The sequence below is a fragment of the Saccopteryx leptura genome, chromosome 2, assembly GCF_036850995.1.
Source record: "Saccopteryx leptura isolate mSacLep1 chromosome 2, mSacLep1_pri_phased_curated, whole genome shotgun sequence".
Taxonomy (NCBI): Eukaryota; Metazoa; Chordata; class Mammalia; order Chiroptera; family Emballonuridae; genus Saccopteryx; species Saccopteryx leptura.
The window spans coordinates 133,279,989-133,424,167 of NC_089504.1; the positions used below are offsets into that span (position 1 = coordinate 133,279,989).

The 144,179-nt window shown below is 41.3% G+C and overlaps 4 protein-coding genes, 1 long non-coding RNA gene and 1 pseudogene across 6 annotated transcripts; 2 read left to right on the plus strand and 4 right to left on the minus strand.

Moving 5' to 3' along the window:
• Nucleotides 1-2,991: 2,991 nt before the first annotated feature.
• On the minus strand, nucleotides 2,992-3,110 carry LOC136396289 (U2 spliceosomal RNA; annotated as a pseudogene).
• Nucleotides 3,111-28,711: 25,601 nt separating this feature from the next.
• LOC136394948 (uncharacterized) lies at nucleotides 28,712-50,990 on the minus strand. Its single transcript, XR_010749252.1, has 3 exons — nucleotides 50,841-50,990; nucleotides 30,292-30,439; nucleotides 28,712-29,082 (listed from the first exon to the last, which is right to left on the minus strand). It is a non-coding gene; the product is annotated as an uncharacterized lncRNA (long non-coding RNA).
• On the plus strand, nucleotides 30,890-31,807 carry OR8S1 (olfactory receptor family 8 subfamily S member 1). The gene has a single exon (XM_066368832.1). It carries the CDS (start codon nucleotides 30,890-30,892, stop codon nucleotides 31,805-31,807), a length of 918 nt encoding a protein of 305 aa, XP_066224929.1.
• ZNF641 (zinc finger protein 641) lies at nucleotides 50,575-67,804 on the plus strand. 2 transcript variants are annotated; one of them, XM_066368830.1, is made up of 6 exons: nucleotides 50,575-50,827; nucleotides 54,045-54,253; nucleotides 61,931-62,022; nucleotides 62,971-63,100; nucleotides 64,300-64,413; nucleotides 65,632-67,804. In XM_066368830.1, the coding sequence occupies exons 1-6, from the start codon at nucleotides 50,820-50,822 to the stop codon at nucleotides 66,384-66,386; spliced, it is 1,308 nt and encodes a 435-aa protein (XP_066224927.1). In that variant the 5' UTR covers nucleotides 50,575-50,819; the 3' UTR covers nucleotides 66,387-67,804. The 2 variants fall into 2 exon arrangements, with proteins under 2 accessions (XP_066224927.1, XP_066224928.1); XM_066368831.1 differs by lacking the exon at nucleotides 50,575-50,827 and adding an exon at nucleotides 51,123-51,237.
• A 416-nt stretch (nucleotides 67,805-68,220) lies between these two features.
• Nucleotides 68,221-97,842, minus strand: LOC136391530 (zinc finger protein 273-like). Its single transcript, XM_066363238.1, is given in 3 exon segments — nucleotides 68,221-69,354; nucleotides 69,357-69,706; nucleotides 97,781-97,842. Coding segments are annotated over 3 exon segments (720 nt in total). The 3' UTR covers nucleotides 68,221-69,046.
• A 2,911-nt stretch (nucleotides 97,843-100,753) lies between these two features.
• H1-7 (H1.7 linker histone) lies at nucleotides 100,754-101,582 on the minus strand. Its single transcript, XM_066365782.1, has one exon. It carries the CDS (start codon nucleotides 101,580-101,582, stop codon nucleotides 100,803-100,805), a length of 780 nt encoding a protein of 259 aa, XP_066221879.1. The 3' UTR covers nucleotides 100,754-100,802.
• Nucleotides 101,583-144,179: the final 42,597 nt, after the last annotated feature.

Below are 144,179 nucleotides of genomic sequence, written 5' to 3' on the forward strand. Positions count from 1 at the left end.
CAACAACAAAATAATCCTTAAATTTGTATGGAACCATAAAAGACCCTAAATAGCCAAAGCAATCCTGAGAAAGAACAACAAAGTTGGAAGCATCACACATCCTAATTACAAGGATATTACAAAGCTATAGTGTTCAAAACATTATGGTACTGGTATAAAAACAAACATGTAGAGTAATGTAACAGAATAGAGAGAGACCAGAAGAGAGAGGGAGAGGGAGGAGAGAAGGTGGGACAGGGAAGAGAGAGGTAGAGGGGAGAGGAGAAAAAAGAAAGAAAAGATGCACTCAAGATAGAATTCTGATGATTTATTACTGGAAATTGGGCCAAGGAAGATTACGTTTTCATGACCCAGGCACTGAGGTGGGTGGGTCCTTTGATCCCCATATCTTATCCTCACACGGTCTGGGGAAGGAGGTGTGGGTGGACTGTTTTACTGAATAGCTCTGATATGCTAAGTAATAATAGTGAAAAAGCTGACATTCCAGCTCAGGTCAGGTCTGTTTGATTCACTCTTTGTTAGGACTTCTCTAAAGGAGCCTAAGTTAGTGCATCCTCTTTGTTTTATAGCTGACTTATCAGAAGCCTAACTCTATTGTGGTGGGAAGAATTTGAAATTTGGAGAGAGAAAATTTTGGATTCCAGCATCACCAAGTTCCAGTTCCAGGACTTTTGGCAAATCTCTGCCTATTATGAATTTGTTTCCTCATCTAAAATATGGGAGGAATGATCTTTATCTCACAGGGTTTGGGGAGGATTATATAAAGACCTCTGTAACTGTAAAGTCCATTTCTAATATTATTGTTTTTACTGTTTTTAAAGTGTCTTGCCCACTCTGCTGCCAAAACATCCGTCCATGAGCAGACAAGTAGGTCTTCTGGTGTAGTTTATGTGCTTATGTGCTTTCTTGTGTAGAATTCTCAGATTCCAGTGTCTACTCACGGTCCTGCAGCTGCCCGGAAGAGAATTCATACTCTTAGAACAGATTCCCATTTCCCTCCAAGTTTCAGGCTTCTCAGTTCCTCACTGGCTCTCAGATTTGAGGCCCACTTAACCACTGTGAGCAATTTAATTAGATAGCCTAGAAACCTAGAAGATACTTTTAACTTTTCTTCTTCTTGAATTCCTATAAACTCTTACCTGAAAATATTTTGTATACTTCAAAAGCTCAGGCCAGGTCCCAGTTCCTTTCCTAAAGTTCCCTGTCCTATAAGTTCATAGTAAGTCTTTTATTTCTGACTTTATGGATAACATTGCCTGGGTCTAGTATGCAGTCTCAAGCAACAGATTCTGGCCCTGGCTCCACCAAGGGAAGCATGTAGAGGACATAAGGACTTCTTAGACAAAGTCGACACTGGGATAAACAAGTGTCCCTAGCTTTACACCCAACTAACTCTTAGAGGAATTTCAGATTGATGTCCACCCTCTAAATTAAAATGGTAAATATTTTCTATTGTCCCTTCCATTGAGGAGGTGGAGAAGAGAGAGGGCCCATGAAAATCCCCACCTTCCTCAAGCAGGAAATAGTGCAGCTGGAAGAGGGATGGGAGACAAGTAACCCTAGTTTTTCTCCCATAGAGCATATTCAAATCTAAGGACTCTTGAAGGTCATATTAGCCCCATTTACCTAATCTGCTGCCTGGATGTCTTTCCTGCCTTTTGTTCTTGGTCTTGGAAGGTAGGCTGTGCCATTTGTCCTTGAACAGAACCCAGAGATTCTGGAGTTGAAGATAGAGGTCACTCCAGGCCCTGGAGAGGCATAAATGAACAGGGAGAGAAGGCAGGTAAATAGTGGAAAGAGAAGCACTTGCCCACTGGAGAACTGCCAGGACAGATGTCTCAGTAGTTCAGGAAACATCTGTGCTTAGAATGGCTGTGTGTGTACATATATGTAAAGAAAGATAAGGGTGAGCATCAATTCTTTGTTGCATCTCCTTAGTTATTCATTGATTGCTTTCTCATGTGCCTTGACCAGGGGCTACAGCAGGACACCTTGCTCAAGCCAGCAACCTTGGGCTTCAAAGCCAGTGACCATGTGGTCATATCTATGATCCCACACTCAAGCCTACAACCCTGCACTCAAGCTGGTGAGCCCGTGCTAAAGCAGGATGAGCCTGCGCTCAAGCTGGGGACCTTGGGGTTTCGAACCTGGGTCCTCTGCATCCCAGTTCAATGCTCTATCCACTGTGCCACCAACTGATCGGGTGAGAAGCAATCTTAAGTAAAAAATAATAGCTGGCTGAGACTGGCCAGAGGCTCCTGAGGTAAAGGTGGCCCATAAGGCAGGGCTAGGAAGTGGTGGCTAATCAGTTCAAGACTGGCAAGTGCCCTGTCCTGTCTCACCCCACAGAATCCTCGTGGGCAGCTAAGTGAGCACGACAGCCGGTAGGCTGTTCATTCCAGCTCTCAATGGCTTAGTGGGGTGGAGGGAAACCTCCCAGTTGGCTGTCAAAGACACAGGGGCTAAGAGACGAAGGCAGTGACCTTTGAGAAGTTGTCTCCCAGTCCCCCATCCCGTCCTTTCTCACCTTCACACCCCAGTCATGAGCTAGGCCAATTTTACCCAGAAACTTACCCAGCTGGGTGCCCCAAGTCTCACTGCACCTCACCCCTTCCCCTCTAGAATTTCTCCTCTTGGAGTCCCATCTCACAACAGCTGCTGCCTTAACAATCTTGCCCTTTTCAACTCTTCTGTGATCTCAGCTGTGACCTCATAGATCTGAAAAACTGGCTCTCCCCTCCCCCCTTCAGCCAAGGCTCCATTCGATCCAAATGATCATGATGAAACGATGCGATAATGTTATGAAATTTTAATTTCCGGAAATGTTTGCTGCTTCACTGATCTCCACCCATTGTGCTAGACATACAGTGCTGCTGAGACACAGCAGGAATGAGCCCAGAAAAGAAGCCATTTTTTACTCTGAATTTCAAAACAAGGTACCAAAAACTTGGCTTTATGTCTCAAAAAGTATTAGTTCTGAACTTTTATTTTATTGACTGTCAATATTTAAATTATTTTACCTTTATAGCTTTGTTTAGACATTTCTTCATTTTTTAAACCAGTAAGAACAGATGCTACACTTGATCTTAGCCAAAAGACTGAGAAGCGATTTTTTTTCTTCATTTTTTAGCATAGCAAGAGCTTCAAAACTGGAAATGACTTGGGTATCTATGATAATCAGAAGAGGCTGTAGGACCCTTGAAATCACCTCCCTGGGCAGGAAGCATTAACTTACAGGCTTGGGTTCCTCAAACCCTACACATTCCAAAGAAGAGCCTGTCTTCAGGACTGGTTCAGGGCTGCCTCCTGGGAGATAGTCTTTGAGCCCTTGGAATATTCTGCCTGAAAGTGTGTTTTCATAGCCTGAGGCTTTGAGCCATGCTGTACCAGTTTAACCAGATAAGTTTATATTTATGGTGACTGCCTGCTTTTTGATCTGGAGGGGACTTGAGTCTGAGTAGCTAAGGTCAGTCACATGGGCACTGGATGTGACTGACCCCCACTAAAAATCATGGACCTCATGCCTCAGATGAGCTCCCCTGGTAGACAACACTTTACACGTGTTTTCATACATCATTACTAGAAGAATCAAGTGTGCCCCCATGTGGCCCTGGCCGGGAAACTCAGTTGAAGCATCATCCCAATACACCAAGGTTTGGGGTTTGATCCCTAGTCAGGGCACATACAAGAGTCGACCATTGAATGCATGAATAAGTGGAACAACAAATTGATGTTTCTCTCTCTCTCTCTTTCTCCTTTCCTCATTTGAGAGAGAAATATTAAATAAAAATTAATAAAATATTTTTAAAAAGACAACATAAAACTTGTGGAAACCATAGAAGCAATAGCAATGAATGCCTTTTGATATTATGTTGTTATTAAGCTATCATGCAGGTGCACTCCATGTATCTTTAAGTAAAAGTTACGCTTGATGTTATGCTAATTTCTCAGTAAACAAGCTTTTTGAAGTCTTGTGAATAAAAATAGGACACAGCACGAACTCGGGGCCATTTGCCTGAGCGAGCAGTGGTCCTTTGCTAGTCCTTGATGATTTCGTTTGTTGATCTCTCTCTCTGCACCCCCGACTCACAACAACATTTGGTGCCTACTGTGGGGCCTTAAGAAGAGATTGGGAACAGACGGAACCCCGAAAGGGTAAATTGGACGCGCTGTGTACGCGAAACTTTCGGGTAACTAGCAAAGTCATGGGAAATTCCCATTCATTACAGGACAATTATGTACAAGTTTTGAAATCCTTTTTTTTTTTAATTTTTTTATTTGTTCATTTTAGAGAGGAGAGGGAGAGACAGAGAGAGAGAGAGAGAGAGAGAGAGAGAGAGGAGAGACAGAGAGAGAGAAGGGGGGAGGAGCTGGAAGCATGAACTCCCATATGTGCCTTGACCAGGCAAGCCCAGGGTTTCGAACTGGCAACCTCAGCATTTCCAGGTCGATGCTTTATCCACTGCGCCACCACAGGTCAGGCTTAAAATCCTTTTTAAAAGGGTCTGGGATTCAGATAAAAGACAAGGTTTTGTTACGTCTTTTAAATGCTATTCAGAAACATTGTTATTGGTATACTCCTGAACATTGTAATCAATTGAATTTGAATGTTTGGCAACAAGTAGGAAAGTCTTTATGCTGTGTTCATCAGCACGGAGATCCACTTGATGCTGAAATGTGGGCTGCTTATAATCTTATTGCTACAGCCCTTGGCCCTTTGCAATCAGATGGAGAGTCTGTTAAAGACTTGAGTGAGGTTATTTTTAATGAGCCTGAAGAATTTGATTCAGCACAGAATGAACAGAATAATGACTTGGACAATACTGTCTCTGCTTCTGAAGTTACTGATAATATTAATGAAATTCAGCCGTCAACAGGCTTTCATCCTTCTTTCTTAAAAAATGAGGGAGCCCCTATGGATGATGTTGCCTGTCTAAAACATTTATTAAGTAAACTACAATTTACACTGAAACAACAGGAGAATGGAAATCAGTATACTGCTTATCCTGTTCAAAAGCAAGATATATGTGAGCCTACAGCTCCTCCAATTCAAGGTCAAAAATTAACTGGTACTGGCAGGGGAAGGATTTTTCAATTCCCTGAAATCTCTGAAATGTAACAGGTGCTTATATGTCATGATGATTTAGAATCTAATTCTAGTAATTTTTCTGCATCTATTTTTCCAATTATTCGACAGCCTTTTCCTCTTAATGCTCCAGATCCTGGGGGAGGGCATAATATCCAATTTGACCATTTGAATTTACTTTCTTAAAGCTAGTCAAACAATCTGTTGCTACGTATGGACCTCAGTCCTCATATGTTCAAGGTCTGATCTCTTCCTATTGTAATAATTATTTAATCATTCCTTTGGATTGGGATTTACTTGCTAGTACGGTTTTGAAACCAGGACAATATTTACAATTCAAATCTTGGTGGAGAGAGGAGGCTCTTCAAATATCTTGCATGAATGCCAGAAATAATCCCCTGGGAGCTACTTTTGAAATGCTCATCGGAGTTGGTGCTTATGCAGCTGTGGGACAACAAACTGATTATACCGATGCTGTTATAGCTCAGATTAGATCGCTTGTCTTAAAGCCTGGATGCAAATCACTGGAAATGGAGACAAGGAAGAAAAGCTTGCAGCTTTACATCAGTTGGTACAAATTCAATTAGAACTAGGACATATAGAAGAATCATGAAGTCCTTAAAATTCTCTAGTCTTTGTAATAATAAAATAAATAAATACTGATTTTCTTTGGTGTTTTAGTTACAATCCTCTGAGCTATCATTTTGTTTCTTTCTTATTCTTTGCCTGGAAACTGAGGCAGGGAACATGTGTTAAATCTGACTATAGAAAATATCCCAGCAGCTGCCAAGAGAATTTTCTTAGGAAAATTTTGTTTAGTCTCATCCATCGTCAGTCCCTCTGTCAGAAAATGCCCTGATTAAAATCAGGCAGGCATCTTTCTAGTCTGACTGTGCTCTGAAATCCTGGGTTTCTCTTTGGTTTGTCTGGTCTGGTTTGTCTGATTCTAATTTCTGTTTAGTTTTTGATTGATGTTGTCTAAAATGTGATTTTTAAGGCCTGAATTGTGTTTACATACAAAGATAAAAAAATGCCGGCTTTTATATTGAAAAAAGTTTCATCCATATATTTTTTGCTTTAAAATTAGAAATTATAAGGAGCGCTCATTTAAATTTAAATTGAATAGAATATGGATCCTTAAGACTTGCTAATTTAGTTAATACATTGTAAGGTATATTCAAAGTTTAAAATCAAATAAGAATCAAGTATTAGTATTAATTAAAGTTATATGTTATACTTGTGTTTCTGTATTGAAAATTGTCTTGTTTATGTGTAAAATATACTCAAATTTATAAAACTAAGGAATTAAGTAAAATTAAGTCATTTTAAGAATTTATATCAAGCTGCTTCAGACAGTTGGCTGCTTGTAAGGCAACATCCTGAAAAAGGAAGCACCAGGGAAAGCGGGAACTTAGTTCCTCTGATGCCCTATAATAGACTTAACAATACAAAAGACTTTCAGATATAGACGCTGATGCATCTCTTATTACTAAGCAACATTAGTTTTCTTTTTAGCCCACTTAGGTAGTAGTTACTAAGCTGCATAGCTTAGGAAAAATCCCTAACAAAGCTCTAAGATTTTTTTTATAATAGGAAAATAACAAGGGTTATTTGGCCTCTGATAAAGAAAAACATTTATCTTATAAATAATTAAAAGAGCAACTTTTAAAATTACAGTCTAACCTTTCTGACAAGGAGTTTTTTATACTCACTATGACCAAATTTCTGTCAAAGCTCTTAGAGTTAAAAACGGCTTGCTCCCAGTATAAAACTAACTGTCTTTATACGCAGGAACTGCTATCCTCCTTCATAGACTCTGAATGTCTTATTTCAAAAAATTTAGAAATGTTAGCTTGGACTGTTCTTTCAAAAGTGAAAGAGTTACAATTTATAACTTAGAAAAATCAAGCTTGTATTCAAGCTAATCAAAATGCTAATGCTAACCCTCTTATTAATATTACACAAGATGAACTTTTTAAATAGTTTGCTAATTTACAACAGCAATGTAGACAAAATGTAGGGGTGAGGATTTACTCTTATCTCCACAGATACGGGACTAGTAGATACCTTCCAGAAAAGTGAAGCCTCGGCATAAGTTAGAAATAGAAAAAAGGAAAAGTTGACAATTAAATAAACTTATCCAGGAGGCAAAAAATGTTTTAATTAAGACTAAAACTTCAAAAAACATCATTGACTCTGTTTCTAGCAATGCTAGCTGTTGTGTCTATAACAATAAGCATAACTAACTATTCTTACTAAGTTTATATTACTTAAATAAGCAATGTTGAATAGTCAGACACTGTATCAACATTATATAAATCAACCTTTAGAAAAAATTTGTCAGAAATGTCCTCAATCTTTAATAATGCATTATATAAACAACGTATTAATAGCTTATAAAAATAATACTGAACTTTCTTTCAGTCATCCTTAAAAATGCTTCTGAAACCTTAAATCAGTGTAATTTAATTGTAGTTGAAAACAAAATTCAAACATCCTGTCCTATTAACACTGTTACTGATTCACATATTGTAGAACATACAATTAAACTTATAAAACTGTTTATATTTCAAATAATAGTTCTAGATTGCACAAATTGTTTCAAGAGTTACAACTTTTATTGTAGGAATGAAATTCACCTGTCTATATAACTCACATTCGTTCTCATACAGCTTTACCAGGACCTATGTCTACTACAAATAATAAAATTAATCAATAACTCATTAAATCAATAGAAATAGCTACTAAATTTCATACAGAGACTCATACAAATAGAAAATATTTTATGCAAAAATTTAAAATAACCTGGCAAGAAGCTCGGAATAGTGTTAAAAACTGTCCTCAATATAGTATTATAAATGTTCCTCCATTACCCAGAGGAATGAATCCTAGAGGACAACACAGTAATAACCTGTAACAAATAAATATTGCTCATATTTCTTCTTTTAAAAAACTATCTTATGTACGGTTTTATTAATATTTATTCTTTCTTTCGATAGGCCACACCTTTGCCTAGAAAAAAAGCTAATTGTGTCATTCAACATCTTATTGAAGCTTTTAATGTTATAGGCATTCCTAAGGCAATTAAAACTGACAATAGTCCTGCCTATACATCTACTAAATTTCAACAATTCTTAGCATTTTAGAATATTAAACATACTACTAGAATTCCATATAATCCACAAGAACAAGCAATTATTGAACGCAGTAATTGCACTCTGAAAAATATGTTACTTAAACAAAAGGGGGGAGAAGAAAGGAGACTATTCCCTAGAATTATGTTACGCAAAGCTTTATTTACTTTAAAGTTCTTAAATACAGGAGAAGATAATTTGACTGCTGCAGACATTAGATGAAAAGTAACAGTTCTAAAATTAATCAACCTATACATTATAAAAGTGAGTTGGATCAATAGGTACCTAGAGTAGTACAACATTGGGGAAGAGGGTTTGCTTGTGTCATTGCAGAATCCAGTGAAGTCCTTTGGAGTCCTGCTCACATTATTAAACTAACAACATGAATAAGAACAATAGATTCTTTCCATATCTGCCCATTGCTGAGATAGAAGAAATGAATTTCAAAAGAAGAATCTTAAAGGTGCTGCTGTATTGTAAAGGCTAAAATACCAAGTTGGGTTCAACTTAAAAAGCTAATCTTTAATGGTAAAAATATGCTACAAGCTACTAGAAAAAAAATGCTACTAACCTGATTTTAGCAATGATTGCTTTGGTAACAATTCCAGTAAGTAGAGCTGAAAATTTTAGTTATTAGGCATATGTTCCTAATCCTCCATTAAGTAGAGCTATTCATTAGGACAATGGTGCATTTCCTATTTTTGTTAATGACTCTAATTGGCTTCCAGGACCTTTTAATGATAGAGGTCCCTTAGCACCTTTGAAAGAAGGCATGAAATTAGAAAATGATACAACAGGAGTTGAGGGGTTACCTATATGTATAGGACATGAGCCACATTGTTTAAACATAGAAGCTCAAGCTTGGCTCTCTATTGTCAAAGATAACAGTAAAGGAGATGAAAAAAAAACCCCATTTGTTACAAGGATATAGATTTAAAAGTAATACATCTGTACATAAAACGTTATAGATTAAAGCCCTCATAGCTCTGCCCAAGTTAAAGGGCAGGGTGCTGATTTAAGGTGGCATAAGAACGATGGTTTAATTACAGCTGGTAACCAAAGTAATCATACTATCATATAGCATAGAGGAGGGATGTCACCTCAAGCTCCTCATATAAAATTTGGTCCTATATAATATCATTTGTGGAAAGTAGCCATGAAACTTAAACATATGTCAGCATAGAAAGGAAAAATCTGGAGAAATTATCCTTCTAATCATATTATGTTAATCTTTAAGAAGAATGAAACACATTTCATATCTGCTTGTGTTAGATTGCCTTATATATTTGTTATAGGTGAAACCAAATAGCTGAAAATTATTCAATAACTTGCAATAAGTGTGCTTTTTATACATGTATTAATAATTCTATTCTTTTTTTTTTTTTTGTATTTCTCTGAAGCCGGAAACGGGGAGAGACAGTCAGACAGACTCCCGCATGCATCCGACCGGGATCCACCCGGCACGCCCACCAGGGGCGACGCTCTGCCCACCAGGGGGCGATGCTCTGCCCCTCCGGGGCGTCGCTCTGCCGTGACCAGAGCCACTCTAGCGCTTGGGGCAGAGGCCAAGGAGTCATCCCCAGCGCCCGGGCCATCTTTGCTCCAATGGAGCCTTGGCTGCGGGAGGGGAAGAGAGAGACAGAGAGGAAGGAGGGGGGGTGGAGAAGCAAATGGGTGCTTCTCCTATGTGCCCTGGCCGGGAATCGAACCCGGGTCCCCCGCACACCAGGCCGATGCTCTACCGCTGAGCCAACCGGCCAGGGCCAATTCTATTCTTTTTAATAAAAATAGTCAAAGTCTTTACATTTTAAGAACCTGAACAGGAGTCTAAATCCCAGTACAAATGCATCGGATATGGCAGGGTTCCCCTTCCATGATGCTGTTACAACATCTTATTAAGTTCTTGAAGTGAACCAAGAGACTGGTTGGACTGATCATCGCCATCATTATGGAACTAATAGCTGTAACCACTGCAGCTGCTATATCTAGAGTTACATTACATCAAAATATAGACTGTAGACTTTGTGCAAAAATGACATGAAGATTCTGAACAACTGTGGACTTCTAAATAATACTAAAGTTAATAATTTAGAACAGACTATGATTATGTTAAGAGATCAAATTGTTAGCCTGCAAAGACAAATTAAGCTAAAATGTAATTAGAATGTAACTACTTTTTGTGTTATCCCTATTTCTTAAAATCATACTTATATCCCTTAGGAAAATATTAAAAAGCATTTGTTAAATCATGATAATATAACTAAAGAAATCATTAAATTACAAAGACATATTCATGAAGCTTTTCAAAGAAAATTAGAAATTCTAACATGTCAACCTATATTGAAGGAATTAATGGATAATTTATCACAATTAAATCCTATTGAATATGTTAAGGAATTTTGGGGATCCACTGTAGGACTTTTTATAATAGTATTAATTCTATATTTTCTTTTATATGTAGTCTGTCGACAAATCAAAGCAAAAAAAAAAAGGAATGAACAACAGAAGGCTGTATTTTCTGTGGTGCTTCATAACATTCAGCATAAACAAAAAGGGGGAAATGTAGTGGAATAACCCATTGCATGGCCTTGGATGGGAACACAGCCAACAAGAAAAGAATGTTTTGCCAAGAAAATTGTTTTGTGAGTTGAAGGCGGGTCACTGAAACAGGTCTATGTGACTGAAGGCAGTTGCTGGGCTTTTCTCAGTAAAACATTCTCATAAGATTTCTGTACCTTCCAAGGTTATCCTTGAGATAAAGAGAGGAATATTGTGGAAACCATAGAAGCAATAGCAATGAATGCCTTTTGATATTATGTTGTTATTAAGCTATCATGCAGGTGTACTCCATGTATCTTTAAGTAAAAGTTATGCTTGATGTTATGCCAATTTCTCAGTAAACAAGCTTTTTGAAGTCTTGTGAATAAAAATAGGACACAGCGTGAACTCGGGGCCATTTGCCTGAGCGAGCAGTGGTCCTTTGCTAGTCCTTGATGATTTCGTCTGCTGATCTCTCTCTCTGCACCCCCGACTCACAACAACATACAACCATGCCCCCATGCAGCTCAACTGCGAGGGGACGTGTGGAAACTTGTGCCCGGTTTCTCCTGGACTTTGCCACACATGCCTTTACCCTCAGGTGATCTTGATCTGTGTCCTAAGTGGTGGAAGTCATTGTGGTAAACTGTAACCATAAGGATGGCAGCTCCTGAGCTCTGTGAGTCTTTCTGGTGAATCATTGAGCCTGATGGTATTCTGGGAGACTCCCCAGCACAACCCCCAAAGCCTCAGTGACTTAAAATGAAAAAGGTTTATATTTTGTTCATATGACAGGTCCTGTCTGGGTTGGCTTAGGGGCAGGGCTCTTCTCTGTGTCCTCCTCACTCAGGTAAACAGGCTGAGGAAGTTCCTTCTTTGTGCTTCAGCAATTTCTGAAGTAGGAAAACACAAACATGATGAATCATGCTTGTTTTAAAGATGTCTTCCTTAAACTGACATATAATTTCCATTCCTACATCATTGGCCCAAACAAGACATAGGCAGTCTTACTGTTGAGGAGGCTGAGTCTGTCCAGCATGTGTTCAGAGACCCGGGACTGGCGAACAGCAGTGCTAGTTCCCACCACAGTGCAGGCTCTGGAGTCCTGGTGTGAGACCTCCACCATTTAGAAAGCAGGACCTATTAGCAGAAAAGAAGAATTACCAGAGGTCTGAGGAAACTAGGAAAGTACAATTTCAAGCAAGTAAACAAATCACAGGAGGAAGAGGTAGTTAAGATTTGCCAAGAACAGGATTTGGGTGCACCACCGGGATCTATGGTATCTGTGATAATCAGAAGAGGCCGTAGGACCCTGTGATCTCAGTCGTGACCTCATAGATCTGCAAAACTGGCTCTCCCGATGAGGAGGATATATGAGAACCAGCTTACAAGAGAAGTGGGATTTAAGAGAAAGAACTGATGGGCAAAAAATAATGTCAGTATACCTGGACCTGCTTTTAAAAAGCACAGTTAGTAGAAATAAAAGATTTGATAAGTTCTACCAAACTTTAAAATCTCTGTTCTAAAACCCAAGTAAAAGATTTACATGTTTCGGTGAAGACTAGAGGTATATGAGTAGATTCATTCTCCATCTTATTGCTAAAATAAAAAGAGAGGTATCACCAAGTCAGGGGTTTTGTAAGGAAAAAGAACAACCAAGGTATCCTCATGAAGAGGGTACCAGAACCTGACCAGGTGGTGGCGCAGTGGATAGAGCGTTCGACTGGGATGAGGAAGACCCAGGTTCAAGACCCTGAGGTCGCCAGCTTGAGCATGGGCTCATCTGGTTTGAGCAAAGCTCACTAGCTTGGACCCAAGGTCGCTGACTGGAGCAAGGGGTTACTCGGTCTGCTGAAGGCCCATGGTCAAGACACATATGAGAAAGCAATCAGTGAACAACTAAGGTGTTGCAACGAAAAACTGATGATTGATGCTTCTCATCTCTCCGTTCCTGTCTGTCTGTCCCTATCTATCCCTCTCTCTGTTTCTGTAAAAAAAAAAAAAACAACAACAACAACAAAAAACAATACTCACCAGAGATCAGGGAGTTGATGTTAACATTGGTTATTTCCTTTGTAAATATTTATTTCTTTTGTAATAAATATTTCCTTTGTAAATATTTATTAAGCCCCTGCTGTGTCTTGAGCACTAGGATGGAAACTGGGACAAAAGTAACTGGAGGAGAATGGTCCAAGTCCTTGAGCAGCTGTTTTGTGGTTAAGCAGTAATAGTTGGGTGAGCCATGCAGTAGATGGCAACGTTACTTGGGGATGGAGGCCAGCAGGGTGCTGGTTGTCAAAACCAGATGGCAGTAGAAAGGATATGTGAACATCGATGGAAAGAAGGAGTCTGTCCAAACACTCCAACAATAAAATGCCATGTGTGCTTAATTGAGTTAGGTGTTTTAATATGTCTTGAAGGTCTGATCCCTCAACAAAATTTTCTAAATCCAGAATATTTACCCAGCTGGCTACTGAACAACTGCAGTGAGTAAGGTGGAGGGCAATTTGTACCTATAATTGGCTACAGCAGGTCACGCTGGAACTCACTAGGAAACCTCAAGGGCATCTAGTCTCTCTTTTTGCATTTGTGATACTTTGTTGGAGAGAAAGCTGAAGACAAAGTAGGCATCCAGCCAATTTCTTCAGAAGTCTCTAGATGAGCGAGGCTAACGTCCTTGCTCTCAAGTGATTGTTCCTGGGCTCAGACACGGGGGAGCTGCTTCCAAGACTTTCCTCAGTTGAGCTTCCTGTGTTCTGTTGAAAGAGGCAGAAACTGCTGGAGCCAGAGGGGACAGCAGTGCAACATGCAGTAACAAGATCCCAGGGCACTTGGCAGAATCCCACTCCCCAGTCATCTCTTCCTCAGAGGACTGGTAATGCTCAAAGGGATCCCAGATCCTTCCTCCAGGACAAGATTCTGGTGTCATTGTGGATGTAAAGAATGCCAAACAGAAAGAAAAGCCAAAGCCAGAGAAGGCAGCGGACTAGAGAGGCTCGCAGCTTTCTGGGCATCGAGGACAACTTAGCCATCCCACTAGAGAGAGGGTCCGATGAGCCAATGGCTGTCAGAATAGTATTGCTGGTTGCGATTCTGGAGGTGCAATTCTCAAAGTGTAGTCTAGATCAGCTATATCAGGCTTCCTAGGTAATTGTTACAAAGTCAAGTTTTCAGGCTCCATCCCTACTGAATCAGAAACACTGGAGCCTAGCAACACTGCAGTGTTTTAACACTTGATTCAGCTGCACACTAGTTTGGTAACCACATCTGTAGTTGTTTCTTTTATAAAATTACCAAACACAATGGGAGGTGGTAAGCTATCTATCAGCTATCACGCTCGGGGAAAAAACTGCTTTTTTATTTTTTGCATTCATTTGGCACTGAACCTGTGCTCATTCTTTGAGCTCTAGGATTGAGACCCTGATGATTACCTTTCATCCTAACCCACCCTCAGGTGATCCAGATTCTATCTAGTTCCATAATCTATGGAATGTCTGATATGTTCTAAGGATTTTTTAGAGACCACATGAGACAGAAAACTAAACATTAACCCTAATGTGTGATTTAAGAACAACAAACAAGTATCTCGAAACCACCAAGAACAGAAGGATTTTAAAAGTAGGATCAAACCTAAATTTTAAGCATGTAGTGGTGGGATTCAAATAATTTAACAACTGGTTCTCTGCCCTAAGACCGTTTTTAAGTATAAAAAACGATATACTGAAAGGTAGTTTATTATTTCATGCATTTAATACTTAAGAACAATAAAAGAGGTAAACAAAACTAGATTGTTATAAGAAAGAGTATTAAAATATTAATGAAAAAATATTAATACCTGACTAAAAACAATAAAACTGTTATTTAAGATATTTCCATATTGCTTCTTGATTGGAGTCCTCACTTGCAACTTTTTTCACCTATGGATGGAATGAACATTACTATGGGTGCTTAGAATACACTGTTATACAGATGAATGTTAAAAGAGTAAGGAATGTAAATTTGTGATTTCCACACTGGGCAGCTGCCCAGGCACCCCCTTAGAGAGAACCTTGATTACAAGTGCCATTTTAACAACTGGTTCGCTGAACTCAACAGAAAATTAGGTATCGGTTCTGTCGAACTGGTGCAAACCAGCTGAATCCTACCACTTAAGAATCTATATTACAGATTCTTTGCAGACCAGCCCTCATAATGATGATAATATACGTTCCTTTGATTCTAAGATGCACATTTTCATATTTTACTGTTTCAGAAATTTAGATGCATCTTACAGTGACATGTGTGTTTAATGTCTTTTATTCTTCTTGACAAAAATAATAGCTAGTAATTACTAAATAGTTTACTCTTTTCAGCAAATGACACCTTGAAGGGAAATCTATTAACAATAAGCAAACACTAATGGGCCAATGTGCCAAATGTTATGTGCACATTTCATTTAATCCTCACAACCAAGCTATGATGGAGTACAATGACCAAATCCATTTTCTAGGCTAGGAAACAGGAGAAAGAGAAGTCGCCTGCCCAAAGTCATAAGACAGGTGAGGAGCAGAGTGGGGATTTAAGTTCAACTGTGTTTAATATCAAATTCCATGGTCTTAATCCCATATATCATACATTCACATCTCTTTCTCTTTATGAAACTGTTTCTTTTGCCTGGAAGATATTTTCTCTTTTCTTCCTAAAACTTGCTTGTCTATACAAGGCAGAATAAAATAGTCTCTTTCCTATAAAGATTCATTGACCACGTGGGATCTGTAACAACTCTTTCTCTACATCAAGCCATAACTTCTATGACATTGGCTGTCAAAATTTATTTGAAAAAGAAAAAATAAATATTCAATAATCAGAACTTGTCATTCTGAAATTATGCCACAAGGAGGCAATGGTGTCCTAGCCATTAGATCTGCGCTAGCTGGCATTTTACTCTCATACCTCTACCGATTTATAAATTTGAGCTTCATGTACTTCATTTAAAGAAAAAGTGTAAATCTCTAGTACAATGGTTACTCAAGCACAATTTTAAAAATATATACATTTAAAATTTCCTATTGAATTTACTGGGTGACATTGGTTAATGAAACTATGCAGGTTTCAGGTATACAATTTTATAATATACCATCTCTATATTGCATTGCATGTTAAAATATAATATTTGGAGCCAGTGTAAAAAAATAATAATTTTGGCCCTGGCCAGTTGGCTCAGTGGTAGATTAAATGGTAATTTACATTTAAATTATTTTACTTATTTATTTACTAATTTACTTATTTATTTAAGTGAGAAGAAGGGAGGTAGTAAGACAGACTCCTGCATATGCCCCGACTGGAACCCACCTAGCAAACCCTATCTGGGGCCAATGCTTGAATCAACTGAGCTATCTTCAGCACCTGGACTGATATTTGAGCCACTGGCCGTGGGAGGGGAAGAGAGAGAGAAGGGTGATAGGGAAGGGGAGAGAAGCAGACGGTTGCTTCTCATGTGTACCTTGACTGGGAATCAAACCTGGGACATCAATATGCGGGCTATCACGCTATCCACTGAGCACACCAGCAAGGGCCTATCCCAATTACCTTTAATTTTAGGTTTTATTAAAAGAAGAAGAAAAGAAGAAAAGAATTCGCAGTAAGGATATAAAAAGTAGTCCATAAACTTTATTCTCAGCCCTTGGACTTGTTTAATTAAGCTTCACATCTCCCAGGCCTTCCTAATCTACCTACAGTTTGTGATCATTTCTGTTTTGTTTCTGCCTCAGGCCAAAAATGGCTATGCCACCTGCCAGATATAATTAATCTTATTAAAGGAACTATCTTAATTTTGTTTCCTGTGATTTAGAGCTCCTGCTTTATTTCTTAATAATAAAAGAAGTTGTCTGATCTTATAATGCCATGATGTTCCAGGATTACAGGAGCCTCTAATTCCAATTTACCCAAATCAAAAGAAAGCACTACTCTTTTCAGTTCAGTTAAGGAATAAAATATTCCTTGTTTTCCCACGGCCAGAATAAATGAGCTGTAAATGATGTGTGTGGGTGTGGGTGTGTGTGCGTGGATAAATGGATGGATATACAGTAGATACTATATATGGTTTTTCACTTATGTTTAATGTATATAATGGGGGGAATGTGTGTGTAGATAGATAATATAGATATATGACATCTCATATGTTTTCTGTATATAATGGTATGTGTGTGTGTTTGTGTGTTTGGAGCAGGCAAGATGCAAAGTATTTTGGATTTAAATAAACTTGAGGCTAAATCCTGGTCCTTTACTACCTTTAAATTTCTAGCTTCAAGGTTTGGACAAATTACTTATTTATTTGAACCTTAGGATATAAAAAATATCTATATTATTATAAGGGATTGTTTCTTCTCACTTTTTTAGTTTTAAAGTGGCTGAATATATACCATTAATGCAAGAATTCTCTAATTCAAGCTTCAGATAATATTTTATTTAAATCCACTAATTAAAATATTAAGTGAAATAATATGTTATCTCAACAGACGCAAAAAAGGCATTGAATGCTTATTTATTATAAAGGTCTTAGCAAACTGGTAATAGTAGGAAACTTTCTGAACATGATGGAGTAAATACAAAGCCTCCAGTAAATTTTTGTTTAAGGAATACATTTTAGAAATTTGTCTTCAATTAAAATAAGAAAAGGTGGCCATTTTCCCATTTATTACTTAATATTGTATTAAAAGTCCCAATTGGTGCACTAAGACAAAGAAATAAAATAAATTAAAATTTAAGAACTGGAAAGAAAGAGAAGAAAACATTAGTTATTATTGGAAGATGATGTGCTTATCTACATAGAAAATCCTATAGAATCTACAGATTCAACCAAAACATTCAAATTCATCACAGGTGTTTAATCATCTGAAAAATACATCAAATGTCATATGTTCATAGAGTAGAATGCTATATAGTAATTAAATGAATAAATAATTTCTACACATCAACCTGAATAAATTTCTGAAATATGTTGAATGAAAAAAGAGCTAATTTCAGAATGTTTCATATAGTGAGAAATATTTGTTAAATTTAAAAACATAGACATATAGCCTGACCAGGCGGTAGCGCAGTGGATAGAATGTCAGACTGGGATGTGGAGGACCCAAGTTCCAGACCCCGAGGCCGCCAGCTTGAGTGCGGGCTCATCTGGTTTGAGCAAAGCTCACCAGCTTGAGCCCAAGGTCGCTGGTTCGAGCAAGGGGTCACTCGGTCTGCTTTAGCCCCCTTGTCAAGCACATGTGAGAAATCAATCAATGAACAACTAAGGAGCCACAATGAAGAATTGATGTTTCTTTTTTTTTTTTTTTTTTTCTTTTTCATTTTTCTGAAGCTGGAAACAGGGAGTGACAGTCAGACAGACTACCGCATGCGCCCGACCGGGATCCACCCGGCACGCCCACCAGGGGCGGTGCTCTGCCCCCCAGGGGGCGATGCTCTGCCCATCCTGGGCGTCGCCATATTGCGACCAGAGCCACTCTAGCGCCTGAGGCAGAGGCCACAGAGCCATGCCCAGCGCCCGGGCCATCTTTGCTCCAATGGAGCCTTGGCTGCGGGAGGGGAAGAGAGAGACAGAGAGGAAAGCGCGGCGGAGGGGTGGAGAAGCAAATGGGCGCTTCTCCTATGTGCCCTGGCCGGGAATCGAACCCGGGTCCTCCGTACGCTAGGCCGACGAATTGATATTTCTCATCTCTCCCTTCCTGTCTGTCTGTCCCTATCTGTCCCTCTCTCTGACTCTCTCTGTCTCTGCCACAAACCCCCCCCTCTGAAACAATCCCTTATAACAATATAGATATTTTTTATATCCTAAGGTTCAAATAAATAAGTAATTTGTCCAAACCTTGAAGCTAGAAATTTAATATATACAGACATATATGTAGTAAAAATATCAAGCAGTGTATTTGTTTTTATTGCAGCTTTAACAAATTACTATAAATTTAGCAAATTAAAACAATAAACAATACCTACTTATTATCTCAAGGCTCTGTAGGTAAAAGTCCCAGTGCTGTCCTCTGCTTAGACTCTCAGCAGGCAGAGATCCAGCTGTCCGCAGAGCTGCATTTCTTTCTGGAGGTTCTGCGGATGAATCCACTTCCAAGCTCAGATTGGTAGCAGAATTCAGTTTCTTGAAATTGTAGGAACGAGGTCTCTGTTTCTTTGTTGGTTATCAGCTGGGAGCTAGGCCTTGCTTTTAAAAGCAGGATGCATGACTTCTCATGAGGTGTGTGTGTGTGTGTGTGTGTGTGTGTGTGTGTGTGTGTGTGACAGAAACAGAGAGAGTGAGACTGAGATTGGGACAGACAGAAAGGAAGGGAGAGAAATAAGAAGCATCAATTCTTTGTTGCAGCTCCTTTAGTCTCCTTAGTTGTCCATTAATTGCTTTCTCATATGTGCCTTGATTGGGGGGCTACAGCAGAGCGAGGGACTCCTTGCTCAAGCTAGCAACCTTGGGCTTCAAACCAGTGACCATGGGGTCATATCTATGATTTCATGCTCAAGCCAGATACCCCACACTCAAACCAATGAGCCTGCGCTCAAGCTGGTGACCTTGGTTTTGAACCTGGGTCCTCTGTGTCCCAGTCTGACCCTCTATCCACTGTGCCACCACCTGGTCAGGTTGTCATGCCTTTTCTTTTCTTTTCTTTTCTTTTCTTTTCTTTTCTTTTCTTTTCTTTTCTTTTCTTTTCTTTTCTTTTTACAGAGACAGAGAGAGAGTCAGAGAGGGATGGATAGGGACATACCGACAGGAACGGAGAGAGAAGAGAAGCATCAATCATCGGTTTTTCGTTGTGGCACCTTAGTTGTTCATTGATTGATTTCTCATATGTGCCTTAACCATGGGGCTACAGCAGACAGAGTAATCCCTTGCTCAAGCCAGCAACCTTGGGTCCAAGCTGGTGAGCTTTGCTCAAACCAGATGAACCTGTGCTCAAGCTGGCGACCTCAGGGTCTCGAACCTGGGTCCTCCGCATCCCAGTCCGACGCTCTATCCACTGCACCACCGCCTGGTCAGGCTGTCATGCCTTTTATATGTCCTTCCTCAAGCAACTATGGGTCAAGTCTATTTATGTTTTGAATTGCTTTGACTTGCATTTCTACCAGATCTCTCTCACACCAATTGGAGTTCTCTGCTTTTAAGGGCTCCTGTGATTAAATTGGGCCCACCTGGGTAATCCAGGATACTCTTTTAAAATATGTAAACTCAGTGACATCTACGGAGTCCCTTTGCCATGGAAAGTAACATAGTCACAGGTTCTAAGATTAAGGAGTGGACATCTTTAAGGGGCTATGTTCTGGCTAAGTTAGTGGTTATCTGTGGGTAGAAGAAGGGATGGGAGAATGGTATCAAGAAGTCTTCAACTTATAATGTCTCATTTTTTGAAAAGTAATATGAAGCAAATATGGTAAAAGTATGCATGGTACAGTGGAACTTCCTTATATTTCCAAGTCTTTGTGTATGTTTAAAAATTATATAATAACACTTTTTAAAATAAACAACAAAATATTGGAAAATACAGAAAACACTGTTTTGTGCATCTCAGTGGTGCAGAATAAATTCTTACTGGTTTCAGATATCATTAGTAAACCATAGAGAAGATTCAGAAGAGTGGTTGATGCAGAAATGATTTCCAGGTAATGCAGTTATTACTTTAATATACTTGGGTGTGAGGAAATGTAAAAATTAAGTCAGAAGCTATAAGGGTATACAGGACTGGGAAAGTATTTTTAGAATATATGTTATGACACACCCACAAATAGAAAAAAGAGTTTGAATGTGATAAATGCAAAAGACAAATGGAGAAAAAAAATGGAATACCAACTGGAGAAATAACAAGTTTGAAGGAGCTAGGTCCCAGAAGAAGCAGAATAGAATAATATCTAAAGCATAGATAGAGGCATTTGTCTTGAGAAGAGACATTGCCTATACTGTATTAGCTCAGGGACACATCCTGTATTGTATTAGGTCAGGCTGCCATAACAAAGGATCATAGACTGAGTGGTGAAGATTGACAGAAAGCAACTTCTCTGGTCCCATAAAGGCACTAATCCCAGCATGACAGCCTCACCCTCATGACCTCATGTTAACCTAAGTATCTCCCAAAGGCCACACTTCCATATACCATCACATTAGGGGGAAGGATTGCAGCATGTAAATTTGTGGGGTATGAGAAGAAGGACACAATTTAGTCCATAGTATGTAACAAACTGAAGGAGGGAGTAGAAATTGTTGTTTGTATACAGAGGTATCTGGTCACTGGCAGAAGGATAGGTAAAAATGTTCTTATATATTGCCTAAAAAAATGCATAAACTGAAATATCCAAGCACTTAATCTATAGCAAAAAGAAAAGACAAATACCAAGGTAAGGGGAACAATGTGAACTCTGGTATACTATGGCCCAGACAGTCAAAATTAGGAAAGAAAGAAACATGCCATATGGATGGACACCATTGCTTACCTATTTTATTGTTATTGTACTCCTTTGCTTACTAACAACTCTAATATTATTTATATACCTATCACCAGGGTATATAATTCAGTATTGTCTAAACCAGTGGTCGGCAAACTCATTAGTCAACAGAGCCAAATATCAATGGTATAATGATTGAAATTTCTTTTGAGAGCTAAATTTTTTAAACAAACTATACTATATAGGCAGGTATATTCCTTATCGAGGTAGCGCTCGCATGTGGTATTTTGTGGAAGAGCCACACTCAAAAGAAATTTCAATCGTTGTACTGTTGATATTTGGCTCTGTTGACTAATGAGTTTTCTAACCACTGGTCTAAACCATTTATGAAATTCTACCCTCCTTTGCCAGATACTCAGGGTCCCAGTCTTCCTTGCAGCTCACGGTAGCTGTGAGATATGGTATTAACCAATGAGCCTAAAGGAGACCCTCCAGGGGAACAGTCTTTGCTGTCCTCTCTAATTTGGACATGATGTGTGAGAATATGATGCTAGGAGCTACAGAAGTTGTAATGACATTATGAGAGGGTAAAAAATTCTAGTCACACTGAACCAATAACTTGACTTACCATGGAATTGCTATACCAAACCCCAAGTTTCATAACACCCACACTTATTCTTAAGTAAAAATAAACAGTCTTATGGGTTTAACTATGGCCTTTTCTCTTATTTTCATCCAAATGCACCCTCACTACCCTGGCCGGATAGCTCAGTTGGTTAAAGTGTCTTCCTGAAGCACAGAGGTCTCCAGTTCGATCCTCAGTCAGGACACATACAGGAACTGATTGATGTTCCACTCTCTCTCTCTCTCTCTCTCTCTCTCTCCCCCTGACTCTTTCTCTAAATGATAAAATAAAAAATTTTAAAAATCATCCTCACTTATATTTAATGCAAACATAGAGGGAGAAAACAATCTAGGAGGAAAAAAACCTAAAAAGTTTCAAATTATTTGCTTGTGCTTTTTAAAATGAAAATATGTAATATGAACATTTCTTTAAAAAGATTTGAGAGGGTGCTGGCTGGGTACCTCAGTTGGTTAGAGCTTTGTTCTGGTAAGCCAAGATTGAGGGTTTGATCCTCAGGGCACATACAAGAATCAACCAATGAATGCAAAAATAAGTGGAACAACAAATTGATGTCTCATTCTCTCTCTCTTTTTCTCTCTCTTCCTCTCTCTCTAAAATCAATAAATAAATAAATAAAATAAAAATAGTTGAGAAGATAGAGAAAATGATAAAAATTTGGATTAGAGAAAAATGCAAACGAAAAACTAAAGCAAACAAGTAAGGACTGAAAAAAGTCAGCATTTTCAAATATATAAATTAGCAATACCTAATAATGACAAAATAGTAATGTACTAAAATAATATTATCAGGGACTTTCACCTCTAGTAACTACTAACTACTAGCTAATTTGGACCAACACACATTTCAAAAACAAAAGTTGAGTAGCATACAGGTATATTAAGGATCTGTTCTGAAGATAATCCAAAAACTAAGAAGGGAGTGAAGAATTATAGAGCCATCATTCCAAAGAAAATCCGGAAAAGCAATATTTTTCAGTATTTAGGTGGCTCTTTTCCCCATTTGGGCATCTTTAAGAGGTGGTTGAGAATATGAAAAGTTATTTTGATAGCTTCTTAAAGTTAATATGAAAATGGATTTCAGGGTCCACCAAGGGAGTGGGTTGGAACCTCAAGAGGCAACACCCTGAAGTAAAGTTGAATTGGAAGCAGGCTGGTTTTGCATGAGCTGGAGCCCAGCTTATCAGAGTCTTACAATTACAAAGAGTGATCCAGAGCTGCTGATGCCCATGGCTGTCTGGCAAAAGCAAGTGAAAATTTCTTCTGGAGGAAGAGACTACAACACAGAGTCTTGAGCAATTTCCACAATTGCATAAGACTATCCTGCTCTAAGTAGAAAAAATGAAACATTAATATGGGGAAACAAACTAGAGATGGTGGAAATGGATCCAGATACTATATATATATATTTTTTTTCTGTATTTTTCCAAAGTGAGAAGTGGGGGTGGGGTGAGGGTTGGGAGGACAGGCAGACAGACTCCCACATGCACCCGACCATCCTCAGCGCTTGGGTCAACTTTGCTCCAATGGAGCCTTGGCTGTGGGAGGGGAAGAGAGAGACAGAGAGGAAGGAGAGAGGAAAGGGTGGAGAAGCAGATGAATGCTTCTCCTGTGTGCCCTGGCCAGGAATTGAACCTGGGACTTACACATGCTGGGCCAATGCTCTACCGCTGAGCCAACTGGCCAGGGCCTCAGATACACTACTTTAAAGCCTAAACTACTTATGGAGGTTTAAGACAAGATTGCAAATTTTGGTGTAATAATTTTGGAAAAAATAAAAAAAATCTAAGTAACAATTTTAGAATAAAAAACTCAGACCGTGGCTGGTTAGCTCATAGGGTTTGATCCCTGGTCAGGGCACATACAGGAAACAACTGGTAAATGCACAACTAAGTGGAACAACAAATAAGTGTTTCCCTTCACCCCCCACCCCAGTCTTTCTCTGACTCTCTAAAAATCAATCAATTAAAAATAAATTAAGTCTTGGCTGGATAGCTCGGTTGTTTGGAGCACTGTCTGGAGCACAGAGGCTGCTGGTTCAATTCCCTGCACATACAGGAACAGCTCCTGTCTTTCTCTTTCTGCCTCTCTCAAAAACAAACAAACAAACATAAACAAATAAACAAACAAAACAAACCCTTAATGGCTGAAATTAAAACCTTAATGTGTAAATTTAAAGGAAATTAGACAGTGTTGAGAGTATACAAGTGACATATAAAATAGGTAAGAAAAAATATGTACAGCAAGGCACAGAAAGAATAAAGAAAAAAAAAAGATAGTATGAGATACATAATGTATTGAATGTGGACAATATACATACAGATGGAGTTCCAAAGAAGAAAGAAAGAATTGAGTAATAGATGTGAAATTAGGGCAACATATTAGATAATGGGTGAAAAATTTTCAAACTGAAAAAATATATCGACTACTAATGCTAGAAGTCCTATAAATAAATCCCAAGTATGATAAATAAAAAGGCACACATTTTCACATCATAATAAAATTACCCAATCAAAAGAGAAAACACTAAAAGTGGCAAAAGGGAAAAGAAAAGACAAATTGGCCCTGGCTGGTGGCTCAGTGGATAGAGCATTGGTCTGGTGTATGGATGTCCCAGGTTTGATTCCCATTCAGGGTACACAGGAGAAGTGACCATCTGCTTCTTTCCCTCTCCTTCTCTCTCTTCTCTCTCTCTTCCCCTCCCATAGTCCAACTCCCATGGCTCAACTGATTTGAGCATGGCCCCAGGTGCTGAGGATAGCTCCATTGGAGTGCATCAGCCTTAGGCACTAAAAATAGTTCAGTACTCAAGCATCAGCCTCAGATGGGGTTGCTGGGTGGGTCCTGATTGGGGTGCATATAGGAGTCTGCCTTGCTATCTCCCTTTCTCTCACCTAAAAAGAAAAAAAAAGACAGATTACCTTCAAAGAAGTACAATTAGATCAGTGATTTTCAAATGTTTTTTCATTTTATGGTCACATAAACTAATTACTAAAATTCTTCTGCACATCAAAAAAATGTATTTTTTGCTGATCTGACAAAAAATAGGTATAATTTGATTTATTCACACTGGATGGCTGTTGTGTTGGCTGTTGTCATTTTTAATTCGATAGTCAGTGCCCATAGTCAGGTGTTGTGTGTTTAAAAAATTCTTGTGGCACGCTGGTTGAAAATAACCGAATTAGACTAACAGTTGACTTCAAGAGAAACAGACAAACTAGGGGACAGAGAACAATGAGATATTATCTTCAAAGTACTGAATAAAAAATAACTCTTCCATTCTGATTCTATGTTCAGTAAAACATCCTTTAAGAATAAAGGTGACCTTGACCAGGCTGTGGGGCAGTGGATAGAGTGTCAGACTAGGACATGAAGGACCCAGGTTTGAAGACCCAAGGTACCAGCTTGAGCACAGGCTTATCTGGCTTGAGTGCAGGCTCACCAGCTTGAGTGTGGGGTTGCGGGCTTGAGCGTGGGATCATAGACATGACCCCATGGTCGCTGGCTTCAGCCCAAAGATCGCTGGCTTGAAGCCCAACGTTGCTGGTTTGAGCCCAAGGTTGCTGGCTTGAGCAAGGGGTCACTCACTCTGTGGTAGCCCCCCAAATCAGGGCACATATGAAAAAGCAATCAATGAACAACTAAGGAGACTAAGGAGCTGCAATGAAGAATTGAAGCTTCTCATCTCTCTCCTTTCCTGTCTGTCCCTATCTGTCCCTATCTCTGTCTCTGTCACACACACAAAAAAAAAAAAAAAAGAAAAAAAAAAGAATAAATGTAAGATAAATACATCATTAGAAGACTTGCACTAAAGGAAAAATGCAAAGGAGTTCTTTAAGGAGAAAGAAAATGCTCACAGGTGGAAGCTCCTATTTTCTTCTGACATCCTGTTTTACTAACATTTCTTAACTTTGTCTAATTTTTGTTAAAACTTATCTATTGAAATCAAGTTTTAGCTATTGAACTTGCAATTCTAGATGTAGAAAAAAATTTGAGCAAAAAAAGTCAAATATGTAGGTAAATTTAAATTACCATTGACCTTGATGGATGAAGACTTGACTTGGAGGGGTAAACACACAATACAGTGTACAGAGATGTGTTGTTAAATTGGGCACCTGAGCCTGTATAATTATGTTAACCAGTGTCACCCCAATAAATTCAATTTAAAAATTACCATTAACCTGATGTTATCTATAATAATTGTCTTTACTATGTATTATAATTAAATACATGACAACATTAGCAAGATGATGTAAAGCAGTGGTCCCCAACCTTTTTTGGGCCATGGACCGGTTTAATGTCAGAAAATATTTTCACGAACTGGCCTTTAGGGTGGGATGGATAAATGTATCACGTGACTGAGACAAGCATCAAGAGTGAGTCTTAGACAGATGTAACAGAGGGAATCTGGTTATTTAAAAAAAAAAAAACATCGTTCAGACTTAAATATAAATAAAACAGAAATAATGTAAGTTAGTTATTCTTTCTCTGTGGACTGGTACCAAATGGGCCACGGACCAGTACCGGTTGGGGACCACTGATCTAAAGGTAAACTGTGAGTCACTTAGTTTCCATGGGAATTCCCAGAGGGCTCTTTCAAGCACCTGTTTTTAGCTAATGAGTCCACAGTATGCTTCAGGCAAGATGGACCTAGACATCCCCTGGGCTTTCAGGGCACACCTTGCTGGCCCATTGGCCACCTTAATCCACAAGCCATTCTGAGTGGCTCAACCTGAGGTTCCTTTGTTAGGAAGGTGCTTTTAGCAATATATTAACAGTCATAGAGAGAGATTTGTGAAGAAATGATTGTGTAATTGTGATAGAGACAGTGTGAAAGTTGCTTTATTACTTATTAAGAACTTGAAATTTTCAAGCTTTTTTTTTCTTTGTCATTTTTTGGAGCAATTAGGGAATAAGAGCAAAAATGCTGTCAAAGTTTAGAAAAGCTTTCTGAAGCCTTTTTTTTGTGGAGGCTTTTGAGTACTGAGCTTATATGTTTCTCTTTATGCACACAAAAAAAATCTTACATAGAAAAAGCAATGTCAGCTCATGGGATTGAACTGTTATGGAATATTCTCTGTCTTGTGAATTTCTCCTGAGCTCAGAGGCATGCCCACTAACTCAGAAGAACAGGATGCACTCTGTACCAGGAAAAGACAGAAACACGGTAATGTTTTTTTCCCTCTGTTCTCTGATGGCTCTCTCTTGTCCTGTGTCCCCTATAGGACCCTTTACCCTCAATTCCCACCACTTCTTGTCATTCCTCATCAGGCACTCCTATTTGTTCCCCTTCAGTCCTCTCATCTTACTTTGTTCTCCTGGACTGCGGGTAGGAGAACATTTCTCTCTAACATAGTATCTGTTTGTTACCTAAAATGTTTTGGTCTGCTCCTCAAAACCAGTTCTCTTCCTCTTTTGGGAAAATTGTACACTTGGCTTGGGGTTGAAGAAAGAGAATCTAATGATTCTTCAGCACCTCAATCTTCTTCAGCACCTCAATCGTCTTCAGCACTATACTTCAGTTAGTAAGTTAAGTACTCACAACTTTCCAAAGTAATTGTTTTTAGTCTTCATTTTACATGTGGGCCAGTTGAGACAAGTCTCTTTTCTATATCTCACTATATTCCTTGTTTCTGGTGCTGAAAGCCCACATTATACCAGAACCCCGGAGGTTTGGGGAGGTTAATACCTGAGAGCTGTTTATAGGAGGTGGAGGGGACCAGGACTTTAGTGATGACTTTGGGTACCTTGTGACTCAAAAATAGCCCTCTTTGAGTACTCCAAACATCTAGGACCCAGAAACGAGTTGTATCTTTAGTTATAGTTATCCTGATAATTATGTATTCTGAGGAATGTGGAAGTTCAGAACAGGGCACAAGATGCTGCACTGAGGCAAACCTTTCCAGTTGGTGAAATTTTTTTCCAGTGCCCTTTCTACATCTGGTTTCATGTGAGTCTGGGGTGTCCAAACCCCTTTCCTAATCAGATCTGTTCTCTGTGAGTAGTAAAGCCCTAAACTTTTCTACTCCTTAGTCTCATTCCTTCACTTACTCATTCACATGTTCATTGTTGTTTTTAAAGTAACACTTTTTGAACAACTCCTTCGAGCCAGTTACAACGCTGTTAGGACCGCCAAAGGAGGGACATACAAGACTTGATGCGTTTTATAAGAAGTTTATTTATACATCTGCAGAACGATGAGCTGAGACCCTACTGGCATCAGCAGGAAGGGGGTGTCTGATATTGGGACCACTGCAGGCATCTGCTGAGTGGGGGTTGGTGCACCTGGACATGCTCAGATTAGCATATCTTAGTTTGTGGCCTTGGTCACAGACTGTCTCCTTTTCCCAACCCTGGGTTCCTCCCAAATGCCTTGCCCAAGGACACATCCAGATCCTCCTGGGGTGAGGGGAGTTGCTTAAGGGGAGGAGGAGGTTGGGTGAGGAGAATTTGAGTTTAAAGGGGCCATGGAGCCTAATCTGTGGTGGCGCAGTGGGTAAAGCATCGACCTGGAACGCTGAGTTTGCTGCTTCAAAGCCTGGGCTTGCCTGGTCAAGGCACATGTAGACTGATGCTTCCTGCTCCCCCTCCCTCATTCTCCCTCCTTCTCTCTCTCTCTCTCTCTCTCTCTCTCTCTCTCTCTCTCTCTCCTTTCTCTCTAAAAATGAATAATATCTCTAAATGAATAAATAAATGGACCTTGGACCCAAACCTAACAAACACCTAGGTACTTTTTGTATGTCTCATCTAAAATGAGCTTTTCTCTGAAAATGGTCTCGTCAGCTAACTACACCTAACCAAAAGCATAGTGGCAGCCTTCTCAGAGCTGTTTCCAAGTTTGGACTCACTAGTCTGAATAAACAAAGCATTGAGAATAGTAAATTGTAGCACCAGGTAAAAGTAATAATTTCATTTATTTCTGTGACCCCTCAAATAGCTAATACAGTGCACCTCTACCTGTGAGGGGTCCAGCATGTGACACAATACACTGTCCAGGTTTGTCTTGTGCAAGATTTTCATGCTTTGGCCTTTATTTCTAAGGAGAAAGTTTCCCCAAAGTTTAAGGACTTTCTAGTGCCAGTAGTGGGGCTCCATTTGGAGATAAGAACAGAGGATAGAACAGAGGGGAACTTTCTTTTTGCTGCGTTTCAAAATTATAGGAGGTGCTTCTCTGTCTGTATTTCATGGTTTGACTCCTTGCTTTTCTGCATTTCCTGCCACTGATGTGCTTTTTCTCCAGTTGAATCCAGGTCACTGTAGCTAGAGCTAAAGTGATGAGGAAAAGAAACAAATAAGTAATAATAAGAAAAAATGCAATCCTCATATAATTGGAAGTATTTAGGGTTTTTTGTTTCATATTTTTTTAGAGAGACAGGGAGAGAGAGAGAGAGAGGAACATCAAGCTGCTCCTCTATGTGCCTTGACCAGGGAATCGAACACACAATCTCCATGCCCAGACAACAAACACTTCAGCCCACTGAACTATCCAGCCGGGGTTTTATTTATTGATTGATTTTTTATTTTTAGAGAGACAAAGAGAGGAAGGGAGAGAGAGGGGAGGAGGAAGGGAAGCATTCATTTATTGTTTCACTCAGTTGTGCATTCATTGGTTGCTTCCTGTGTGTGCCCTGATCAGGGATCAAGCCCACAACCTTGTCATTTTGGGGCAAAGCTCTTAACGAACTGGGCTAACTGGCTATGTCTGGAAATATTTATGTTTTTATAAATAGTGTATAAAACTTACCCATTTATTTTCCTCTTTTAGAAATCGAGGAAGAGATCTATATCAACAGGAATTTTCAAACTGTGCCTTAAAACCAGATTCTCACACTGATATTCACACTTATTTGTCTTCTGGGCTACTGGATCTCAAAACGTTTTTCTTTAATTCTGTGTTAGTTATTGCTAAACTAGGTGAGAAATACAGGTAATGTGGACTTGATTCCTAAGAATAGAATAGCTTTCATTCGGTGTGCTGTTTGGATAAACAAGGGGAGAGAACTCGTGTCATTTGAGAAATTGAATGTGCTGGTCTTATAGTATGAACACAAGAGACAGAGCAGGGCATGAAGGTCAAGATGTTGTAGTTAATAATGTTGAAGGATTGTCCTGAGCAGGGTTGTTGGTTCAGAGTCAGAAAAAAAAGGTAGAGCTTTAGAAAGTTAGTAGGTAGTATATATTTACAAAGGGCATGAGGGCATAAACAAGAGCTGAATCTGAATAGATCACACAAACTGGGCATGGAGATTCTGACTAGAGTATGCTTCCGTATCAGTAAGCAGTTTCTTGTGATAAATTACATAGCATCTGGGATATCTCTGTGCTGCTTTCTTTCTAATTAACTCCTTTTATCTTCACTCGGCAAACATTTAATATTGAACATGTTAGGATGAGACCAGGGAATGAAGCCTAAACAGAACCCGACCCAATGTCACTGAGCATTGAAGATGGAGCAAGGAGCCATGAGCTAACTACCTTGTACTTCAAGGGAGCGAGGAATGCAGTCCTCTCACAGACTCAAAAGAAGAATAGTGGAAATATCAGTGAGGAGCCAAGAAGCTCAGCAAACTCCAAGCAGGATAGAAACAAAGGATCTGCTTCTAGACACATCACAGTCAAATTGCTAAAAAGCAAAGAGAAAGAGAAAAATCTTGAAAATAAGCAAACGAAAATGGCTTAATACAAAGAACAACAATAAATTAATGTGTGACTTCTCATCAGATACCATAAAATCTGTAAAAATTTATTCAAAAAGAAGAACAACAAAAACATGTAACTAAGTATTCTAAATCCCACCAGGCTATCTTTCATAAATAAAGGCAGATAAGACCATTTTTTGATGAAAACTAAAGAAAGAAAAAATAAAGGTAGACAGGTAGTTGATGTAGGGTTGGGATGCTATAGGAAGGATTAGTACAGGTTTTAGGAAATCTAGAGACTTACAATTTTGGAACATACATTTTTGAGTAGGCATGAAACTTTGTGAATGAAGAGGGTTAAAACACTGGGATATTAGACATAAGAAGGGACTTCCCCAATTATTACTGATATTCCAAAGAACATACTGAAGACAATGAGGAACCATAGTGTTATCTCTGAGTTCATCCTCCTCGGGCTGTCTGCTGACCCCCAGATCCAGGCTCTGCTCTTTGTGCTGTTTCTTGTTATTTACCTCCTGACCCTGACGGGGAACCTGATACTGCTGCTGGTGATCAAGGCAGATTCCCATCTTCACATCCCCATGTACTTTTTCCTGGGACAGTTGTCCTTCCTAGATCTCTGCCACTCCACTGTCACTGTACCTAAGCTGCTGGAAAACCTCCTGTCTGAGAAGAAAACTATCTCAGTAGAAGGCTGCCTGGCTCAGGTCTTTTTTGTGTTTGCCACTGGGGGCACTGAATCCTGCCTGCTCGCTGTGATGGCCTATGACCGCTACGTGGCCATCAGCTCTCCTCTGCTGTATGGCCAGGTGATGAACAGACAGCTGTGTATGGGGCTGGTGTGGGGCTCATGGGGTTTGGCTTTTCTAGATGCTCTCATCAATATCATTGTAGCTCTCAATTTAGACTTCTGTGAGGCTCAAAATATCCACCACTTCTGCTGTGAATTGCCCTCTCTCTACCCTTTGTCCTGCTCAGATGTGACTGCAAGTTTTACTTCCCTGCTTTGCTCCAGCCTTCTGCATTTCTTTGGAAATTTTCTCTTGATAGTTTTCTCCTATGTTCGCATTTTGTCTACAATCTTGAGCATCAGCTCCACCACAGGAAGAAGCAAGGCTTTCTCTACCTGCTCCTCCCACCTCACTGCAGTGATCTTCTTTTATGGCTCAGGATTACTCCGCTACCTCATGCCAAATTCAGAATCCACTCGAGAGTTAATCTTCTCCTTGCAGTACAGTGTGGTCACCCCCATGCTGAATCCTCTCATCTACAGCCTGAAGAACAAGGAGGTGAAGGCAGCTGTGAAAAGAATGTTGAGGAAATATTTCTAGTGTTTCAAATAATAGACTACAACATCAGCATGACGAGGATCCTGGGTGGAATTGCAGTATGTAGTGCCTGGATATTAAGGAGACTTTTCTGATGTCAGGATCTGCAAGATATTGTACAGCTTTCCTTTAATTTTTTTTTTTTTTGTAGCGACAGAGTCAAAGAGAGGGACATAGGAACAGACAAACAAGAAGGGAGAGAGATGAGAAACATCAATTCTTCACTGCGGCTCCTTAGTTGTTCATTGATTGCTTTCTCATATGTGCTTTGACTGGGGGGCTACAGCAGACCAAGTGACCCCTTGCTCAAACCAGCGACCTTGGGCTCAAGCTGGTGAGCCTTGCTCAGATGAGCCCGCACTCAAGCTGGCGATCTGGGGGTCTCGAACCTGGGTCCTCAACATCTGAGTCTGACACTCAATCCACTGTGCCACCACCTGGTCAGGCTCCTTTAAAATTCTTAAGCAGAAAAAAATAATTCTTAAGCAGAGGTGGAGTTAATTTTCTTGGAATGATACCAGTTCAGTCCTAGTCAAAAGAAGATGGGTAGATAAACCTCTTGTCTAACAATTTTTCTTATAAAAATATTTAATTTATTATACACAGTGTGGTAGACATTTTTATTACCCTCAGACTATCTTTTCCATCCTTCTAGCAGCTAAACTCCACTTGTGTAATATGGTTCCGTAGAGACTGGTAACCCTGGTGTCTTAAAATCTTCCCCCTCCCCCACTCATTATTCATTCATTCCCCCTGACACAGTGGCTGGTACAAGAATGAGCACATGGACAGGGTCAGACTATTCACTCTGTAAGGAATTTTAATCTTGAGGAGAGATTCAGAGAGACAGAGGTCAGCCTATTCCAATGGCCCTGCTGATGAGCTCATTAATGCTTATCTTAGATTCTGTCTTTTCAAGGCAGATTTGTAAACATGAATTGTAGTAAGAACACATGATTAGATATTTGCTAAACAGGGACTTTGCTAAACACTTTAGGTAAATGCTTTAGTTATCCTTATAATGCAAAGAAGTAAGTGGTGAGGATGGAATTTGGAACCAAATGACTTACCACTAAGTCTATTTTCTTTACTACCTTGACACACTGACTCTCATCTCAATGCTGTGAGGGGAGACCCAATTCATGAATTCCCTTTTTAATGTTTTATTATTGTTGTCTTAATTTATTTTGCTTAAGTAAGTCAGAATTAGATTCTGTCATCTACAAGGAAAAGACCAAAAAGATACATATTTCCATGCCACCATGGAATTGCAGGTATAGGCATCCAAGGACAATGGGGATATTTGAAATTGTTTGTTGGACCTACACATGTCCAGTAGAGACCACAAATAACACATTTGTTTATCTTGCTTCAAACCATTTACCTAATGGCCCAAAATCTGCAGCTGTGAGGGGACCCCATGACAAGAGAAGATTATCCAGTTTATGCACACTGCTGGACAAGCAGCCCTGCCACTCAGCCCAGTGGTGCTGCAGAAATAGCAGAAAGTGAGAGTGTCAATGGCAGAGCAAATTGCACAGGGCCTGTGGCAACACCAAAAAGAAACCAACGGCATGCCAGCCAAGGTCTGTTAGATCAGTGGTCCCCAACCTTTTTTGGGCCACGGACCGGTTTGTTGTCAGAAAATATTTTCACAGACTGGCCTTTAGGGTGGGATGGATAAATGAGCAAAATAAAATTATGCGACCGGCATAAAAACTGGTATTTTTAAATATAATTGTTGAACTTATGATATTTATTGGGATAAGTTAAAGGAGGAATAAGCATGTCTTCATTATTCAGGCTATATTTAAATTTGTTATTCTGAAAACGTTTCATGTCTGATATCAATATGTAATATGATAGGTTCAGGCTCGCTACCAATCATGAACCTACGACAATAAAAATAAACATGAATCCACTGTGTACTCGTATGCAACTTTATTAGAAGCGGTCCTCTTAATATCGCACCAAAAACATAACATGAGTAACATCCTCTCTGCCTCCAAACACTTTCCAGTTGCTATGGTAACATTTAAATATGCCTTAAAAATAAGATACAATACAAAAACAAATATAAAGTGCATGAAAAATACAACTCACCATTGTTATGAATATTGTAAGTTAAGGATTATTTATTATAATGTTTATATAGAATGAGAGATAGTAGCCTATCTCTCAACAACCATAACGCCAAATCAGTGGGAGCCCTGAGCTTGTTTCTCTGCAACGAGAAGGTCCCATCTAGGGGTAATGGGAGACAATGACACCCAAAGTGTGTTGCTTATGTCCTGTCTATTCCGTAATTTTGTTTTGGTTGCTGTCACTGCAGAAAATCCTGCTTCACACAAATAGGATGTCAGAAATGGCAACAGGGTTTTTAGTGCTTTTGTGGCAATCTTGGGGTATTCTGCCATGACTTTAATCCAGAACACCAGCAGAGTTGTAGTCTCGAACATATAGCCTTTAGGGTGGGATGGCCTTTAGGGTGGGATGGATAAATGAGCAAAATAAAATTATGCGACCGGCATAAAAACATACAAGGCCGCTGTCATTTGCAATCTCCAGTAGTTGATCCTCTTCTTGCATAGACACACTGGATTCACCTGGTTTGTTGACAAATGGATCACAGATCCATTCCTTGGCAATTTGTGGATCTTTTGTGGTTGGAAAGTAGCGTTCAAACTCTTTTAAAAGCAAATACAGGTGATCATGCACCAGCTGGGACAATGAAGGCTTGGGCTCAGTCTCTTCCAAAATTTCCGCGAATGTTTGAAACATGTCAAATATACCCCTGTTCACGAGTCGTCCCCACAAATCCAGTTTGGCTTTAAATGCAGCTACTTTATCTGCCAAGTTGAAGACAGTTGTCATTTTCCCTTGAAGTGACCAATTGAGTTCATTGAGGAGGTTAAATATGTTGCACAAATGAGTTTTGTGACCCATTCCTTGTCACTGAAATGTGCTGCTAGCAGTGACTTTTTTTCTGAGAGAAATCTCTGCAGTGGCTCTCGTAATTCAAACACTCTGGCCAGGGACCTCCCTCGGGATAACCATCTTATTTCTGTGTATAAGAGAAGGTGTCTGTGCTCCGCATTCATTTCCTCACAAAGCTGCTCGTACAGGTGCAAGTGAAGGGCGTGTGCTTTGATGTGGTTAATAACGTTAAGGACATCATTCAATACGCTGTTAAGTTCCGGTGGTATATTTCGGCTAGCCAGCATTTCCCTGTGAATGACACAATGCGTAGACTCGCATTCAGGTGCAACCTCCTTAATCCGAGTAGTTAAACCAGACATCCTTCTGGTCATGGCAGCAGCTCCATCTGTGCATATGCCGACACAAAAAGACCATTTCAGTTTTCCTAATATATAGTCATCCAGTGATTTAAATAGTTCTGTGGCTGTGGTTTTGGTTGGCAAAGATAGTGCACATAACATATCCTCATGCACATCCTCTTGATAAAGATAACGCACGTAAACAGGTAGCATTGCCTTGTTGTCAAAATCTGTAGATTCGTCAACCTGGAGAGTATACCACGGTGATTTATTAATTCTTTCCAACAATTTTGATTCAATGTCCTCTGCTATTTCCTCAATGCACCGTGTGACGGTGGTAGCCGAAAGAGGCATCTGTGCTATCTTTTTAACCGCAGCCTCTCCTAGAAGTTCACAACAAATGTCTTTAGTGGCTGGAAGGATCAATTCTTCACCAATGGTGAATGGCTTCTTAGCCTTAGCAATACGATTAGCTACCAAGATAATGCTCTCAGTGCACTCGCATTTATTGATGTAGTGGCCACCAGTAATTGTTTCTGTCCTTGTTCATGCTTTTTTCTTTCAAAATACTCAGAAGGCTTGTCTTTTAAAGTAGGGTGCTTGGTCTCCAAGTGACGAAGCAGTTTTGAAGGCTTCATTGCCTCATTACTTAGCCGATCGCCATATATTATGCAGAGCAGCCTTGGTGCGCGAGAATCACCAGTTGCGATAAATCCATACTTCAAGTAGGACTCCTGGTATTGTCTGTTAAATGAAGCCTTCTTTTTCTTTGAGGTCGTAGGTTCTTCTTCTGTCTCCTCACTGGCCCTTTTCCACTTCACAAAAAAACTTTCGATGAGATTTTGTTTTTCACTCATTTTGCTAGTTTATGGGTTTAATTTTAGAGGCAACATATCACGTGACTGAGACAAGTGTCAAGAGTGCGTCTTAGACAGATGTAACAGAGGGAATCTGGTTATTTTTAAAAATAAAACATCGTTCAGACTTAAATATAAATAAAACGGAAATAATGTAAGTTATTTATTCTTACTCTGCAGACCGGTACCAAATGGCCCACGGACCGGTAGCGGTCCGTGGCTCGGGGGTTGGGGACCACTGTGTTAGATCATGAAACACACTGGAAAATTAGTGAGAAGGAGATTTGGAAGAGATGTGTGGATTAAAATTATCATGGTAAAAAATTATTTATTTCTTTTTGAAATTACCTTTTGGTTTTTGCTTATTTACAACCTATCAACTGCCATTGTCCCCTCCACTTTGTACTCTCCAGCAGCAGAGAATATAAAGGCAACTCAATATTGGCAATCCTGAAACTATGGATGAGGTTTTGGAATTGCTCCCCATCTGGGGGACTGGCTATAGAGCAGATACAACTTATTTTTTGTAGCGTCTCAGCTTCATTCTTTTCATATTATATAAAACTGATACTTTTATTGCTGAGAACACTCTATTTTTCCTCATCCTTAAATAACCTCTACTTAAATTTACTTTTCTAGGCATTTCTTAAGAGTATAATAAAAAAATAAGTTTTCATCACATTGCTGTTGTAATATGAAAAATTGCATTCATCAGAATAAATTGGAACATATACTCATTTGGTTTAAAATTAAGTTGATGAACTTTAAAGGAAAAAAAAGAAAGATAGATGGTGTTACAATGGGAATTTGTGTCCCTCAAAAAAGATATGTTGAAGTCATAACACCCAGCAACTTAGAATATTGTCTTACTTGGAAATGGGGTCTTAACGGAGGTAAGACCCAAGTTAAACTTAATGGAAGTGGAAACCTTCCCAAGACATTGATCAATCATCTTGTTCTTCATTCCTTGTTCTCATCCTAACATGTTAGATATTAAATGTTTGCTGAATAAAATAAATAACCATAATTGGAATGAGAACCATAATAAAATAGTGGTATAGCCTTTTGACACCTCATTTATCATGGCAGCTGAATGACATCTCACTTTGGGGACTGAGGTAGTGTTCCTACAGCAGCAGTCTTCAATCTATTTGGTGTCAGGTCCTCATTTATACTCTGAAAAATTATTAAAGACTCCAAAGGTATCTTTTTAATGTGGGTTATTATCTATTGATATTTACTACTTTATAAATTAAAACTGAGAAAAATTTAAGTGTCAATTCATTTAAAAATAACAATAAATTCACTAACATAATACTAATATAAGTAGCATTTTTATAAAAATAAATATATGTTCCAAAACAAAAAAATAAGAATTGACTATCATCATTACACATTTTTAAAAAATATTTCTCATGTCTGACATGAAGATAGCTGAATTTGTTTTTATTGAAATATATAAAGAATATCCTGCTTCAATTAGAAACACTGGAAAGAAAGGAGCATTTTCAGATCTAAAATAATATCAATGAATTTTTCATACTTTGTTATATTAAAATCTATTGGCCTATATTGCACTTTGAATGGAACTTTCATCCAGGCATGATATTTTTTTAACACCATGCATTAGTCTTTGAAAAATACTGATTCACTGATGTTCCAAATAATGACACATTCATTTTATATGATGCAGATGTTCTAAATATTGTCACAGTTCATTACATGATATCAAAAAATATTATCATCACCAATCTCATCAGAATTTTATCACTGGCAATAAATGTCAATTTTTTTCCCTCTGTCACAGTCATTTAAGTCAGGTTTAAAAAAAGTTCTGTCAAATACTCAAGTTGAGTAACTATAGTTTGCCAGTCATTCTTTCGAGTAAAAGTGGTGTTCTATTTTTTTTTTTTAGATAAGTAATACTTTGGTTCACAATTCACACGAATTGTACAGGTGCTTTTCCTTAGGACAACCATCATGCTTATGTTTGCAGCATGAATGATTTATTATACTTTCTATTTTGTCATAGAATAGTAAAAAGATGTGTACTCAAATGTCAAGATTTAATAAAATTAATCATTTTTTACTGCTTCACTGAGAAATTCTCAATGTTGCAAAGCTATTCTTCTATGTTTTATTCTTAAGACTCTAAAGAACAATTTGGAGATGACTGACATCTTATCAATATTGAGTCTTCCAGTCCATGAACATAATATATCTCTCTATGTAGCTAGACTTCTTCAGTTTCTCTCCACAATGTTTTTGAGTTTTCAGTGTACAAGTTTCACATATATTTGCTAAACTCATCCCTAAGTATATATATCGTATTTTGAATATTATGAATGGAATTGTTTTTACTTTCATTTCCAATTGCTTGTTGTTTGTATATAAAAATACAGTTGATTTCTATCTTGACCTTATTTCATGCGGCCTTCTTGAATTTATTTATTCTATAACTTCTTTATAAATTCCTTAAATTTTTTTATGTATATGACAATGTTACCTTTCCTTTTAAATTATGTTCATTTAATTTTAATTTATACCTTTTTTTATATACTAAGTAAGGCCTCTAATACAATATTAAAAAGAAGTAGTGAGAACATCCTTGTCTGGTCTGGTTTCCAATCTTAGGAGAAAAGCATTCAGTCTTTCATATTAACTATTATGTTTACTGTAGGCTTTTCTGAGATAAACTTTAGAAGATTGAAGAAGCTCCCTTATATTTCTAATTTATGAAGGGGTATTGCAGTGGTAGTCAACCTGGTCCCTACCGCCCACTAGTGGGCATGCCAACTTTCATGGTGGGCGGTAGCAGAGCAACCAAAGTATAAATAAAAAGATAGATTTAACTATAGTAAGTTGTTTTATAAAGATTTAGTCTATCAAACTTAGCGAAAATCCCACATAAAGTACTTGGTAAGTAATTATTATTATATGCTTTAACTTGCTGTAACTCTGCTTTATAAATTTTATAATGTAAAGTTACTTCTCTACTTTATAAATCACCATTACTGTGGAACCAGTAGGTGGTTAGAAAATTTTACTATTAACAGAGATACAAAAGTGGGTGGTAGGTATAAAAAGGTTGACTACCCCTGGGGTATTGTGTCTTATCAAATGTTTGTTTGCTTTTTGGCATGTGTTGAAGGCATCATAAGAGTTTTCTGTTTTATTCTGTTTATATGATAGATTTCCTTTGTTAAATTTCAAATACTAAAACAACCTTGTGTTCCTGGGATAACTAAGCCCACTTAGTTATTATGTGTTTTTCTCTTTACAGATTCCTGTAATCAATTTGCTAAAATAAGTTAAAGATGTTTGCTTCTGTGTCCATGACAGATATTGGTCTGTAACTTTATTTTCTTGTAATATTCTTGTCAGTTTAAGCATCAAGGTTACATTATCTCATGACAATTTTAGAAGTGTAATGTCTTTGTCTGGTTTTAGTATTAGGGTAATTCTGGCCTCTTTAAATGAATGACTACTTCCCTTTTTTCTTTTCTGAAAGTAGGATTAGTATTCTTTTGTTTAAATATGATCAAATTCACCAGTAAATGAATCTGGACCTTTAGTTTTCTTCTAGGTCATGATTACACATTCAATTTCTTTAGTTGATATAGTGTTACTTAGGTTTTCTGTATTTTCTTGTAATTTTGTAATTTATGTCTTTCAAAGAATTTGTACATTTCATCTAAACTGTTAAATTCATTGGCATAAAATTGTTGATAACATTCTCTGATTAGCTTTTGAGTTGAAGAAGGATATGTACTGATGCACTCACTCTTTTATTCCTGATATTGGTCATTTGCCTTTTTATGCTTTCCATTAATAAATCTAGTGAAGGCTTATTGACTCTGTTGATTTTTTTAAAAGTTTTTAATTTAATTCATTTTCTCTATTATTTTCTGTTTTCCATTTCAGTCACTTCTGCTTTTTCATTATTGACTCTTCATGTTTATTTTAAGTGTAAGTTGATTTTCTTTTTATCACATCTTAGGGTGAAAACTTAGACCACTGATTTTAGATCACCACTTTTTTCTTTTTCTTTTTGTATTTTTCTGAAGCTGGAAACGGGGAGAGACAGTCAGACAGACTCTCGCATGCGCCCGACTGGGATCCACCCAGCACGCCCACCAGGGGGCGACACTCTGCCCACCAGGGGGCGATGCTCTGCCCCTCCGGGCATCGCTCTGTTGCGACCAGAGCCACTCCAGCGCCTGGGGCAGAGGCCAACGAGCCATCCCCAGCGCCCAGGCCATCTTTGCTCCAATGGAGCCCTGGCTGCGGGAGGGGAAGAGAGAGACTGAGAGGAAGGAGAGGGGAGGGGTGGAGAAGCAGATGGGCGCTTCTCCTGTGTGCCCTGGCCGGGAATCAAACCCAGAACTTCTGTATGCCAGGCCGACGCTCTACCACTGAGCCAACCGGCCAGGGCCCACCACTTTTTTTCTAATCTAAGCATTTAATTTAATTGTAAGTATTAATTTAGCTTTACACCACAAATGTTGATGCTTTCATTTTCATTCAGTTAAAAAATATTTTCCTATTTTTTTATGGTTTCTTCTTTGACCCATGAGTTATTTGAAAGTGTGTTGCTTGATTTTTAAATATTTTGGATTTTCCATATATTTTCAATTATTGATATGTAATTTAGTTCCTCTGTGATCAATTTGCTTAATGGCTCATCATATTTCTAGCTTAGGATGGTTCCATGTGTACTTGGAAGATGCAATTAAACTGCTGGAAGATTGTTTGCAATACATGGGACTGACAAAGGAATGTATTTTAAAAGAACTCCTACAAATCAATATGAAAAGCTCGAACAACTCAATAGAAAAGTGGGCAAAAGATAGAAACAGGCATTTCACAGGAGAGAAAACATATATAGCCAATAAAATACAAAGAAATGTTTAATAATGATGAGGGAGTTGCAAATCAAGACCACAAAGAAAAATCATTCATTTAGCTATCTAATAAAACCAGCTGTTGTCAAGGGTGTAAATCAATGGGAAGAAGTTCTTATACACTATTGGCTACTAGAAGTATATACTAATACTAGTGCAACTACTTTAGCAATTCAGCATTATCTTGTAAAAATGAAAATTTACCTACTCTATGGCTCAACAATTCTAATCTTAGAGAAAGTCTTGAAAATGTGCACCAGAAGTAATGTACAAGGATTTTCACAGTAGCACTCACTACTAAGGGATGCAAAAAAAAAAAAAAAAAAAAAAGAAAGAAAAGAAACAACTCAAATTTCCATCCACAAGAAAAAAGATAAATTTAGTGCCTATGCATGCTCAGTCATCAAAATGAAAAGTGGGACACACAATGTATTCATTCTCTCTTATTTGAATAACAAATCACCACAAATTTAGTACCTTAGAACAATGGAAATTTATTGTCTCACAGTTTCTTTGACTCAGAAATCCAGGCATGAATCAGTTTGGTCCTCTGCTCAGGGTATCATCAGGCTGAAATCAAAGCATGAGCCATGGCTATAAACTCATCTTAAACTCAGGGTCCTCCTTCAGGGTGATCAATTTCTTATGGCTATAGGACTGAGGTGTCCCCACTTTCTTGCTAGCTGTCAGCCAGGATCTGCTTTCAGCTGTGAGGGGCTGCCTTCAGTTCCTAGCCACATGGCCCCCTCACAACATGGCAGCTTCTAATCTCGCTGACTTCAGGAAGAGCCTACTTATTTGGGCTCCCCTGCTTAGGTCAGTTCAACTAAAGATAATCTCCCTTTTGATTAACGTGAAGTCAGCTGATCAGCACCTAAGCATAGAACTGAAATCCCACCATATTCCCAAGTCCCACCCATATTCAAGAGGAGGAAATTATATAGGACATGTATACCCCGGGCCAGAATGTTGGAGAACATCTTAGAATTCTGCCTACAACAACCATATAATAGGAAAATAATCTTAACCCAACGTGGAAAACAATTTGAGCCTACATTATTCAAGCTATTACTATAAGGCTATAAGAATTTATAATCTCAGGAGAACTTTTAACCCAACTTCTATCTCTTTCTGTCATTTTCTGGGTATTAGATGGTGTCAGGTATTTGTCTATAATGACTCAATAATCTAGTCTACTTAAAATATAAATTAAGAGTTAGAGATAATAGCCTGGCCTGTGGTGGTGCAGTGAATAGAGCGTCAACCTGGAATGCTGAGGTCACCAGTTCGAAACCCTGGCCTTGCTGGGTCAAGGCACATACAACAAGCAACCAATGAACAACTAAAGTGAAGCAACTATGAGTTAATGTTTTTTGCTCCCCCTTCTCCTCTCCTCTCTTTGTAAAATAAATAAATAAAATATAAAAAAATAATTAGAGATAATAGAATTAAAGATTATATTTTCTGTAACCTATAAATAAAAGGTGTTAATAAACAAATAGCTAAATTAAGTAACTCTACTATGTCAATGAAAAGGCTACTTAGAGTAAGTTTCTGTACTATTAAAAAAAGTGACATTTTTTAGATTACACCACTTCAAAGCTGTCCTAGCATGACATAATATTTCACAAGTGCTGTCTTGACCTAGTCTTGATGTCATGGCTAAAACTCTCCATTCCCCTTTGCTGGCAATATGTCACTCCCACCCCAACTACTTCCCTTATCAGGCTCTAACACTTTGGGTTCCAACATACACATACCCAATGGCCAGAGGCCCCAGATACCTCCACCTAGAGACAGCCTTATCTTTCATAGGTCTGTAGAATTATTTGAAAATACCCAATCCCGCCTGACCAGGCAGTGGTGCAGTGGATAGGACATCGAACTGGGATGCGGAAGACCCAGGTTTGAGACCCCAAGGTCGCCAGCTTGAGTGCGGGCTCATCTGGTTTGAGCAAAGCTCATCAGCTTGGACCCAAGGTCGCTGGCTCGAGCAAGGGGTTACTCAGTCTGCTGAAGGCCCGCGGTCAAGGCACATATGAGAAAGCAATCAATGAACAACTAAGGTGTTGCAACGAAAAATTAATGATTGATGCTTCTCATCTCTCTTTGTTCCTGTCTGTCTGTTCCTGTCTATCCCTCTCTCTGACTCTCTCTGTCTCTGTAAAAATAAAATAAAATAATAAAATAAAATACCCAATCCCTAGGAAGCCTGTGAAAGCTAGCTAACTACATTCTGTGTGCCATACATAAATACCTCTTGCAGTTCCAGCTTACTATTACCCTGTCCTTAAATGCAACTCCCTATGTGGCCCTGCTTGACAGCTTTCTCTGGTCTGGAGCTGTAAGTAACAAAGACTTCTGCCTTTCATCTACTTGACTTTGAGCTGTGTCCCACCATCAAAAAACAAATCTTTAAATCTTATTAAAATCTAGCCTTACCCTGATCACAACACCAGCTGTCACTAACTGACAGCTGCCTACACTCAGTCCACTATTTGCACTGACTACAAATTAGTTCTGCCAAATAATGCCCTTAGCCAACATCTTGCCTTTGAACAGTGCTTCACAAGTTTTACACCATATGTCTATATTTTTACTTAATTTAGTCCTCACCACAGCTTTTTAGGAAAAGAAGAATAACATTAATAGCAATTTGATAGATGGGGTTAAGGCTCTGATCTGTCAGCCAGAGGCACAGCCAGAACTAAAATACCAACTCTTTATGTTCTTAGTTTAGTGCTATTTCTAGCACACCTCTGTGTCCACGATTTAATTTAGCAGTCTTTTTAATTAAAGTTTTCCCAGTTAAAGAGTACACAAGAAATTGTTACTGTCTTGTAAGGCTGCTTCTTCCCTTCCCCTCACTATCAAGGACAGCAGGATTTAAGGGTAAGTCACAAAACTTCTTATGCCTAATGCCACCACCACCCATTGCTAAGCATGTTTCCAGGGACCCTCAGAGCTCTGGCATTTTCGGAAAGTTAAGGCCTCTAACCTTAACTCTGTCTGATAGAGTTGAAAGAAGACCCACAGAGCTCTGTACACTTCTAGTGAGATCATTCTTCCACACACACCTCATCTACTCAAGCTCAGTCAACCTTTATACCTCACATCACCACGGACAAACTGGCTAAGAGAGCAGTCCCAAGAAGAGGGCTATAATTAGAACTGATTATCCAACCCTGCCTCCTGGGGGGTACTAATTCCAGCATGCCCTATATCTCTGCTTACAACACTCACCACAAGAATCCTCGGCCTCCAGATCATCCCAAATCAGAGATTCTTACCCTATTATAGTCCACTACGTTGCCTAATTCGAGTCAAACTCTAACCTCCAAAACAGCCTCTAACTCCTTTCACTGAGACCTCTGGAATTCAGGGTTTGTTACTAACAAAATCCTCTTGTTATAACTGAATGCTTGTGACCCCCTCCCCCAATTCATATGTTAAAACCTAACCCTCAATGTGAAGGTATTTCAAGGTGGGGCCTTCAAGAGGTGATTAAATCTTGGAGGCAAAGCCCTCACAAACGGGATTAGTGCCCCATAAAAGAGATTCCAGAGTCCCTTACCCCTTCCACCACTGTGAGAAGAAAGCAGGTTGTCACCAGAGACTGAATCTTTCAGCGCCTTGATCTTAGACTTCTCAACCTCCAGAACTGTGAGAATTAAATGGTCATTGTTTAGAAGACAACCAGTCTATAATATTTCATTAGAGCAACCTGAACAAATTAAGACACTCCTATATCCTTCAACTTCCTTTGATAGATGTTTCATTCACCTCCTTTATCTAACTGAAACCTGGCTATTCCTTGAGGTCTAGGCACACTTCCATTTCAGCCCTCTCTAGGGATGGCTATTTTTTCTCCTACAACTTACATATCAATGCTTTGCAAACATTAAGTTGCAACCCCCGATTAGTGTATAGTAAATAGAATGCTTTAAAAATGAAGAAATAGCCCTGGCCGGTTGGCTCAGCGGTAGAGCGTCGGCCTGGCATGCAGGGGACCAGGGTTCGATTCCCGGCCAGGGCACATAGGAGAAGCGCCCATTTGCTTCTCCACCCCTCCACTGCACTTTCCTCTCTGTCTCTCTCTTCCCCTCCCGCAGCCAAGGCTCCATTGGAGCTAAGATGGCCCAGGCACTGGGGATGGCTCGTTGGCCTCTGCCCCAGGCGCTAGAGTGGCTCTGGTCTAGGCAGAGCGACGCCCCGGAGGGGCAGAGCATCGCCCCCTGGTGGGCAGAGCGTCGCCCCTGGTGGGCGTGCTGGGTGGATCCCAGTCGGGCGCATGCGGGAGTCTGTCTGACTGTCTCTCCCAGTTTCCAGCTTCAGAAAAATACAAAAAAAAAAAAAAAAATAGATTAGAAAACATCAGCATATACTGCATGTAGTTGAGGTGCGCATTGTTTCTTGCAAGTTTTGTTTCAATTATATAAATGATTATGATTTGCTTGACATCACTTAGGTTTAGAAGCAGAATAAGTGTTCTCTTTGCTCTTCACTGCTGCCTCAGGTACCATTTCCCTCCTTCCACCCTAAATAATGTCCTGTTACTTTGAAGCACACGCTATCAAACCATTCCACATACTACCCTTCCTTGTTATTATCACCTACCATACTCCTTCCTGTTCATTCTTCTTCTTTCATTAAAGGCTCCTTCAATTAGCTTGCTATTTCATTCTCCATAATCCTATCATTTCTGGTGACTTTAGTACCCATGTGAACAACTCATCTCATGCCTTGAATTAAATTGCAAAAGTATGACTATTAAAATACTAAAATATTTTCACAGCTGCTGGTGCCTCCAGGGCCTTGCACCAATACTTTAAATTACATTCATTTTGATGGATCCATGCCATCCAATACTTTGAATACTATCTCACCTAACACCCTAACCCAGTGGTTCCCACTGGTGCACCCTAGATGATTTCTAGGTGTGCCCTATGATATTCCAGAGAAATATGTGCCTGTTGGGGACCAAAAAACCAATAGGGTTTTTGGAGTTTAGATTTTTGGGGGACTGAGGTGTGGGGAATTGGCTGTAAACTGATAGTCTGCCCAACCCCCCACCTCACTTGCCTGATTAGGTTGCAAAAGGCTGTTAAGCTGGGATGCTGGATTGTTTACACTACCCTCCATGTTCCCCAGAAAGACTGGAGGCAAGTTTCTTCTATCCTTTGTTTGGTGTAAAGTTAAGATGATATGTATGGTGGGGGTTTTCTGCACTCAACACAATTAAGAGTAAAAAGAGAGGAATTCTTCAATGTATTGATGAGGAAATTAGAGTTTGCCTTTCAAATATATGCCCAAACATTGAAGAAATTGCTAGGACACATCAGGCTCATGTTTCTCATAAACACAAGAATGAAAAAACTGAACACATTCACGCCAGGACCTGCTGAATTTACTAAATCTTACTAAGAATGTATCTATATATATAAAAAGATAACTTTTTGTCATTTTTAAATTTTTTAACCCCTCCTTTTTATGAATTCTAAAAAGCATAACTCAAAAAATGTAACATAAAAGTGTTTTTTAATGTCAGAATAAATTTAATATTGTCATTTATTTTATTTAATTACCATAAAAGCACGCTTGAACTTTATATTTTTCTTTAATATTTGACTTAATTATTATATTTCACAGAAATTTGTATTTAGTGTGCCTACAATTATTTGTAGGATTTTAAATGCGCCCCAACTTCAAAAAGTTTAAGAACCACTGCCCTAACCTCTCAGCTCCTTGACTTCCTCTTTAAATTATTTTTTCCACCACCACAGAAACTCACTCTCATGGTCCTAGCCTATGCCTAGTTATTACCACCCTCCTTATCTCTAGTTCAAGCACCCCACTCTGCTGCCTACGTCTTCATCTCACTCTGTTTCAACTACGCTGTCTACCTCACTGAGATTCAGGAATACATTTATCTTTTATCCCATCTTTCCATAGTCCATCATCCCACTTAAAGTCCTCTTTTTACCCATTATCCAGCTTTAATTCCTAGGTCTAATCATTTATTGAATTCTTACTATGTATCAAATTGTTTATTTACATTATCTCATTTACCTTCAAATCAACCCGACAAAGTAGGTATAATCACATTCATTTTATTAAATAAGAAACATTTATATATATAAATCTGCCCAATATTATAGAAGTAAAAAGTAGAGGTTTGACAATTTTAAATGTCTGAACCACTATTTTCTTAACCTTAAATTAGGGATAAAGATAATTTATCCCCTTGAGTTGTAAAGATCACATGTCCAAAAAGAACCACTCTGTACACTGAAAAGTGTTCTACAAATGTTAGTTATACTTATTAACTACTGACTAGGGGCCCTTATCATTTCTCTCTATAGGAGTCCTAAAGTGAGATTTCCCTCAACCTTCTTCTTTCCTTCATTGTTATGCACAAAAAGGATGCAGAAGTTTCCATTGCTCTGTTGGTAGAAAATTCATCTCTGATGCCAAGCTTCAAAACTTTGAAAGAAAGAAAAGTAGTGTTGTAAATGGTGGTTAGATTCTAATTAGCAATGGAAGGTGTGGTTTCATTATGGAGAAACGGGCTTTTATAAACCAAGCTGATCATTCATTGCAATCAGCAGAGTGATAAAGGAATTTGTATAACATAATCCCAATCTGATGAACATCTGCATTATACTTTCTAATTCAAACCACATCAAAGTAGGAGTTCAGAAATAAAGGAGCCAAGGCTGACAGGCAAGAGGCTGAATCTCTTAAGGTTTTTTGAAGTCCAGTAGAGAACATGGAACTTAAATGTCTGGGAGCTCCCCTGAGTCCAGGTGGAATACTACTGTGTCCCAAGGAACTTTGTTTTCCACATGCTAGAATCTGGCTATGGGCCCAGCTTGTCCCATTCTGTTGTTCTTAACTATTAACAGGCAGCCCTGGACCAAGAATGATATAATTAGAACAACCAGGTATATCACTTCCTTATAACACTAAATATAGTGACTCCTTATTACTTGACATGGCAAATAAAAACCCTTGACCCCACTATTCTAAACTTTCTATCAATTTCCCCATTTCATTTTTTTCTCTACTCTAGACAACCCCCAATTCTGTTCTTCATCCCATAGCATGCCATACCACATGTCCATTTCTACTCTCTGATTCTATGCAAGATGCTCTTCCTACATTTTGCCTTGACAGCTGATCTTGAAACAATTCTACCAGAAAGTGTTAAAAAGATAGAATCATCTGCTTACTATGCATTGCATATTTAATTAGTCCTCCTTGTAACATTCCGCAAGAGTTTGGACTTGTCCATATATTACTGTGAAAGGCAAGGTACCACTCTGGTGACTGTTGTGCCAGATTATAAATCTAAAGGCAGGGCTCAATTCCTAATTTTGCCTTTTGACTCACTTAATTCCAACGAACCCATGCTGAGATAATATCTACACCACAGAGTTCATAGATTGACAACTAAAGAGATGACACATTAGAAGCATGATATAAAGATATTTTACATTTTCCCCCAGTAATATTTAAGACAAGGTTCTAGCACAAAGTAGATGTTTATTATATATTAATAATAACTAATTATTATGCCATTAGGCCAAAGCTTATTTTGCCTCAGTTTTGTTTGTTTAGGATACAATCTCACACTGGTTTATTTCCCAAAGAAAAGGAGAGGAGGATGGGTCTATCTATCTATCTTACAGCTCTCCCCAAATATCCCTTTCAAGTAAAGTCATGTTTAGGTGCTTGGTTATGTTCAATTTAATATTGTGTGGCAGAGGCAATGCTAAATGTTCAACAAACTCCATTTCCTTTTCTACTAGGCACACACACTTTAATTCCCAGCCACCCCTGCAGTTAGGTCGGATCATGTGACCACACATCTGAATTCTGGCTAAAGGGGTAGGGTGAAAATGATGTATACCATTTCTAGGGCTGGCCTCTGATATCTGGTAGTCAACCACACCTATACTCCATTATCTGAGGCCTATACATTGGATGACTCCAAGGCAACAGGGGATGGCAGAGCAACAAGATAGAAGCAGCCTGGTCCTTCCATGATTGCAAGGAGCAGACACTCCACCCACTGGCCCCAACCAACTGGCTACACACTGTGACTTGTATGAAATGTAAGCCTTTATTGTGTTAAGCCACTGAGATACCAGTATTGTTAGCCTAACCCAATTAATATACCTTATATTTATCACTAGTGGTAACATAAATGAAAGGATCCCCAGACTTAGTTCCAGGACCTGAGACACAAATCCTGGTTTTACCATTCCCCCCATATATCCTGTGATCTGCTCTAGAATATACTTTATACCCTTTCCCAGCTGCAGTCGAGCACATTTTCCTCTTTCTTACTATGGAGCCCTTCCCACTCTTCTGCCTCAAGACTTCTGTGAGGTCTTCTCTGACCTCCCTCCCATACATGTTCACTTCTTTGCTCCTGGTGCAAAGTACATTCCTCCATTTTAACATCTAGGAAATTTTATTACAAATATTTATTGACTTGTGTTTCCACAGACAGTTCCTTTGGGCTCTTTGACTCCCGGCATTTAGTTATAGTGCCTGGCACATAGGAAAAAATAAAGATATATTAAAGGAATGATTGTCACTGAAGACTTTAAGTGAGTCGCATTTTTTTTAGGTCTATTAACATTTTACAGAATTGTGATGATGAAATAATGAATGTGATTTGCACATTATGCATTGATTCTAACGGCAATGTGTTTATTCTGTTTTCTAGGCCTTTCTCATCTTTTCCAGTCAAATTCATCTTAATGCTTCGAGGTAGCTCTGTCCAACAGAAATATAATGCAAGCCACATATGTAAAATTTAAACATTTTAGTAGCCACAAAAAAAGTTAAAATACGTAAACTACCTGAAACTAATACAAAATAATATTGAATGTAAACCACAACTGAAAGATAAAATAGGCCCCAGCCAGTAAGAGCATCTCTCGGAAATGCCAAGGCTGCGGGCTGGATCCCACACAGGTCCAGGCACACATGGAAAACCACCACCAACGCACAAGTAAGTGGAACTGATAGGGTATTGATATACAATAGTATACAATCAATAAGATAATCATATATATATATATATGATTGCTAGTGCACCATATATAACCTATTTTCTAGATTTTCTTTAGCACCCCCACCCAAGAATGCAGAACTACTGAAGCCGGATGTTACCATATCCCCTGAGATGACTGGCGCCCAAGAAGCAATAAAGACCGGGATTAGGTTGGAATGCCATGGAGAAGAAATTATGATTCCAGGAACTAGCCATCCTGCTTGATGACTCCTACAATGTCCGGAGCCAGCTAGCCTGCTTTATGACTAACTACATGCTCCCTATTGTACTAACCTCACCCGAAAAAGTATATAATCATCCCTCACAACTGAGATCATAAGGCAGGCTTTGGGCCAGGCTATGCCCCCTGTCTTCTCAAGTTGCAGGCAATCTTGATTAAAGACAACCGTTTCCCTCTCAGATTCAGCCTCTGCTTATTGGCTTTTGCCGCCGCAGGTGACCCGAAACCGTGTAGTACGGTAACAGAACAACCAAAACTGAATGCTTCTCCCCATTTGTTTAAAATCAATTAAAATTTTTTTTAAGTAAAATAAAATATATACTTGGGGCTCAAACTAAAAAAAAAAACCCACGTAAAATTAAGTTTCATAAATTTTAACCCAATTTTTCCAAAACACTGCTTATTAGCTATTTTACATTTTGTTAATTAAGTCCGCACGTCGACAGCTCAGCAGCCACACGTGACAAGGCTGCCGCAAGGCCCCCGGTCTCGGGAAAGTCAACCTGACCCTCCTCGTTCGGAATTAGCGACTCCTCCTTACTGCTCTCCCAAGCCCCCACCCTCGGTATCTTGAAACCTACAACGTCGGCTCCGGGAGGAATTCCAGGCTGGGGTCTCCCGAAATCGCTCTCACAGCGACTGTCTGGTCTATAACGGGCGGTTATTAAATGTCGAGGTAATTAATGAACCTGTGTGCGAAGAACCCGCGGGAGAAGGAGCGGCCGGGGCGGAACGCGGCCGGTCAGGGAGCGTGCGCGGACCAGCAGCCACCGCCGGCCGGGACCGACGCCTGGGCCCGCGGCGCCCCGGGGGGTGGCGGCCCCAGCCGGCGGCGGGCGTCCTCGTCCGCGGCCCCGGGGCCAGCAGCGCCCGAGCCGCGGCCCGCCCCTCCGACCCCCGCCGCGCCGCGGCCAAGCGCCGGAAGCGGGCGGGGATTTCCTGTGCCCGCCCCGCCGCGCCCGCCCGCCCGTCGTCCCCGCCTGTCCCCGGCTGCGCCGCCGCCGGCTCCGACGAAGCGGAGGGCGGAGGGGAGGGGCAGGCGGCGCCCAGGAGGGAGGCACCGGGCCGTAGGCCAAGCCGACCGGGGTGAGTGGGGCCGGGCGGGAGGGAGCCGCGGCTGGAGGCAGGGACGCCGGGCTTCCTGGGCGGCGGGTGGGGGCCCGGTCACCGTGCGGGTGGAGAAGAAAACCGACGCGGCCTCGGGGTCGCTGCCTTTCCCCAGGGTCGGCCCCACTGGCATTTTGCACCCCCCTCCAGGCGCCCTGTCTTCCTCGTCCCCATCGTCGCTGTCAGCCCTGCGGGTTCCTGCCGCTGTCACTCGCGCACGGGTTACCCCAGGGCTCCTTTCTCTCCACTTGCTCTTGCCCCGGTTATGGGAAACCTATTTTCTGCCCTCACTTCCCCTGCTCCAGCGCTGCCTCTCTCGGGTACTCTGAAATCTGACCCTCTCCAGGGGCACTGTGACAAGAAGGAGGGAAGAAGCAACCTTACTCCGGGGCAGGCGCCCATCCGCCCCACGCCCCACCGGGCAGGGCCGGGCTTCTCGGACCGAGCGCCCTCGGTGCCTGTGCCCTTGGGCTGCTCGTTTCAATACCGTGGCCCTTTCTCTGTCCAGCAGCACTAGCTGCATAAACTAACTTCTGCAGGTGCCTGTCCCCCATCCCGACCCCCAAATATGTGAGGAAAAGGAGGAAATGAAAGCTCTAGAGCCCGACTCCAGGAGGCCTGTGATATTCTGGGACCAGGAGAAACCAGATTGGGGCTGACACCTTCCAGGTGCTGGCTCTGAGGGAGCAAACATCTTAGGAAGTGCAGTCTGAGGACAAGTGCCTAACCCCTCCCTGCTGTGCTGAGATTTTTATTTATTTATTTATTTTTGCCAGTATTTCCACAGGTTTTCTGTCAGCTGCTGCCGGGGAGATGGAGCAAGTGGCTTTGAGACAGGTGTCCAGATATTTAGTTAGAGATAAAGCCCTGAGGGAGGAATTGTGAAGGGAGCTAGAGCACCAGAAAGACCACTGGTGAAGAGGCAGAATTGGTACTTTATTTGTTAAAAGTGAAGTGAATAGAGGGACCAGAATGCAGAGGAGAGAACTAAAATGGAAGTTTCTCTTTATTGCTTTATTGGGAATTTTCCTTTCTCATGAGAAGTCTCTGAAAAGGAAACCTTCCAAACTGGGAATTAGTCCAGGATGCTCCCGTGGGGCCCAAGGACTTCTTTGGACTTCTGAGATGAAAGGGGAATTTGTTTCCTTACTGTGCATTGAGCTTAGGGTTTCCACTTACTTCGTTTGTCAAAGGGAAATGGCAAGAACATAAACAACTTGATATCTTTCATTACCCATCCTGAGCTCCTGGGCTTTTGCAAATGTAATTGGGTAGATGTGAGTGAGCCAGAATAGTTACCCAGGTTCTGCCAAGGAGAAAGGGATTCTGTGCAGTCTCAGACTATGTCTGCCATAAGGCAGCAAGGTCCTATCACAACACAAGTGGGATCTGTCCTGGCTGCATAGCTCAGTTGGTAAAGAGTGTCATCCAGAAGTGCAGAGGTTGCCGATTTGATCCCCGGTCAGGGCACATACAGAAATAGATTGATGTTCCTCTCTCTCCACCCCCCCTTCGTCCCTTCTCTCTCTCCCTCCCTTTCCCCCTCACTCTCCCTCTTTCTCCCCCTGTCTTCCTCCCTCTCCCTCCCTCCCTCTCCCCCTCACTCTCCCATTCCCCTCCCCCACTCCCTCCTTCTCCCCTTCCCTCTCTCCCTCTCTCCCTCTCTTCCTCTCTCTCCGTCTTCTACCCTCTCTCCCTCCCTCCCTCTCCCCCTCACTCTCCCTCTCTCTCCCCATCTTCCTCCCTCCCTCTCATCCTCCCTCTCTCTTTCCCCCTCTCTCCCCTACTCCCTCCCTCTCTCCCTTTCCCTCTCTTTCCCTCTCTCTCCCTCTCTTCCCCTCTCTCTCCCCCTCTTTCCCTTTCTCTCCTCCTTTCTCCCCCTGCCCCTTCCCCCTCCCTCCCTCCCTCTCCCCCTCTCTTTCCCTCCCTCTCCCCTTCTTTCTCCCTCCCTCTCCCCCTTTCTCTCCCTCTTCCTCTCTCACTAAAATCAATAAATTAAAAAGAAAAGATGTCCAGAGAAAAGAAGAGCTCACAAAGACAGCCCTGTGCACTGCCAGATTATTATTAAGAAATTTTAAAATCTAACTTAAAACTTCTTCTTTTGCAATCAAAAGAGGAGATAGAAAACATCTTTTTATTCATTGGTAGTGTCATTCATCAGCCTTCTTCCTTAGGCAAGATGAAACTTAGGCAAGATGTCTGTCATTTTTAACTTTTCCCCAATGGTCATATTTTCCATGAAGAAACAAAAGTGTTCTTGACACAAATACACCCTTTGGCTGGGATTTCTACCTATAGTAATCATTTCATTCTAAACTAATCACTAAGGATGGAATTTGTACCAGAAAATATTGCATGATTGCATCCATTTTTGTTGAATGCAAGTCTTTGTGCATTCCTTCCTGCATGTTTCCAGATTGCTTACTTTACTATATTTTCAGTGGTTGGAATTAATGGATAGCTTTTGAATTTCCAGGAGTGTTCCTTTCTTTTTTTTTTTTTAATGAAGCTCTTTGAGCCTTCAGGAATATTCTAGTTCTACCATGAGGTTCCCAAAATAACCAATAGTGACTTTGCTTTGTAGCACCTGTTCATTACTTAGCTCCTGCAAGAAGCTTGGCTCAAGCTCTCAGTTGATTGGAATATATCAAGCCTTTATAGTTCATCTTCCATCAAGCTCCTCATATCCAGTTGGATCTTTTATCCCTTGGCTGTTCTCCCTAACTCCCTTGGGAATATCAGTCCTTTCCATTTTCATGGGAACAGCTGATATGAATTTGTTCCAGGTCACAATTTGGGTTTGCAGCAAACATGCTTTCAGAACAGACAGCATCCCTGGGGACAGGATGGGAGTCAATGAATGTCCAGCTGGATGGAGCAGAGCCCCAGGTGGAAAGGGGAAGCTCAGAAGAGGGGCCGTGGAGAATAGCACCAGGGCCATTGGAACACCTGTGCTGTGACCTTGAAGAAGAGCCACAGTCCCTTCAGGAAAAGGGTGAGAGCCTGGAGGGTGTGTGTGGGTAGCACTGTGCAAAGAGTAGTCTCCTAATCTCTGTTCTTTTTTTGTTATTATTTTATTAGGAAATTAACTTTAACAGGGTGACATTGATAAATGAGAGTACATAGGTTTCAGGTAAACATCTCTATAGCATTTGAATTGTTGATTATGTTGTATACCCATCACCCAAAGTCAAATCATTTTCTTTCACCTTATATTTTTCCCTTCTTACACCCTTCCCCCTCACCCACAACCCTCTCCCTTGGTAACCACTTCACTTTTATCTATGTCCATGAATCTCAGTTTTATATGCCACCTATGTATGAAATCATACAGTTCTTAGCTTTTTGTAATTTACTTATTTTACTCAGTATAATGTTCTCAAGGTCCATCCATGTTGTCATAAATGTCATTATGTCATCATTCCTTATGGCTGAGTAGTATTCTATTGTATATATGTACCACATCTTCTTTATCCAATCCTCTGTTGAGGGACAATTTGGTTGTTTCCATGTCTTGGCCCCTGTGAATAATGCTGCGATGAACATGGGGGTGCATGTTTCTTTACATACCACTGTTTTTGAGTTTTTTGGGTAGATACCCAGTTGAGGGATTGCTGGGTCATATGGTAATTCCATTCTTAATTTTTTGAGGAGCCACCATACTTTCTTCCATAATGGTTGTACTAATTTGAATTCCCACCAGTAGTGAATAAGGGTTTCTTTTTCTCCACAGCCTCTCCAACACTTGTTATTACCTGTCTTGTTGATAATAGCCGATCTAACAGGTGTGAGGTGGTATCTCACTGTAGTTTTGATTTGCGGTTCTCACATAGCTAGTAAAGATGAGCATCTTATTATCTGTTAAACATTTGTATGTCCTTTCGGGAGAAGTGTCTGTTCAAGTCCTTCCTCTCCCCATTTTTTAACTGGATTGTTTGCTTGTTTGTTGCTGAGCTTTTTGAGTGCTTTATATATTTTGTATATTAACCCCTTATCGGAGCTGTTGTTTGCAAATATCTCCCATTTAGTTGGCTGCCTGTTTGTTTTGTTGTCAGTTTCTTTTGCTGTGCAGAAGCTTTTTAGTTTGATATAGTCCCATTCATTTCTTTTTGCTTTTACCTCCCTTGCCTTTGGGGTCAAGTTCATAAATTATTCTCTATGGTCAAGGTCCATGAGCTTAGTACTTATGTTTTCTTCTATGTAATTTATTGTTTTGGTTCTTATATTTAGGTCGTTGATACATTTTGAATTAATTTTTGTGCATGGGGACAAACTGTAGTCAAGTTTCATTCTTTTGCACATGGCTTTCCAGTTTTCCTAGCACCATTTATTGAAGAGGCTCTCTTTTCTCTATTGTGTTTTTTTGGCTCCTTTGTCAAAGATGATTTTCTGGGCTCTCGATTCTGTTCCATCGATCTGTATGTCTGTTTTTCTGCCAATACTATGCAGTTTTGATTATCGTGGTTCTATAGTATAATTTGAAATCATGTAGTGTGATACCTCCAGCTTCATCCTTTTTCCTCAGGATTGCTTTGGCTATTTAGGATTTCTTATGGTTCCATACAAACCTGGTAATTTTTTGTTCTATTTCTTTTAAAAAAATGACATTGGGATTCTGATGAGGATTGCATTAAATTTGTATATTGCTTTGGATAATATGACCATTTTAATTATGTTGATTCTTCTAATCCATGAACATGGAATATTTTTCCATTTCATTGTCTTTTTAAATTTCTTTCAATAATATTTTGTAGTTTTCAGTATATATGTCCTTCACATCTTTTGTTTATTTCTAGGTGTTTATTTTTTTGTTGTGGTTGTAGGTGTAAAAGGAATTGTCTTTTTGAGTTCATTTTCCAAAGTTTCATTGTTAACATATAGAAAAGCAATAGACTTTTGTATATTGATTTTGTATCCTGTGACTTCACTGTATTGGTTTATTGTTTCTAATAGTTTTTTGGTGGAGTCTTTGGGGTTTTCTATATACAGGATCACGTCGTCTGCAAAAAGTGATATTTTTACTTCTTCTTTCCCAATATAGATGCCTTTTATTTCTTTTTCTTGCCTGATCACTCTGGTTAAAACTTTCAGAACTATATTGAATAAGAGTGGAGAGAGTGGGCAGCTTCATCTTGTTCCTAATTTTAGAGAAAAAGCCTTCATTTTTTCACCATTTAGTATGATTTTAGTTGATGATTTGTTATATATGGTCTTTATTATGGTGAAGTACTTTCCTTCAATTCCTATTTTATTGTTTTAAACATGAAGGGATGTTGTATTTTATCAAATGCCTTTTTTGCATCTTTTGATAAGATCATATGATTTTTGTTTTTTGTTTTGTTGATGTGTATTATGTTGATCAATTTTTATATGTTGAACCATTCTTGTACTCCTGAAATGAATTCCACTTGATCATGATGCATTATTTTTTTAATGTGTTGTTGTATTTTATTTGCTAGTATTTTGTTTAGGATTTTTGCATCTGTATTCATTGGAGATATTGGTCTGTTGTTTTCTTTTTTTTGTGTTGTCCTTGCCAGGTTTTTGTATAAGGGTTATGTTGGCTTCATAAAATGTATTAGGGAGTATTGCTGCTTCTTTTATTTTTTTGGAAGACTTTGAGAAGGAGAGGTACCAAATCTTTTTTGAATGTTTTATAGAATTCACTAGTGTAGCCATCTGGTCCTGGACTTTTTTTTTTTTTTTTATAGGGACAGAGAGAAAGTCAGATTGAGTGATAGACAGGGACAGAAAGACTGGAATGGAGAGAGATGAGAAGCATCAATCATCAGTTTCTCGTTGCAACACCATAGTTGTTCATTGATTGCTTTCTCATATGTGCCATGACCGCGGGCCTTCAGCAGACTGAGTAACCCCTTGCTCGAGCCAGTGACCTTGGGTCCAAGCTGGTGAGCTTTTTGCTCAAACCAGATGAGCCCACGCTCAAGCTGGCAACCTCGGGGTCTCGAACCTGGGTCCTTTCGCATCCCAGTCCGACGCTCTATCCACTGCGCCACCACCTGGTCAGGCAGACTTTTGTTTTTTGGGAGGTTTTTGATAGTTGTTTCTATTTCCTCCCTGCTTATAGGTCTATTTATGTTTTCCACTTCTTTATGACTCAGTCTACGAAGATTGTATAGTTCTAGGAATTTATTCATTTCCTCTAGGTTGTTGAATTTGGTGGCATATAATCTTTCATAATATTCTACTATGACCCTTTGTATATCTATGATGTCTGTGGTAATTTCTCCTCTTTCATTTTGGGTTTTGTTTATATGAGTCCTTCCTCTTTTTTCCTTAATGAATCTAGCCAGTGGTTTGTCGATTTTATTGATCTTCCCAAAGAACCAGTTCTTTGTTGTATTAATTTTTTTCTATAATTTTTTTGTTCTCTATTTCATTTAGTTCTGCTCTAATTTTTACTATTTTCTTTCTTCTGCTGACCTTGGGTTGCCTTTGTTCTTCTTTTTCTAGTTCCTTAAGATGTAATGGTAGGTTGTTTACTTGGGATCTCTCTTGTTTCTTTATAGAAGCCTATATGGATATAACTTCCCTCTTATTACTGCTTTTGCTACATCCCAGACATTTTGATATATCATGTTGTCATTTTCATTTGTCTGTATATATCTTTTAATCTCTGCTTTTAAGTCTTCTTTGGCCCAGTCATTTATTAGAAGTATGTTGTTTAATTTCCATTTTTGTGGGTTTCTTTACTTCCTTTTTACAATTGAATTCTAATTTCAAAGTCTTACGGTCAGAAAATATGCTTGGTATAATTTCAGTCTTCCTGAATTTGTTGATGTTAGTTTTGTGGTCCAGCATATGGTCTATCTTTGAGATTGTTCCATGCACATTGGAGAAGAATGTATAATCTAATGTTTTGGTATGAAATGTCCTTAAATGTCTATTATGTCCATTTGGTCCAGTGTATCATTTAAGGTTGATATTTCTTTATTGATTTTCTGTTTGGATGTCTATCTAAAGCCATTAGTGGTGTGTTGAAACCTCCAAGTATGATTGTGTTTTTGTCTGCTTCTATTTTTAGATCAGTGCATATATATTAAGAAGTGTTACATCTTCTTGTTACAGTGTCCCCTTTATCATTATGAAATGTTCATCTTTGTTTCTGGTTACCTTTGTTGTCTTGAAGTCAGCATTGTCATATATGAATATGGCTACACCTGCTTTTCTTTGGAAATTATTTGCTTGGAGAATCGTTTTCCAACCTTTCATTTTGAATCTACTTTTGTCCTTGCAGCTTAGATGTATCTCTTGAAGGCAGTATGTGGATTTTGCATTTTGATCCAATCTGCAACTCTGTGCCTCTTTATTGGTGAGTTCAGTCCTTTTACATTTAGGGTAATTATTGACACTTGAGGATTTCCTATAGCCATTTCCTGTTTTGTTTTCTGGTAGCTCTGTACCTTGTTTGGTTCTTCTCTTTTCTATTTCTGTCAGTTGTTTTTGTTTGGTGGTATTCCACACTTCTTTCCCCTGTTTCTTTTTTTTTTTTTTTAAGCTGTGTGTTTTAGTAGTAGCTTTTTCATGGGTGGTTACCATTAGGTTATTAAGAGAAAAATGTTCATATGTACAAGAGTCCTTTGCCTTATGAGTGTTTCCTCACTCCATCCTCCTTTGCTACTGCCGATCTTTATTCTCTCCCCTTTTATGTTATTGTTGTCACAAATTATCCTTGTTTTTATTGTGACATTTTTGGAGCTTTTACTTGTAGTTTTGATTTGTTTTTTTCTTTGTGTCTGGTTGAATAACCCCCAGCTTTTTTATGCCTGTAAAAGTTTTTATTTCTCCTTCATATTTGATGAATAACTTTGATGGATATAGTATTCTTAGCTGGTAATTCCTCTCTTTCAGTACTTTGAATGTTTGGGTCCACTCTCTTCTGGCTTGTAGAGTTTCTGCTGAGAAGTCTGATGATAACCCAGTGGACTTTCCTTTATAGGTTATGTTCTTCTTTTCCCTAGCTGCCTTGAGGATTCTTTCTTTGTCATTGATTTTTTTATGATATGCCTTGAAGTAAGTCTGCTCGGGTTGCATTAACTTGGCGTTCTGTTTGCTTCTTGGAATCAAGGCTCTAACTCTTTTCCATAGACTTGGGAAATTCTCATCAATTATAATTTATATAGGCTCTTCACTCCCTTCTCTCTCCTCTTCTTCTGATATACCCATTATTCTTATATTGCTCTTAATGATAGAGTCAGACAATTCTTGTAGAGCTCTCTCATTTTTTTAATTCATGAGTCTCTCTCTCCTTTTCTCTCTGTAGCATCTCTAATTGCCTGTCTTCAATATCACTGATTCTTCCCTCTATCTTACTTGTTCTATTAGCTAAACTTGCTGTCTTAGTCTTCAATTCATGTATTGAGTTCTTCATCTGTTTTTAAAGTTTCAGTCTCCTTGGTGAGGTATTTGTTTTGTTCATTAATTTGTTTTCTGAGCTCATTAAGTTGCCTATAGGTGTCTTCTTGCATCTCGTTGAGTATTTTCAGAACTTCAGGGGTTTTTTTGTTTGTTTGTTTTTTGTATTTTTCTGAAGTTGGAAATGGGGAGACAGTCAGACAGACTCCCGCATGTGCCCAACCGGGATCCACCCGGCATGCCCACCAGTGGGCGATACTCTGCCCATCTGAGGCATCACTCTGTTGCAACCAGAGCCATTCTAGCGCCTGAGGCAGAGGCCATGGGGCCACCCCCAGCGTCCAGGCCAACTTTGCTCCAATGGAGCCTTGGCTGCGGGAGGGGAAGAGAAAGACAGAGAGGAAGGAGAGGGGGAGGGGTGGAGAAGCAGATGGGTGCTTCTCCTGTGTGCCCTGGCCGGGAGTCAAACCCGGGACTCCTGCACACCAGGCCGACGCTCTACCACTGAGCCAACCGGCCAGGGCAGAACTTCAGTTTTCAATTCTTTATCATTTTACTCCAAGGTTTCCATGTGATTGAGATTTTTTTCTGGAGATTTTTCATTTTCTTTCTGAACTACCTATCTGTCTTATGTATTCATGGTATTCAATTTCTTCTTCCTTGATGACATTTGAGAGTGGTATTGTTAAGAATCCTAACCAAAAAACTACTAAAAAAAATGAAAAATTAAAAAATACAATAAAAAAGAAAAATTTTAAAAATTATTACAAGAAGAAAAACCACCAAAATGATGGAAAACAAACAAACAAACAAACAAAAAAACCCACAAAAAATTAAGAATAAAAAATATAAAAATTAAAGAAAATAAAATTCAATAGAGAAAAAAAGAATAAGGAAAACTAAGTTTTGGTTTTGAGTTTTCTTTCAGTAGATGTTGCTGTATTGCAAGTTTTAGTTCTGTGAAGTTCCTGGGCTGTGCTCTGCTGAGATGTTGCTGTCTCAATGATCTAGGTGGGGCTGCAGTCGCATTGGTGGATGGGATGTGTTGTGAGGGCTTTATGACTTTGGCTTTACAGCTCAACTTTCAGCTTTACAGCTCTAGCAGTGGTCATCTCAGGCCTCTGGGCATTCCTCCCCATGTCTCAAAAGACCCAGGGGACCAGATGCAAGCACCTCTGTTCTTCAGGGGAGAGAATGGCTCTGAAGAGCTAGCTGTGGGGTTTGTCTCTGCTACTCTCAGTACTGCAGAGTGAGGGGAGGCGGGCTCTGGGAGGCTGGGGCCACACTTGAGCTTTCTCTGTCTCTGCCGAGTGCAGGCTGCAGGCAGCCTGCAGAAACACTGGCTGTGACCCTGCGCTCTGGCTACTTTGATTTATCTCCCCCTGTGCCCCTCTATCTCACTGCTCTTCTTGGCAGAAAGAGACCCAGTCACTCCAGTGTTCCTCTTTGTACCCCTCAGACAAAATCCAGAGAGCCCAAGCTTCCCTCCTCCCTGTAGTTCAGCAGAGAAAAAAAATACCCAGTCACTCCAGGTTTGTCTCCTCTCCTCTCCAAAGCCCACTGTGAATGCATTTTATCTTCTTCCTGCCTTTTCAACCCATCCCACCTTTAGTCCATTTGGTGCATGGATCTTTCAGGCACACACTTGTGAGCCCAGCTGGGGTTCCTTTGCTGTGTTCTAGTTGTTCAGTTTGTTGAAATTTCAAGGGGACAGATCACACTGCCATTACTCTGAGGTCATCCTATAATCTCTGTTCTAAAAGTAGAGTTAAAAATCCCCAAACTGCCATGGACTGAACAGCATAATCAATACAGAACTAGTCCATTCTTTCTTGGCCCTGGTCACAGGACTATAAGGAGCTCCTGGACTCTGTAAGGCTCATAACTGGGCTTCTCCCATTTCTTACATAACCACCTCTTTCTCATGCTGCAAGTTCATCTTAGTGGTATTGAATGTGGGAGATTAAGGAAGTGACAGCAACACTGATTACTGTTGGAGAACATACCCAGCAAGGTACACTTTACAAGATGAAAATTACATTCAAATAATATAAATTCAAACCACAGCTAGACTAGTAGAGATGGATGACAGAAGAGCTCTACTAATAACCACTCAGTACCCTTATAAAACATTTTGATTGAATGTTTATTCTACTATATTTCTGTATTTGAATTTTACCAGTGGGCCTAGATATGGGATAAACTGTGACCCTTATGCTCCTCTAAAATGGGGCCCAGGCTCTTACTGGAAAAGGATGGATGTATACCTCTTAACAGTCCCTTTCTCCCTCACCAGCTCAATCGGCTCCCTGGGTTCCTGCCATTCCCCAGGAGGGGAGCACTGGAGATTGGGAGATGGCAGCTGCACTTCTTGCAGCTGGATCACAGGTAAGCTGTGTGCTTCCTTTGGTCTCTCCCAAGGTCTCCTCACCACTGCCTTTCTATAGCCTTAGCATCATTCCACGATTTGTTATTTCACATGGTCACTAATAATAAGTTCATCTTATAACTGAACAGATTCTATTCCTTTCTGAGAGGCTCACAATACTCTTTAAGAAATAAATGGAGGCAAGAAAAGGAGAGGAGATTTCCTAGAAGTTAGGGTTTTTGGGTGTGTGTTTTATTTTAATAGACTGCTATGCTATCCACAGGGTGATTTTAAGAACTAATTAATTAATGTCTTTTAAGAAACAAACCTGTGAATATTAGGAAAAGTGAACCTGAAGGAGGTTTGAGAGAGCATCAAGTAGACAGGATTGGGTGGATGATAGAGCATTTATGGAAAATGGCAGAAAGAGTTAAGGCACTATGTAAGACCATAATGCTAATAAATGGCAGAGCTAAGAGTTATTTGGCTCCAGAATCTGAATTGCTAAATACCGTACAATGCTGCCTCAGAAGATAGGCTATGGCATGCTGGCAGGCATCATGGAGAATGTTTTATTTATATCATTTTGTGCTGATAGAAAATGAATGGTCAAGTGGAGGAAGGAGGAAATAGTATACAATTTCTTCAACTGAAATAATAAGGCCGGTGAGAAGAGACTGGGCAGATAGCTATAGCTAAACAGAGGGTGTAAGGAGCTTCTGGTGTCTCTGACTTCTGGTCCCCTTTGGGAATCTCCTCTAGAGACACTCTCCTCACTCACTCACTGACCAAAACCTTTACCTTTCTCCTCATTTCCCTTTCACCAAACTGTGTGCCTTACCCAGGAACCTCTGGGCAAGTCTAGATATTTTCTTGCCCTCTGTCTTCTACTACCCCAGCCTTTTATATTGGGATCACATTTTCCTTAAGGAACAGCTGGTGACAGATGATGCTGCATTTTGTTTCAGGGCCTGGTAACCATCAAGGATGTGTCACTGTGCTTCTCTCAGGAGGAGTGGCGGAGCCTGGACCCTTCTCAGACAGACTTTTATGGAGAATACGTCATGCAGGAAAACTGTGGGATAGTGGTCTCTCTAAGTAAGCATGGCCTTCCCAGCCACTGAAAGATTGTAGTCTGGGAAGATGGGGCTGGGGCTGTTGGATAGTGTCTATCTCGGGTTCTTGCTGTATCAGGGAATCTATCCTCCCACCAGAGAAAGAGCACTAGGACTAATCCAAAGAGAACGGAAGTGAGGTGTCATTTTTTTTTTTTTGAAAAGACAACAGCAGAATAATGCTGAATTATGGAGAAGAGAACTTCAGGCTCTTTTTGGTTGTGAATCAGCAGGTTCTTTCAAAGCAGAGAGAAGGACATCTAAGAGATGGAGCCAAGTGCTTGGAAACTCAGAAACCATCAGGGAAAGATGGGAGTGCGGGGGATGGGGACAGCTGTATTACAGCTAATTAACCCTTTGAGTAGTACAAATGTTCATGTATGTCCTTGTGCCTCCTGACCATCCAGAGTACAATCGTACAAAAATTTTTATTTTAAAATGTGTAAGGCAACATTAAAAAAAGGCAAATGTATGTTCTTCTTTCTCCATAAATTGGTTATCAAACAGGCATGATTTAAAGTTAATAAAACTGTAACTGGAACTAATTTTATTTTATTTTATTTTATTTTACAGAGACAGAGAGAGGGATAGACAGGGACAGACAGACAGGAATGGAGAGATGAGAAGCATCAATCATTAGTTTTTCATACCTTAATTGTTTATTGATTGCCTTCTCATACATGCCTTGACCGCAGGCCTTCAGCAGACTGAGTAACCCCTTGCTCGAGCCAGCGACCTTGGGCTCAAGCTGGTGAGCTTTGCTCAAACCAGATGAGCCCGTGCTCAAGCTGGTGACCTCGGGGTCTCGAACCTGGGTCTTCCGCATCCCAGTCCGACGCTCTATCCACTGCGCCACCGCCCTGTCAGGCTAATTTTATTTTTTGGAAAAAAAAAAAAAAATCCCAGGGGTCAGCGATATGAAAAAAACTCTCTACTCAAAGGGTTAAATGAATTTATGACCAGAAAGGAACACACACGTTGGGGAAGAGAGTGTGATTTTTCTAGAAAAAAGAAGGATTTAAGAAATGGGAGGGCTTAGGGAGGAACAGGCCTGTATTTGGCCTTCTTTTATCTAGAGTTCCAATAAATAATATAAGAAACAGCTTTTCTTTTTTTTCCCCCAGAAATATAGAACAACTGTTATACTAATTGACACCCCTTATTTCCCTTCCCCATGGGCAGGATTTCCAATTCCCAAACTGGACATGCTTTCTCAACTAGAAGGAGGAGAAGAACAGTGGGTCCCTGACTCGCAGGATGTAGAGGAGAGGGACATCCTGAGAGTCACATACACAGGTAAGAACCTGCAGTGGACTTTCAACCATGGTTTTCACCCCCTTGGAATGTCATCATTACATGTCCCTCTAATCCAGGGGTCTCAAACTCGCGGCCCGCCCACCAATTTTGTGTGGCCCGCAGACTGGCCTGCAGACTAATCCACGAAGTTTGATTAGTCTGCGGGCCGCACAAAATTGATGGGTGGGCCGCGAGTTTGAGACCCCTGCATCCCTCCTCTGCCTCAGAGAATTCGTAGAATTGAAAGGTTTAGAGGCCTTTCTCTTCAAAAGCAAGACAGTATAGCAAAATGATTTAGAGCAGTGGTTTTCAACCTTTTTATACCTGGAGACTGGTGAAAATAGGTGAACTATTTCAGGGACTGCTAAGGCAGAAATCACCCTGAGCATAAGCAAATTCAACTAAGATCACTGGGTCTATAACCTTCACACGACATCAGGGTGACTAACTCTTTCACAGACTGGCACAACATTTCTGGCAGACCAGTCCATGGACTGGCGGTTGAAAAAGCACTGGTTTAGAGACAACCTTGCTGGAGCCAAACTTTGAATTCAGGACCATACCTATGGGACCTTGGAAAAGTAATTAACCTCTCTTTGGGTTCCTCATCTGTAAATTATTGTGAAATTTAAATATGTTAACAGAGTAGAACACTACCAGGTACATAATAAGTACTCAATAAACATTAGTTGTTGTGATGTTGATGTTGTTGGTGTTCAGCTTCCCACCTATTCCAGAAATGCCTTCCCCAGTGTCTAGTACTGCGGACAGGTGGCCAGCCAGCCAGTGATGATTGCAACACATTCCTAACTCTCTCCATTTATGCTTGGCAAGAAGATGATGATTAATAGTAAAAAATAGTGGTAAATAAATAGTCATAATAGTATAGACCACTTACTAAGTGTTACTATGTGCAACTACCATGGTATGTAATAACATCTATGTTATAATCATTTCCATTTTTCAGAAAAAGAAATGAAGGCTAACAGAAATTACATAGGAAAGCTGAGATTCAAAATTAGGTTGTCTGTCTCCTAAACCTAGGCTTTTAACTTCTACACCTCTCACACTGTCGTGTAGAACATTAAAATCTGTTCTCTCAGTCCTTTTTGGGTAAGGTGTAGGCCCTAACAGACATCATAAACCTTACCTGTGACTTGGGTCCTGAGGTACTCTGGTGACTCCCCTCTTGGGGCTGGTATTTTCTCTTTTGTACAGGAGATGGAAGTGAACATGAGGGGGATACCCCTGAACTAGAAGCAGAACCTCCCAGAATGTTATCTAGTGTGTCTGAAGATACTGTTCTCTGGAATCCGGAGCAGGATGAAAGATGGGATCCCATGCCCAGAGGCTCCAGAGGAATGCTTCTGGGCCCACCTTTTCTACAGGAAGATAGCTTCTCAAGCCTTCTGTGTAGCACAGAGATGGATTCCCTGTTAAGACCACACACATGCCCCCAGTGTGGAAAACAGTTTGTGTGGGGCTCCCACCTTGCCAGGCACCAGCAAACTCACACTGGGGAGAGGCCCTACAGCTGCCTCAAGTGTGAGAAGAGCTTTGGGCGAAGACATCATCTGATCCGGCACCAGAAAACCCACCTACATGAAAAGCCCAGCAGATGCTCTGAGTGTGGCAAGAATTTCCGATGCAACTCCCATCTGGCCAGCCACCAGAGAGTGCATGCAGAAGGCAAATCCTGCAAGGGCCAAGAGGTTGGAGAGAGCCCTGGGGCTAGGAAACGGCAGCGTGCCCCACCGGTGCCAAAGTGCCACGTGTGCACTGAGTGTGGAAAGAGCTTTGGCCGACGGCACCACCTGGTGAGACACTGGCTGACTCACACCGGAGAGAAGCCGTTCCAGTGCCCCCGCTGTGAGAAGAGCTTTGGTCGTAAACATCACCTGGACAGGCACCTGCTGACCCACCAGGGACAAAGTCCCCGGAGCAGCTGGGACAGAGGGACATCTGTCTTTTGAAATCTGTTTCTGATGTAGCTGTGGTCACATCTATCAGCTGGTGCTACCAGGAGTCTCTGCCAAAGCTGTCCCTCTTCTGCCCTCAGTGGCCAGGATCATGAGTCCTGGCCGTATTCAATAAGATGAGGTTTCAACATTGGCCAGAGCATTTCTTACCAGTTCTGTGAGATACATAATATAGTTCTTTGGGCAAAACTTTTGGGAAACAGCACTTACTACACAGCTGATATTCAGCCTGAGCCCATTCTCAAGGGTACTGTGGTACCAGCAGTTTATGGCTCAGGTCCATTCTGATTGACTGGAGCCTATGCCATACCATTTGTTAAATATTTTTATGTTATATACTGTAACTGTTATATTCTCTCTCTCTCTGTGTATATATATGTATGTATGTGTGTGTATATCTGTGTATGTGTGTATATGTATATATGTGTATATATATAGAGAAAGAGAAGGACAATGTTGGCATATTAAAGGCTCTGAAAATTTATGTAATGAAGCAAATTGTTAAGCCTCTTAATGCAGCATTTCTTAAATGTATTTGACCTCAGTATTCTATCTCACATCCCACAGAACTGGTAACTCCATGAAACATTCTGGTGAAAACTGGGTTAGAGTACAGAGAAAACAGGAAGGAGCCTCCATTTTTGCCCAAATGGAAGCTGAGGGGCAGATCTCCTTCCTGTGGGTCCATCACCTGTACCCCCGTCATTCAAATATACATGCCCCACTTCTCACCCCACCTGCCGAAAAATAGAAACAATAGCCTTTTCACCCCTTATTCCTGCTCCCTTTTTCCTGCACATACATATATCCAGCTGAGAGACCATACTACCATGCTTAGAGATGGACTTTAAACCCCTAAGTAAGCCAGTCTCACACAGAAGAAAAAAACTATTCCCTTGGACAGTCCTCTTTCTCTTGACTGTGTCTTTATGTGTCTATGTGTATCTGTGTGCAGGGTCTTTGAAGAGAGCATGCAAAGTAAAAACTGTAAAAGCTAGATTTTCTAGGGGCTGTGTTCTGGTGATGAGGGTAGTGGGGATTATATGGGTTTTTTGTTTTGTTTCAAGATAGGAAGTAAACTGATCAATTAAAGGAGCCCTAGTGGAAAGGGTTAAGTGATGGGTTATGTTGTGGGAGTTGACGTATAAAGCCTTCTTCAATGTCACTGATATCAAGACACCTGGATATATATATCTGGGTCTGAATTTCTGGACCATGGATTTATTTTTTATTTTTTATTTTGCTTGGGTGGAGAGAGAAAGACATCCTCAGTGAGGTAAGCTGGTTATTGTTGATTTCAAGCAAGATGCATATAGATGCTTTGTGCTGAGTGTGTTTTTTTGTTTTTTGTCTTAAGTGCTGGGAAATGAGGGCAGGAATCAGTGCTTACAGATTGTTGTCGTTACTCTTTTTTTTTTTTTTTTTTTTTTTTTTCATTTTTTTTTCTGAAGCTGGAAACGGGGAGAGACAGTCAGACAGACTCCCGCATGCGCCCGACCGGGATCCACCCGGCACGCCCACCATGGGGCGACGCTCTGCCCACCAGGGGGCGATGCTCTGCCCATCCTGGGCGTCGCCATATTGCGACCAGAGCCACTCTAGCGCCTGGGGCAGAGGCTACAGAGCCATCCCCAGCGCCCGGGCCATCTTTGCTCCCATGGAGCCTTGGCTGCGGGAGGGGAAGAGAGAGACAGAGAGGAAAGCGCGGCAGAGGGGTGGAGAAGCAAATGGGCGCTTCTCCTGTGTGCCCTGGCCGGGAATCGAACCCGGGTCCTCCGCACGCTAGGCCGACGCTCTACCGCTGAGCCAACCGGCCAGGGCCGTCGTTACTCTTTTTTTTTTGAGAAACAGACATGTTTATAACTCACAAACCCTGGAGGAACTACTCAGCACACCTGTAGTCTCCTCATGGAGGCCACGGCAAAATGCCAGCAGAGAGTAGCAGGACCCAAAGCACATACCTTTAATAGGGCCCATCTACAGACTCCTCAAGGTTCTCAAGCTAAGTTCAGATTGTTCAAAATAAACCAAAAGAGTGAGGTTTTGGTAAGTTATGCAGAGACCTTATGCAAGGGACATAGCTGGTAAAATCCCTGAGGTGGGAGAAATTCTGTTGCTCGCAGAAGTGTCACAGGAATAAGGTTTGCACACTGTTAAGTTTTCCCGTGTTCTTTGTGTCTGTTAGACTTCTATCCAGTATTAGATGTTGAGTAAGATATAAATGAGAACAGAGACTTTGGAACATGAATTGCATTTATAAGTCTTAATTCTCTATGCTCAATGAGGCTTGAACAAATGTTAAATGTTTTGCCAAATTGCTGACATTTTTACTATTTCTCTTCCTCATGAATTCTGCACTGTTGAGCAAGTTTTGAGCACAGGTAAAAGGCTTTGCCACATACTTTGCATTTGCAAGGTGCCTCTCTGGTATGTATTCTCCTGTTTGGTAAGATGAGAGTGGTCATTAAAGATTTTGCCACAACCTTCATATTTGTAAGGCTTCTCTTGAGAATGAATTGTCTAATGTTTAGTAAGATTCCCCTGCCAAATGAGACTTTACCACACTCTGTACAAATATAATGTTTCTGTCCAGTATGAACTCTCTGAGGACAAGGAAGGTTTGAGGACTGGCCCAAAGCTTTGCCACTTTCTTTTCACTTGTAAGGCTTCTCTTCAGTATGAATTCTTTGATGTTGAGTAAGGGTTGAGGAACAGCTAAAGGCTTTGTCATGTTCTCTGCATTTGTATGGTTTCTTTCCCATGTGAATTCTTCGATGTGAGTTCCACATAAAGATTTTGCCACATTCTGAATATTTATGAGACCTCTCTCCAGTGTGAATTCTCTGATGATCAGTAAGGTTCCAGGAATGGCAACAGGCTTTCCCACATTCTCTGCATTTGTAAGGTCTTGCTCCAGTATGAATTACCTCATGTGCAGTAAGACCTGAATGCCAGGTAAAGTCTTTCCACATGCTACACATTTATAAGGCTTCTCTCCAGTATAAATTCTCTGATGTTTAGTAACAGTTGAGGAACAGTTAAAGGCTTTACCACATTCTCTGCATTTGTAAGGTCTCACTTTGATTTGAATATTTCTCTCACGTAAAGTAAGACATGAAAGCCAATGAAATGTTTTACCACATTCTTTATATTTATATACTTGTTCTCCAGTATGGACTTTTTTAAGTCTATTTACATTAAATATTTCACTAAAAGCTCTCTTACATGAATTGTAATTGTAAGCTTCTCCCTCGGTATGAATATTCTCATGTTCAGTATGATTTGAAGATTGCTTAAAAGATTTGACACATTTTCTTCATTTGTTTGTCTTCTCCACAATATGAATAACTGGATGAATATTAGAATGTGACATTTGGTCAAACATGTTTCCATGTTTATAATGGTTCTCTGGAATTAGAGTTTTCTCATTTTGATTAGGAATTGATTTTTTTTTTTTTGAAAAATTTTTTTATTAATTTTTTTTAAGAGGAGAGAGAGTGAGAAGGGGGAGGGAGGAGCTGGAAGCATCAACTCCTATATGTGCCTTGACCAGGCAAGCCCAGGGCTTTGAACCGGTGATCTCAGCGTTTCCAGGTTGACACTCCATCTACTGCGCCACCACAGGTCAGGCTGGAATTGATTCTTATTTAAAGTTATTCCAATGTTCATTGCATTGATAACTTCTGTCTCCATTATGTGTGCTCAGTATTATTTTAGAGAAGAAATCTTCTATTCCTGCTTTTTGTAACATGATCCAGTTGTGTTCAAATGGCATAGCCAGGGAGACCAGGTTCCTGTAGTTCTCCAACATCACATTCATGTACAGTTTCTGCTGAGCTGGGTTAGGCATTCCCATCCCTCCTGAGAGAAATCTAGGGCTACATCCCTGAAGTTCAATGGTTTCTGAGAAGCAGCCATTTTGTCCTGGTCTTGGTCCTGCTCTGTCTTGTTTTCTCAGGCAACAGTGTGTTGAGGAGTCAAGTCTGCATTTTGAAAATGTGCCACCACAGGTGTCCATGCTACCCCTTTATCCACTTCTACCATAGTCACAGACAGAAGGACCTGGAAATGCTGAAAAGGCCACACTCTCCTGTCCTTCCTCCCAGGAGAGTCAGGACAAATGAGCCCCAGCAGGGAGACCACACTGTATTTTATTTCCCGTATTCACATGCTCTCCTCCCACAGACATCTACACTTCCACTGGGGGCTCAGGAGCAGGACTCAGTGTGTGTGCAGAGACCCTCAGGCTTCTTGTGTGACTCTTCTTTGATCTTGATTGCCTCATCAAGGGGGCAGAGTTATTCCTGAAGACCTTATTCTCCCAGAAATATAACTTTAGGAGAAATGGCTGTGGTTTAGCTTTTCAGCTAATGCAGAGTAATGAGCTTTCCACTTGTTTTCCTCACAATTTTGGGAAAGTGCCCACACTAAGACTCTTAATTCCAGGACTTGCATGAGTATTCCAGCATCTGTCAGTTGGTTATTGTCTCTTTATTGCTAATGTGTTAATACCAATCTTTTTTTTTTTTAATAAATTTTTATTTTAATGGGGTGACATCAATAAATCAGGGTACATACATTCAAAGAAAACATTTCCAGGTTATCTTGTCATTTAGTTCTGTTGCATACCCATCACCCGAAGAGAGATTGTCCTCTGCCACCCTCCATCCAGTTCTCTCTGTACCCCTCCCCCTCCCCCTCTCCCTCCTTCCCTCCCCCCACCCCCCGTAACCACCACACTCCCGTCCATGCCTCTTAGTCTCGCTTCTATGTCCCACCAATGTATGGAATCCTGCAGTTCCTGTTTTTTTCTGATTCGCCCATTTCATCCCACACAATGCTACCAAGACTCCACCATTCCGCTGTAAGTGATCCGATGTCATCATTTCTCCTAGCTGAATAGTATACCATGGTGTATATGTGCCCCATCTTCTTCATCCAGTCCTCTATTTTTTTTTTTACAGTGATTAAAAACCTTTAAGCAAACTCTTGGCCAATACAGCAAGAATCCATAAAAGAGTAGTGTCCTTAACATGTTCACCAAGTCCAAGTTGGCCCCATCACCATGCCAAATCCCTGAAAAATGCAACCCAACCACAGTTCAGTCTGTTAGGAGCTGTCACAGGGAGCAGGAGTCCAGGAAAGTTCCCCACAGGAAAAGTCCGCATGGCACTGGAATTGTTGTCACCATTCTATACTTTGCAGCTCATGTCCAAGTCCCAATGACTGCTGCTTCTAGCTGGTAATGATTCAGGTAGACTGGAAAAAGCCATTTGCAGCATGCGTGGATATGGAGCTTCTGTTCTCCTCTGCCTGGAGAGTTGAGACCAGGTTGCTTTTCCCTGGAGCTCTGTGACTGTGGCATGGTAAAGAGAACCTTGGGATACACTAAGCTGGGTGGCAAAGGTAAATTCATAATACAAGTTGGCAAAAGGAGGAAAGAGAGCTCTAAATTAGGAGTAGGTCCCAGCCTGAAATATGAGTGGGGCATTGAGGTAGGAGGGATATATTAAGCAAAGCAGCAGAAAATAGGACTATCAACACCCACAACAGAGATCTTTGAGGGAAGAATAAAAAACCTGACTATTCAGGCAAAACATAGTTAAGTGGCCCTTGTGCGAATGAGATCAGTTTACCTGCTTCTTGGAAGAAATACCCTAGGCTCGTCCACAGTGTCGTAGATGGGGCCGACGGCCCTGGGCACCTTCAGCCTTGAGTGGAAAACCCCAGCTTTCTGGGCAAGGTTAGGTCATAGGTGGCTGGAGCAGGGCTGGAAGAGACTGAACCCTCCCTTAGAGGAGCAAGGGGGAAGCCTACCTTCCAGTGTCCCTGTTTCCTCACAGCAGAGGCGTGTAAGCCTGGCAGGCTTTAGCTCAATGACCTTCCTTTCCACTATTGAAGCAGGACCCAGATGGCATCCTATGAGACCCCTTTGGGGCGTTGGAGCCTTTAAGGGTGTATCCTAAAAGCTGGTAGTTCCCCTGATCTCTATTGGGCTTTTTCTGCCTCTAGGTATCTTAAAAGCCATTCTCAGTAGATCTCGCTGAGGGGTTTGAGGATCCCCATCCGCCTATATAAATCTTTTCCATATATCTGGAGCTATTTGGAAAAAAAGACAGAACAGTGTTATTAACTAGATCTAATAAAGAAGGTAGTAGTTTGCAGGTGAAAAAGATTTGGTGTCTCCTGTTCATCAGCATTCAAAAGAAATGTAAATTTTTTTTTTTTAAGTAAAAAGCATGATATGGTAGAACCATCGGAGTCATTGGCCTGGTGTGCAGGATTCCCGGGTTCGATTCCTGGCCAGAGCACACAGGAGAAGCGCCCATCTACCTCTCCACCCCTCCCCCTCTCCTTCCTCTTCATCTCTCTCCTCCCGCCCGCAGCCAAGGCTTCACTGGAGCAAAGCCACCCTGGGCACTAAGGATGGCCCCATGGCCTCCGCCCCAGTCACTAGAATGGCTCCGGTTGTAACAGAGCAACACCCCAGATGGGCAGAGCATTCCCCTCTGGTAGGCATGCCAGGTGGATCCCAGTCAGGCGCATGCAGGAGTCTGTCTGACTGCCTCCCCATCCCCATCCTCAGAAAAATACAAAAAATAAATAAAAGAAAAAAATAATAAAAAAAGGGGGGGGGGCATTCCCTTGTGCTAAAGCTCCAGGGAGCATGGAGTGAGCTTGAGTATGTCCTATGAAACATGGAGCTCTATGTTGACATATAAGTCTTTGAAGAAGGAGGAACTGCTGAAATAGTTTATCAGCATTTGTCCCTAAGACAGCAGTCTTTATAGTGGGAACACCATACGTAAATATTTGCTGTCTGTCTATAGATTAAGGGGGGAATATGGCAAATGCTGAAAAGCCATGATCTTTGTGCCCCTCCCCTCCCCCAACCCCCTCCCTCTCCTCCCCCCACCCTGTAACCCCAACATTGTTGTTCATGTCTCTGAGTCTCATCTTTATGTCCCACCTATGTATGGAAACATATAGTTCTTAGTTTTTTCTGATTTACTTCTTTCACTCAGTATAATGTTATCAAGTCCCATCCATGTTGTTGTAAAAGATCCTATGTCATCATTTCTTATGGCTGAGTAGTATTCCATAGTATATATATATACCAAAGCTTTTTAAGCCACTCGTCCTCTGATGGACACTTGGGCTGTTTCCAAATCTTTGCTATTGTGAACAATGCTGCCATAAACATGGGGGTGCATTTCTTCTTTTCAAACAGTGCTATGGTGTTCTTGGGGTATATTCCTAACAGTGGTATAGCTGGGTCAAAAGGCAGTTCGATTTTTAATTTCTTGAGGAATCTCCATACTGTTTTCCACAGTGGCTGCACCAGTCTGCATTCCCACCAGCAGTGCAGGAGGGTTCCCTTTTCTCCACATCCTCGCCAGCACTTATTCTGTGTTGTTTTATTGATGAGTGCCATTCTGACTGGTGTGAGGTGATATCTCATTGTGGTTTTAATTTGCATTTCTCTAATCATTAGTGATGTTGAACATTTTTTCATATGCCTGTTGGCCATCTGTGTGTCCTCTTTGGAGAAGTGTCTATTCATTTCTTTTGCCCATTTTTGGATTGGATTGTTTGTCTTCCTGGTATTAAGTTTTACAAGTTCTTTATAAATTTTGGTTATTAACCCCTTATCAGACGCTATGTCAAATATATTCTCCCATTGTGTAGTTTGTCTTTTTATTCTGTTCTTATTGTCTTTAGCTGTGCAGAAGCTTTTTAGTTTGATAAAGTCCCATTTGTTGATCCTGTCTTTTATTTCACTTGCCTGTGGAGACAAATCAGCAAATATATTGCTGCGAGAGATGTCAGAGAGCTTACTGCCTATGTTTTCTTCTAAGATGCTTATGGTTTCACGGCTTACATTCAAGTCTTTTATCCATTTTGAGTTTATTTTTGTGAGTGGTGTAAGTTGGTGGTCTAGTTTCATTTTTTTGCAGGTAGCTGTCCAGTTTTCCCAACACCATTTGTTGAAGAGGCTGTCTTTACTCCATTGTATGCCCTTACCTCCTTTGTCAAATATCAGTTGTCCATAGAGCTGTGGGTTTATTTCTGAGTTCTCTGTTCTGTTCCATTGATCTATGTGCCTGTTCTTATGCCAGTACCATGCTGTTTTGAGTACAATGGCCTTATAATATAACTTGATATCTGGAAGTGTGATACCTCCCGCTTTTTTCTTCCTTTTCAGGATTGCTGAGGCTATTCATGTTCTCTTTTGGTTCCATATAAATTTTTGGAATATGTGTTCTACATCTTTGAAGTCAGTCATTGGTATTTTAATCGGTATTGCATTGAATTTATAAATTGCTTTGGGTAATATAGACATTTTAATGATGTTTATTCTTACTAACCATGAGCACGGTATATGCCTCCACTTATTCGTATCTTCCCTGATTTCTTTTATCAATGTTTTATAATTTTCCGAGTACAAGTCTTTAATCTCCTTGGTTAGGTTTATTCCTAGGTACTTTATTTTTTGGTTGCAATGGTAAAGGGGATTGATTCCCTGATTTCTCTTTCTGACAGTTCATTATCAGTGTATAAAAATGCCTCTGATTTCTGAGTATTGATTTTATATCCTGCCACCTTGCCAAATTCATTTATCAGGTCTAGTAGTTTTTTGCCTGAGACTTTAGGGTTTTCTATATACAATATCATGTCATCTGCAAATAATGATAGTTTTACTTCTTCTTTTTCAATTTGGATGCCTTTTATTTCTTTTTCTTGTCTGATTGCTGTGGCTAGGACTTCCAGAACTATGTTGAATAAGAGTGGTGAAAGGGGGCACCCCTGCCTTGTTCCTGATCTTAAGGGGATTGCTTTTAATTTTTTCCATTGAGTATGATGTTGGCTGTGGGTTTCTCATAGATGGCCTTTATCATGTTGAGGTATGTTCCCTGTATTCCCACTTTGCTGAGAGTTTTGATTATGAATCGGTGCTGGACTTTATCAAATGCTTTTTCTGCATCTATTGAAATTATCATGTTTTTTCCCTCCTTCCTTTTGTTTATGTGATGAATCACATTGATTGGTTTGCGAATATTGTACCAGCCTTGCCTCCCAAGAATAAATCCTACTTGATCATGGTGTATGATTTTTTCCATATATTGCTGGATCCGGTTTGCTAATATTTTGTTGAGGATTTTTGCATCTAAGTTCATCAGGGATATTGGCCTATAATTTTCTTTTTTGTGTGTTGTCTTTACCTGGTTTTGGAATCAGAATTATGCTCGCCTCATAAAAGGAGTTTGGAAGTCTTCCTTCCTCTTGAATTTTTTGAAATAGCTTGAGAAGGATAGGAGTTAGTTCTTCTTTGAATATTTGGTAGAATTCACTTGTGAAGCCATCAGGCCCAGGACTTTTCTTTTTGGGGAGTTTTTTGATAGCTGTTTCAATCTCATTTGTTGTAATTGGTCTGTTTAGGTTTTCTGATTCTTCCAGATTAATTTTTGGAAGATTGTATGATTCAAGGAATTTGTCCATTTCATCTAGGTTGTCTAGTTTTTTGGCGTACAGTTCTTCATAGTATTTTCTTACAATATTTTGTATTTCTGTTGTGTCAGTTGTTATTTCTCCACTCTCGTTTCTAATTTTATTTATTTGAGTCCTTTCTCTTTTTTTCTTGGTGAGTCTTGTTAAAGGTTCATCGATCTTGTTTACCTTTTCAAAGAACCAGCTCCTGGTTTCATTGATCCTCTGTATTGTTTCTTTAGCCTCTATGTCATTTATTTCTGCTCTGATCTTTATTATTTCCTTCCTTCTACTAGCTCTGGGCTTTACTTGCTGTTCTTTTTCTAGTTCTTTTAGATGCAGGGTTAAGTTGTTTATTTGAGCTTTTTCTAGCTTCTTGAGGTATGCCTGTAATGCTATAAACTTCCCTCTCAGTACTGCTTTTGCTGTGTCCCATAAATTTTGAGTTGATGTATGCTCATTATCGTTTATTTCTAGGAATTTTTAAATTTCTTCTTTGATCTCAATGTTAACCCATTCATTGTTTAATAACGTGCTATTTAGTTTCCAAGTGTTTGAATGTTTTTCAATTTTTCTATTGTGGTTGATTTCTAGTTTAATGCCATTGTGATCAGAGAAAGTGCTCGATATGATTTCAATCTTCTTAAATTTGTTGAGCCCGCTTTTGTGCCCTAACATATGGTCTATTCTAGAGAATGTACCATGAGCGCTTGAAAAGAATGTATATTCTGCTGTTTTAGGGTGAAAGGTTCTGAAGATATTTATTAAATCGAGTTGATCTAATATGTCCTTTAAGTCTGCTGTTTCTTTGTTAATTTTCTTTCTTGAGGATCTATCTAATGATGTTAATGGGGTATTGAAATCCCCTACTATTATAGTATTGCTGTTGATCTTGCCCTTTAAGTCTATCAAAGTCTGCTTTATATATTTAGGTGCTCCTATATTAGGTGCGTAGATATTTATAATGGTTATATCTTCCTTTTGGATTGCTCCCTTTATCATTATGTAGTGACCTTCTTTATCTCTAACTATGGTTTTTGTTTTAAAGTCCATTTTGTCTGATATAAGTATTGCTACCCCAGCTTTTTTTTCATTTCCATTTGCGTGAAATATTTTTTTCCATCCTTTTATCTTCAGTCTGTGTGCATCTTTTGATTTAAGGTGTGTCTCTTGCAGACAGCATATGTATGGGTCCTGTTTTCTTATCCATGCAGCTACCCTATGTCTCTTGATCGGATCATTTAATCCATTAACATTTAAGGTTATTACTGATATGTAATTGTTTATTGCCATTTTTTTTCTTTAAAACTGTTTTTCTCTTTTGCTATATTCTTTTTTTCCTTTGATCTGTTTACAACAGGTCCCTTAGCATTTCTTGCAGCTTTGGTTTGGTTGCAGTGAAATCCTTGAGTTTTTTTTTTGTCTGTAAAGGTTTTTATTTCTCCTTCAATTTTAAATGATAGCCTTGCTGGATAAAGTAGTCTTGGTTGTAGGTTCTTGTTCTGCACTACTTTGAATATTTCTTGCCATTTCCTTCTGGCCTCAAGTGTTTCTGTTGAGAAGTCAGAAGTCATCCTTATGGGAGCTCCTTTGTAGGTGATAGTCTTTTTTTCTCTAGCAGCTTTTAATATTTTCTCTTTATCATTTAGCTTTGGTAATTTAATTATGATGTGTCTTGGTGTTGGTTTCTTTGGGTTTCTCCTTAATGGAGTTCTCTGTGCTTCCTGAACATGTGAAATGTTTTCCTGCCTTAATTGGGAAAAGTTTTCCGCTATAATATGTTTGAACAAAGTCTCTATCCCTTGTTCTTTCTCTTCTTCTTCAGGAACCCCTATGATGCGGATGTTATTTCTCTTCATGTTGTCACAGAGCTCTCTTAGAGTTTCCTCAGACTTTTTGAGTCTCTTTTCTTTTTTCTGCTCTGCTTCCGTGCCTTTATTTATTGTGCCCTCTAACTCACTGATTCGATTCTCTGCTTCATCCATCCTGCTTTTAATTCCTTCCATTGTATTCTTTATTTCAGATATTGTATTTGCATTTCTGTCTGATTCTTTTTTATTATTTCAATGTCCTTTTTTATATTTGTTATCTCTTTATTTAGGTTTTCGTAATGGCCATCTATGGTTGTTCTAATATCTTTGAGCATCCTAACAATCATTATTTTAAACTCTGCATCTGGTAATTTGGTTATATCTGATTCACTTGGGTCCTTTTCTGGGGATTTCTCTTGGTTTATTTGTGTTGTATTTCTCTGCCTCCGCATTTTCTCTTCACGGGAGTGGCTGTGATCATGTGCTTGGGTGCACAAGGGTTGGTGGCCTTGGCCTTTGCCCCGCCCCTGTGTGTGACGTTATGCTCGGTCCTGAGGGCACTGGCGAGCACCTTTGCTCAGCTGCGGTTCTCTGCCTGTTTCCGAACTTTCGCCCTGCCTTTGCAGGATGATCCCACTCAAGGAACAGCTGCTAGCCTTGGCTCTACCGCCGGGCAGGGCTGCGTGCCCAAGCTCAGCTCTGTAGCAGAACTCTGCCTCTTCTGGGCTTTTGGCTCCACCCCCGCGGGAGGAGCCAGCTACCAAGTCAGACCGCAAGCCTGGGTTGCATGGGCGGGGCAGGGCTGTGCTCCTCTGCCCTTGCTCCGGAGCTGGTTTCTACCCTTTCCGGGGTTCCCGCCCTTCTCCCGGATTACAGGCTGCCGGCAGCTGAGCTTGACCGCTTTTGCACGCCCCCTTCTCCCCAGCCGGGCAAGATTGAGCTCACACCTGAGCCCAGTGGTGGCCAGCCGGCTTCCGCCCCTGCCGGCAGAACTGCACTTTTGTCTCCCACTGCCGCCCGCTCTCCGGTGTGCCCTCAGCCACGTGGGTGGGGGCGTTGCAGCTTGGACCCTAAGACTCACTACTGTAGACCCGAAAGCTCCCTCCTTCTATGCGACTCTGCTCTGAATGCTGCGGGGAAGCTTGTTTGGCTGCTCTCCTGCTTCCCTTTGCTGGTATTGCTGTTTCTGGGGGAAATATTCACTTCAGCTTTGGGGAGTGACTCGTCCCAGGGGTTAGGGTGGCTATCTCCCAAAATGTTTCTCCCTATGCCTCCTAGATTGCACTCTCTTCCTGTTACTGTGGTTTTCTCCTCTCTCCCCCCGTCCCCAGGAGCCCCAGGTGATTATTTTTGAGAGAGATGTTCTGCGCGGTCCCTTTAAGAAGGATCCTGGGTCTGAGAAATCAGACTCTCTCACAAACAGTATCCTGACTTGTTTCCAGCTAAATACTGTCCTTACGCCTCTTCTGGGGTCTGGGGCAGCAGGCTGGGGCTTTGTTCCTGGGGCTCAGGACCCTTTCCCCTCTGCTAAACTCACTTCCCGCCACGTGAGTCTCTCCCTGCTGCCATTCGCTCCGAGGAGCTGGGCAGCCCTCTCCGCGTTTCCGCTTTTCCTACCAGTCTCTGTGTGGCTTCTTCAGCGTTCCTTGGTTGAAGAGTCCTTTTAGTTTAGTCCAAAGTTGGTTTTTCCAGATGATAGTTCATAAAATTAGTTTGTAATCCACTTTGGTTCTGGGAGGTAGATGCTGGTACGTCCACCTACTCCAGCGCCATCTTGTCTCTCCCCAATACCAGTCTTATAATTTAAATTTTATCTTGCATGTAAGAGCAGTTTAGAGTTAGGTAGGGAAAGGAGCAAAGAGGATAAAAGTGGATATTTTCTCTTTAATGCTTAGATTCTGGTTTTTCCTTAACACACTTTTTTCAACCACAATTGGTGGAATTAACCAGAAAGGCAAGGAGGAAGTGAGCTGCAACAGTTTAGTTTAATGACTGTTCCATTTGCTTAGGAAAAAGGAGGTGAATCACAGCTCCTCAGAGTTGAAAATAGTGTCATTTTGCTGCATGGGCTTCTTGGAGTGGATATGACTTAATCAACCCAGTCCCTGCCTTCTGCTTAGGGCAGCCTTCTTTACCTGGAACGCACTTCTTTTGCTTATGTTCCTATGAATAGAGTAAAATGCCAGCCCTTTGTAAGGCAGTTTTGTCCTAGGCCCTCAAAGACAGGAGTGTTTTAGGATCAATATTGGGAGATGCTCCAAGGCATAGGAGAGTATTGCATTCCAGTGGTAAAACTGGACTATGCCATTTCCTTAACCCTCCCACTATGCTTCATTCATGCATGCAAATCAGCTTTATTAAGCAGTGGTTCAGAACCTGTTTTGGATCACAGACCCTTTTGAGAATCTGGTAAAAACCAAGAACTTGCCTGACCAGGCGGTGGTGCAGTGGATAGAGTGTCGGACTGGGATGTAGAGGACCCAGGTTCGAGACCCTGAGGTCGCCAGCTTGAGCACGGGCTCATCAGGTTTGAGCAAAAGCTCGCCAGCTTGGACTCAAGGTCCCTGGCTTGAGCAAGGAGTTACTCGGTCTGCTGAAGACCCACAGTCAAGGCACATATGAGAAAGCAATCAATGAACAACTAAGGTGTCGCAATGCGCAATGAAAAACTAATGATGCTTCTCATCTCTCTGTTCCTGTCTGTCTATCCCTCTCTCTGTCTCTGTAAAAAACAACAACAAAAAAAACCAGGAACTCATTTTTGAAAAAAATATACACTAGCAGTTCACTCTATTTTTTATTTACATTTAGCAGGTTCAGAGCCTATCCATGGGATCACTTAAACTGGGGTCAAAGAAAGGGTATTATCGTTTTATATTTGTGTCAAGAATTAACAAGGTGGCCCTGGCCGGTTGGCTCAGTGGTAGAGCGTCGGCCTGGCGTGCAGAAGTCCCGGGTTCGATTCCCGGCCAGGGCACACAGGAGAAGCGCCCATCTGCTTCTCCACCCCTCCCCCTCTCCTTCCTCTCTGTCTCTTTCTTCCCCTCCCGCAGCCAAGGCTCCATTGGAGCAAAGATGGCCCGGGCGCTGGGGATGGCTCCTTGGCCTCTGCCCCAGTCGCTAGAGTGGCTCTGGTCGCAGCAGAGCGATGCCCCGGAGGGGCAGAGCATCGCCCCCTGGTGGGCAGAGCGTCGCCCCTGGTGGGCGTGCCGGGTGGATCCCGGTCGGGCGCATGTGGGAGTCTGTCTGACTGTCGCTCCCCGTTTCCAGCTTCAGAAAAAAAAAAAAAAAAAAAAAAAAAAAAAAAAAGAATTAACAAGGTAAGGATCACTAAATATTTTAAGGAATAATATACTATAGGCAGTAGAGTATAAAGCTAGAGTCTGGGCCTGACCTGTGGTGGCACAGTGGATAAAGCGTCGACCTGGAATGCTGAGGTTGCCGGTTCAAAACCCTGGCCTTGCCCAGTCAAGGCACATATGGGAGTTGAAGCTCCCTGCTCCTCCCCCCTTCTCTCTCTCTCTCTCTCTCTCTCCCCCCTCTAAAATGAATGAATAAATAAAAATAATTTTAAAAAAACTAGAGTCTGGTCTTTAATGACTAGAAGGGTATTGCTTACAATCTAGTCTATATTTTAAAATATATATATATATATATATATATATATGCTGACAAATCCAGCTCCTCACAAACCTTGTTTTAAAGACTTTTAGGAGGTGACTCTCCATACTATCAGATCACACATGTTATGGTCAGATGTTAACCTCCAGCCTTTGATCTGCTTTAGTAATTGTCAGGACAGAAGGTGAAGCCCCTAGAGCAGGAGTCCCCAAACTACGGCCCGCGGGCCACATGCGGCCCCCTGAGGCCATTTATCCGGCCCCCACCGCACTTCCGGAAGGGGCACCTCTTTCATTGGTGGTCAGTGAGAGAGCACAGGATGCATCCTGTGTGCTGTATGTGGTGGCGCCACAAAGCGCAGCGATGCGGGACGCACGCGTCAGGGCTCCGGAAGCGCATCATATCACTTGTTAGGGCTAGCATTGACAAATATGGAACCGGACACTGACCATCTCATTAGCCAAAAGTAAGCCCATAGTTCCTATTGAAATACTGGTTAGTTTGTTGATTTAAATTTACCTGTTCTTTATTTTAAATATTGTATTTGTTCCTGTTTTGTTTTTTTACTTTAAAATAAGATATGTGCAGTGTGCTTAGGGATTTGTTCATAATTTTTTTATAGTCCGGCCCTCCAACGGTCTGAGGGACAGTGAACTGGCCCCCTGTGTAAAAAGTTTGGGGACCCCTGCCCTAGAGTGTAGGTACAGTCATAGCACCAAACTGAAGGGCATCATGGAATCTAGGGGCTTTCTGCAGAAGGTTTCTTCTGCATCCCTTCTGCAGAAGGTCATTTCTGGTGTACCACTGTCTTCTCTACCTTGGTCCAACACCACTTTCCTTGGATGAAAAATAAAATAAGCAACAGCCATCAGATGGGTGAATAGATTTGAACGATTTTTCCCTCAGGTAATCAGCCTCAAAGTCCTATCTTCCTCCTAACTCCTGCCACATGTCCACCCTACTCACTTTAAATTTAAAAAAAACACAAAAAACGTCTCTATGGGCAAAATGTAAAATAGAGGAGTCCCATATAAGGAACCTGTCACCTTTTTCCCTCTGTGGTGCCTCTAGTCTATTCAGGGCCCAAGTAATTTCCATTTTTCATCATCAAAATATCTCTAAAAGAGTACCTTACATAGGATCTAATAGATCTGGGTAAAGCTAAAACTTTGGATTACATTCTGCACAAGGGATTTTTTACACACGTTTTAAGCATCAGTTCTGATAGTCAAAGTGGAAGGAAAAGCTCTTCCTCTGCTAAAATTATGGGAGCCTTTAGGGAGCTGATGAGATGATAATTTGGGAGAATATCCTCCCCTTTCCAGCATTCCTGCAATCAAACCACTGTTTCCTATTTCCATCAAGGACTCAGAACCACAGATGGCACAAGTTAGGTTCTTTCCATCTGTGTTTGAATGGGGATGAGTGGGGCTGGGCAATAACAGAAAAGTGAAATCTATTCCCTTAGACCCCTTAGATCCTTTCTTTTCCCTGGAGTGCCCTACTAGGCTACCGGGTGATGGTGGTGGTGGTGGTGGTGGTGGTGGTGGTGGTGGTGGTGGTGGTGGTGTGTGTGTGTGTATGTATCAAAATGTGTGGTCTTTGGACCAGCAGTATCAACATCACCTGGGAACTTGTTTTAGAAATACAAAGTCTCTGGTTCCACCCCAGACAAACTGAATCAGAAAGTCAGGGTGGAGCCCAACAATCAGTCTTACAACCTGCCTTCCTGGATCTCTGAGGTATGCTAATGTTTGAGAACCATTGACTTGGAGATTCAAATTTCATTTCAATCAGTGGTACCTTACCCTCTTCAAATGGTGGGGATCTTTACACCTGTTGTCAGATTGATTTTCTGCAACCTCTCCAGGCTAGTTGCTTTTCAGTTCTATTCCTCTTGAGTCCCAAGGTCTTCCCTCACTCTTCAATCATTGAAAGAACTGGGCCAGTCACCAATTTCAGAAACTGCTGTGGTAACTACCAAGCTGCTATGATTAAGTGGGGCTGGAGGTTCTGAAATGGGCACTGAGGATTTGTGGGTCCAGAAATCTGAGTGGACAAAAAGGAACAGACACATCAAAGAAGGAAAATCAATATAAAAATGTAAGAAATATCGAAGGAAATGGTCCTCCTTTGCTAGTTACCTGGTTCTTTTCTAGGCCTAATAGTTGCCCAGGAGACAGGTGGGATGGGCATTCAGCACAGAGGTAGCAAAGGCTGACTTTTCCAGGCCCTTAACTCAGGTTTTCCAACCTCAGAATGTATTGGAGAATAGTAAGGTGCTATGCATGGAATTTCTAACCATGATTTGGCCTACCCTCTGGCAAGGACAGTAGGAGCATCAGGGAGCCCCCAGGGCACAACAGGGAAGCAAGCTTATTCAGTAAGATGTGACTCAAGCAAGATTTGAACCCAAACTTTTTACTAGGTAGAGGTTGTAACCAAGTAAGCCTTGGTACCTGTGTCAAAAGTGTATTTTCATACTTTGAAGATTCTGTCCAATACAGGATTCAGGAAGGGATTGTTACCTCCTCCAGCTCTTCTCCTAGGTACACCCATGAGGACAGACTGAAATAAAAGTTGCAAACCTGCCAGTGGGGATCTCCAAGGCCAAAAGGTTAGAGTGAACCTAGGTTTCTTTGGGGTTGGTGATCAGCCCCTCTCCCTAAGGCAGAAAACCTGGCTACTGCTTTCTTCAGCCCCAGACCTAGGCTCTCCCTCTTTCCTTTCCTGTCACGGCCTCCCTTTTCCCAATAAGAGGAGCTCTACCTCCACTCTTAGCTCCCACTTGTCTTTTTCGGTTTGATTGGTGTGCTTTGTATTTTGTTTTGTCTGGGAAATGCCACACCTTCCTGAGGGTGTTTGTTCTTCCCAGTCCCTGTCCTTCCATCATAGTTTCTCTTGTCCAGCTTCTTTTTGTCAGCCTTTAAGCTTTAAGCAGGATCCATTCCTTACAATTCCCACTTTCTTTTTCTCTAAATATTGGCTAGTGACTATAGCATCTCAGCTGCCAGCTCACCACTCTACATCTCTCTCTCATATATGGACTTGGCCAAGGTGGCTGGTTCTGTCAAATCCAGGCCCTTTACTCCATTCCCCATAGGTTCTTCCCTTGATTTAGCTAAGGTGGCTTTCTACACTCTTCGCTATTTTGATTTACTCAGCCCCCTACTGGCACCTAAGAACTATTCCCAATTCTTCAACCCAATTCTACTACTTTTTTGAGTGCTGACTGTATGCCAGGCACTGGCTGTTCCAGGCCCGAGAGATTATGACCATGGTTCCTATACTCGGCATGTTCCTCAGCCGAGCCCTCCCCTGACACCACTTGCACACCAAGGTGCTCTTTTCTAGGAAATTTGGGGGTATATGCCCACCTGCCATCCAGCCCAATTGTTCTATGCCTGCCAGATTTCTAGCAATTGTCTGACTTAATTTCTTCTGATGGACTGTGAATTTACCATAGATTACCCAACGAGGAACTTTTGTGTGTACCCCTAGGGATCTATAATATGCTCTTTATGGTCCCTGTCCATTGAATAAAAGATATATTGACTGTGTCACAGATTTCCTCTTTTAGTCCTCTCTTCCACTCTTCCCCCTTTCTCAGCTCTTCAATCCTAATAAAAAGGCTGCAACAGAGTGGGAACACTCTGGGAGAAGTCACACAGCCATGTGTGAGCCCCCTCACTGCCCTTCCTGAAACATAAACCCTCAAGACACCACTAGTTAGGCTTCTCTGCCTCCCTCCCAACATCCTGGGCTCTTAGATATCACTCCCCAGTCAGCTGGGGACTCAACTCACCCTGGAGATTGGGGCAGCAGAGCACTGAGCAGGGCCAGCCTAGGAAGCCCTTGGTCTCGGGGTCATTCAAGTGCAACTCAACTCCTGGTAGTCCTTCAGAGTGCTGAGCCCTTAGACACTTACACTACTGAGTCTGGAGCCTGAGGTGGTGGTGGTGACTGCAAATTGACCCCCTATTCACAATAATTGGTGATTTGGGTAAGCCAGAGGAGTTACAAACAGATAGGGGGTAGCAGGAACCAGGTACACTGGACACATTCACTGTTGAGGGTGAAGAGGTCAGACATCTGGCAGATTATCAAGAATACAGGGTAAGAAATAGTGTGGGAGAAAATATGGAAAGCTGGCATGGGAGAAACCACCAGCCTCTGGCCCACTGACATGGCCTTCCATCCCTGGAGCTTCACTGGGACAGGGAGAGGAACCACTTTGCAGGCCTGAACACAACCCAAAGGCTTTGCTCTTCCTCTATGGGGGTTGCCTTGAAGAGCCTCGGGCCCACCACTTAGGGGCTGCTTGGCCCCTGCAACTTTCCCAGCCCCAGCCAGACCATTTTGTTGCCTGCCTCTGTGCTTCAGACGTTTTCCTATTTTCATGCAGTTCAGTCTCACCTCCCCCCTGATCACTTTACAAGTCTGGTCTTTCCCCTAACTAAAAGGGGGAGGAGGGGCCCTGGCCAGTTGGCTCAGTAGTAGAGCGTCGGCCTGGCGTGCAGGAGTCCCGGTTCGATTCCCGGCCAGGGCACACAGGAGAGGCGCCCATCTGCTTCTCCACCCCTCCCCCTCTCCTTCCTCTCTGTCTCTCTCTTCCCCTCCTGCAGCCAAGGCTCCATTGGAGCAAAGGTTGGCCCGGGCGCTGAGGATGGCTCCATGGCCTCTGCCTCAGGCACTAGAATGGCCCTGGTTGCAATAAAGCAACGCCCCAGATGGGCGGAGCATTGCCCTCTGGTGGGCATGCCGGGTGGATCCCGGTCGGGCGCATGCTGGAGTCTGTCTGACTGCCTCCCCGTTTCCAACTTCAGAAAAATAAATAAATAAATAAAATAAAAGGGGGAGGAAGGAAGGAATTGATAAAAGGGAGAAGAGACACAGTTGTGATTGTCCGTGGAGTTGCCTGTTTGCTCAGCCAGCTCTAGCAGACTGTTGTTGAAAGCCTGACAGTCTTACTCCCAGATCATTGCCTTTCCCAGGCTATCCAAGTCCTCATGTGGACCCCCCTCCCACCTTAGTCTTCAGTTCCTCTCTTCCAAGTCCTTTCCTGACATGGTGCTCCTATATTCATTTCCCAAACAGCCTGTTTCCCTGTCCTTACTAGGCACTTAGGTTTTGGCTAGAGTGACCTCCAGACCAACCAGACAGCCTTGCCATGTTAGAGTTCCACAAGGAGGAGAAAGAAAGAAGAACTCTATTACTTTGAGAACAAGTGACAAATGGAAATGGTTGCATGTCATGGAAACACCTCCCCACCCCAATGTGTTTGAGAACATCTTCCCCTGCAAGACACCACTAAGTAATTAAAACACTCAGTGTAGAAATGAATTCTAAATTTCTGACCTTTACCTACCTAAAAAATATGTCTCATAGAATTAATGAGTAGATGGTGAAGCCCCATTCAACAGCTATAAGCGTAGTGAAGAAAGCACTGGATTTGCAGCTAAAAGTTAATTTCTAAATTGTACATTTTCTAATAATTAGCTCTCTCACTTAAGATCTAAGAGATTGAGGTGAAATGAAATAATGCATGTGAAAGTATAAACCACCTTATAAATGAAAAAGCTATAGTTGACAACTATGTGGAAATCTCTACCTTATTTTTGAGCCCATAATACTTTATATGGTTCTGAAAACATACGAAAAGATATAGCAAAGAGTCTGATTTCTATATCACCTTCCCCTCACAATAGAGAACCAATTTTTTTGTGTATCCTTCCAGAGTTTCTTCATACAATTACAAAGAGATACATTTTTCCTCCATTGGCATATGCATCTTGATTTTTTTTTCACTTGATGTGTTTGGGGAGCTTGTCATAATGATGCATTAAGAATCTCCCTCTTTTTACAGCTGCATGCTACTTCACTATATGGAAGCTTCACACTTTAACCAATCTCCTCATGATAGATTTCCTTTTTGTTTTGTCACTGCAATGTTGCATTAACTACCTTGAACTTATGTCTTTTCACCAATGCATTAATATCTAAAAGACAGTTTCTAAGTGTGGTTCTGCTGGGTCAAGGACATCTGCATTTGCAATTTGGAAAGCTAAATTCTCTCTATTGGGGTGGCAGGGATTTACACCCTCACTCACATTGTATGTGAGAGCCTATTTCCCCTTGGCCTCACAATGGAGTAGGTTCTCAAACATTTTTTGGGTTGATTAAAATGCTATCTTATTGTATTAATGTGCATTAATCTTATGAGTAAAATCACACCCTTTTCATATTTTTAAAGGCTGTTTGTATTTCTGTTAACTTTTTTTAAACATCCACTGAACATTAGGTGCAAGAAAGCATCTAAGATTCATAACAACTTGGAAGTCCAATAATTTTCGGATCATCATTGCACTAGGCAGTTGAGATAAAAGGGAAGCAAAGAATTGAGGTCATGGATGTTCCATTTGCTCTGACTAAAGTTAAATACCCAAATATGCCACTAGAATGTGAGCAATGGAAAGTGGGAGCTATGTTCTATCCATCTTTATTCCTGGCAAAGGGCCTAGCTAGCATTTTGCAGGCACTTAGTCATATTGAACGCTTTAGCCATGAGATTAACTATTTTTGGGAATTCCTTTCACAAAAGTACCCAGCTAGGATTAAAATCTACATAATCTGGATAGCCTGGCAATGAGTTAAGATTATTTCTTCTATTTCATCAGAGTACAGCCATCCTAAGGTTTATTAATAAAAAATAGTCTGAAATGACCACTGTTAACAATATAAGGTCCAACACTTAATAAATTTGGTAAGTTTACTAGTAAATTAAGTTTGCTTAAATGAAGAAATCATAATACAGACAGAAGTGTGATGATTCTTAGGAAATCTAAAAAACAAATTGTTGTCAGTGTTCTTTCCATACAATCTAGCAGGAAAGGCTTTCTAATTCTAGACCATCTGGTTCTTTAGATAAAAACATCTGGGACTATAAAGGGGCAGTGCATGTGGCTATCATAAGGGCATGGATTACATTTGTTCTAATTGTTTCTCACTGCCTCTTTTCAGGTGGCTCCCTATTCTATTTTTCTTTTTAATTTTTAAAAGATTTTATTTATTGATTTTTAGGGAGAGAGGGAGATAGAGAGGAAGGAAGCAAGATCTAGTTGTTTCACTTTAGTTGTCATTGATTGCTTCTTATCTATGCCTTGACTAGGCAAGCCTGGGCCTCAAACTGGTGACCTCAGCAGTCCACGTGGAAGCTCTATCCTCTGTATCACCACAGGTCAGGTTATTCTTTTTTTTTTTTAATTTCAATTACAGTTGACAATATTATTTTATAATAGTTTCAGGTGTATTACATAGTGGTTAGACATTTATATAATTTATGAAGTGATCCCCCTGATGTCTAGTACCCACATGGCACCACAGTTACTACTACATAGGGTCAATATTATTGACTACATACCCTATGCTGTGCTCAACATCTCATGACTATTTTGTAACTACCATTTTGTACTTAATCCCTTCAGATAGCTCCCTATTCTGATTCTACTCGCTTCATTCTACCACTCACAATTTAAGAGCACAATAAACCTAATTACAGTAGAGGAAACTTTTTAAGTTCAAATCATCTATAGATGAGATAGGCTACAAGCATTTTGCTGTTACTCAGCTTTGCATAGGCTTAAAGCAGTGATTCTCATTTAAGGGTGTGGGAGGGTGAATATTAGCATCACTTAAGCTGTTTCTGTTGTTGTTTTAAATACACATACTCAGTTCCTCCTTGTAAAAGATATCAGGCTCTCCTGGGAAAAGCTTAGGCATATTCTGCAAAAGCTCTCCAGGTTGTCCTAACACTTTCCACTTGACACCTTCACTGTCACCTCTTTTCAAAAATAGAAGCACCTCCCAGATGCTTTCCACCCCCCACCCCCTCCTTCGGCTGGAAACACCAAGTCGTTTCCCTGAATTAGTTATTAGGTGACTCCTCCCTAGGAATCATTCCTGTGTCCTATCATGACCTGTGACATGAGAACTACTCCCACATTGTTCTTAACTCCTGCATTCAGAACTAAAAGGAATCATACATTTGCACCATGTTTGACATATAGTGCCCAATACATGTTGCTGTTTTTTTAAGAAAAGTGAAATAACTATCTATTCATTGTCTAACCTTCCCCATTTCCTTATACAGTGTGTCCGTAAAGTCATGGTGCACTTTTGACCGGTCACAGGAAAGCAACAGAAGATGATAGAAATGTGAAATCTGCACCAAATAAAAGGAAAACCCTCCCAGTTTCTGTAGGATGATGTGGCAGCATGTGCGCATGCACAGATGATGACGTAACACCGTGTATACAGCGGAGCAGCCCATGGCCATGCCAGTCGAGATATGGATGGTACAGAGGAAAGTTCAGTGTGTTCTGTGGCTCGCTAAATTCAAATCTGTGACCAAAGTGCAATGTGAATATTGGAGCATTTATAACGAAGTGCCACCACATAGGAATAACATTACTCGGTGGGATAAGCAGTTGAAGGAAACCGGCAGTTTGGTGGAGAAACCCCGTTCTGGTAGACCATCAGTCAGTGACGAGTCTGCAGAGGCTATACGGGATAGCTACCTAAGGAGCCCTAAAAAAATCAGTGCATGAGCCCACATCGAACTGCACTGAATAGGTATGAAACTGGGAGAGTTTTCCTTTTATTTGGTGCAGATTTCACATTTCTATTGTCTTTTGTTGCTTTCCTGTGAACGGTCAAAAGTGCACCATGACTTTACGGACACACTGTATTTCTGATATGCACGCTGTAAATCGTAATAGTTTGCACTCTAGGAGTCAGTACTTTCCCAGTTTGTCGCAGTCCAGCCACAACGAGTCTATTACGGGGACTTCAAATGGGAAAAGGTATGAAATTGAATAAATGATGGAGACTTAAAGATATATATACATAAGATGGGTTCGGGAGGATGGCACGGAGAACAGTCTCTACTGTTCCTGAGCCATAACATGGCCGCTCCTAAAAGTGCATCCGTCTTTATTCAGGAAAAAAACATAGTCTATTAGCAATTCAATTGTTTTCAAGACAACTCAAAGAAAACCCCCACCATACCATTCAAATCTAACTGTATACCAATAAGAAACTAGCTTCCAGCCTCTTCCGTAGAACATGGGTGGGACAAGCGAGAATCAGGTATAGCTCTTTGTTAATTAGGCAGGTGAGGTGGGGGGTTGGGCCCAGCACCTCTACCTCTGTCCCTAAGATATCCAGATTGTAAAAATACCCTGTTATATTTCAGTACCCAACAGATCCCCCTTTTGTATTTTTTTAAACTTCAATTCGTGTGCTGTGATTCATACTTATTTGAATTTCCATGTTCCAATTTGGAGGCAGACTGGAAAAATATAAAAGAAACAACAAAATTGAAATAGCCAATGCCAACAGATACTATAACAAGTGTCCTAATACAATGAAGTGATTAAAGCCTATTAGATTATTAAGCAAAGTCTTAACTAATACAACAGGATCTAAAATAAAATTCTTACAGTCTTGAATGTCCTTAACATGTTAATGTAATTTTACCAAGTCCATGTTGACACTATCATTGCTTCACATTATTTGTAAATGTAACCCAACCCTACTTCAGTCTGAGAACTGTCCCAAGGAGCAGGAGTTAACACATTCAGGAAAAGTCCACAAGGCACTGGAGTTGTGGTCACATTTCCACACTTTGCAGCTAGAGTCCAAGTCCCAATGACCACTGCTTCTAGCTGGCAATGATTCAGGTAGACTGGAAAAGCCATTTGCAGCATGTATGGAGACAGAGTTTCTGTTTTCTTTAAACTGGAGAGATGAACTCAGGGTGCCTTTCCCTGGAGCTTTGCAACTGTGGCGTGGTGAAGAGAATCTTGGGATACACTATGCTGGGTGGCAGAGGTAAATTTGTCTAAATTAGGAGCAGGTCTCAGCCTAAAATAGGCATGGGGCATTAAGGCAGGAGGAATATAGGAGACACTATATATTAAACAAAGCAGCAGAAAATAAGACTATCAACACCCACAACAGAGATTTTTGAGGGATGAATAAAAACCTGAATATTTAGGCAAGGCATAGTAAGTGGCCCTCATGTCCACAAGAAACGAGATGAGTTTACTTGCTACTTGGAAGAAATATCCTAGGCTCGTCCACAGTGACGTGAGATGGGGCTAATGGCCGTGGGCACCTTTAACCTTCAGTGGCAAGTCCAAGCAGGCTAGGCAAGGTTAGATCACAGGTGGTTGGAGCAGGGCTGAAAGAGACTGAATCTTCCCTTAGAGAACCGAGGGGGCAGCTTATCTTCCAGTATCCCTTCTTCCCACAGCAAAAGTATGGCCCTGGTGGGGGCCAAGAAGCCTGGCAGGCTTTAGCTCAATGACCTTTCTTTCCACTCTTGAAGCTAGGCCCTGATGGAGTCCTATGAGCCCCTTCAGGGCATTGGAGCCATTATAGGTGTATACTAAAAGCTGGTATTTTGCCTGATTTCTTTTGGGCTCTGTCTGCCTTTTTTGTTCCTGTTGGTCATTATAAACCTTAAAAGCCATGCTCAGAAGATCTTGCTGAAGGGTTTGAGGGTCCTCATCTGCCTATATAAACTTTTTCCGTATCTCTGGAGCTATTTGGAAAAAGACAAAATAGCGCTATTAGCTGAATCAAATAAGAGAGGGTAGAAGTTTGCAAGAGAAAGAGATTTGGCATCTCCTGTACACCAGCATTCAAAAGAAATTTTTTTAAGTAAATAGATTTGTGGGAGTTCCAGGATATGACTCTCTCCTTTTTTAAATATTATTTACAATTGACCTTTAAATATTTGTTGAGCACACTTTATAATATTTTGATTTCAAATGTTGTAAGAAATACTTGTCTTTATGTTAACTTTTAACAAAATATAGTAAGTGCATTTTCAAGCAATATTCCTATACTTATTAAAACATTTCCTTAACATTAATTAACAGACAATTTAAAGAGTATATATTTAAGCTGGAAAATTCCAGTGTGGCTTTCATTATTTTCCTATAGTAAGTAAATTCATGCTGCTTTAAGCTTTACAGCTTGCAGTAGGTTGGCCAAAATATCAAGTCTCTAGGATTCACATTCCATTTTATTTAAATTTAAATGAGCATGCTTTACTTGTTCCAATTAAAATTACAGATTTGTAGGGATAAAATCATTTTATTTTTTCAATATTAGAGCTGGCATTTCCAATTTTTGGATGCAAGAACTTAATTCAGGCTTTAAAAACAGACACATTTAGACATTAAACAAAGACTTCACATACAATCACACAACTCAAGAGTAAAACCCGGAATTTTAGAGATTAGAACGTGGCCTGCTTGATCTTACATAGGGCTATTTTAATAGTAATGTGATAAGGATAAATACTAAACAGAAATCTCTCTTAAAAAATCTCAAGTTGGCCGTGTGAGATCTCTGTTTAGCCATATCCAAACAGGCTCCCCCTTCACCCTCTTTCCAAGCATGGCATTATTAGCTGGATAACAGGTTTGACAGAGAAGGGATGAGTGCATGGTAAATTAAGCCTTATACAATTGCTTTTGTGAAGTGAGTCTCTCATACAGGGTCATGGTATCCCACCAATCATTCAGGAACCCACTGAAGAGCTTCAGCAGACCTAGGAAAAATACACACATATCCTCGGCCTCACAAGAGAACAGGGTCTGGCCCTTGTCAGATTCTTATAAGTGGGTCCCTCCATCGTACTTCAGGGAAGGCTTTCTTTGTAGGATTCCAGAGTCTCTCAGCTGCTGAATGACCTTGTACATCAGTATTCAAAAATTTTAAAGTAAAAAGAGCATGACGAAGAAGATTTGCAGGAGTTTGAGGGTATAATTCCCCTTTTGTTATTTTTTCTAGTGAATTTTTAAGTGTTTGATGTGCATGCTCTACAATGCCTTGACCCTGGGTATTGTAAGGAATTCCCATCTTTAGGTCAAGTCCAAAAGTCCAAAAGTAAATGCTTTTCCTACATATGCAGGAGCATTGTAAGATTTAATTAGTTTAGGAAGTCCAATAATAGAAAATGCATACAAACAATGAGCTATAACATGCTTAGCAGCCTCTCCTGTTCTGGCAGAGGTTACTATAAATCCAGAATAAGTATCCATTGTAATGTGGACAAAGTACTGTTTGCCAAATGAAGGTATTTGAGTAACATCCATTTGCCAAAGTTGTCCTGGTAGGAGTCCTCAAGGGTTAACTCCAAATGAAGGGACAGATAGTAGTATAGGACACCTGGACAGGATTTAACAATCTGCCATGCTGCTTCCTGAGAAAGTTGAAACTGTTTACACAGGGCTGCAGCGTTCTGGTGATGAACAGTATGAGACTGGATTGCTTGATCTGTCATGGTTGCTCCAATGATTTTCTTTTGGGTAGTTTGATCAACAAGGGCATTCCCTTGTGCTAAAGCTCCAGAGAGCATGGAGTGAGCTCGAATATGTCCTATACAACATGGAGCTCTATGTTGATGTACAAGTCTTTGAAGAAGGAGAAATTGCTGCAATAGTTCCTCATCAGCAGTTTTCCCTAAGACAGCAGTCTCTATAGTGGAAACAACCATAAGTAAATATTTGCTGTCTGTATACAGATTAAAGGAGGAACATGGCAAATGCTGAAAAGCCATGATAATGGCATGTAATTCTACCCTTTGAGCTGATTTTAAGGCGACTGTTTCAGTATAAACTTGTCCATCAATTATTAAGCCTGCTATTCCTGAGCTGGACCCATCAGTAAAGACTGTAGGTGCTTCAGGAATAGGCTCATTAACAATTGTCTTAGGAAAGACAAATTTAGTAATTAATGAAAATTGAACTATTTATCAGCTGGGTAGTGAGAATCAATTTGGCCTGTAAAATTTGCAAAAGCAATTTGCCATTTTGTGGAAGTTTCCCAGAGCCATTGTTGTTGATTTTTAAAAAAAGGAACAACAATAATTTGAGGCTAAAGACCTATAAGCTGTGCCTGACCAGGCGGTGGCGCAGTGGATAGAGCGTCAGACTGGAATGCAGAGGACTCAGGTTTGAGACCTGAGGTCGCCAGCTTGAGCGCAGGCTCATCTGGTTTGAGCAAAGCTCACCAGCTTGGACCCAAGGTTGCTGGCTCAAGCAAGGGGTTACTCAGTCTGCTGAAGGCCCATGGTCAAGGCACATATAAGAAAGCAATCAATGAACAACTAAGGTGTCGCAATAAAAAACTGATGATTGATGCTTCTCATCTCTCTCCGTTTCTGTCTGTCTGTCCCTATCTATCCCTCCCTCTGACTCTCTCTGTCCCTGTAAAAACAACAACAAAAAAAAACAAACCCCCAAAACCTATAAGCTGTAAAAGTCACCTACGCCCCTTGATAATCAAGGAGGCGACAAGACCAAAATAAGGAGATAAAACACTCTTAGGAGTAACAGCTAAATGAATCCATTCAATAGGACCTGAAGCTTGCCACAATAGTCCCGTTGGAGTGTAACTTGAAGGACAAATTAGTAAGGCTATTGAATCTTCAGGATTTATGCGTTTTAGTTGTGCTTGTTGCAAGACTTTTTCTACAAGCTTTAAAGCAGGGGTCCCCAAACTACGGCCCGCGGGCCACATGCAGCCCCCTGAGGCCATTTATCCAGCCCCTGCCGCACTTCCGGAAGGGACACCTCTTTCATTGGTGGTCAGTGAGAGGAGCACAGGATGTGGATGCATCCTGTGCTCCTGGAGTACTGTATGTGGCAGCTAGCGCAGCTCACGTACAGTACTACTTCCGGTGACGCGGCATGCGTCACGGCTCTGAAAGTGCATCATATCACTTGTTACGGCTAGCAGTGACAAATATGGAACCAGACATTGACCATCTCATTAGCCAAAAGCAGGCCCATAGTTCCCATTGAAATACTGGTCAGTTTGTTGATTTAAACTTACTTGTTATTTATTTTAAATATTGTATTTGTTCCTGTTTTGTTTTTTGTTTTGTTTTTTACTTTAAAATAAGATATGTGCAGTGTGCATAGGGATTTGTTCATAGTTTTTTTTTATAGTCCGGCTCTCCAACAGTCTGAGGGATAGTGAATTGCCCCCTGTGTAAAAAGTTTGGGGACCCTGCTTTAAAGCTTGCTGTCCTGCAGCTGTAAGTAGCTGAGAAGTTGGTTTGGCTGAGCCTTTAAGAATATCAAAAAGTGGCTTCAGTTCCCCGGTAGTTAATTTCAAGGAAGGTCTAAGCCAATTAATATCTCCTAATAATTTCTGGAAATTGTTTAAAGTTTGCAAATGATCCGTCCTGATTTCTAACTTTTGTGGAAGAATTTGTTGTCCCTCAATAATTTGTCCTAAATAAGAGAAAGGCAAAGATTGCTGTACCTTTTCAGGAGCTATATAAAGTCCTGATTCTTTCAAAGAATATTCTAGTTGTTGCAAAATGGTTAGCACAGTGTCTTTATCTGGATGAGCAATAAGAATATCATCCATATAATGAATTATGTATGCTTTAGGGCAGTGGTCCCCAACCCCCGGGCCACAGACCGGTACTGGTCCGTGGGCCATTTGGTACCGGTCCGCAGAGAAAGAATAAATAACTTATATTATTTTCGTTTTATTTATATTTAAGTCTGAACGATGTTTTATTTTTTTTAAAAAATGACCAGATTCTCTCTGTTACATTCATCTAAGACTCACTCTTGACGCTTGTCTTGGTCACATGATACATTTATCCATCCTACCCTAAAGGTCGGTCTGTGAAAATATTTTCTGACATTAAACCGGTCCGTGGCCCAAAAAAGGTTGGGGACCACTGCTTTAGGGTGTTGCCTTCGTATTGGAAAGATATAATAGTTTGAGCAACATATTTTTGGCACAATGTAGGACTGTTAGCCATACCTTGAGGCAAAACTCTCCATTGTTATTGCTCCATTGGAGCCTGGAAATTTTTTTTTTTTCTTTGTGGGAGAGACAGAGAGAGTCAGAGAGAGGGACAGGTAGGGACAGACAGACAGGGAGGGAGAGAGATGAGAAACATCAATTTCTCATTGTGGTTCCCTAGTTGTTCATTGACTCATGTGCTTTGACCCGGGGGCCCAGCAGACTGAGTGACCCCTTGCTCGAGCCAGCGACCTTGGGCTTAAGCTGGTGAGTCTTGCTCAAACCAGATGAGCTTGTGCTTAAGCTGGTGACCTAGTGGTGTCAAACCTGGGTTCTCCACATCCCACTCTGACACTCTATCCACCATGCCACCACCTGGTCAGGCCGGAGCCTGGAAATTAAGTGAAGGAACACTGAATGCAAAACGCTTGCAATTATGAGGTCTTAAAGGAATAGTAAAATAGTAATCCTTTAAGTCAATAATTACAATTACTGCCATTCCATGGTGAAAATTCCATGGAATGGCAGTAGGAAAAGGGAGTCCTAGCTGGAGAGGACCCATAATTTCCACAGTCTTATTTATTGCTCTCAAATTTTGTAACAGCCTTCAGTTTCTTGATTTCTTTTCAATGACAAATATAGGCATATTTTATGGGCTACTAGAAGGTTCAATGTGCCCAAGCTTTAACTGCTTTTGTACTAATTGAGCAGCTGTCTTAAGTTTTTCTTGAGTAAGGGGCCATTGGTCAACCCATATAGGATTATTTAATTTTCAAGTAATTGGGTTTGTATAATGCATTATTGGGGTAACAGGAGCTACCAAGGTTCCTATGCTAAATTTTGATATACTAATCCATGCCTTCTGGTATTGGGTGTCACTTCTATGAGGGTGAGAATTCCTCGCTGTTCTCTGAGCAAGCATATGAGTACTGACTAAACTATTAGGACAAGCAACGCTCCCATATTTTTTAAAACATCTCTACTCCATAGATTAATTGGCAATTTAGGGAGCACATAAGGCTGAAAAAGTCCAGAATGACCTTTCTTATCTTCCCATTGTAAAAACTAGAGTTTTGTTGAAGGGATTTACTCTGCCCTATACCTTGTAATTCTGTGGCTGTTGCATGAGTGGGCCAGGAAGGAGGCCAATGTAGCTTAGCAATAACAGATACATCAGCTCCAGTATTTAGAAGTCCTTTAAATTTACACCCTTGTATTATTAGTTTCATTTCAGGGCATTCTTGACCTATTTTTTGAATGCAATAGGCAGCATTAGTGGAGCCAAATTCTCGATTCTTTCAGGGTCCCTTTTGCAGGGTTTGGCCTTGTCTTAAAAGAGGTAAAAGGATTAATTGAGCAATTTTCATGACAGGGGAGATAGTGACTATTTTCCTCAGAGTGTGAGCCATTACTTTAATTTCCCCTGTGTAATCCGAATCTATTACTCCAGGGAGAACAAAAAAATTCTCTCATAGTTAAACTATTTCTGCCTAATAAGAGTCCTACTGTGTTACTGGGAAGTGGCCCAAAAATTCCAGTGAGTATAGCTTGAGCTCCCATTTTTGGAGTTAATATGAATTGGGAAGTGAGACTGAGGTCCAGTCCTGCACTGCCTGTTGTTGCCTGAGATAGTTGGGCAATGTTTGACCTGCTGGAATCATAATTTGCTGAGGAAACACCGACATTGCCGCTATTGTTTGATGGGGATGGGGAAGGCCCTATTGTCCATTTCCCTGAACTACCTGCCCTTTGGTAGTATATTTAGACTTACACTCATTCGCACAATGTTTCCCTCTCCTACAACATGGGCAGAGGTCTGCAGTTTTAGGAACTGGCTGCCCATGAAGGGGAGGCTGAGACTGATATCCAGGGGGAGTAGAGCAACTTTTAGCAAAATGTCCCACACCCCCGCATTGGAAATGAGGTCCATGAGCAGCAGTACTTTCCTGACCTTCTTTTTCTTGTTTCTTTTGCCTTTTATCAAAATACCCTGGAATTCTTGCCTTAACGTCTGTGGTAAAAGCAAGACCTTGCATGTATGAAGTCCCAACATCAGTGCATATTTTGATATAGTCCTCTCTATCTCCCTTCTTGCAGTGAGGCCAAAATGCAGCCTGACAAGCCGAATTAGCACTTTCATACGCTAACTGCTTTATTACAATCTTTCCTACATTTTTATTCTTTACTATTCTTTCGACTGCTTGAATTAGCCGTGAAACAAATTCTTGAAATAGGTCATCTGTGCCTTGTCTAATTTTACCAAATTCTTCCATTTTGGCCCCTGGAGTAGGCAGGCATTTCCATGCCTTTATGGCTATCTGATTAATTATAGTATAAGTAGTTAGTTGACACTCTAATTGAGTTGCCATATGGGCATATTGTCCTTCTCCAGTTAACATATCTATAATAACAGCAACCTCCTCTTGCTGATTTTTCTCATCTGCTCTATGGCCTTTTCATGAAAGTCTGACTTCCACAGCAAATAATCACCCCCAGAGAGACAAGCATGAGCAATCGCCTTCCAGTCATTTGGGGGAAGAGCCTTTGCACTAATAGTATGATATCTAATAAACTGAGTGTAAAAGGGGCAGTAGGCCCATACTGAGCACGAGCAAGTTTAAGTTCTTTCAGAGTTTTAAAATGTATTGGTTCATCTTGTCGCACTACTTTCCCCCGTTGTTTTGTCTTTCTACAACTCCAGGAAAACAGGTAAAGCCATTTATTGTTTCCCTTATGTTTCGAGCCTGGTCTATAGATTGTTGGAGCGGGGATTTCCAAGGGTCTCATACAAAGACCTTGGTAGCAGGGGGCGGCAGAGGCACAAAGTTTAAAAGGGCCACAGCTGTGATATTCTCATCTCCCGAGTTATTCCCAGACTCCAAGTTCTTCTTATATTTACATTCCTCTGTTTCTACCTCATTCTGATCAAACAACTTATTCTCAAATAAAAACATCTGTACAAAAAGAAAAAGGTCCCTCACTTTTGAACCTATTTGTCCCATGGTTATTTACTCTCAAATTACTTTATTATTATACTCTCCTCCCAAACTCTACTTAAAAGCTTCACTCTCTAAAATCTTTATACTTACTTCATGTGCACACTACTGAGGGGTTCCATTACCTCTCCTCTTTCCCTTTTTTGATGGTCACATGTATGGGCGCCAATTGTCACAGTCCAGCCATGACGAGTCTATTACGGGGTCTTCGAACGGGAAAAGGTATGGAATTGAATAAACAATAGACAGAGACTTAAAGATATATACATACAGATGGGTTGGGGAGGATGGCACCGAGAACAGTCTCTACTGTTCCTAAAGCCGTAACATGGCCATGGCCACTCCCAAAAGCGCATCCATCTTTATTCAGGGAAAAAACGTGGTCCATTAGCAATTCAATTGTTTCCAAGACAACTCAAAGACAACCCCTACTATACCATTCAAATCTAACTGTACACCAATAAGAAACTAGCTTCCAGCCTCTTCCGGAGAACATGGGTGGAACAAGGGAGAATCAGGTATAGCTCTTTGTTAACTAGGCAGGTGAGGTGGGGGGTTGGGCCCAGCACCTTTGTCCCCAAGATATCCAGATTGTAAAAATACCCTGTTTATATTTCGGTCTCCAACACCAGTTGATAGTTCCCATATTAAATTTTGTCAATTAAAGCATATGTGATAATATTTAAGTCCCTCATCATTTTTCTGATACTTTAAACCACCTAAAATCATCCTAGTCCAATCCCTACTTGTTTTACAGAGAAGGAAACAAAGACTATGAATGATTAAGTGATACTTCAGCTAAGGTCAGAGTGGCAGAACTTTTACTACAATCCTGGTCTCATTAAGTACTAATCCAGTAGTTTTCTGCTATAGCACATTATCTCTCTATCAAGAATTATTTGTACTCATTTAACGCTTAGTCAGTGATGAGCACTTACCCTGTGCCAAGCCCTGGGCTAGATGCTTCATACACTTTCATTTCACTAAGAATCAACATATACTTTTTTTGAGAGAGAGAGAGAGAAGGAGAAAGAGGGACATCAAGCTGCTCCTGTGTGTACCCTGACTAGGGAATCAAACCCTGCAACCTCCGTGCCCCAGGAGGACTCTCCAACCAACCAAGCTACCTGGCCAGGGCAAAAACTAGAAAGCCATTACAATCAATTCTGGGAGAAGGGACTTTTTCCTAAAAGGAATTTCAGGTAAGAACACTTTGGGTCTGTAGGACCACTCAATTTAAAGGCTTCTATTCCTTTCTTGCCCTAATGATGCATCCCCTTCTCCTTATATGCCCTCTCCTCTAAACTCAATTTGGATTTGCTAGGGTGTCGAACATTATTAATTCAACACTTCTGTCTCATCTTACAGAGTTGCTGGTTTTCTTCTGAAAGGCATTTTCCTGGGTCTTGCAGGGGGAACAGAATCTAAACTTTTTTTCCCTCTTCACCTCACTTGCCCCCTGCTACAAAGCCTCACCGCAACAACTCCCCTCCCATCCACAAATGGACAAAAAGGAAGCAGGCACAACGTGTTGATTTTTAAAAGGTCTTGTTAATAGTTTGTCCATTTCAATGAGTATGAGAGCTGCTCTAATCGGCGCCTTATGGGGAAAGGCATCTGTGCCCGGAGGAAGGGAAGGTACTCTCACACTAAGGATTCCCAGCTGCATTCCGAGGGCTTTCAGATTTAGTGCAAGTCCCCGTGTGCGCAGCCCTTGAATCAGTTTTAACTGAGGTTAACCTCTGGCTGGACCGTTTTACCGGTTTCTCACGGTCCTGCTTCTCTTCCGTTGGTCTCGGCTCCTCCCGGGAGGTAGGCCTGTCTTCCTTTAGGACTCGTCCCCTCTCCTCTTCTATCACTTTGGCCCTTGTTTCCTCCTTGGCTCTGGAACACACCTGGTCTTTGGCTCTTGGCCTCGACCTCCCCGCGGTGCTATTTGCCCTCGCGCTCCGTCTCAATGCTTCCCCCGCATTCCTGGTCGCCCTGCCACGCGCGCGGCGCTTCCGTGGGCCCCGCGGCCGCGCAGGGCTCCTCCTCCGGGACCGGGCTCCCTCCTCCAGCCTCCGGCGCCTCAGCTTTCTCTTCGGCTTCCGGGTCTTCCAGACCCTGAAATAGCCGGCGGAGGCGTTGCCGCTGACCCTGATGAGTGTGCTCTTAATATCAGACTTGGGCGCTTCGCCCGAGCGGCAGCAGCACTCCCTGCGCACTTGGTAGCCAGCATTTCCCAGCTCCTTCCTGAGAGCGGCCAGGGTCAGCCCTTTGTGCGCGGCGATGGCTCTGAGCAACAGCTGGGACACTCTGAGCACGGATGACGGGCCCCGCCTCGGCGGTCCCCCGAGGACTTTTTCCCTGGGCTGCTGGATTTTAACTTCAGCGCCTTCGGATTCCCCACTGGGCTCTGCCGTCTCAGCTTTGGCCTCCTCGGCCATGGCCCCGCTCCGCGTCCGCGGGGCCATGGCTTTGGGACTCACCTACCAAGGGATGAGGTAAGGCTGAGGCTTGTGGGTCACGTCACAAAGGCCGGCCCAGGTTCAGGTCTTCGTTAGAAGGCTGGCAGATCCCTCCTCGGTAGGGGGCTTTTTTTTTTTTACTTTTAATAACCTATTAAGAGTCCACATCCGTCTAGGTCTAAACCAATCCAGATCTTCCATCACCTTTATAACCTTCCCGGTTTTGTTCCCTGCCATAAACACACTTCTTATTGATCTTGATCTTCGCCACTTTTTGAAGTTCACTAATTTTCTGTGAAAAATACTGCACACCACCTACCCACATTTTCCTAAGGTGAGAGACACTGCTCTCAACTATCCAAAACAAGTCATACGATGCCTTTAAAAAGTAACCGTGGTAGTCTATAAAACGCAACCCGGCCTAAAAGCACCCACTTTTAGGTGCCATCAGGTATCTGCAGTCATGTTCCTGACTCAATGCAGGGCGAGGAAGGACTGTGATTACCCTAAACAATTCCCACACCTAGGAAGTTCAGATGCCTCACTCAATGGATAAAACAGATTCCAAATAGCCTAAGAACACTAGTCTAATCATTATTCTTTGAACAGACTTTATGCTTTTCTCCCTCCAGTCCCTCTTCTTGGCTTGCCATCCCTTTCTCTGCCCAGATAAATTCTACACATCATTCAAAGTTCTGTTAAATCCTTTCTTCACTGAAAGACTCAGACTCTTTCAGTCAAATGATTTCTCTGTTTTTAACTACCACAATTACTTTTGCAATCCTACACTGCTATTTCTTTATTTTAAATTAATTTGGTATTAGAGGGTATTTTTTAAAAGAAAAAAACAACAACCCTGGATTTGGAACTGGAAAACGGATACATATCTCAGCTCTTTAATAGCCATATGACATTAATAAATCCTTTAATATCTTTGGATCTGACTTCTTTAAAAAAAAAAAAAAGCCAGTAATCTCTTCCTACCAACATCACAATTATTGCAAAGATTCAGAGGAAGTCTACCCAAATATAAGGCATAAAATTGTTTTACTTTGACTGGTTATGTATTTGCAATTAGATAAAAAGGTTCCTGAGAGCCAGATAGTCTTTGAATTTCTACTTCCCATCCTGTGCCTAACACCATCTTTCATTATACACAGCAGGCATTGTTTGAATCTGTTTAAGCTCCTCCCTGGTGAGGAGGCTCTCTCTGAATTCAGAAGGAAACTCCCAGAAAATCAGGAGAAGAATGTCAAAGGGTTGGAAATGAAGGGACCAAGGAAGCTAATTGCTCAAAGACCTCTATTATGGACACAGTTTTATTGAGAATAACTCAAAAAATTCTTCACATTGAAAGCATATTGTACTTTTCCAGAATATATTCACTTATACTCAGCAGTCTACTGTGACATAGTTTCTTCCAGGAATCCATGTTTCAGGAAATAGCTTAGATCTGCACTTCTTAAACATTAATGTGCATTTCATAAAGTGCAGATTCTAATAATTAGGTCTGGGATGTGGCCAGAAGTTATACCTTCAAACAAACTCCCACGTGGTTCCATCTGGCTAAAATACAGGGGAGGGTAGGCAATGAGAAGGGAAGTGGCAGGAAATGAGACTGGAAAGGTGATAGGGCTGAGGTGTAAAGGACAGATACCATAATAATGACACATCTGTGAATGATCGGTTGCACAGCAGTAAGTGGTCAAGTTTGGAATCGAACCTAGGTCTATTTAATTCTAAGGTCTGAGTTTTTAACCACAAAACTCTACTTGGTTTCCCTTTCTCCAAGATTGACCCTCCACACTTTACATATCTCTATTATAAAGCAAGGGGAAGTTTATCTCCATAATTACAGCTCAAAATCAAGAGTATCTATAAGCACTCACGGTACCTTCTCCCAGTGTTTAAATCAGGGAAGAGTACCATGAACCTCAGCATCTCCAAGGGCAGGGGAGTAACACATCAGCGTATGACAGTGCACTATGGGGGAGTTGCTAGAGGGAGAGGCAGAACCACGTGGAGCAGGATTTCTCCCATTTGTGTATTCCCTTGCTCTGACTATACTTGCTGGTTGCCACAGGGTGGGGAAACCACCAGAGGAAAAAAGAGACAAAACTGAATGCTTTGAGGATAGGAGAAAAGTAAGTGAAGTCTGACTTCCAAATCAGCTGATTCCAAGTAAAAATAGGTCAGCTGCACACAATGGCATTATCATGAAAGACAAGCACCAAATCAAACAACCATGTTTATTGATACCCCTGTGATCACAAAGAAGGCCAATTAGAAACCTTTGGAACAGGCTGAAATGAAAGGAAAATATATGAAAAACATGTCAAAAACACCTATGGCAAAAAAAAAGCAACTAGTTTCATTTATACATAACCATTTATTTCTATATACAATAGATTTCTATATAAGTATGTTGTAAGTAATAGAGGAATAACAACAATGAGAGGTAGGAAACAAATGCCCACTACACTCAGGTGGCTCAGAAGACAAGAAAGCCAGCTGATGGACATTTTTTCCATCACACCAATCCCTTAGAGTTTTCTTCTTCTTTGGAATAAGTCTACTTGCCAGGCCTCTTCTTTTGATATTGCAAAAGGGAAAAACAATTCAAAAAAAATTTATTTAGGAAAAGAGTCAGTACAAACTAGCATTTACTACTAATCAGGAAACACTAGCCCAAGCTCCAGAAAGACAACTATCCCTTCCAATTTGAATGGTCTCTGATTATGAACCAGAAGTTAACAGCTAGAGAGGACATGTGAGAAAGCGCAACAGCTATTAATTTCTGGACGCCTTCAGATTTAGTAATGGGGGCAGAAGTGCGGGGTGGAGGAAGGATACCAGAAAATAATGTCTAGCTTAAATCCTTTTGCTTCAGGTTCCAGAGCAACATTGTTTTGTTCTCAGTTGGTAGCAAGACTCTTCCTCTAGGCCTCTAGGAGGTCTCTAGAAGAATGTGGTTGATTTAGAAAATAAGCCACCTTTAAGTACTATGCTAAAATTCAAGAACATCAGAGGTTTCAATTAATCTCACTCTCTCATACAGAGCTTTAACTTCACCAAGGATAACTCCATGCCAGAGTGCAGTAAATGTTAGTAGCACACTCTGATCTAACCTCATTCTATAACTCATTGCTCGTCCCTAATCCACAGGCCTGGGTTTCCCAGGTGTTAGGTCTTTCTGACTCAGTTATCTTTCAGTGACTCAGTTTACCTCCCCCCAAACTGAATAACAAAAATGTGTTCAATAATCTATTACAACTCCCCCATTGACCTTAAACTGCTAGTTCTTTATTCCCCAAAAGGAATTTTCCTTCTCATTTTGTTTTATATTCTAAGATCCGTTTCCCTTCCTGAACTATGTGCCTCCACTTTAATACAGATGACCCTGCAATAGTTATTTGAGCAAATAAACCCACCAGTCCACTTTGGAAAAGACTATAGTGGCACACAAAAAGTAATGCAAAAATAAAATAAGCTTCCTTAAAAGCATGGAGTTATTCTGGAAATTGGGCATTTGCCACGAACCAGTGTGGCTAGTACTTCCAGGTCCTGAGTGGGAACAGCACAGAGGAAAAGAAACCTAAGAGAGAAAAAAGATGGGATCAGAGGTCTCTTTGCAACACAAAGATAGCTTGCAAAAAGCACCTCCAACCCCTTACCTGCTTTATTTCTAGGGCAGAGTAAAGTCATTAACAAATCAAAGAGATCTTTAAAACAAAGTCACATTTCCAAGGCAACCCAAGATTTCTCCCAAGTATGGAAAACCCCCACCATACATAACATCTTAACTTCACAAAACAAAGGATAAAAAGAAAACTGCCTCCAGTTTCTCCTAGGGACATAGGGGATAGGACGAGTAAAAACAATCCAGCCTGACCTGTGGTGGCGCAGTGGATAAAGCATCGGCTTGGAAATGCTGAGGTCACCAGTTCGAAACCCTGGGCTTGCCTGGTCAAGGCACATATGGGAGTTGATGCCTCTGGCTCCTTCCCCTTCTCTCTCCCTCTCTCTCTATCTCTCTCCCCTCCTCTAAAATGAATAAATAAAATCCTAAAAAAGAGGAAAAAAAAAACAAAAACAATTCAGCATCACAGCTAACATGGAGGTGTGGAGAAAAACTTAGCCTTTAGCAACTTACCCAAGCAACTGAGGTGGGGTGTTGGGCAGTCTGTAGCTTACTGCCAGTTTTCCATACCTCTGTCCCCAAAAATCTAAACTGCAAGGACCCTGGCAGTTTGCAGTCCCCAATATATCCCCCTTTTTTATTTTTTAACTTCAATTCATGTGCTGTAATTTACACTTGTCTTATTTCCCATGTTCTGATTTGGAGGTAGACTGAAAAAATACAAAATAAACAAAAGTTTAATATAGCCAATGCTAACAAATACCAAAACAAGTGTCTTAATACATTGAAGGGATTAAAGCCTTTTAGATTATCAAACAAACTCTTAGTCAATACAGCAAGATCTATAATAGAGTCTTTGCTGTTTTGAATGTCCTTAAGATGTTGATGTAGCCTGACCAGGCAGTGGTGCAGGGGATAGAGCATCGGACTGGGATGCAGAAGGACCCAGGTTTGAGACCCCAGGGTCTCCAGCTTGAGCGCGGGCTCATCTGGCTTGAGCAAAAAGCTCACCAGCTTGGACCCAAGGTCGCTGGCTCGAGCAAGGGGTTACTCAGTTTGCTGTAGTCCCACGGTCAAGGCACATATGAGAAAGCAATCAGTGAACAACTAAAGTGCCACAACAAAAAACTGATGATTGATGCTTCTCATCTCTCTCTGTTCCTTTCTATCTGTCCCTATCTCTGACTCTCTCTCCCTGTAAAGAAAAAAAAAGATGTTAATGTAATTTCACCAAGTCCATGCTGACACCATCACCATTCCACATTCTCTGTAAATGCAACTGTACCCCACTTCAGTCTGAGAACTGTCCTAAGGAGTAGGAGTCACACACATTTAGAAAAAGTCCACATAGCTCTGGAACTGTTGTCGCATTTCCACACTCTGCAGCTAGCACCCAAGTTCCAAAGACCACTGCTTCCAGCACATTAAGCTTTTGTCTCAAGCTCAATGTCAACTCTGGAGCTCTGGCAATGACCCAGGCAGACTGGAAAGGCCATCTGCAGCATGTATGAAGATGGAACTTCTGTTTTCTTTAACCTGGAAAGATGAAACCAGGGAGCCTTTTCCTGGAGTTTTGCAGCTGTGGGGTGGTGAGGAGAACCTTGGGATTCACTATGCTGGGTAGTAGAGGTAAATTTGTAATAGAAGTGAGCATATTGGGCTGGCCAAAAGCAGCAACAGGACTAACTCCAAGGATGGGAGGTGAAAGGAGAGAGAGGCTCTGAATTTGGAGAGTAGGTCCCGGCCTAAAATAGGCATGGGGCATCGAAGCAGGAAGAGAAAAGAGTGTGTAAAGGAGACACTATGTATTAGACAAGGCAGTGGATCCATGGCAAGTGAGGAGGAAAATAAGACAATCAACACCCAGAACAGAGATCTTCGAGGGATGAGCAGAACCCGAATATTCAGGCAAGGCAGAGTAAGTGGCGCCTGTGTCTATAATAAATGAGATTGGCTTACCTGCTACTTGGATGGTTACCCTAGGCTCGTCCATGGTGACATGAGATGGGGTTGATAGCCCTGGGCACCTATAGTCTTCAGTGGTGAGTCCCAGCAAGCTGGGCAAGGTTAGGTCAGAGGTGGCTGGAGCAGGGCCAGAAGAGACTGAACCCTCCCTTGGAGGAGCGAAGGGGCAACCTACCTTCCAGTGTCCCTTTATCCCACAGCAAGGGCATGGCCCTGGAGGGGGCCGAGAAGCCAGATAGGCTTCAGCCCAATGACCTGCCTTTCCACACTTGAAGCAGGGCCCTGATGGAGTCTTATGAGGTCCCCTTAGGGGCGTTGGAGCCTTTAAGGGTGTATGCCAAGAGCTGGTATTTTGCCTGATCTCTTTGGGCTCTGTCTGCCTTCTCCTGTTCCTCTCGGTCATTATAGACCTTAAAAGCTATGCTCACGAGATCTCGTTGAGGGGTTTGAGGGCCTTCCTCTGCCTTTTTAAAACTTTTTCTGAATATCTAGGGCTGATTGGAAGAAGACAGAACGCAGAATTTGCAGGAGGAGGAAGTTAAGAGGATTTGATAGGTGGAACAGGTTAGAGAGAAAAGGACAAGAGCAGAGTAAAATAAGCCTTATACAATTGCTCTTGTGTGGTGAGTCTCTCCCCCTGGCTCATGGTGTCTCACCAAATGTTCAGAAACCCATTGAGGAGCCTCAGCAAACCTAGAAAAGACACACACATATCCTCAGCCCCACAAGAGAACAGGGTCTGGCCTTTGCCTCATTCCTGTGAGTGCGTTCTTCCATTGCACTTCAGGGAAGGCCTTCTTGTTGGATTCCAGAGTCTCTCGGTGGCTGAAAGGCCCTGTATATCAGTATTCAAAAAATTTTTAAAGTAAAAAAGCATGATAAATAAGATTTGCAGGAGTTCCAGGGCATAACTCTCCCTTTTTTATTTTTTAGTAGACCTTTAAGCATCTGATGGGCATGCTCTACAATGTCTTGGCCCTGAGGATTATAAGGAATACCTGTCCTCAGGTCAATTCCAGAAGTCTGACAAAATGTAGTAAATGCTTTTCCTACATATGCAAAAGCATTGTTAGTTTTAATCACTTTAGGAAGTCCTAAAATAGAAAATGCATACAAACAGTGAGCTATAACATGCTTAGCAGCCTCACCTGTTCTGGCAGAGTCTATCATAAATCTAGAATAACTGTCCACTGTAACATGGACAAAGGACTGCTGGCCAAATGAAGGTACACGTGTAACATCCATTTGCCAAAGTTGTCCTGGTAGGAGTCCTCAAGGGTTAACTCCAAATGAGGGGAAATTGGTTCAGCAGAACCTCCAAGAATGTCAAAAAATGGTTTCAGATCCTCGGTAGTTAATTTTAAGGAAGGTCTAAGGCAGGCATGGCCAACATACAGCCCGCGGGCTAGATCCGGCTCATGTCATGAGTTTATGTGGCCCGCAATTAAATTTTTAATATTCTCCGCTACTTTAAAATCTCAGTTACTCAGAAGCAGAAGCATCTTTGATTATTGGAAATCGAGATATTTAAGAAGATAGTGATATGCGGAAAAGAATTCTGCATGTGACTAATCTAGGGTTAACTTCCAATAATTGGTCGAATGGATTCGCGATACTTCTTAGTTTTAAAAAAAATTCCATTATAAAGATTTACAACTTTTGTACTCATCTGTACTCGACATGAACTGTTTGACATTTAGTGGCGATGTGAAACCCACATTCTTTTAGGCGGACTTTGCCAATGCGCACCCAAGGTCAAACAATTCGTTATTTTTGTGGTCAAGTGTGCTGAATCAAGTGTCATTGTAGCATAGACAATAGCTGCAGTTGATAACTGAAAATGTGTTCAGGCTGTTTGTAAAACAAAATAATTGTTTTATTTGCGATATAACCCCTTCAAGCTCATTCTATTAATTAAATATTGTTTCGATTGATTGCGATACAGTTTGGATATTTATACGGTATGTAATTATATTTTTATTAAAATATATTTTTATTAAAATAACATTAAAAAATTTTATTCATTTACATTCATAAACAATTACATAATAAAATTTTGTTTACTTAAACAAATTGTTTTTGTATTTAACATTTTTTAATTTTAATATTTCATCTGGCCAGTGAAAAAAGTTTTCTTTCTAATCTGGTCCGGGGGCAAAAAGTGTTGGCCACGCCTGGTTTAGTGGGTGGCCTCGGGCAGGGGCACTGCCGAGCCCAGTGACCCTCTTTGCTACATTTAAAGCAAGCTCCTGGTGGGATCCCTCTTTGCAGCCTGGACTAGGGTCGGGCACATCCAATGCCTTGCCTCTGTTGATCTGCCAGCCTCAGGGCTGCCACAAGAGCCTGGGTTTACAGTGTTACCTTTCACTGCATGCGGGCCTGGCGAGCAGCCTCAGCCTTTTTCTCCTGACCATTAAAAACTTTAAATGCCATATTCATCAGGTCTTGGATGGGCTTTGGGGGCCCTCATCTGCATTTTTAAGTTTCTTTCGAATGTCCGGGGCTGATTGGAAACTAAAGTGCATGGGTAATACAGTGGCCCTGGCATCTGAGGCAGGGTTTACACGAGTATATCGGACCATAGCGTCAGTGAGGCGGTTCAAAAAGAGGGCTGGGTTTTCCTCGGGTCCTTGAGTGATTTCTCTCAATTTGTCATAGTGAACTACCTTCTGGGCTGCGCTTTGCATACCAGCTATGGGAAATTCAATCATTTGGTTTCATGGCCTCCTACCTGTTTGTCCCATCTGGTAATTCCAGTTGGGGTCCGTGTTGGGGACCGCTTGTACCCCAACTGGCATTTGGTCATTTGCGAAGTGAACCTGATTGGCATCAGTCCATGCCGCCATCCAGATTTGGTCCTGTTCATCAGGGGTAATGGTAGAAGACATGATAACAGAGATCATGCCAAGTGAGGTCATATGCCTAAATGAGATATTGGAATTCCTTGGTAAAGGCAGTAAGACTTGAACAGTAGGAACCTAAATGCTTTACAATTGCAGACAGATCAGAGAGGGAAAAAGGAACATGAACCCGAACAACTTTTTCTGCTCCAGCCACCTGGCGGAGAAGGCAGAGAAGGTTGTCTCCCTCTTGTGGTTTGGAGTGAGATCTGGTGTGAGCACTGATGGGAGGAGACAGAGGGACTGGTATCTGCAGGCAGATGAGACACAGTTCCAGCAAAGGGAGAGGAGGACCCTGCTAGGATGGAGCAGGTCATGCAGGAGGAGAGAGAGTTCTTCAAGGGGGTCGGCGAAGGAGGAAAGATCAGAAATGAAGGGTTTAGCTGAGGGTTCTCTGGCTAAAAGGAACTGTGCCTTAGAGCAGGGGATACAGAGATTAGGATAGGAGCGCAAATACCAGAAGCCCTGAATGTAAGGGATCTCCGACCATTTCCCAGTTCTTTGGCAATAGTTCTGTAAATCAGTGAGGATGTTAAAGTCGAAAGTTCCTTCAGGAGGCCACCTGGTCTGGTTATCCAGTGGGTATCGTGGCCAGGCCACAGTGGAGAAGAAGATCAGTTTCTTCTTCTTTAGGGAGGGATCTATGTTTGAGAGTTTCTGGATAAGGCACCCAAGGGGTGTTTTTGAGTCAGGTTTAGATTCCTGTGCCCCCATGGCTGCCCTCAGCCTTGGAGTGATCAGAGATGAGAATTGGCATCTCGCAACTCAATCTCTGGCCACCGGACAGTCAGGCAGAGTGGGAGTTTCCGGAACGTTTCCACGAGCACACACACACTTGGAAAGGGTAGGAGGTCCCTGACGCAGCTGCGATTATGGACAGGGAGTCTCAGAGTCAAAAAGAACTGAGTGGAGGCCAGAGGCAGGGGACTTACCGCACCATGTGCTGATGTGGGTGTGAGGTCGGAGGTCTCTAGTCTTCCTCGGAAGGAAAGGGGAGAGAAGCAGCCCTTGCGGGCTCAAGCTCCTCCCAGGTTTCAGCACCAAATGTAAGGTATTTTCCACCAAGGAAGAAAGAAGGATGTAGCCACCAAGTGTGGACAAGCAAAAGCTTTATTTAGAGCACTCCCGGGCATGGTTCAATGGTCTGCAAGACAGGGGCCAGGGAAGTCACACAGCTTGTCCCGCCTGAGGGGTAATTTATAGTGTTGGTAGGGTGGTGGTGAGGTGATAGGTTGTGGCAAAATTTCATTGGCTGACAGACAGTTGTCTTTTCCAAGATGCTCCTGGGCTGTTTCTTTTGGCGGTCATAGGCTTGGGTGGTTCCTCATGTGACTTTCCCCCTTTGCCAACTGACCTCACAGAACGCATGTGAACGGGCTTTAGAAAATCAGCCCAGAGGTTTTTGGATTGCCCCTTCCTTTGTGCTTGTTAATTAGCAAAAGAAAAGAAATGTACTGACCAACATAGCCCTTTTTCCAGGTCAGCAAAATGGCCATTAATCATTCTTCCTTTTACCTTCTGGTCTCCTTTCCTTGTAATCCTGTTACCTCTGTTCTGCTTTTTATAATAAGAGCTAAGGGAGAAAGAGATTCAGGAGGTCTCTTTTTGCCTCCCTTGGCAGGCCTCTGTAAACCCAGTAGCCATGGCCACTATCACAGCTGCTGGCCCATGCAGGTTCGCATTTGATTCGGACAGATGGTAATGAAACAACAGAGCCAAGAACTGGTGGGGCATTACCTTTAATCCTAGCTTGCACCCAGCGGGCAAGTAAAAACACACACTGGGCTCCAAAACCCACTTATTCAGTGCTCACAATGCTACTGACATATCTGAGTTTCCTAGAATCAAAAGTTTCTAGCTCACCAATCTTATTCACCTATTTCCCATCTCCTTCTCTCTGCATAAACTCTACACAAACTGGCTTCTCCTTTAGCACTCCACCATCTTGGATGCTTCTCCTGGCCTCCTCCACGTGGCCTCTCTCTGTTCTCCTCTCTGCTCTCTCCTCTAATGCTAATCTCAGGAACCGAGAGAGCAAACTCCGGTCTGCCCCACTTTATAGTGCAAAAATCAAAACCTTTAATCCAATATACAAAATAGGGAAGTCTCTAATACAAAGTCACTTATCTGAGGCATGATGGGATTGTACCACCCCACATCGAAAAGGGTGGGAAAGGCTTAGTCCTAAAACCAAGCCCCAGGCTACAAGGATCCTGTTTGCCCACAGCCTGCCCCCTAAACACATAAATATCACCTGGGTGACGGGCTTCCACGTGGACAGCACCATCTTTAGCAAAGTGAGCATAATATATTTTATCTGCCCAACAGCCTCCTTCTCTGTTCCTCTTGACATAGTTTGTGTCTTGAGTAGGTTTTTTCCATGTTACACTGGTAGTTCCCAGTGGGATGGAGGATTACAATTTGTGAATGACAAAAGATGCTCTTTCCCTCCCTGTGTCCACCTGCAAGTGTTTCTCCAACTTCTGATGATCTTTCTACCACAGGCTGTCTGTTTGGCCCTAAGCCCTCAGCTTTCTCTTTACCCCCATTTTTCTGCCCATCAACAAGTTTTTGACCAGCTAAGTCGTTAAAATTAACTCCCAGTATTACTACTTGTGGGTCAAATAAGTTTGCAAATATGATGTATATATTTGCTCGCTTTTAGTTTGCACTGGATGTGGGAGACAGGCAGGGTCCTTATAGCCTAAAGCTTAGTTTTAAGAATTTTCCACCCCTTTAATCCTAAAATGTTCTCAACACTAAGCTTTTCCCTACACTCTTGACTATTGCATGATGTGAGGTGGTGCACTCTTATGAGGAATCCCATTTATGCCTATGATAAGTGGCTTTATATATCAGAGACTTCCTTATTTGTATACTGGCTTAAAGGTTTTGATTTTTACACTATAAAATGGGGGCAGACCAGGAGCTTGCTCTCTCAGTTTCTGAAATTAGCATTGCAAGGAGAAGCAGCCACGATGGCAAAGTGCTGAAGGAGAAGCTAGTTTATGCAGAGTGTATGCAGAGAGAAGGAGATGGGGAACAGAGGTGAATAAGGCTGGTGAGGTACAAACCTTTGATTCTAGGAAAACTCGGATGAGTCAGTGGCTTTGGGAGCCCTGAATGGAAAGAAAAGTGTTTTCTCACTGTGTATATTTTCTCACCCTCTGGGTGCGAGCTAGATTTAAAAAGGTAATGGCCCACCAGTTCTTGGCTCCGTTGTTTCATAACCGTCTGTCCAAATCAAATGTGAACCTGCATGGGCCAGGTGGCTGTGATGGTGGCTGCGGCTACTGGCTTTACACTACTGCTAGTATGCTTTTTAAAAATATGTATGTGATAACTATAACTAGATATGTGTATGTTGGGCAGATAAAATGTATTATGCTCACTTTGTTAAAGATGACACTGCCCACGTGGAGGCCGTTACCCAGGTGATATTAATGTGTGTTGTGGGCAGGCCGAATCCCTGTAGTCTGGGGCTTGGTTTTGGGATTAAGTCTTTCCCACTCTTTTTGCTGTGGGGCGGTACAATCCAATCATGCCTCAGAGAAGTGACTTTGTATTAGAGACTTCCCTGTTTTGTATATTGGATTAAAGGTTTGGATATCTACACTATAAAATGGGGGCAGAACGAGAGCTTGCTCTGGTTCCTGGGATGATTAGCATGAGAGAGCAGAGAGAGATCACTGCAGAGAGCAGAAAGAGGCCATGTGGCCAGGAGAAGCAGCCAAGATGGCGGAGTGCTGAGTGAGATGTCAGTTTGTGTAGAGTTTGTATCTGGGATAAGGAAGGAGATGGGGAACAGAGGTGAATAAGTCTGGTGAGCTAGAAACCTTTGATTCTAGGAAACTCAGATAAGTTAGTAGCTTTGTGAGCACTGAATGTGACTGGGTTTTGGAGCCCAGTGTGTGTTTTTACTTGCCCGCCGAGTGCAAGCTAGGATTAAAGATAATGGCCCATCAGTTCTTGGCTCCATTGTTTCTTTACCGACTGTCTGAATCCAATGCGAACTTGCATGGGCCAGGAGGCTGCTGTGATAGTGGCCCTGGCCGCTGGCTTTACAGTGTAAATATAAATATCCAGGAGAATTATAGTATTTGTTGTGTCACAGTAGGAGCTACTAATTCTCAAACTTTGGCTGTGCATATCAGATTCATCCGAAGAGCTTGTTAAAAAGTTGGGTCCTACTCGAAATTTTTCTGGCTTAGTAGATTTGCGAGGCAGCCCAAGAACTTGCCCTTCTAATGAATTCCTAGATGGTGGTGGTGTTGCTGTTCTGGGGACTACATTTTGAAAACTACTGGTCTAGCCTATCTAATAATAATAGAAATTACTGGACATTGTGCTAAACAAGTGATTTATTTTCACAAGCAATTCTCATCAAAATGGTAACAGATAAGAGGTTAATACTTCTATCTTATAGGGGAGGACACCTAGCTAAGAACAATGACTGAGGATATTCATTATTAGAGAAAGCTGCTAAAACTTTACAGAAACACACCTCTCCACTGCCAGGCCAGCCACTAGCTTCACGTTGTTCTTTGTTCTAAAGAATAATCAGGCATAGCACCTGTTGGTAGAATAAGTTTGTAAATATAATATATATGTTTGCTCGCTTTGGGTGTGGGAGACAGGCTGTAAACTAGCAAAGTCATTATAGCCTAAGGCTTAGTTTTAAAACTAAACTTTTCCCCACACCCTTGACTGTTGCATGATAAGGGTTGGTGCACTCTTATGAGGAATCCTATTATGCCTCAGATAAGTGGCTTTGTATCAGAGACTTCCTTATTTGTATATTGGCTAAAAAGGCTTTAATTTTAAACACTATAAAATGAGACAGACTGGGAGCTTGCTCTCTCTCAGTTCCTGCTATCACCATTGCAGGGGCGTCCCTGATCCCTTGCCCTCCATGGGAATAGCAGGTTTTCTGCTTTTCCCTTGGCTTCTCTTGTGGCTTGCCTGTCTTGGTGAGACACCAATAAACAGAATGGCCCACCATCCTCCAACTCCGCCATTTCTTTTCCGTCTGCCCGAATTCAATAAGAACCTGCACATGCATGGCCACGATGGCGGGCCTGGCCATACAGGACAGAATTGTGCTGTGGATAAAAATACCTTTGCCAGACAAGGTTCCCTAGGAGAGTGGCTTTGGGAAAATAATTTCACCTTTCCAAGCCAAGGTGTTATAAAGTACCACAATCCAGATTCTGAAAGGCATTGTACCTCATTTCATCAAGTTCACGTTGAGACACTGAGTCCAGATTGAATTTTGAAGAGTTTTATTAGAGGAGGAAATTTAATATGCCAGCCGCATATGGCTGACATGGGGCATCGGCAAGCCCAAATCGTGCAGTGTCAAAAATAGTTCAGAGGATGTTTATATACCCTTGCTCACACACATGGGTGGGGGAGAGCATGACATCATGGTACAAGCTGGCAACATTTGTTTAGGGCAGGGGTCCCCAAACTTTTTACACTGGGGGCCAGTTCACTGTCCCTCAGACCGTTGGAGGGCTGGACTATAAAAAAAACTATGAACAAATCCCTATGCACACTGCACATATCTTATTTTAAAGTAAAAAAACAAAACAGGAACAAATACAAATATTTAAAATAAAGAACAAGTAAATTTAAATCAACAAACTGACTAGTATTTCAATGGGAACTATGGGCCTGCTTTTGGCTAATGAGATGGTCAATGTGCTCCTCTCACTGACCACCAATGAAAGAGGTGCCCCTTCTGGAACCGAGGCGGGGGCCGGATAAATGGCCTCAGGGGGCCGCATGCAGCCCGCGGGCCATAGTTTGGGGACCCTTGGTTCAGAAACATTAAAACTCTCAAGGTAACACAATCAAAGATGTTTACAAATCTTTCAGGGTTCCTCTTCCGTCATTAGCCTAGAGGTACTTTACCCTCAAGGTTCCAGGAAGGGGGAGGAACTACAATCAATGCAAGGTGGTGTGTAAATGCTGCCTCCTATTGAAAGAGAAGTTTCTAGGTTAACCTTTATTTTAGATTTAAAACTGAATGACCCATTGTTCTTGGAAGCCAGAAACTTATACATTCTTCTCCCTTCCCTCCCTAAAGGAGGGACAGGACAGAAAGCCTGATAGGAAAGCCTGACCTTTCCTCTCAGAATATTAATATCAATTTTTAGCTTTTGGTACCTTACAACAAAGGTGTCTTCAAAATGTGCAGGTTGGACTACAGCAGTTAAACCATCAAGAGCCCTAACTGGGCCATGGTGGAAAAGCTCGGTTGGTTAGAGCATCGTCTGGAAGCAAGAGTTGCCAGTTCTATCCCCAGTCAGGGCACATTCTTGGACCTCTATCATGAGTGATAAATTATCACTGCACTTGAACCAAATCGATTTTTCTAAAGAAAAAGGAAAGGCTCCCTCCCTCTCCCTTTTTCTCCTGATAAAATCAATAAATAAAACATTTTTTTTAAAAAAGGAGCCCTAACTTGTTACAATTTTTCTTCCATGGGTCCTTAACTTTGAAGACTTTGCCTGTGTTAAGAAATTATTTTTTCTATCTTTTTATTAATTAAATACACTTTTTGTTTCTGGTCAGCATAGGATAACCATAGTTGCCACCCTGAGTTGATTTGTCAGCCAAAAGCAAAAAAAAAAAAAAAAAAAAAAAAAAAAAAAAAAAAAAAAATTATTTAGCATGCACAGTCTTAAGTAGCTTTATATTACTGTTAGAACATTTGGAATATTGAATATTATTTATGAACTTTTAAAGGTTTGGAGAACATAAGCTTGACACCACAGAAATAGTTGGTTTTTGATAGATATGTGAATTCCAAACTGTCCTCTTGATGTTCCGCTTATCTGTCAGACCTCACCCTTACTGGACTATTGCCCTTGAGACAGAGGAATTCCAGAAAGCTTATCAACCTGCCCCAAGAAGGAGCATTCCAGAAAGCTAAAATCCTAAAACTGTGAAAGGGAACATACCAGAACTTTTGACTCAGTACCGCCTCAGACTCTCCCAAGCCCTATAAAATATGCTCATAGCCTGTAACAGGTGCTCTTCTCCCTGGAGAAGTGCCTGGCAGGGTTCCTTTCTTCCTTGCAATAAAGCCTGTTACTCTGGTCTTTTCGGACTACCATGGATTCCAACATTTGGTGCTGAAACCCGGGACAGGGTACCGACTGCGTGGATGATCCCCTTGCTGGCTGAACTTACAACCAGAGAAGCAGTGGACAGCGGCAGCTCATCCGGGATAACTCCCCGATTCTGTTCGGCTGTGTGAGTGCGGTTGAACGGCAAGCAGTCCGACCCTGCCGGACCAGGAAGGTAAGGAGTTCCTCCCTTCCCTTCCCTGGTTGGCCTTCAAATTTCTCTCTAAAAGCACCCGTTCCTGGTTGGACGGTTTTGACTTTGGACCCCATATCTACGGGTGGTCTGCCTCTACTCCTTTATGGACTTCTACAAAAGTCTAGGCGCGCCAAGCCAGGCTCCTCTCCTATGTCTTGAAATCTCAGCCTTGGGGTGACGACCTCTTGTCTGAGACTCTCTTTCTATGGAGATTTTCTCCTCTCGGAACTGTGACTGAAGGAGGGGACGCCCCCTTCTCTCACCAGTCTCCTCTACTGTGGGCTCCTCTCAGTCCAAACCGTCCAGCCAGGTTCCCCTCGGAACATGGACTCCTCCCAATCTCAGGCCTCAGAGACGACTTCTCTACTCCTTTGGGACTCCTCTACTCCTTCTGGACTCACCCTACTCTCTGAGGATCACAGTTTGGGAGGTTTCTACTCCAAGCAGCCTGCTTCTACAGACTTCCTCGAAAGTCTAGGCACCTAGCTAGGTTGCTTTCTACTACCATTACAATATCCTAAGAGATCTTGACAACTTTTGCCACCAGACGGGAGGGTATCAGAAATTCCTTACGTGCAGGCTTTTTTGCTCCCTTCACTTCTGTCATTAATTTCTGTGCCACTTGTTTACACGCAGGCCGGTTTTGGCCAGAGAAACCTCACCTAAAACCTGCACTCCTAATCTCTCCTTCTCCGCGGACTCCCAACTCTTTCCTCCTGCCTGACTCCCAGGGGCACCCTCTCTCAGAACCCCTCTCTGATACCTCTGCAAATCTCTTCCACTTGAGTCTCTTCACAAAATCCTGTTTCTCATTCACCTGCAAATACTTGTCTGTGTTCTCCTCCCCTGCTGGCCAGGGGCCCCTCCCTTCTCCACTGTGTTCTTTGTCCCCTCCTCCCTCCTTAGAAGCTGTGGCTCCAGCTGCAGTGCCTGTCTCTCTTCTTTGACCCCTCCCACCAGCTTCGACTACAGCTATGCCCTCCTCCCCCTCCTCCTGCAGATTTTGACCCTCCTTCTTTTCCATCCAGCTGCTCACACTGTCCATCTGTCTGCTTTCATTCTTCTTCCCCTCTATGCTGACAACTCCCTGCCATCTCGAAAAGATTAAAAAATAGAATTGTCTATTGAGCTGTGTGAGTGAGTAATCCGTTTTGTCTCTGTTTGTTAGAAAATATCTCTTAATATAATTTGAATCGAAACAAGTAAAGCATGCTCATTTAAATGTCTTACTTTATAATTTGTATATAAAGTCTTTGTTTAATGTGTAACTGTGTCTGTTTCTAAGGCCTTAAACCAATAATTACCCACCTCTTAAATCAAGGCTTACTCATCCCCATGGACTCTCCCTGCAATACCCCCATCCTTCCTGTTCAAAAACCTTCAGGGGCTTATCGCCTCGTACAAGACTTACTCCTAATCAATGATGCAATAGTTCCCCTCCATCCAGTAGTCCCTAATCTCTACAAGTTACTGTCACACATTCCCTCAAACACCACTTGCTACACAGTCCTAAACTTCAAGAATGCCTTCTTTTTTTTTTTTTTTTTTTCTTTTCTTTTTTCATTTTTCTGAAGCTTGGAAACAGGGAGAGACAGTCAGACAGACTCCCGCATGCGCCCGACCGGGATCCACCCGGCACGCCCACCAGGGGCGAAGCTCTGCCCACCAGGGGGCGATGCTCTGCCCATCCTGGGCGTCGCCATGTTGCGACCAGAGCCACTCTAGCGCCTGAGGCAGAGGCCACAGAGCCATCCCCAGCGCCCGGGCCATCTTTGCTCCAATGGAGCCTTGGCTGCGGGAGGGGAAGAGAGAGACAGAGAGGAAAGCGCGGCGGAGGGGTGGAGAAGCAAATGGGCGCTTCTCCTGTGTGCCCTGGCCGGGAATCGAACCCGGGTCCTCCGCACGCTAGGCCGACGCTCTACCGCTGAGCCAACCGGCCAGGGCAACAATGCCTTCTTTACCATTCCTCTACACCCTGACTCTTACTTTCTGTTTGCATTCACCCGGACTGACCTGGACACTAATGCAGCCCAGCAACTTATGTGGACTGTCTTACTGCAGGGGTTCAAAAACAGCCCACACTTGTTTGGGCAGGCACTAGCTCAGGATTTAGCAGCATGCAATCTCAGAACTAGTACTCTCTTACAATATGTAGATAACCTACTCCTCTGAAGCCCCTGCCTGCCTGCCTCAAGGAGACACAGAGCTACCCTTCTTAACTTCATTACTGTGAAGGAATATCGTGTCTTCTCTGCTAAGGCTCAACTTTACTCCTAGTCTGTAGTCTATCTAGGCATCACCTTAACCCCCACCACCTGAAGTCTCACCCTAGATCAAACTCAGACCCTCTGCAGTCTTCAACCACGTACCTCTGCAAATCAAATTCTTTCTTTCCTCAGTCTAATAGGCTTCTTTAGACACTGGATTCCCAATTTTGCTCTCTTAGTCAAGCCCCTCAGTGAGATCTTCTGAGCATGGCTTTCAAGGTCTATAATGGCCAAGGAAGTAAAAGAGAAGGCAAATAAGACCCAAAAGAAGTCAGGAAATACCAGCTTTTGGCATATGCTCTTAAAGGCTCCAGTGCCCTAATGGGTTTCAAAAAATTCCATCAGGGCTCTGCTCCAGAGTGGAAAGAAAGGTCATTGAACTGAAGCCTGCCAGCCTTCCCAGCCCCATCAAGGAACACATCACTGCTGTGGAAAGAGGGACACGAGAAGGTAAGCTGCCCCCTTGCTCCATGGAGGGAGGGTTCAGTCTCTTCTAGCCCTGCTCCAGCTACCTGTGACCTGACCTTGCCCAGCATGCTGGGAATTGCCACTGAAGGCCCAAGGACATTGTTCACGAGCCTAAGGTAATTCTTCCAAGTTGCAGATAAACTAATCTCATTTCTTGTAAACACAAGAACCATTTACTATACCTTGCCTGAATATTTGAGTTTTATTTATCCCTCGAGGGTCTCTACTGTGGGTATTGACAGTCTGATTTTGTTGCTTTATTTACTCCTTTATTCCTCTTGTATCAATGCCCCATGCCTATTGTAGGCTGGGACCTGCTGCTAATTCCAGCTAGAAGCAGTGGTCACTAGGACTAGACTCTAGCTGCAAAATGTAGAAATATAACCACCCTCTCCCTAAGTACTTGCAAGATTTACAGGTTACTCAGCAAACTGTTCAAAGACTGTCCAAGAGACACTTCCAGCATTACATCACCCAAGGACTGACTTTCACGTGGACAGGTCCACACACCGTGATCCTGACAACTCCCATTGCTGCTAAGGGTGACTCTTTCCTCCACCCTGACCATCTAGAGCTCATAAACAAAGAAACAAAACCAACCCTTTGTCCTTCTATTCTCTATTCACCTCTCAGCCTGCCTCACCCAATCAGGGGCTTTCTACTTGTGTGGGACTAACACCTATATGTATCTCCCTACTAATTGGACAGAAACCTGTACCCTAATCTATCTCACCCCAAATATCAACCTAATCCCACCCCATGAGCCTCTTTAAATTCCTGGTACACTACCCGTCAATCTAAGGACCAAACGAGCTGTACAGGTAATCTCTCTTTTTGTTGCTTTAAGAATTTCTATAAAAATAGGTCTAGGGGCAGGGGGACTGGCCTCTGCCCTGTCTTATTCTCTCTCTCTGAATCCCAGTGAATTCATACACGTGGAATCAGTGGTTTCACACAGACTGGGTATCTTGACTATTACCTTTTATTAGTCCACTCACTCTCCTATTTATTTTTCTAACTTTTGGATCCTGCCTCCCATGTTTGTTCACTAGTTTCTTACCGAACCACACACAGACCTTCACCAATCAGAAAATTGGAAAAATCTACCTAACCCTACACACCAACCCTGAAACCTGCCCTTGCGAAACAGAAAAATCTGAAACCCTATATCAGCAAACCTCCTAAATCCTATCTTTCAACCCCTACAGGTCCCTTAACCCTAAAGCTCTCCCATATCCCTGAAAAACTAGGATAATAAATAGGATTCACCTCTTAATGCTTCTCAGTCTTTTTACCCTTCACATAGTAAGGGGACAAGATCGCTGGGTCTTCTTGGCTGAAGAAGAGCCTAGAAATGAACATGAAACATTTCTTTTAGCTCAAGGTAACTGCTTTCTCCAGGGCTGCCAGGAAAGAATATCTCTAACTTTACCATGGAAGAACTTTCACCCCGCTATACAACCCTCCTTATCTGAACACTTGCCCCCTTCTTTATCAAGTTACTACAGGCCCGGATGAGAGAAATCTCTAGGATTATCTACAATCAAATGCTCCTACACTCCTATTCCCCAATACCCAAAGGAGAACTTCACGAGGGAAGTATCAAATAGGTAAGGATGACAGCAGGAAGAAGCCGCCCCTCAGCCTGAGAAGTTCCCTCCTGAATGTTCTCCAAACCCCCTTCCTTTTAAACTACACATACTCATTCCTTCTAAAACTTACACCAACAGGTTCCCTATCTCTAAAAATCTCCACATATCCTTCCATTCGAGAGGAACCAGACCAGCATTTCTCATGAGACTCATCCAGGAGACCATGTATCACCATGTCACTCTGTCCGCTCAGCACTCGCAGCAAGCAACTAACAATTATTACCTCACAAAATTTTTTTACTTCCTCACTCAGGTTTTCGGAGACATCGCCTGGTTCAGACCTCACAGCACAGAAATTGATGACCTCCTTAACTGGATGAGGACTTGTCTTGACAAGGTTCTCTTCTTGAGTTCTCTCCAGAAGAAGCAATAATTTTCCAATTTTTTCTCCCCTTTCTCCTCATCACCCCTCACTGTGTATTATAAAATTAATAACTGCCTTTCTTTTATATGTAACCACAGAGTTGAGAAATGATAGATACGTGAATTCCAAACTGCCGTCTTGATGTTCCGCTTATCTGTCAGACCTCACCCTTACTGGACTATCGCCCCTGAGACAGAGGAATTCCAAGAAGCTGGCAAGCCCCCCAAGGAGGAGCATTCTGAACATACCAGAACTTTTGACTCAGTACCCCCTCAGGCTCTCTCAAACACTATCTAATTCACCCCTACTCTGTAACCAGTGCTCTTCTGCCAGGGAGAAGTGCCCGGCAGGGTTTCTTTCTTCCTTTCAATAAAGCTCTGGTCTTTTCGAACTCCCATGGATTCCAACAGTTTTCAGGGTCCTTCTAACACTACATGAATTTCTGTAGGTGTGATTCTTGTAGACACAGGGCTGACAGAAGATTGTGGAAACCTGAACTGCATCAATCATAACTGTTTTGATCTAGGCTTGAATCTGTGGGATAATACTGTCAACATCTCGGTTCTTTTATTTTAGAGATGAAATAGGAATGAAAAGTGGACATAGTGTTCATGAAAATGAAATTCAGTTTCTATCATAACACTGCTTGGGATCTAGAGCCCAATTCAAAGAGTCAGCACAAATTATATGGTCTCTGAGGCCAGATTTTTGGACCTCTATAATGCATGATAAATTATCACTACACTTGAACCAAATAGATTTTTCTAAAGAAATAATTATTCATTTTTTAATGAGTTATATAATGGAACATTATGTAACAATGGAAAAAACTCACAGATATCATGTAGAGTGAAACAATTCAGACATGATTATATTCTGTATTTCTATATATATGAAGTTTAAAACAGGAAAAACTAAGCTGACAGTTTATGCTCAAAATGTTCAGTGTTTTCTTTTTTCTTTTTCCTTCTTTTCCAAGGAGGGGTGATACAGAGACAGATTCCCACATCTTCCCTGATTGGGGTCCAACCAACACCCCATGTCTGAGGCCAATTGCTCAGCCCATCTGGGCCAGGCTCACAGCTGAGCTATTTTTAGCGCCTGAGGCAGACATCTTCAGCACCCAGGCTGACGTGCTTGAACTAATTGAGCTATGACTGTTGGAGGGGAGGAGAGAGAGAGAGAGAGAGAGAGAGAGAGTTGGTCAAATAAGTTTGTAAATATGACGTGTATGTTTGCTCACTTATAGTTTGCATTGGGTTTGGGAGACAGGTTGTAAGCTGGCAAGGTCCTTATAGCCTAAGGCTTAGTTTTAAGACTAAGCCTTTCCCACTCTTTAATACACCTACTAAAATCTTTTCAAAACTAAGCTTTTCCTCACACCCTTGTGCACTCTTATGAGGAATCCCATTTATGCCTCAGATAAGTGGCTGTGTATCAGAGACTTCCTTATTTATATACTGGCTTAAAGGCTTTAATTTCTACACTATAAAATAATGCAGACTGGGGGCTCTCTCTCTCAGTTTCTGCCATCAGCATTGCAGAGGAGAGGCAGTCAAGATGGCGGAGTGCTAAAGGAGAAGCCAGTTTGTGCAGAGTTTGTGCAGAGAGAAGGAGATGGGAAACAGAAGTGAATAACGCTGGTGGGGCCTTTCATTCTAGGAATACTCAGATGAGTCAGTGGCTTTGGGAGCCCTGAATGGAAAGGGAAGTGTTTTCCCACTGTGTGTATTTTCTCACCCACCGGGTGCGAGCTAGGATTAAAGCTAATGGCCCACCAGTTCTTGGCTTCATTGTATCATTACCATCTGTCCGAATCAAATGCAAACCTGCACGGGCCATGCGGCTATGATGGTCGCCGTGGCTACTGGCTTTACAGAAAGAGAGAGAGAAGGGGAGAGGGGTGGAAGAGCAGATGGTCACTTCTCCTGTGTGCCCTGACTGGGAATTAAAACTGGGACATCTACATGCTGGGCTGATGCTCTACCACTGAGCCAACTGGTCTGGGCCTAGTGTTTTCAATAATCATTATAGTGGTAGTATTGTTATTCTGAGATTGTATGAGATGTGGAATAGAACAACTTAGTAATTATGGGATTTTCTAATTTTGTCATCTCTTCATCCTTAAAAATCAGGATTACTAAAGTATAAGAAAGGAGATTTAGATCTAATACAAAAAGTTAAGTTAAAAATTCTGTAGTCTTGAATTGGTAATATCAATATACAACATTTATATATAACTGCTATGTCCCTCAAATGCCTAAAAAAATGAGCAAAAGAATTTAAAAAAAAATAGTAGCAATGAGCATCCTAAACTCTATACTGCTTAAAGTCCAAGCATTTTGTGCCTCGTTAGTATATTTTGTAGCTTCAATAGATTTTAACTTCCTTTGCACAAATCCTCTCTAGAACCTAACACATTACCTTGTATATAGTATAGGCTCAATAAATATTTATTGAAACTTACTAGTGATTACTTTTATTTATTAATTTATTATTTATTTATTTATTTTTGTGACAGAGACAGAAAGAGGGATTGATAGGGATAGACAGACAGGAAGGGAGAGAGTTGAGAAACATCAATTCTTGGTTGTGGCACCTTTGTTGTTCATTGACTGCTTTCTCATATGTGCCTTGACAGGGTGGGGGCAGGGATTGTACAGCAGAGTGAGTGACCCCTGCTCAAGCCAGCAACCTTAGCCTCAAGCTAGCAACTCTGGGGTCATATCTATGATCCCATGCTCAAGCCAGCGACCCCGCACTCAAGCTGGTTAGCCTGTGCTCAAGCCAGCAACCTTGGGGCTTCTAACTTGGGTTTTTTTGTGGCCCAGTTTGACACTCTATCCACCGTGTCACCACCTGGTCAGGCTGATTACTTTTATATTTATGCTACTGTCAATACCTTTCAGTCACGAGAAAACCTGCATGTAAATAAATTAGATCTAGTAGTCACTGTAGCAAGGGAGAATACACACCATGGGAAGTCACAGGTTGTCTCAGTTAAAGGATATTAGAAAGAACTAATTCTGGGATTTGGGTTTTGGTTGGATATTTTTGGGAAGGGTCTAAGGAAGCAGAGGTTTCTAGTTTTGGTATTGCCAAAAAGCAGGAGCAACTCTGTGATTGGGTATCTTATACATTTTATCTAAAGGGAGGGCAAACTAAAGTAAAGGTAAAGCTTTAATTGGTTTTAAAAAAAAGTAGCATTTCATTCATTCATGTGACAGGAAATGTTTGACAGTTTTTGGGTTGTACAATGATCTTGCCTGGAGTGGATGTTCTGGTAAGATTGTTTATGTCTAATGAGGGCAGCATATAACATAGCTGTGTAAAATCAGTGCCTGAGTATTAAGGATAGGTGTTTTTTTCTTTCTCACTGTGTTACATTAATAGTAACCTCATATTTGATGTTTTTCACTCAAGAATTATTACAGTTTCACTTTGCTCTCAGTGTTGAACTCTCTCCCAGCTACGATGGCTTGCTGCTGCTTTACCAATTGCAGCTTTATTAATTTGATTTCACCACCTCCTAGATAATAACTAAGATATTCAATTAGAATTGCCCCATTTTCTGACAGACTCTTCCCAAACCTAACACAAGTACAAATCACAAAATAATCCCCTCTTTACCCCCTTACCGAGATGTCCCCAGGTTCCCCCTGGTGCACTGCCTCTCAACACAATGGACCCAACTTTTATTTGCCTATGGTGTGTTACCTGTTCTTTAGGCTGGTGGGCACAGGCATCTAGATGTTGATTGTGCTCACGCGTGATACATATATTTTTTCCTTGTCTTTCTCTTGTCCCTTAACCTTACTTAGGCTACTTCTATTATGGAGAATTTCTAATTTATGTTGTCAGTGTTACCAGTCTCCTCCTTTATGATTTCATAGCTTTGTGACCGTTTCCCTCTCTAAGGTCAAAAAAATAGTATTCTCTATTTTCTTTTAATACTTTTACTTTTCTTAATATTTAGCTCTTTAACCCATCTGGACTTTAAATTCGTGTGGAGATAATGAGGATTGAAGTTCTTCGCAAATCTTCAGGATTAAAATTCACACCCATATCTTTTTCTGAGTGGCTACCCTTGACTCCCTTTCCATTTCCTCAGTCTGAGTTAGGAGTCCTTGCATTTTGTTCCCATAGTACACATCACAACAATCATCATTTCTGTCTCAGAATAGACTGTGTGAGAGCAAGGGCAGCATTTTATTCACTGTTTTACCTTCATTTCTACTATGTTGTCTACACTATAGTTCAATAAAGGATTATTGATTAACCAACTGTCCTCATGTCATTTCCCAGAGAGCAAGAGCCAGATCTTACTTGGTGGAACTCTACCGGTGTTAGTTGGTTTGAAACGGAAAGAAACCAGAATTTTCATTCCTGGGTCGTTGCCATGGTAACGAGGCAGGTTTTTTTCAGGTCTACAGCATCAATTCTGCACTACAATTGGCTAAGAAATTGACTGCTTATCTCATTCCCGACCACATTTTTCTCCCTGCCTACTCCACAAAACTAAAATTATGCAAACTGCATGAATAATTTCTGTGCAGTTTCACTCAAGTCCCTTTCCTGGGGCTCTGGCTGCTTCTTCTTGCCCCAAAGCTGAGGGGACACACGCAGTGGACTTGAGGGACCACAGTCATGGGACACGGACCGTGAAGTGTCCCAGCATTACCACAAGAGGTGCTGGAGAAAGATTGGGCACCTGGAGTGAGTAAAAGTGGAAATTTTTCATCTTGTTGTGCACCCCTTTCCTGTACTCTGGAGACTACCGGTGCCTGACCTACATACACTCTAAAGGCCTTGCCTATCCTGCTCATCTTGAGCTAATAATCAGAGCACGCATGCCCCCTAGGAGGACGTCCTGAGACTGGAAAACCAGAGCAGTGGCTTGTGGGAAATGTAGTAGTCTCAGGGCCCCCTGTGTTGTGAATGGGGCCTAAGAGGCTGCTCCCACTAAAGAGCTGTTGCAGTCATTTGCCTCTGAAGGAAGAGGCTGTTGTGTTCTTTATTAATGAGATATAGAAGAATGAGAAATGAATGAGAGGCGAGTTATAAACAGTCTGGGATAGATTTTGGTGGTATCCTAAATGCTAGCATTACAGACTGAGATTGTGTTTAATCTCTATAGAGTGCCTATATTTATGCGTATAGGAGGCTGCACTTCCGAAAGTCTGTATCTGTTTTCTTAGATGCTGGCTTCCCTCTGGCCTGCAGTTGTCCTCTAAGCTGAATAATGCCTTCAAGGCCATGCATTGGAGCCAGAAGAGTTCCCTGTGTTGAAAATCAGGAACATTCCCCCTGGAATCAGGAGTCCAACCTAAATGTAATTCTTTTGCTCCTGAGATTTCCTGCTATAGCTTCTTTGAATTACCTCTGATTCAATTCTAGCAGCTATATCTAGGGATTGAGGCCTGAATCACACCAAGGAACAGATCCTGGAGTTATAGTGCAGATTCCTTTTTTTTTTATAACTAAAAAAAAAATTTAGTGAGGCGAGAGAGACAGAGAGAGAGAGAGACAGAGAGAGAAAGAGAGAAAGAGAGAGAGAAGTGGGGGAGGAGCAGGAAATATCAATTCCCATATGTGCCTTGACCAGGCAAGCCCAGGGTTTTGAACTGGTGACTTCAGTATTTAGCTTGACACTTTATCCACTGTGCCACCACAGGTCATAGGTGCAGATTCTTAATGTTCTGTCCAGTGATACCTAATCCTGGATTCTGTCTGTAGGAGCATCCAAAAAGTGATGAGGAATTTGTGACCATGATATAGGAGAAAACTTTCAGAAAGAGTCCTGGAATCACATACAGTCGATAAGATGGTCAGGGAGGAAGAGAAGCTCTAAGGGCAGAGTTAGAGAGAAGGAAAAGGGCCCATAGCCTCTCTGTTTCTCATAAGGACACACACAAATTCACTATATGGAATACTGATAATGTTTTTAAGAATTTTTTGCCTGAAAGAAAAGCAATGAGAAATAAGAAAGGGGTTTATGATTGGGCCAGTATCCTTCCTTTATGTTATAAAGATTTATATTTATTTTGAGTCCCTAATATTTTGAGAGAAGAGGTTAGTGATTCCTTCTGGAGGCCCTTTAGCCCCCAATATGTCCCTCTGTTTGAAGTTATTAACTATTTCTTTTAAAAAATTCTTTTTTAAATGATTTAGAGAGAGAGAGAGACAGAAAGGGAGAAAGGCAGAAAAGAGATGAGAAGTATCAACTCATAGTTGCTTCACTGTAGTTGTTCATTGATTGCTTCTCATACGTGCCTTGACTGGGGGGCTCCAGCTGAGCTAGTGACCCCTTGCACAAGCCATTGACCTTGGGCTCAAGCCAGCAATCTTGACTTCAAGCCAGTGATCTTTGGGCTCAACCAGTGACCTTGGGATCATGTTGATGATCCCATACTGAAGCCAGTGACCTGTGCTCAAGCTGGCAAGCCTGCACTCAAGCTGGTGACCTTGGGGTTTTGAACCTGAGACCTCAGTGCTCTAGATCAACATTCTATCCATGCGCCACCACTGTCAGGCCAAGTTATTAACTATTGAAGCACAGCAGAGGTCATGATGGGATGAATAAAACCAGCAGTATAATCTAGGGCAACAAAATTGAGTAGAGATTAGAAATTCTTTCTGCTTTTTTTTTTTTTCAGAGAGAGGGACAGATAGAGAGAGACAGACAGGAACGAAGAGAGATGAGAAGCATCAATTATCCGGGGTTTTTTTGTTTTTAATTTTTTTTTAATTTTATTTATTATTTTTTTTACAGAGACTGAAATAGAGTCAGAGAGAGGGATAGACAGGGACAGACAGACAGGAACGGAGAGAGATGAGAAGCATCAATCATCAGTTTTTCATTGCGCACTGCGACACCTTAGTTGTTCATTGATTGCTTTCTCATATGTGCCTTGACCTTGAGTCTTCAGCAGACCAAGTAACCCCTTGCTCAAGCCAACAATCTTGGGTCCAAGCTGGTGAGCTTTTGCTCAAACCAGATGAGCCTGCACTCAAGCTGGTGACCTCCAGGTCTCGAACCTGGGTCCTTCCGCATCCCAGTCCAACACTCTATCCACTGTGCCACTGCCTGGTCAGGTCAATTTTCAGTGTTTTTTTTTTTTTTTTAAGAAGCCATTGGGGTTGTTTTTTTTTTTTTAAAGATGCTGCAACTAAGAGTTGAGGCTTCTTTTTTTTTTTTAAGACTTTATTTATTCATTTTAGAGAGGAGAGAAGGAGGAGAGAGAGAGAGAGAAAAAGAGAGAGAGAGAGAGAGAGAGAGAGAGAGAGAAGAGGGGAGGAGCAGGAAGCATCAACTCCCATATGTGCCTTGACCAGGTAATCCCAGGGTTTTGAACTGGCGACCTCAGCATTCCAGGTCGTCGCTTTATCCACTGCGCCACCACAGGTCAGGCTCAATTTTCAGTTTGTGTGTGTGTGTGTTTTTTTCTTTTTAAATCTTTTTTTTTTAATTTTTTTTATTTATTCATTTTACAGAGGAGAGGGAGAGACAGAGGGAGAGAGAGAGAGGAGAGACAGAGAGAGAGAAGGGGGGAGGACCTGGAAGCATCAACTCCCATATGAGCCTTGACCAGGCAAGCCCAGGGTTTTGAACCGGCGACCTCAGCATTTCCAGGTCGACGCTTTATCCACTGCGCCACCACAGGTCAGACCGAATTATCAGTTTTTTGTTGTGACACCTTAGTTGTTCATTGATTGCTTTCTCATATGTGCTTTGACCGCGGACCTTCAGCAGACTGAGTAACCAACCCCTTGCTCAAGCCAGCAACCTTGGGTCCAAGCTGGTGAGCTTTGCTCAAACCAGATGAGCCCGCACTCAAGCTGGCAACCTCGGGGTCTTGAACCTTGGTCTTCCACATCCCAGTCCGACGCTCTATCCACTGCTCCACCGCCTGGTCAGGCTCTTTCTGCTCTTAATACTCTTATATCTCAGTAGACCATAACTCTAGTTTTAGGCCAGAATCTTCTGGAAATTTTTTGAATGTTCCTAACAATCCTTGAAAACAGGACTCTATTTTTTCTTTCCCCTTCTCTTATTCTTCAGGTTGATGCAAAACCCAAGCCTATTTTCCAAGAAGCCTTAACCCTAAATGCTACAGCAACAAGGAATGGTCTTAGGGTCACAATCTGGAACAGGAACAGGAAGTTCTCTTGGTGGAGTTGGCATTATTGAGTTCCCAGGAGAGAAAAATGAACCTAAGAGGAGGGGTCACAACAACTGTATCCTAGATTAGAGGAATGGGAAGGCACAGGTAAGTGAGTGGAAATGTTTCAGTGATTTAAACCTGATGTAGACTAACAGGAGAGAGAACAGTTTATGAACCCTGTGCTTCTGCTCCCACCGAAGATGTCTTATTCTCACTTTCTGAGAGGTAAATTCAGATTAGGACAGCTCTATGGCTCACCAAGAGAAAGTTATGACACCAAACTACCTTTCTAGAATCAATTTTCTTGGGAATAGATTTCAAATTAATGACAGAAAAATACAAAAAATACATTTCAGCTCTCATTTTCCTGGAGTTGCTAGTATTACTATCTTTGAAGTGATAGACCCTTTTATAATGAAGAAAATTAGAATATTGGTTATTTCTAATTACTTACTTCTTTTGTGGATCATCCACTTTCCTGGTTTCCCTCTCTTTCCGCTCACAGTAATGCTAGGGACTGAAACACGAGATCCCCACTTTTCTCACTATTAGGTCCTAAGTAAGATTTTCTTTGATCTTATTGAGAGGATGACAGGCTATAACTTAATGACTCAGAAATCATCTAGCAAATGTGGACTGCCATGGAATTTCTGTGATAAAATTTGACAAAAAGCTTCAATGATAAAGCTAGGGGAGATGATTTTCTGGTACTTTGGAGTGTGTGTTTGCTTATATGTACATGTATTTCTGGAATGTGATTTTGGAAGGGTGCTAAAAGAGGAGAGATGGCCCTACATATACTCATCCTATGATACTAAGCTTCTAAGTCATGAGTTGGCAAACATTTTTCTATAAAAGGTCAGATAACAGATATTCTTTATTTTGCTAGCCAGAGTAATGGTCACAACTACTCAGCTCTGCCATTGTAGCACAAAAACAGACATAGACAAAATGTAAACAAATGAACATGGACAGTTTTTTATGTGTGACACAATTTTATGTCCCAAATATCATTCTTCTTTTGATTTTTTTCAAGCATTTAAAATAGTAAAAGCCATTCTTATCTCACAAGTTGTACAAAAATAGGCATCGAACTCATTTTGCCTAAGGGCTGTAGTTTGCCCACCCCTATTCTATGTCCACGAGATTTCATTGTGCATTTTGGGAAGTAAGGAGGGAGATGTAAAATGTGGGTATTTACAAATAGAGAGCAAGCTGGATATTCGGACTGAATATCCAATTTGAATATAAGCCAAAATCAGGCAGATGGCTTTTCTTGGAACCCAATGATTTGATTTGATTTGATTTTTGTTGGTGTCATTAACTTTATTTTTTAAAAGTTTTTAATTATGGTTGAAATAGTGGTTAGAAATTTCCATAACTTATGAAGTGATCTCTGCTCCATAGTACTCACCAGCTACTATACACAGTTATTAAAATATTATTGACTATATTCCCTATGATGTACTTTATATTACCATGACTATTTTGCCATTAACTTTACTCTTTCACTTATAGTTAACATTACATATTATTTTATATTAGTTTCAGCATAGTGGTTAGAAATATATATAATTTATGAAATGATCTCCCATCCATAAGTCTAGTACCCACCTGGCACAATATTATTAGCTATATTCCCAATGCTATACTCCTCATCCTCATGACTGTTTTGAAACTAACAATTTGTACTTCTTAAGCCCTTCAATTTTTCCACCCAGCCCCCTCACTTTTCTTCTCTCTGGCAACCTTCAGTTTGTTCTCTGTATCTATAAGTCTGTTTCTGTTTTGTTTTATTTTGTTTTTTTAGATTCCACATATAAGTGAAATCATATGTCATTTGTCTTTTTCTGTCTGACTTATTTCACTTAACATAATACCTTCTAGGTCTATCTACATATATTGTCACAAATGGTAAGGTTTCATCCTTTTTATGGCCAAATAATATTCCATGATATAACACACACACACACACACACACACACACACACACACACACACACACCACATCTTTTTCATGGGCACTCAGGTTGCTTACTTACCTTGACTGCTGTATATGGCACTGCAGTGAACATAAGAGTGCATATATCTTTTCAAGTTAGTGTTTTGGAATTCTTCAGTGATATACCCAGAAGTGGAATTGTTGAGCCATAAGGTAGTTTTTGTTTTGTTTTGTTTTTTAACAGAGACAGAGAGAGAGTCAAAGAGAGGGATAGATAGGAACAGACAGACAGAAACAGAGAGAGATGAGAAGCATCAATCATCAGTTTTTTGTGGTGACACCTTAGTTGTTCATTGATTGCTTTCTCATATGTGCCCTGACTGCGGGTCTTCAGTAGACCGAGTAACCCCTTGCTGGAGCCAGCGACCTTGGGTCCAAGCTGGTGAGCTTTTGCTCAAATCAGATGAGCCCGTGCTCAAGCTGGCGACCTCAGGGTCTCAAACCTTGGTCCTTCCGCACACCAGTCCGACGTTCTATCCACTGCGCCACCGCCTGGTCTGGCAGTAGTTCTAGTTTATTTTTTGAAGAAATCCATATTGTTTTCTATAGTGGCTGTACCAATGTTTAATTCCACCAACAGTGCATGAGGGGAACCCAGGGATTTTAAATATTACTTTTGATTTTGGTTAACAAAATTCATGCAGTAGGCCCTGGCCGGTTGGCTCAACGGTAGAGCATCGGCCTAGCATGCGGAGGACCCGGGTTCGATTCCCGGCCAGGGCACACAGGAGAAGCGCCCATTTGCTTCTCCACCCCTCTGCCGCGCTTTCCTCTCTGTCTCTCTCTTCCCCTCCCGCAGCCAAGGCTCCATTGGAGCAAAGATGGCCCGGGCGCTGGGGATGGCTCTGTGGCCTCTGCCCCAGGCGCTAGAGTGGCTCTGGTCACAACATGGCGACGCCCAGGATGGGCAGAGCATCGCCCCCTGGTGGACAGAGCTTCGCCCCATGGTGGGCGTGCCGGGTGGATCCCGGTCGGGCGCATGCGGGAGTCTGTCTGACTGTCTCTCCCTGTTTCCATCTTCAGAAAAATGAAAAAAAAAAATCATGCAGTAAATAATAATATTGAAGACTTATTATAAGTAAATAATATTGAAAGACTTATTATAACTATAGTGGCTTTCTGCTCCACTTCTTACTTCCTTCTTGCGTCTTCCCCAGAAGCAACAGCTTTGGAAATTTTTTTTTAGCTATGTCTTCTGACTTTTATATATCTTTGTTTACTTACTTCCAAATTTCTAAATATCTTCTTCACTCACTGGACATTCCCTGGGGTAGGATATTGTTTAGGTGAAGAAGTTAAGCTTGAAATAGTGTACCTAAGGAAGGCATTGTGTAGCTGGAGGAGCAAATATTTTGGCCATTTCTGGGGACTGGAATGAAGGTAGAGTGAATTTCTGGAATGAAGTAGTAGAGACTTTCTGAATGGTATTAGTATTCATGGGTGGCACAATGAATCTGTGTATTGGCATTTCCTGTATAGTCATTCATTTAATAATTTGTCAGAGAATATAGTTCCACAAGGACAAGGACTTTTGGCTCTTGTTCACTGATGTATCCTTGGCACTGAGAACAGTGCCTGGCAAATGATAGGCATTTTGTACCTATTTGTGGAATGAATGAATGAATGAATGAATGAATGGGGAGACACAGCTAACACCAACATCCAAAATCACGTCCTCTGTGAATACTAATTCTGGATAATGCCATGTCAGTCCCGTCAGTGGAAGAGCTCCCCTCAGTGTCTCCACATCTGTTTTTCAATGAGGTATGGGGAGCTCTGGAGGAACAAAGAGGGAAAGAAGCTACTTACAGTGAGAGTAGTTGGAGGAGAGATTAGAGCAAGCCTGGGATGCCCTGTCATAAGTTTCCCTCTGATTTTTTTTTTCATATTCTTGCTCTAACTTCAAGGTGATACCAATAAAACAGAGTCCTAAATTTGTGTGGATGGTTGTGGGGTGTCAGGGAGCACAGATCTGCTCCTAATTTCCATGCCCAAGCACAATTTGGAAAATACGCACAGATCTCTTCTCTCTCTAGCTCAGAAGCCTTGCTCCAGATCACGTTAAATGTTTTTATTAATTTCTGAATTTTGCTCCTCTGATTAGCAAAGCACTGTTGGATATTAAAGAGAAAAAGATTCTCTTTCACTTTAGGAGTTTATCATACAGATATAGTTGTTCAAGGTTATGTGTATAAGATGTTCACTTACTAGTAACAGTGACAGTTTAGAAACCTAATTATCAAGACTGACATTGGGCTGCAATGCAAGAGGCACTCAGTGGGGATAGCGTTAGCATGGGCCTGGAAGCAGATGTCCTGGTTCTACTACCGTACCTGCTGGTCACAGCGCTGTACATGCTGGAGCCCTGGGAGCGAACTGTGTTCAATTTCATGCTGGTTTCTGTCATGGGGATGACACTGTACATGGGATATGTCTTCATGCTTCGGTACATCATGGCAATATTGCACTATTTTGAAATTGTACAATGACCAAGATGTGACCAGAAGTGAGAGAGGTTCCTGAGGGAAGAACCACCCTGTAAAGTTGGAATGAGACTTCATCAAATGTCACAAGAAACTCTACTAGATGTCAACGTAACCAACCCTCTGAATATAAAGACTAAAATTCAAGAGTAGAACAGAAAAAGAATCCTGATCCATGTGTTGTGTTCTTTATTTTTAATTTTAAAAGAGGCTCTTGTATAGTAGTTTTTGTCTATTTTAACATTGTGTCATTTGCACTTAGTTATCAGTATTTTCTTAACCATTGTGACTGTTTAAATATTACCCTGTGAAAGCTTTTCTTAATGTAACTTTGAGCACATCTTAATTATCTTCTACTTCTAAACTCAAAGTCGTTAGTTGGGCTTTACTGCTCTTGCTTTTGTATGGCATACACCAGGAGTCCCCAAACTACGGCCCCGCGGGCCACATGCGGCCCCCTGAGGCCATTTATCCGGCCCCCGCCACACTTCCGGAAGGGGCACCTCTTTCATTGGTGGTCAGTGAGAGGAGCATAGTTCCCATTGAAATACTGGTCAGTTGGTTGATTTAAATTTACTTGTTCTTTATTTTAAATATTGTATTTGTTCCCGTTTTGTTTTTTTTACTTTAAAATAAGATCTGTGCAGTGTGCATAGGGATTTGTTTATAGTTTTTTTTATAGTCTGGCCCTCCAATGGTCTGAGGGACAGTGAACTGGCCCCCTGTGTAAAAAGTTTGGGGACCCCTGGCATACACACATCTGCCTGGACATATTTCTAGTCTTGACCAAAGTTTTGTCAAACTGGGCAGGGGAATAAAAGAGGGAGGGTATTTTACTGTGAACTATTTACAAAAGACTTTGCTGTAAGTTGAACTCAGGAGTACAGTTTTAGCTATCCAGACTCGACTCTAACAGCTCCTGCTTTAAAACTCGTGTTTCTTAACAAAGAAAAAAAAAGATCTTGCTCAAGTTCAAATTAAGGGACATTTCACCATTTAAATATTTAATTTGTGGGCACATTTCCAGAAAACTTTGGTGATGATTCTTGTGACAAAAGGTGGTTATGTTGCATTATTGTGTAATGCTTATATACCATAGAGTTTTTAATAGAAAGTAAATCAGTTTCTTTTGAAGTGAGGTCATTATTAACAATGTACTTTCTTACGGTTAGTTTCATGATTGTAAATGGGTATTGCAAATGCATTTGAACATTGCAATAAAATATGATGAGATGAATTATTAAAAATTGTAGTAAAAAGAAATGTAAACTTGGCTAAAGTCCTTTCTTTCACACTTTGTATTGCTTTTTAAAGATTTTTATTCCTTAAATGTAAAATGACTAAATTTTTTATGTAAACTCATTAAATTCAAAGAGAGAGAGAAAGAAAAAAAAGAAACCTAATTATCCAAGAATAGGAGAATTGTTCAATAAATTATGATCCATCTGTGGAAACAGTGCATGGAATATTTGTTAAAAGCATGTTAAAAGCCTGACCAGGCAGTGGTGCAGTGGATAGAATATCGGACTGGGACATGGAGGACCCAGGTTCGAAACTTTGAGGTTGCCAGCTTGAGCATGGGCTCATAGACATGACCCCATGGTCACTGGCTTAAGCCCAAGGTCAATGGCTTGAGCAAGGGGTCACGCACTTTGCTGTAGCCCCCCCCTCAGTCAAGGCACATATGAAAAAGCAATCACTGAACAACTAAGGAGTTACAACAAAAAATTGATGCTTCTCATCTCTCTCCCTTCCTGTCTGTCTATCCCTATCTGTCCCTCTCTCTGACTCTCTCTCTGTCTCTGTCAAAAAAGAAAAAAAAGCATGGACTCTGGAACTGAAATGTCGAGCTTTAAATCCTGGCTCTGGCCCTGGCCAATTGGCTCAGTGGTAGAGCGTTGGCCCAGCGTGTGGATGTCCTGGGTTTGATTCCCAGTCAGGGTACACAGGAGAAGTGACCATCTGCTTCTCCATTTCTCCCCCTTCTCTCTCTCTCTCTCTCTCTCTCTTCTCTCCCACAGCCATGGCTCAATTGGTTCCATCAAAGTTGGCCTCGGGCACTGAGGATGGATCCATGGCCTCTACCTCAGGTGCTAAAAAAATGGCTTCGTTCCTGAGCAACGGAGCAACAGCCCCAGCTGGGCAGAGCATCATTCCCTAGTGGGGTTGCCAGGTGGATCCTGGCCAGGGCACATGCAGGAGTCTGTCTCTCTGCCTCCCCTCTTCTCACTAAAAAAAAAAAAAATCCTGGCTCTGCCATCTCCAGATCTATAATATGGAGATATACTAGTCCCTACCCAATACAATTATTATGTGACTTTGAATAAATTATTTCATCTGTTTGATCTTATGTTTTCACCAGTAAAATAAAAGTAGTAATGGCTTCTTTGCTGTAAAGAAAATAATGACTGTCTATTGAGGATTTAATCTTCACAAGAGATATATGACATAGGTACTATTATTAGTCTCCTTTTACAGGTGAAAAAAAACGGAGGTAAAGACAGATTACATAGCTTGCCCAAGGTCACAGACTTTAATAAGAATTAGAAACTGTATGTGATAGCTACTATTTATGAAATAAGGCACACTATTTTCTGTTAGGATGCTTTCAGATGCATGTAATATAAACCCAACCCAAAGTGACAAAACAACGAATATATTGTTAAATAACATAGCAAGGACTACAGAATGGATGAGCCAGGGTTAGTTAATTCAGTAACTCAATAATCTCACCAGAAGCCCAGATGTTTTCTAAATCTTTCTGCTATGACATCCTCGCTTGATTTGCCCTCTTAGTATGGATGCCCAGGTGCTTCCAAGATGCTTCCAGACATCAAATGCCAAAAACTACTTTCAGAAGAATCGAAAGTGTCCCTGTGTTTGTGCCTCTTTTAAGAGTAAGGATGCTTTCCCCAGAAGCCTCCTAGGAGATTAGCTGGGAGGAGACCTTGCTACCCTTGGAGTATTTGGTCATTAGGAAGAGGGGGAACAATATTAGGAATCTATAAGAGAATGACAGGGTGCAGTGTTTTCTACTTTCTTGGCTAATTCCTTTCCCTTGAGTATGGACTGGACCTACTGATGTGCTCTTATTAATGCATACAGGAAAAATGATGGGATGCCATTTTCATAATTAGGTTATAAGAGATTTCAACTTTCATCTGACTGGCATTTCCTCTCTCTGGCTCTTCTTGTGTGCTTAGTTTGATGAAGCAAAGTGGAAAATCCCATGTGACAAGGAACTGAGGGCAGCTCTTCACTAGCTACTGTACTAGGGAGGAACTGATGCCTCAGTCCAAACAAACGAACATTTATGATACTAAATAAATATCTTTCTTTTGCCCTTACAAAACCATGCTCCACCCTGCTCAGTGCTCCCAGGGGGTGCTCAGGATGGTCTCCATCATGGGCTTTCCTGGCCCTTTGAGTTCCATTTGGGTTCTACAGAGAGGGACACTGGCTAGATATTAGAGGTAGAACAGAGAGTGAGTTCTGGGTGTTTATTCTCCTAGCAACCTCTCTGGGCATGTGAACTTATCTGGAAATAGGGTCTTTGTAGATGGAATCAAGTTAACATGGGTCATCCTGGATTAAAGTGGACACCTGTCCAAGGACTGGCATCAATATAAGAAGAGGGAAATTTGGGCACAGATACACCGGGAGAAGGCCATGTGATAATGGAATATTATGTCTGCAAGCCAAGGAAACCCAAGGATTTCCAGAAGTTACCACAAGGAGAGAGGCATGAAGCAAGTTGTCTCTCAGAGCCTCCAGAAGGAACCAACTCTGTTGACATCTTGATTTGGACTTCTAACCTCCCGAACTGTGAAAGAATAAATTTTTATTTTAAGCTACACAGTTTTACAGTTTGTGGTAACTTGTTATGGCAGCCCTAGGCAACAAATACATTAAACAGTCATTTTTCTTTGGTGTTATGTTAGGAAATCTTAATTCCATGCTGAATGGTTCCATTGCCATTTTAATGTATTTTTTTCCTGGTTACCATACTTGGAACCTCTGGGATCTTTAAGTAGCAAATGCTGATAGGGCACTGAGCATCTCAATATGACTCTACTTCTCCTCCCTTTAGGCCTATTTCCAGAGACACCACAGTAACACATGCTACTGAAACTATAGAAAAGTTTAAAGAAAAATAACAATTAGGAAATATTATCCATGGTACTTCCATGGTTATCATTTTGGTATATTTCCATTTATCCCTTGCCTAAATGTGATTTTATATGGCTTTTTCATATGATATAGAATTCTTCATCCTAATTTTTACTTGAAATTATAGTTAAATAGGTATACATGGAGTAGACAACTTATAAATAGTTTGATGACTGCATAAATACCATTATCTATGTGCTCCATATTTTACTTAACAGTTCATTTATTGCTGAATAATTGGATTATTTTCTTTTGTTGTTGTTATTGGAAACAATCTGTGATGCAAGGTACAATGAAATGAAGGTCTTGTTTCTAGAATGTGATTTAATATGGCTATTGGTGATTGGGATAGATTAGAGAAATGCATATTAACAGGGATGTTCTAAAGTCAGAGACCAGGTTCTCTTGACTAATCCAGAGTGACTGCCAAGGAAATTTAGGGTGGGAGTACAGAGGGCCTCCCAGGGTCAGGCTTTAAGTTACATTGCAAGGAGAGCTGGCCCTGGAATTGCCAGGTTAATCATTATGCTCAGAACAAGATCTGCAAGAACATCTCCTGGACCTTTTCTCACTATTAATAAATCCCAGGCGTTCCTGATCTTCTTTGGGCTGTCATTTGGGGAGTTCCTGTAGGCATCTTCCTAACTAACCTCCTGAGACTCATTTAGTATAAAAGCAAAACTCAGGCTGACCTTAATTGATCTGAACTATAAAGCTGCCTGTAGGGATTTCCACACTTGGAACCTCTGGGATCTTAAAGTAGCAAATGCTAATAGGGCACTGAGCATCTCAATATGATTTTACTTTCTCCTCCCCTTAGGCCTATTTCCAGAGACACCAGAGAAGGAGGGAGCCTGAAGAGGGAGGAAAAGGAGTTCAGCCTGGGACCCAAGGACTGGCCAGGATCCAAGTGTCTCCTCAGTGTGTTCAAACTAGTATCAGGTTTCCCCAGGTAGAAAAGTTTGTAAATTCAGTAATTTCTATTGGCCTAACTCAGATGTGCTGGGGAATGCTTTGTATTATAGTTCATTGGGTAGTAGCGGGCTTTTACTTGAGATTATTAGATCTGGAAAAAGACCAATCCATTATTTGCATCTTTTCTTTGGTCAACTCTGGGAAGAAGTATAGCAATCTCACACCCTGTACAAAGAACATTTGGAATGAGATTGGAAAACCTTCAAGCAGGATGGGCTCCTTCCCAAGAGGCTGAATCACAGGGAAGTTATCTAGGTACCCAGTCTATAGAGATCCCTTCCCCTCACCCTAGAACTGGAAAATGTTCAGATCATTTCCTCATTCTTTCATTCAAAACACATATTCCGTCTTCTGTGTGCCAGCAGGGTCTGGGTGTTATGGGAGACATGAATAAAATATAGTCTTTGCCTAAGATAGGGAAAAATATGGCAGGAAAGAGAATTCATTCAACACAATCAATGCAAGAGTTAGGGAATGTTAAGTACCACAGTTGGCACAACAGAAATCAGAGGATGGTCAGCAATGGGACACTATTTTTGACTGGAGATATAAGGAGAGACTTCAGAGGGACTGGACATTTTAACCTGGCTCTTAAAATTTTCAAATGTCCTCTCCTTCCTTTCCCCATGGCCACTGCCCTGGATCACACCTTCATTATCTCACTCACTCAACATTTTTTTAAACCTACAAAGTGCCAGGGTCAAGGCCAGGTGTGGATAAAATGGTGAACAAGACAGAAATGGCTCTTGTTTTCATGGTGCTTACACTCTACTTGAGGAGATAAGTAATCAGACAAATAGAGTCATGATAGAATCAAACAGAATTGGGTAGAGAACATCAGGAGGACCAGCTTTAGAGAGCCTGGTCAGGAAAGGCCTATCTGAGAAAATGGTGTATATATAAGCCAGGGGTCGGGAACCTATGGCTCACGAGCCAGGTGTGGCTCTTTTGATGGCTGCATCTGGCTCGCAGACAAATCTTTAATAAAAAAAATAATAGTGTTAAAAATATAAAACATTCTCATGTATTACAATCCATTTATTTCCTACCACTCATGTTCATGGTTGCGGGTGGCTGGAGCCAATCACAGTTGTCCTCCGGGACATCACCAAATTTTTATTGGACAATATGTAAGTACATGGGTTGTTGTGAGGTCAGGAAGTAAACTTCCCTCCTTTTAATCAAGTAGTCAGCTAGCTAATTGCAGAAACCCTTTTGACAAAGAAGATGGCTAAAAGAAAAACAGATGAGGAGTATTGTACTTTTCCGCAGGAATGGACAGAGGAATTTGCCTTTGTGGAGAGAGCAGGTTCTGTAGTGTGTCTAGTATGCAATGATAAAATTGCATCGATGTAATGTTCAAATATAAAGCGGCACTTCGACACACACCATACTACATTTGCATCGAAATATCCAGCGAGGGACAGTAGGAAGAAAGCATGTCAAGAGCTACTGTGCAGAGTGCAAGCTAGTTAGCAGCAACTCCGTGTTTGGACCCAACATGGTGACTGGAATTCGGCTAGCTTTGCTGGTGCTTTAGCAATTGTGAGAAATGGAAAGCAATTCACACATGGAGAGTATGCCAAAACATTTATGCTTGATGTTGCCAATGAACTTTTTTTTTTTTTAGAGGTGCTGGTATTCTTTTTAATCTTATTTTTATTAATTTTAATGCAGCGACATTGATAAATCAGGGTACATATGTTTCGAGAAAACATCTCCAGATTATTTTGACCTTTGATTATGCTGCATACCCCTCACTCAAAGTCAAATCGTCCTCCGTCACCTTCTATCTGATTTTCTTCGTGCCCCTCCCCTCCCCTCACTCCCTCCCTCTCCTTCCTCACCCCCTCCCCACCCCTCCACCCCACTCCCTGTTACCTTCACAATCTTGTACATGTCTCTGAGTCTCATTTTTATGTCCCATCTATGCATGGGTTCATATATTGTAGTTCTTAGTTTTTTCTGATTTACTTATTTCACTCCGTATAATGTTATCAAGGTCCTTCCATGTTATTGTAAATCAGGGGTCTCAAACTCGCGGCCCGCCCACCAATTTTGTGCGGCCCGCAGACTAATCAAACTTCGTGGATTAGTCTGCGGGCCAGTGTGCGGCCGCACAAAATTGGTGGGCGGGCCGCAAGTTTGAGACCCCTGTAAAATGATCCGATGTCATCATTTCTTATGGCTGAGTAGTAATCCATAGTATATATGTACCAAAGCTTTTTAATCCACTCATCCACTGACGGACACTTGGACTGTTTCCAGATCTTTGCTATTGTGAACAATGATGCTATAAACATGGGGGTGCATTTCTCCTTCTGGAACTGTTCTATGGTGTCCTTGGGGTATATTCCTAAAAGTGGAATGGCTGGGTCAAAAGGCAGTTCGATTTTCAATTTTTTGAGGAATCTCCATACTGTTTTTCACAGAGGCTGCACCAGTCTGCATTCCCACCAGCAGTGTAGGAGGGTTCCCTTTTCTCCACATCCTCGCCAGCACTTATTCTGTGTTGTTTTGTTGATGAGCGTCATTCTGACTGGTGTGAGGTGATATTTCATTGTGGTTTTAATTTGCAATTCTCTAATGATTAGTGATGTTGAGCATTTTTCATATGCCTATTGGCCATCTGTATATCCTCTTTGGAGAAGTGTCTATTCATTTCTTTTGCCCATTTTTTGATTGGATTGTTTGTCTTTCTGGTGTTGAGTTTTACAAGTTCTTTATAAATTTTGGTTATTAACCCTTATCAGACGTACTGTCAAATATGTTCTCCTATTTGTGTAGTTTGTCTTTGTATTCTGTTCTTATTGTCTTTGGCTGTGCAAAAGCTTTTTAGTTTGATATAGTCCCATTTATTTATCCTGTCTTATACTTCCCTTGCCCATGGAGATAAATCAGCAAATATATCACTGCGAGAGATGTTGGAGAGCTTACTGCCTATGTTTTCTTCTAAGATGCTTATGGTTTCACGCCTTACATTTAAGTCTTTTATCCATTTTGAGTTTATTTTTGTGAATGGTATAAGTTGGTGGTCTAGTTTCATTTTTTTGCAGGTTGCTGTCCAATTTTCCCAACACCATTTGTTGAAGAGGCTGTCTTTACTCCATTGTATGCCCTTACCTCCTTTGTCAAATATCAGTTGTCCATAGAACTGTGGGTTTATTTCTGGGTTCTCTGTTCTGTTCCATTGATCTATGTGCCTGTTCTTATGCCAGTACCAAGCTGTCTTGAGTACAATGGCCTTGTAGTATATAGCTTGATATCAGGAAGCGTGATACCTCCCCCATTCTTCTTCTTTTTTAAGATTGCTGAGGCTATTCGTGTTCTCTTTTGGTTCCATATAAATTTTTGGAATATGTGATCTTTATCTTTAAACTACGTCATTGGTATTTTAATTGGTGTTGCATTGAATTTATAAATTACTTTGGGTAGTATAGACATTTTAATGATGTTTATTCTTCCTAACCATGAGCATGGTATATGCTTCCACTTGTTTGTATCTTCCTTGATTTCTTTTATCAATGTTTTATAATTTTCTGAGTACAAGTCTTTAGTCTCCTTGGTTAAATGTACTCCTAGGTACTTTATTTTTTTGGTTGTAATAGTGAAAGGGATTGTTTCCTTAATTTCTCTTTCTGACTGTTCATTGTTGGTGTATAAAAATGCCTCTGATATCTGAGTATTAATTTTATATCTTGCCACCTTGCTGAATTCATTTATCAGGTCTAGGAGTTTTTGACTGAGACTTTAGGGTTTTCTATATACACTATCATATCATCTGCAAATAATGATAGCTTTACTTCTTCTTTTCCAACTTGAATGCCTTTTATTTCTTCTTGTCTGATTGCTGTGGCTAGGACTTCCAGGACTATGTTGAATAAGAGTGGTGAAAGGGGGCACCCCTGCCTTGTTCCTGATCTTAAGGGGATTGCTTTTAATTTTTGCCCATTGAGTATGATGTTGGCTGTGGGTTTGTCATAGATGGCTTTTATCATGTTGAGGTATGTTCCCTGTATTCCCACTTTGCTGAGAGTTTTGATCATGAATGGGTGCTGGATTTTATCAAATGCTTTTTCTGCATCTATTGAAATTATCATGTGGTTTTTCTCCTTCCTTTTGTTTATGTGATGAATAACATTGATAGATTTGCGAATATTGTACCAGCCTTGCTTCCCCAGAATAAATCCCAC

Bases quoted from the DNA above. Each gene is read 5' to 3' on its own strand.
- OR8S1 (XM_066368832.1), top strand. From the start codon at position 30,890: ATGAGGAACCATAGTGTTATCTCTGAGTTCATCCTCCTCGGGCTGTCT.
- ZNF641 (XM_066368830.1), top strand. The intron at 54,254-61,930 runs GTGAGAGCCTGG...CTCCCTCACCAG, and splicing joins ACAGTCCCTTCAGGAAAAGG to CTCAATCGGCTCCCTGGGTT. The intron at 63,101-64,299 runs GTAAGCATGGCC...CCCCATGGGCAG, and splicing joins TGGGATAGTGGTCTCTCTAA to GATTTCCAATTCCCAAACTG.
- H1-7 (XM_066365782.1), bottom strand. From the start codon at position 101,582: ATGGCCGAGGAGGCCAAAGCTGAGACGGCAGAGCCCAGTGGGGAATCC.